The sequence below is a fragment of the Mesoplodon densirostris genome, chromosome 2, assembly GCF_025265405.1.
Source record: "Mesoplodon densirostris isolate mMesDen1 chromosome 2, mMesDen1 primary haplotype, whole genome shotgun sequence".
Lineage (NCBI taxonomy): Eukaryota > Metazoa > Chordata > Mammalia > Artiodactyla > Ziphiidae > Mesoplodon > Mesoplodon densirostris.
Genome location: NC_082662.1, coordinates 49,440,278 through 49,584,456, shown reverse-complemented (window position 1 = coordinate 49,584,456; position 144,179 = coordinate 49,440,278). Strand labels below are relative to the sequence as shown.

The 144,179-nt window shown below is 44.0% G+C and overlaps 2 protein-coding genes across 2 annotated transcripts; one reads left to right on the top strand and one right to left on the bottom strand.

The window, feature by feature from the left end:
- The first annotated feature begins 7,102 nt into the window (after nt 1-7,102).
- On the top strand, nt 7,103-48,077 carry C8B (complement C8 beta chain). Its single transcript, XM_060084038.1, has 12 exons — nt 7,103-7,194; nt 13,814-13,970; nt 17,148-17,289; nt 19,462-19,603; nt 22,016-22,148; nt 24,680-24,877; nt 28,971-29,211; nt 31,482-31,610; nt 33,908-34,071; nt 43,129-43,282; nt 45,492-45,560; nt 47,719-48,077. The coding sequence occupies exons 1-12, from the start codon at nt 7,103-7,105 to the stop codon at nt 47,868-47,870; spliced, it is 1,773 nt and encodes a 590-aa protein (XP_059940021.1). The 3' UTR covers nt 47,871-48,077.
- An 11,165-nt stretch (nt 48,078-59,242) lies between these two features.
- Nucleotides 59,243-126,520, bottom strand: C8A (complement C8 alpha chain). Its single transcript, XM_060084028.1, has 11 exons — nt 126,444-126,520; nt 107,226-107,328; nt 101,862-102,006; nt 100,742-100,889; nt 95,280-95,469; nt 92,664-92,864; nt 90,390-90,630; nt 69,968-70,110; nt 68,676-68,822; nt 64,135-64,357; nt 59,243-59,394 (listed from the first exon to the last, which is right to left on the bottom strand). Exons 1-11 carry the CDS (start codon nt 126,518-126,520, stop codon nt 59,243-59,245), a joined length of 1,770 nt encoding a protein of 589 aa, XP_059940011.1.
- Between the last annotated feature and the right edge of the window lie 17,659 nt (nt 126,521-144,179).

The following is a 144,179-nucleotide window of genomic DNA, read 5'->3' as shown; positions in this document are numbered from 1 at the left end:
GCTTTTCTGCCACCACCAGAGCTGCGTCATAGACATTGGCTACTGAGATCACTGCTGTGAACCCATGACTCCTTTCCAAGGGATGCTTGCCAATTCCATGAAGTGGGGAATGGGAATTGTAGGAAGGAGGGTGTATTAGTTTAGGTAATGGTAGCCACAACAGAAAACCCCTGAAATCTCAGCAGCTCAACGCAATAGAAATTTATTTCTTTTTTTTAAATTTGCATTTCTTTATTTTTATTTTTTTAACTAAAATTGTTTTTAATTTTAAAAAATTTATACAATTTTTAAAGGTTACTTTCCATTTACAGTTATAACAAAATATAGGCTCTATTCCCCATGTTGTACAATACATCCTTGAGCCTATCTTATAGCTCCCACTCCCTGACCCCTGTATTGCCCCTCCCCCCTCCCTCTCCCCACTGGTAACCACTAGTTTGTTCTCTATATCTGTGAGTCTGCTTCTTTTTTGTCATATTCACTAGTTTGTTGTACATTTTAAATTCCACATATAAGGGATAGCATACAGTATTTATCTTTCTCTGTCTGATTTCTTTCACTGAGCATAATGCCCTCCAAGTGTATCCTTATTGCTGTGAATGGCAAGATATCATTTCTTTTTTCATGGCTGAGTAGCATTCCATTGTATATCATCTCAATAGCTCAACACAATAGAAGTTTCTTTCTTACTCAGGCATAGACTAGTCAACAGGGAGTGGGGAGGATTCTGCTCCACTCAGTCGTGCAGGAGTCGAGGCTGCCAGAGGTTCTGCCCTCTCCAGCACTGGCTTCCAGGGTCACCCTGGGTATCCACATTTGGCAGGCTGATGAGGGAAAAGAGTGTGGAGTGGCACAAGGGAGAGTAAAATGGCACGCATCACTTCTCCTTGTATTCCACGTGACTTTAGTCATAGGGCCAAGTCGAATTGTGGGTGCGCTGGGAAACGTAGTGTAACTGACTGCCTCAGAGGAAGAGGATGGGGATCCATGAACAGCTATTCTCTTTTCCATGAAAAGATGGGACTCTTCATTCATTTTCCTGGCTATCTTTTTTTTCCCCCTTCTCATTTTTCTAGTTCGTAATAGATCCATTTCCTTTTCTCCTGTGGGTTATTGTTTTGCCAACTAGTCCTCCAAAGATCTCGCTGCCCACTCGGTCCATGCACACTTCTTTCTGGCCCCTTTTTGCACCACCCTGGTGATAACACCCCCACCGTGGATAAGGAGTTCCAATGTGCATCACCATCTCTGGTGATACAGTTATCACAGCGGTCTGCTAAGGGCTCTTTTAAATCAGGTTCTCCAGGACTCAAGGACAAATCAACAGCAGAAACCTTGGAGACGAGGGGCCCACAGACACTGATTAGGACTCGAACAATAAGAGGGGCATAATGCATTCCTTCCGGGATCCAGGGAAGGTGAGCCTGGAAGACCAGGAACTCAACTTAAGAGAGACAAGCCTGGGCACAAAAATCCACAGGACCAGGTAACCAAGAAGGCAATGTGAGCTGTATGGAGGGGGGCTGCTTGGAACAGCTGCCAAGCTCAGCCCTGGGGACTTAATATACCTTCCTTAACAGAGAACCATGATCTCCATCATCATAACCCCACCTTTGTGCACAGCTGCATTGTTTACAAAGCCCTTCACAAAGGGCTTCTGTCAACGACAGGAGACAGATATTACGTTTATGCCTTCTTCTCCTTCTGTGCCACCACTGCCTTAATTCAGGCCGTCCTCATCTCTCGGCAGACTATTATAACAGCCTCCTAGCCGTCTCTCTGCTCCAATTTGCCTCCCTCTAATCCATTCTCTACACTGCAGCCGAGTAATCTCTCTCACAAAGAAAGCTGGCCCCTTCCTTCCCTCCTGAAACCCATCAAGAGCTCCCCATTGCACTCAGGATAAAATCCGTATCATTAGCCCTGCCCATCAGGCCCCTCCTGCCTGCCTCTCTGGTTTCATTTCTTTCCACTGCTCAAGCTGAACTCCAGACTCCAGCAACACTGAGTGGCTTTGGTTCCGCACAAACCCTGTGCGATTTCTTACCTTTGCATCTTGATTTTTCTGGCCTCTCCCTGTACTGCCACGCGCCCTCCCTTTGGTGCTTGGTTTGCTACCTCCTCCTCACCCCTTAGGGGCCAGCTCAAGCATCACTTTTGAGAAATGTTTCTCAGGGACCACGTGCACACGCACACACATGCACATTGGGCTACATCCAAACCATACGAATGCATGTCTCCAGCACTGCACTCATTCACACGGTACTGCCCTGATGTATTACTGTGTCTGTCCCTCTCACCAGGGTGTCAGCTCTTACAGGAAGGTCTATTACATATTCATCTTTATATCCAGGCACCTAGCATTGTACCTGGCATCTAGTAACTCTCAATAAATGATTATTGAAGCATTAGTTCACAAGCCTACATTTGAAACTAGGGAAACCAGTGCTCAGAGGGCTTAAGGGATTTGTCCAGGATATAAACTAATAAATGAGAGAAATGAAATGCCAATCTAGGTCTGTCTGATGTCCCAAACACTTCAGACTACTCCACACTGCCTTCAAAGAGACCACAGATAATTTTGTGAGCTGAAAAAGTTCCATCTCTTGAAGGAATTCTTCCTTCTTATTTCATTTTGTTTTTACTTCTTTTGACTCTCAGATCCTTTTGAGAATCTAAGGAAGGCTATGGACTTTTTCTCCAGAAAAATGCACATACACCCCAAGTTTTGTATGTAAAAGAAGAGTGTATTAGCCAGTATAAGGTAGCTGTTACTGCAGTAACATATAGACCACAAAATCTCAATGAAATAGCACAATTAAAGTTTAATTCTCACTCATAGAAAGTTCTTTATGGGTCAGCAGGGACTCTCCTCAACTAGTGTGTCAGGGTTGTAGGCTCCCTCCATCATAAGACCCTGTTATCTCAACACATGCTTTCAAATCACCAGGGCAGAAGAAGAGAGAAATAGAAAAGGTACACAGGCTTTTAACTGCTTCAGCATGAAAGTGGCACATGTCTGGGATAAATTGCAAAATGTCCACAAATTCCTTCCCACGTTGTATGCACACCCCTTTACAAAGTGACTTTCCTTTTCCTCCTATCAACAGGTATTATCTGTCTGTGTCTCTTGAATGTGGGCTTGGCCATTTCTCTGGCCAATGGGACATTAAGAAACATACTGCAGTCAGAGGCTTTAAAAGCGCTTGTGCATTGGAATCTATGCTTTCTTGCTGCTCTTTGGAACCATGAGATCACCATGAAAAAACCTTAGTCTTTTTGGAGACATACGGCTTAGTTACCCTATCACGTCGGCCAATAGCCAGCACCTACAGACCAACAGAATAAATCCTCAAGCAGGTGAGTAAGGCCATTCTGTATCAGCCAGCCCCCTGCTGAACATCTTAGCTGGCTGAGGTTGCATGAATGAACCCAGGCAAGACCAGCAGAACTGCCCAGCTTGCCCAGACTTACTTGATGACCCAAACAATTTTTGAGCTAATAAATGACTATTATTTTAAGCTACTAAATTTGGGGATTATTTGTTATGCAGCAAAAGCTAACTACTATAAAAATAGGTACCAGAGTGCTGCTATAAAAAAAAAAAAACCCTAAAACGTGTAGCGTTGATTATGGAACTGGAGGCCAGAAAATTAGTTCTCAAAGTCTGGAAGAACAACACTGTCAGTGGATCCATAGACCTAGAGCTATGAATTTCTACATATAATTTAAAAGCCTGAAGGCACATGATTGTTTTCAAAAGCTCTTTCCTGGTCAGAGAAGAGAGCTATGGCCAGAGAATGGTGAGGTGTGATAATTGTGCTAGACCTTCATCAGTCCTGGAAATTCCTAAGAAGAGGGCAAAGCCTTGAAAGTACAAAAAGAAGAGGTTAGGAGTCAGAAAAAACTTGACTCTAGTCATAGATTTACTACTTAGCAACTATAGAACCAATTGTGGAACCTCATCTCAGAGGCATGGAAGACGATACTTCGTTTTGATTGTCAAGATCAAACAAGATGATATATGGGGAAAACTGTTAAATTGCTAAGAACTGTCCATGAAAAATATGTGTATTATCAGCACAGCCTGAGGCTGCCATCCTCCTGGCATGACCTCAGGTGAGCGGCACCTAATGCCACCAGGGGGCGCCATGAGGTTGGAATTCCAGGAAACCCATTGGAGCCTGGAGTCAAACTCAGGAGAGACCACTGGGAAGGCTTTCTTGAGAAAGTGACATTAATATGAAACATAAAGAATGAGTCCTATTTAGCCACGTGGCACATATTCTGGGCCGAGAGGACAGCATGCACAAAAAATCTGGAGGTGAGTGAGCACAGGATTCATTCATATAACTGCCCTCTCTAAAATTTGTGGCTTCCTCCCTGAGTCCTAGATTTAGGAGGTGAAAAAAGAACCCTATCTTGTAAGGATGTGGCTCCTCTTAAATGCAGGCAGACACAAGAAAGGACGTGGATCTTTCTTGAAATGCAATTTTCTGCTTCTTTACAAATGATTAACCACCACAATCAATTGTGTCAAAGTTCAGGTCACTGCATCCTTTGGAACAGCAATGAGAAAATGCCTTGTGCTTGGGATAATAATAACTGGAATGCACACAGGATGGCCTGAGAGCAGAACTTGTGTTCTGTGTTCTGGGCACAGTTAATGCGAAGGGTCTTCCGCCTTCTGTGGCTTTCCATCCATCCCCTTGCTACTCTGCCTTATTTGCACTCCCAACCGCAGCCCAGCTACTTCAGCAGACAGGTCAGGATGGGAGCAGGCTGGCACTTCCAACCTGCATCAGAAAGTAAGTTAGGGGCTTAATGTTTTATATAGTCAAGCCTTAAAATAACCTTAGGAAGTAGGTAATAATGCATTATGATCCCCATTTTCCAGATGAAAAACAGTAATAATGCATTATGATCCCCATTTTCCAGATGAAAACAACAGTCTCAGAGAAATTAGGTAGCTTGTTCAAGGAAATCAAATCCAGGCTGTGTTCCTTCTACCAGCCCACCCTCAAGTTGCCCGCTGCCTCTCCCCTCCGAGGCTGCTCACCTACACCTGCCAGATCAACAGAGACAAGACGGTCATCGACCATGTTCCTCCATCTCTTCATGGGCTGCAGATGAGTTTCGTAAATGCCAGGTCAGTGCAGTTTGTACTTTAACTTGTTGCTAATAAGGAGTGAGTGATGGGGGTACATCTGAGAGACCAGGCCATTTGTATATGGCCTTCGAGTTTGCACCAGGCCTCTTTTACATGGCGTTTCTGTGCTCCCTGCCAGAGGCAGGGTTGGTACCATCTCCAGGTTGGGATTCGGGGCTGACACTAGGTCGGCAGTGGAACTGAAAATGTGAAGACACCCACCTCACATCTGGTCACAGGCAACCTGGGAGTCATTTCTAGGAATCATTTCTAGAGTTATCGAGGTGAACATTTGCTTGAATTATGCCATTTCAAGAGACCCTTAGAGTCACATTTTTCTTTCATCCAGTTTAATGGTGAGGCCACATCGAAACGACAAGGCAATCAGCGTGCTATTCAGAATGATGAAAAGATGAAGGGAAAGCACTTTTCCAGGCTCAAATAAAACAAGTCTGACCCACCCTACATGAGTGGTACCTGCCTTTGTTGTGCTCACCCCTAAGGAAAGTCCTCTGACTTTGACCGTGGGAGAAGTGGTAGGTGAAGGGTGAAGATGTTTGAGTTTTTTCCATGTGCTACTATCACCATGGCTCTCAGGGTTATCAGCAAATACTGGAGACAAATGTTAAATCTGATACCAATCATCTACTATACTTCACTTCCCAACAAGGTCAGGGCAGCCATCTGTTTCTCCCTAAATATAATAAAGTCCTACAAAAGTTATATAATAAGAACAACACGTATTTGGTTAATTAGCCTCATACAGTTATCTTTTTTTTTTTTTTTTGCGGTACGCGGGCCCCCCACCGCCGCGGCCTCTCCCGTTGCGGAGCACAGGCTCCAGACACGCAGGCTCAGCGGCCATGGCCCACGGGCCCAGCCCCTCCGCGGCATGCGGGATCCTCCCGGACCGGGGCACGAACCCGCGTCTCCTGCACCGGCAGGCGGACCCCCAACCACTGCGCCACCAGGGAAGCCCAGTTATCATTTTTATAATGCCTATTTGTGAAACATTTTCACACTTAGCATCTCATCTGAATCCTCCTGACCCTAAGTGATAGGTAGGCAGAGCCCTCCCAGTTTATGTACATAAGAGGAAACAGAATCAAAGAGAGTCAATAAAAATGTCAGCTCAAAAAAAAAATCATCTCACTTATAGAGAGAGAACATAGTATGTGCCAGCACTGTTCAAAGTGCTTTAAATATTTCAATTTATCTAATATTCACCACAATCCTGTGAGGTGGGTACTATTTTATCCCTGTTTTGTAGATGAAGAAATTTGGGCCCAGAGAGGTTCATCATTTGCCCTGGGTCCACAGCTGGTGAAAGATACAGAGAGAATCTGAACTCGGGTAGATGGGCTCTAAAGCTCTACAGCCTCTTACTGACTTGCTCAAAATCACATAGCTAGAAAGAGGCAAACTGGAATTCAAAGCCTGGCGTGTCTGGCTCCAGACCCGTATTTACTTAGTGACAATAGCTCACATGTCTGAGTGCCCAGCACGGGCCTGTTCTAAGCGCTTTATTTGTATGCACTTATTTGATCCTCACCACTTTCCAAGTGAGGAAACTGAGGCATAGAAGTAAAGTGGCTTGCCCAAGGTCCCAAAGCTGTGGCAGAGAAAGGACTTGAACCCAGGCAGTCCGGACCTAGAGCCCAGCCCTTCTTGCCTCACTAACCGTCTGTCCTCTCAGCTGCTTACCCCAGAGTCTGTTATACGTGAATAAAAACCAAGCTGCAGCACAGGTTTCCATCATTCTCATTGGTTTCTGGAGTCACAGATAAAGTCTTCTGTCCGTGCAAAGTCTAAGGCATTTCTGGTTACTGGTGGCTTTCTGTTTACTTTGCCCAACTGTTTGCTCTCTGGGGACAGAAGCTGACAGTAGCACTCCCTGTGCAGGCTCTGCATGGATCCAGGAGCCTCAGTCAGATCTCCTGTCGCAGAGAGAAAATGAAGACATCCAGGGTGTGGGCTTGCAGGGCACCCGCAGAACTGTTTCTTCTCTGTGCTGCCCTGGCGTGTCTCAGTTTGCCGGGTTCCAGGTAAGTGACGGTTCCGAATGACTCCCTGATCCATACTATGACGGGGAATATAAAGCAACATCATAGTGACCCTCTCCTTGTCACACGCCTATTAAATAAGGAACATCTCCTGAAGCAATCTGCATGCGTCTGATAAAATAATATCAACAACTCTTTAGATTGTTGTGGAACCCAACGACCAACTTCAACAAAAGTTCTTGTAGGAAACTGACATGTTTCAATGTATTTTGTCATGCTGAGAACACTCGTTCTGTATTCTGAACAAAGCCTTGGCATGATTCTTTATGCAAAAGGGTTGTTATGTATGGGGAAAAAAGCCAATTCATAACAATGATTTTAATATGAGAGTGACCTACCCTACCTGCTCATCAACCTAAACTCTTTGTTCTCAGGCTCTTGCACTCCCTCTCTCTCTCTCTCTCTCTCTCTCTCACTCGCTCTCTCTCTCTCTTTCTTTCTCACACATACACACACACATTCCAGATGTTCGCAGCAGTCAAATGCTAGCTCATTTATTTCATCATTTTTTTGGTATTTGTTAATAGGGTGCAAAACAGCCTAAAAACAAATATCTGAGTTGAAAGCTCAAACTTAATCTGAGTGGAAGTTCAAACTTGGGCTCCACGGAAAGAAGCACCATTGACATGGCAATTGGGGGATCCTTCTGGTACAGGAGAAGCCGCTACCATCAGAGGCTAAAGCTGTCAGCTGTCCAAGGCTCCCTGTGAGCCATCCCGTGGGAAGAAGGACTGTCAATGCCATTCCTCTTACTCATCCCATAAAAGCTGTGTGCGCACAGTCTCCCATGGGAGGAACACCTGGTACCCTTTGTACGCACCCCCTGGTGTCAGCTCTGCTGAGCACTCAGCCCCCATTGGGCACCACCCCGAGACTAGGGTGATGAGTGTTCACTACCCATTGGGCACTCAATGAATAGTAGGTATTATGATTATCAAGAATCTCAACTTGGCCCTGAGAAGAACAAAGAAGCCAAGGCCTTCCTTGTGTGTACTATGTGTCCATCAGGATGCAAGGAAATGTGTCTGGAATGGAGGGTTTAAAGGGATCATAGAAGCCCTACAGATGGACCCCTACGTGAGGCCCCTTGTCAGGCTCTGAGGCTACAGAAGTGAATAGGACACAAAGGGCTCATGTTCTCATGGAGAAAACCAACATGTGAGCACATATTATGTGTGCTGTTGCAATAAATAGCACAGGGGCAGGTGGGAAACAAGAGAGGAGTGACTGGCTTTACCGGAGATGGAGTATGGCAAGGCTTCTGGAAGAGAGGATGCTTGAGCTGAATCTTTACATAGGAATAGGTATTTGCCAAATGGCCAAGGAGGTGAAGGGTGTTCCAGGCAGAGGAAGCAGCATAGACAAGGGCAGGGAGATGAGAGAGCCTGGCTTGTTCCTGAAGCCACACATCTACTTCAGTAAGCCCTGAGCACAGGTCAAAGTGGGGAGCTGCCAGAGATGGGACCAAGGAAGAGTCAGCAGGAGTCAGATCCTGGGTGGAGCTGGAGCAGGGGGGTGGTGCCTGCACACCAGCTAAGGAGCTTGAACCTTATCCCCTAGGCAGTTGGGGAGCCATGGAAAGGTTTTAAGCAAAGGATCGATCGACACAGTCAGATTTATATATAGGAAGTTCACCCAGAGGTAGGAAGTGGAGATGTGAGTGGGTGAGTATACACAACAGGTTGGGAAACCTTGCTTAATCGTCCAGCGATGTCATGAGATGGGGTATTATCCTTAGTCACTATGTAGAAGAGCAAACGGTCCTCAGAGGAGAGAAGAGATTCATTCACATCTCATGAGTCTCAAACCCTTACCTGAATCCAAGTTTAGTGCTCTGGCCTCTACCCATGATTCCATGGAGCAGTCTTGAACGTGGCATGTGTTTGAATTCCATACACGAAGTGGAGGAATAGCCTTCAGTTCTGCCACAGGAAATGCTGAGACCTCCTTTGTACCAGCTAAGAAAGGTTTCTGTTTTTAGTTACTCTTGTAATCAAGTCAGATGAAATACTCATTATGTCATCTTAAGACTTATGTTTGCTTATTGCCACTCTGTGCCAGGCACTTAGGTATATTAAGTCTAATTCTCAAAGCTATTTGAGATAAGTGCTATTGTTTATAGTTTACAGAGAGGGAAACTGAGATTTGGAGAGAGAACTATCTCTAGGTTCCTCACTTAGTATATCAATATAACAGAATATGGATTCATATCTGTTTTTTTTCTGGTTCCAGAGCCCCTGTATGTCCCTGTATCTTTCTGCCTCTTGCTAATGCATTATCTCTTCTCCACCTGCATTGTGGATCTGACTTGCTGGACTCCCAGGCCATTTCTCCATCTCTGGACCACACATTTGTTGCCTTGAGAGTTTGCTTTAAATTTCATTTCTACAATAGCAAATGACACAGAGAAGAGAAATTGAAAATCCACCACCCAGAAGCTGCCCCCTTCCAGCAAAGAGGAAGGATGCTATTTGCAAAGGATGCAGCTGCCTAACAAATTGTGTGCGACAAGAAAGTTGTTGTGTGTCAGGGCATTTCTACAGAAAGCCAAAATATATTGATGCACCCCGTCTATGTAAGCTTATGGCTCGCAATTTACTGCTGACCTAATCTTGCCGTACGCGATGGATCCATCTTTATTTTGATCAGAGATTCCTGTTAGAAGGAGAGTAGGAGACAGGAACCAAGTGAAATATGTCCTCCTGCTGGCAGCTGCATTCCATGCACCTCGAGGGATGGCAGGTACCTCCTTGCCAGTCCTTACGTAGAGGAAACGTTCCAAGGACTTGTAGAAGGGTGTTTGCTGTAGCATTGTTTGCAATTGCAAAACATGAAAAAAAATATATAAACATCCTTCAAAAAGAAAAAGAATAAGTTGAATGCAGTGTATGTCTTATGATGGAACATGTAGATAAAAGAAAGAAACAAGACCTCTTTATGAATCAACATGGATAGGCCAGAAATACAATGTTGATTGACAAAAGCAAGTTATAGAATACTATGTCCAGTACGAGTGCAGCTCACAAAAGCAACGCTATGTGTTGTGTCTATATGTATGTATGTAAACATTTAAAAAACTGGAAGCATGTACAGCAAATTCATGACAGTAGTATCCTCTGAAGAAGAGAGGAAAGTGAACTGGGGCTGGTGTAAACCACAGATGTCAAATTTATAAGGTTATTTTTTATGTAAAAAAAAAAAAAGACCTGAAGGAAGCGTACCAAAATGTTAACAATTGCCAATCCTGTGTTGTGAATACCTGAGTATTTATTATTTTGTTTTCTGTTCTTCTCTGGGCATGTTTAATTTTTCAACATTAAAAATACACAGAGGGGGCTTCCCTGGTGGCGCAGTGGTTGAGAGTCCGCCTGCCGATGCAGGGGACAGGGGTTCGTGCCCCGGTCCGGGAAGATCCCACATGCCGGGGAGCGGCTGGGCCCATGAGCCATGGCCGCTGAGCCTGCGCGTCCGGGGCCTGTGCTCCGCAACGGGAGAGGCCACAACAGTGAGAGGCCCGCGTACTGCAAAAAAAAAAAAAAAAAAAAAAAGAGGATTTTTGAATGACAAGTCAAGGCAGTTGGTCAGAACGTCCATCTGGTTCATCTCTGTAAATTCACAGTGTGAAGACACGTGTTATAATAACCATACACAGATGTCCTGACTGCCCCTGTCCTCTGTTGGGTCCATGCTAGTCCCAGGAATTAAAGATGCAATTTAATGCTAGCCTTGCTTTCAGATTTGCATTTTATAGTGCTAATAAACCACACACATTTATCCAATGTAATTTACAAACATGCTGTTTATTCAGCTGATTACTTCATTGTATTGCCACCTCCATAATGAAAAGAGATCTGGTGGTTGTAACCATTTTTTTTTTTTTTTTTTTTTGCGGTACGTGGGCCTCTCACTGTTGTGGCCTCTCCCGTTGCGGAGCACAGGCTCCGGACGCTCAGGCTCAGCGGCCATGGCTCACGGGCTCAGCCGTTCCGCGGCACGTGGGATCTTCCCAGACCGGGGCACAAACCCGTGTCCCCTGCATCGGCAGGCGGACTCTCAACCACTGCACCACCAGGGAAGCCCTGTAACCACTTTTTACCAAGTTCCTTATGTAAGTGATCATCTTGCCCATTAACAGGCTTTCACATCTCAGAGGGGAAAATAATTGTGACTCTTAATAGCGAGTGTGCACATTATTTACCTACTCTGTCTCCACTGTGGCCTGATTTGGGTGGAAAGTTGCTAAAAACACAATGTAACTATTTCTTAGTGGCAACAGAAAGAGGATACCCTGCAGAGCTGTCAAATACCTACTTAGGAGAAGACAAATCACAGGCAATATTGTTTTGTCAAACCTGGGCAGATTAGTAGATAAGAGCACATTCTGAAGCCCCCAGCTGCTGGGCAGCATCCTGCCTCAAGTAACCATTTTAAAGACTACACCTGTGGTTCCCACTAGTCTTTGACCTTTCATTAAAGATCCAGCTTTACTAGGCAATTGAATTTTGCTGATCTCTGGGGTGGTCATGGAGATAGATTTTACTGTGGTTAATATTATCCTCTTTTTTAGGACTCTTGCCAAGTGAGAATGTATTTTAATGACCTTGTCTGGAGTGATATGTTAAAATTTTGAGACAGTGGAAACTATGTGATGCTCTGCCTAATGACTGAATCTTGGACACAGGGATGCAAGAGGCCTTGCATGCAGATGAAGGGGACTGGCAGAGTGGGTGCTGGCCTGGTTCCCTTACAGGCAGCATAGAGAAATGGACCTAACAGAGACTAGAGTTGAGCAGACCTCGGCTCAGACCCCAGCATGACCACATACCAGCTGCATGGCTCTCGGCCATTTCCCTCATCTCTCTGGAAGGTTGCTGCCTTCTAGCATTGCTGTCAGGATTAGATGAGATGGCATGGGCGAAACATCTCAGGCAGGATCTGACACGTCCTGGGCACTCAACAAACCTTAAATCTCTTTCTCTTCTCTTGTCCCTTTTTACCTTGAAAAGAAACACAAATTACAAAGAATCTTGCAGTGTTATACATTCTTTCAGATGGAAGAAAAATAGAAAGCATAATATACCCATCGTATTACACATGGGGAAACCAGAGGCCTAGGCAGATTAAATAACATGCCCATTCATTCCCTCTTTTACTCGATGTCCCAAGACTGCCAGGAACTCAACAAAAAGTGTTGCCTTATCCTCTAGACAGATCTCAGATCTCATATTGTTTGACTGCTCTGCAGATGTGACACCATCTGCCTCTCCCAGCACACCCCCACCCCCACTGGCTTCACCCCATCCCCTACCCACCCCTACGTACTGTCCTCCCCTGGCCTGGCGGACACCAGTCTCTCCTTGTCTGCTGGTTGCGCTTATGTTCCCCACGGTCTTGTCCTTGGCTGGCGTCTCTCAAGAACAGTCTTATCCTCTCCCAAAGCTTTTCATGATCAGATCTGTATCCCTAGTACAAATCCCTCTCCTGAGTTCCAAAACTACGTAGGAACTATTTATCAAATGACTACGTAGGTGTTCCACAGACACCTGGAACACCATCATCCTCGACAGATTCCTTTGCTACTGAGTTCCCCACTCACCCACCCACTCAAACTAGAAACCAGCATCAACCTAAACCTGTTCCTCTCTCTAACCCACACCCCCCGTCCTATTACCCACCACTCTATCCATTCCACCTGAGAATCCTCTAGTAAGTCTGTCTTCCCCATTCTCTCTCCCCTGGATGCTGCAATGGTGCAGGCCCACATTACTCATTGGTACCACTGCTCGAGCCTCCTACCTGCTTTTCCTGCCTCAGGGCTCTTCCCACCTCCACCCAGCCTCCATACTGCAGCCACAGTGATGTCCTAAAGCTCAGCTCTGACTATGGAGCCTGCATGCTTAAAAACCTTACCTACCGGATAAAGTCCAGAAGAGCTAAGGTGTGAGGCATGTTTCTCTTTTCTTATCCTAAGCGAAACTGTGAGTTCCAGAAGGCAAAACCTGTGTCTTATAATTCTCTGTATCCTCTTTAGCATAGTATCCTGAACATGGTTTGTTCTCAGAAAAAGTTTCATAGACTCATAATGTGAGAGGGCAACTTAAAGACCACCTAGTCCAAACGTCTCATCTTCCAGGGGATAAAACAGAGGCCCCAAGATGGGGAGGGTATTGCTTGAGGTCATACATCTAGCTGTAGTTGTAATCCCTGCATATCTAAAGCACTTTAGAGTTTATAAAGTGCTTTCACATATACTTTCTTATTTAATCCTACAAATAGCCTAATGAGCTAGGTATGATTCTCTCATTATAGAGGTGAGAAAAGGGAAGCTCACAGAGGTTGAGAAACCAGACCAAGATCATCCAGCTGCTGACGGACTGTCTTCTGATCAGAGTTCAGCACTCTTTGGACCCTACCTAGCCATAATGTCAGGCAGTAACTGAGGGTTCAATAAATACTTGTTGAATGAAATAACCTATACTTGACTGATAAAGGAATAGTCTTGCACAAATGAGCAAATATATATTTATTGAATGGACAGATATGTGGTTGGATATATATTTAATTCCCTTCTGATACTTGACTCTCTATGATGACCTTTTAGGGGTGAAAGGCCACCCTCTCTTGAGTCAAATGCAGTCAACGAGAGCCTTGCCAAGACTAGACAGACACGGAGTGCGGATGTCACCTCAGTGCCTATTGATTGCGAACTGTCCAGCTGGTCCTCCTGGACCACATGTGATCCTTGTCAGAAGAAAAGGGTAGGTACCCAGGCCTTGGGAGACCTCTAAGCTTCCAGGAGCCCTAATCCTCAGTAAGATCGGCTGAGGCATTACTGATAGTGCCTGCATCATAGTAGGACCTGGGTAAATGTTGGCTGATTTAGTTAATGGATTTTATTCCTCTGAGTTTCCAAGGAGCAATCAGATCCTTTCTTTGACCTTTCAGATTTTTTCCAAGCATATCTGTGCTTGCTCCCATTAGCAGCTTCTTAATTAGACTTCCTACCTCCAACCTTGCTCTTTCAATCCATCTTTCATGGTGCAACCAGGGGAGCTATTGAAAATGAAAGTCTGGGCTTCCCTGGTGGCGCAGTGGTTGGGAGTCCGCCTGCCGATGCAGGGGGCACGGGTTCGTGCCCCGGTCCGGGAAGATCCCACATGCCACGGAGTGGCTGGGCCCGTGGGCCGTGGCTGCTGAGCCTGCACGTCCGGAGCCTGTGCTCCACAACGGGAGAGGCCACAACAGTGGGAGGCCCGCGTACCACAAAAAAAAAAAAAAAAATGAAAGTCTGGCCAGTCTTTCCCCAGCTTGGACATCCAAAGTCTATGCATGGCCCTTAGGATCAAGTCCAGACTCATGGTATTCAAGGCCTCCCATGCCTTAGACCGGGCCCACGTCTCCATAGAACATACCCCATGCCAGCACACAGAACACGTGTATTTTTCTGACCATGTCACACTCTGTCTGTTCCTTTATTCATGCTGCTTTTTTAGGCTGGAGTGACCTTTCCCCCTCCTTCACCAGCTAACACCTCCTCATGATTTGAAACTGCTTAGCAGCCACCTCTTTTGAGAAGCTTTCCCTGACTTCTCAGCCCCCCTTGCCCTCAGATAGATACCCTTTTATGAACTACAATAGCTCCTTATCCCTCCTGTATCCTAACACTTATCATTTACTTTTCTTTTATTATTGGTCTTTCCATTAAATGGTGAGCGCTGAAAAACGTGTTCAACACTGTATCGTCAGTGTATAGGCCAATGTCTGGCATGTAAGAGGTGCTCCATAAACATGTGTTGTTTGATCTCATCATATTTCTTGACATCTCTATAAGGAAGGGAGGATAATTGTTACACTTTCTGTTAGGCAGATAGATAGAGACCCAGAGCAGGTAAGTGATTTCTTGGGTTCACCCAGCAGCAAAAACAGACCTTGAACTCAGGCCACTGGCCTCCTTGTCTAGCATTCTACCAGTCAAAACACACAGTCTCTGCAGTATTTGTTCTTCGATCTTCCTTGTCACAGGAGGGCTGACCCAGGAGCCAGCTCTAAGAACAGGATATATGTCAGAGAAAGGAGAATGGTTCTCATTTCCCCGGCTCCTTGGGAAACTGAACCAGCCATGGGCTAGGACTCTAAAGAGGCTGTGGAAGTAGGCCCAGGACAATTGCACGCTTAATTGGATCAATGTGGAGAGCCAGGCAGGCTCATTCAGTTCCCAAAGTAGGCATTATTGCTGATGTGATCAACATTGATCCAATTATCTGGATAATTGCTTCATCTGCACCATAAACCAGGAAGACCCAGCATGAGCCCATAGACAGAGCTCAGCCAGACAGAGCTCTGCACTCAGACTTTGCTACACATGGTCCCTCAGTGGACATCACTGCTGTCTGCCGGGTCAGTGGCTGGGAGTTCATCAAAACCTTTCGACTGGAATTGAGAGATGTCTTTCCTCCGTCATCTCCACACTCCTCAAACCCATTTTGTCTCTGGTGCCTGGGGCTAGTCTTCTAGCATCTTCTTTGCAGACCTTATCCCTGTCCTGCCAGCCTCTGCCTTCCAGGAAGAAAGACTCTGGGAAAGCAAAGGAACATGGGTGGATGGCTCTCTATGTTTCTTTTCTAGATTTCCAGATACCATGCACGTAATAAGTGTGGCTGGTTAACATGTCAGTCTGTAAAGGGGCTGCTATCCTGCTTTGCCCCGTTTGGTGATACCAAAATCTTGACTGCAGCTAGCATTTGGACGCCACCCAAATCTGATCGTTTCCTTCCTCTGCAGTGGTTTCTCATTTCCCCGTAATGAAGTACTAAATCCAGCCTTACTGAGGCCCGGGAGGCCCTGCCTCACCTGCTCCTGGCTACGTCTCCCTCCATCTCTTGCCACTCTCCCTCCTTCACTCTTCACTCCAGCTGTGATGGATTTCTTCTCGTTTCCTGGAACAAGGTGTATACTGTCTAGTCTCTCAGCTTTGGCACAACAGTTCCCTCCACCCAGATTGCCCTTCTCTCCCCTCCTCAGCCAGCTCTCCATGTTTGCCTGACATGTTTACTCATCCTCTGGGGCTCAGCTTAGATGTCGCTTCACCGTCTCCTAAGGCTGCACTGCGGATTCCCCGCTGTGTTTACAGAGCGCTCTGTATCGCCCCTGTCATGGCACTCATCGCACTCTGTTGTCACTGCCTGGTGTTGACCATCACCACCACCACCACCATCTGCAGCCTCCTCGAGGGCAGCCCAGAGGGCATGATTATGATCAAAACCAAACAAGCATAAATAGCACCTACCTTTTTCAACATTGGGTGGCTCAATCCAAAGTTTGGAAATCCAATCAATATTTCTGGAATAAACAATCTAGAGATAGAGAAATATTGACTGCTAAAAATTATTAATAATTAAAAAGAAAAATAAGCACAAGCAATTGAGTGCCTACTGTGTACCAGACAACATGAGGTTTCATATATATCTCATACATATAATTGAAACTCCATAACTGTACATTTAGGTAATTCATTATCCCCATTTTATAGATTAGTAAATTGAGATCACAATGCTTAAGTAACTTACCTGATATCACATAACTAGAAAGTATCAGAGTCAGTGGCTCCAAAGTGCATGCTTTTGTGTTATAAGCTACTTAGTAAATGAGAATACTTGAATCAACCCAGTGGATTAATCAAGCTGAAAGACTGAACTGGCTGCATCAATGCACTTACTACCTTTGACTCCAAAGCCCACGCTTTCCCCACATTTAGCAAATCTTTACTGATCACTGTGGATGCAGAAATTGAAGATAAGGTCCCTGCCCTCAGAGGGCTCCCAGTCTATTTGAAATAGACAACCAGCCAATGGCAATATAGATCCTTAAGTGTACCCCTTAGCTCCCCAGGTCTCCGAGGCTCTGCCCTTGGTTCACCTTGTTCCTGTCTGCTACAGTACAGACATGCCTACTTGCTCCAGCCCTCTCAGTTCCATGGGGAACCGTGCAGCTTCTCTGACAAGGAAGTTGAAGACTGTGTTTCCAACAGACCATGCAGAAGTCAAGTGCGATGTGAAGGCTTTGTGTGTACGCAGACAGGTATAAAGGGACACAGGAGTGGGAGGGGAAAGCTATCAAGTGAGCCAATGCACATGATGATGGGAGGACTGGCCATTGCCTAGTGCTCAAGATCAGGGTCATGTGTCAGGTCAGGAGGCCTCCTTGACCTCTTTTTACACGTATTATTTCATAAAAACAACCCTACCATGTAGGTGTTAATATTACCCCCATTTTACAAATTGAGAAATTGAGACTTGGAGAAGTTACTCCCCCAAGATCATATGGCAGGTAAGTGGAGGAGGTACAATTAGGAATTGGGGAATTCAAATTACATTCACTGACATTAAGGACACCAAAATTATGTGTGCTAGAATAAAAACTCCCGAGTTAAATCTTACTTTGACTTTGTAATTTAGAGAAGTCACTTAACCTTATCACTTGTTGGTTCTCTAAACAGAAAATCAGAAGTGATGTTAATACCTTACAAGTTTGCTATAAGCATCAAGTGACACAATGGATGTGAAAGCTTTTTGCAGACCATGAGTTCTGCTGGCTTTCTCAGAGGTTTGAGGCTAAATACAATGTAGCAAAGCCACCTGCAACGGTTAAATAAGGTGGGTAGCATCATTTATCTCTGAAAGCTCTTTGGTGAGATGGTCCCTGCATTTCTGTATCACCACGTACAACATAACCCTTAACCCATGAAATAGTCAGTAAAACATTTTCGATTAAAGCAAGCAAGGGAAAAAAAGAAAAGACAGATGAACTGGCAGACAGAGGGAAGGAAGGAAGGAAGGAGCACACAATGAATAGTCATCAGCAGCAGAGCTAAGTAAACACTTGTCTTTTCAATTCATTCCTCTAGCTCATTCAGACAAACATATGCCTCTCTGTTTCTCCAAGGCTCCAGCAAAAATAAGAGTATTTTGACCCAAATTATCTAGGGGGGAGTTGCAACTCTCTACATTCTCTGTAACCATGTGGACTGTGCTTAGGGATCTTCTCAGAAAGAATTAGTGATTCTTAGAGCAATTTCTAGGGCTGATTGCAAAGGCAAAACTCCATCCAATAAATCTGAAAGACTTTTACAGGGTGTCCATGGACTAATTATGACCAGTGTTCCATGATTCTGACCAAAGCCATAATGGTTATTTGGGCAGGCTTTAGTTTAAATGCCTTGTAAGGAACATATGAAAACCAGATTGTTACTCTTCTGCCTTTAATACCCCAAAACATTGGTTAAGAATGACCAGACACATCTGAGGAATGTGGGCTTTATCTCCCAAGAATATACAAATAAGAAAGGAAGTCAAGTCAATGGGGAAAAGAGTTTCAAGGAAGCAAATAATTTTAAACATACAGTCCAAATAATTTTATCATCTAAAAGGAGTCCGGGGCTTCCCTGGTGGCGCAGTGGTTGAGAGTCCGCCTGCCAATGCAGGGGACATGGGTTCGTGCCCCGGTCCGGGAGGATCCCGCGTGCTGTGGAGCGGCTGGGCCCCGTGCGGGTCCGGAGCCTGTGCTCCGCAACGGGAGAGGCCACAGCAGTGAGAGGCCCGCGTACCGCAAAAAGAAAAAAAAAAAAAATTAAAAGTAGTCCGAATGGCTCTGGTGTTGAAGGCAGTGTGGTTTAGTGGGGAGAGTTTGTGATAAGAAAGCTGTAAGTTCCAATCCTCCTGCCAGTACTTACCAGCAATGTGCATTTGGACCATCAAAACACTAATAATGGTAATAACAACACATATCCAGCACTTACCATGAGCCAGTACTGTTTCATTCATTTAAATCCCCAGCAACCCTAGGGGGTGGGTATGATGGAGTCTCTATTTTATAGATGAGTAAATTGAGGCTGGGGGCGGGGGGCGGTCAGGTAACATTTGGAAGGTCCCACGACTAGTACTATTACAGGACCCACCGAACCCACCACCTCTGACCAGTGCCAAGCAGAGGAGTCCAGCCTTCCTTCCTGTCTGGTCACTCGACCCCTGCCTAGCAGATCTGCCCTCAAGTACTTTCAGACATACAACACTGGCTTCTTTGGGGGGATAAACTGTGGATTCCATTACCCACCCACCCTGATACATGAGGACTAATGCAAACAGAGCGTTAAAGGCACAGCAAAGTGTCCAGCCCACAGTGGGTCTCAAACCATGTGAGTCCCCCCATTCTTACCGGCCTCAGACCATGAGTAACCCCCTTTCTCCATCCCAGGGAGGTGTGTAAACCGCAGACTTCTTTGTAACGGGGACAATGACTGTGGAGACCAGTCAGATGAGGGGAACTGTAGAAGGATTTATAAAAAATGTCAGCAGGAAATGGACCAATACTGGGCCATCGGCAGCCTGGCCAGTGGGTAAGTTACCGCCTTCTGTCGTAGAGCTGGAAGGGCACACAGTTAAATGTGATTCTGGAGAAGAGCCAGGGAGGGACCTGTAAACAAAGTGGCTCCTTTTTTCCTTTCTGAACAAGACGGGTGTAAGCGGATGCTTACAGCTGCTCCCTGAGGACAGACCCAGGGACTCTGGGAGCACATCCCACGGAGAGATGGACCTACGCGGCTGCAGGGAGGGAGCATTGGGGGAAGAGCTGTGTGTTGGGGCCACGGAGGCTCCGCGTGAGGGCTGGGGGAAGGGTTATTTGACACCTGCTCTGTGACTGTGTTAGGTACTTTCTAAGCATTACCTTTGAATCCCCTTGACAGCTGCGAGGGAGGTTTATCTGTTTCTCTATCGGGCTGGCCCAGAGGAGAAGGTGCTAAGTAATTAGCCAGTGAAGGAGTGCATTTCCAGCATGGCTCTGCAGCCACTCTGTGTGCAGCCAATCTGGGGTCCTCTGGGGAGGTGAGGGGTCAGAAGGGACCAGACTGCCCTGGTGCTCACTCTCCTTTCTTGCTGCGCTCTGCAGCCTCTCAGCCTCCAGGGGAAGAGGAGGGCCTCCCTTCAGACGCCTCACAAATCAGTGTGTGTGACACAGTGTGGGGAGCAGAGTGGCCCTGGATGGGGTTCTCCCTCTTCCTAAATGAACGTCAGACCTCCATCCTGAAAGGTTGTCATTAAAGATACAGACGCCTCATGTGGGGAAAACCTCCTCTCAGGACCACCTTAGAAACTAGTGATTATAAGCCCCATCTCCTCGATGAGGAAACTGAGACCTGGAAAGTTAAGAAGGTTCTCAGAAGTCACACGGCAAAGAGGGTGACAGAGTGGACATTCAGAGCCAGTAGCAGAGGCTGACTGGACCCTGCAAGAGGGGCAGAAATACGGCTCACAGGCCACGGGACCCTGGCTGAGGCACTTGTCTGTGAGGTGCCTTAGTTTTGTCATTTGTGGACGGAAGTTAGTAATACCCTTTTTTCCAATCTGTGAGGGATGCATAAGCTAATGCCATGGTAATAAACTAATACACAGGAGGCAGTTGTATGGGTGTGGTGGGAAGAAAGCAGACTCTGCTCTTGACTTAAGACACTCAGACTTTGAGTCCTGGCCCTGCCAGCTGCTGGGCAGTTCGGTTGCCCTCTCTGTGCCTCACTTTCCTTATCTGTTAAATGGGTATAATACTACCCATGGATTCAGTGAGCCAATATGTGTAATTGATTATTACAGTATTAAAAAAATAAATGAATATACGTTATTATGCTACATGAAACTCTGTCACAGGAGAGAGAGCCTAATACAATTCTGGTAGAGCAGAACAGGCCAACAGGCAGAAACTCAACGGAGACAGCTCCTTTGAACAAAAACATGGCTGTCGGTAGTAGTCAAAGCAGACTTCCAAGAATGGTCTAGCATGGTAGGCAAGAACAAGCCTCCAGGAATGGAGGCTTCTTAAGAGGCGGTGAGAAAGAATGTCAAATTAGAGACAGGATTTTCATTCTTTCTAAATGGACATAATGGCATCCAGGGCTTCAGGGACATTGAGTAAGGAGATGCCCTGAGCCATCTGTGACTGTGTCTGTTTCCAGTTAGACCCTCAGTAAATGGGAATTAATTTAGTGTCTTGTGATGGGGGTCATACAGAAATTAAGAAGAAAACCACCATCCCCAAGGAGCACAGAATCTAGGGGAGACAACAGACACATAAATAATAACAAGCCTTTATCACAGACCAAGTAGTGTTCTAAGCACTTAACCAATATGGACACGTGTAATCCTCACAACCACTCCAAGAGATAAGATTTTCTTTGTTCCCATTTTACGAATGAGGAGACTGAGGTACAGAGAGGTTAACTGGTGTACCCAAGGTTACATAACTTGTAAATGGCAGAGCAGAAACTTGACCCCAGGCATCTGGCTGCAGAGTCCATGTTCTTGCCTACCATGCTAGACCATTCTTAGAAGGCAACTGCAGTAGGTGCAGAACAATAAATACATGAGTGGGGCAAGCATGGGGTCTAATGAGGACCTCTAATGCACGCAGCTTCGTACAAGTGTCAGTGAAGGCTGCCCACAACAGACAACGATGGAACCCATTCTTGAAAGATAAGTTAAGAGAGAAAACAGTGAATGGCTGGAAGGGCATTTAGGCATAGGGAACAGCCCTTACACAGAAGAGGAGCAAAGCAGACTGGAGGAAGAACACCCCCAAGTAGTAAGGGACTGGCTTTGTGACTGTGGCCGGGAGTGTCCAGAGATGAAGCCGGAAAGCTGGTTTCATCCAGATATGGAGGGCCTTGAGTGCTGTACCAAGGAATTTGGCTGTCCTTTAGTAGGTCTACCAGTTGAGATTACACCCTCACCTCTTACCCTTCTCCGCCCCTTCCCTGCAGGATAAATTTGTTCACAAACAGCTTGGAGGGCCCAGTTCTCGATCACAGGTATTACGCCGGTGCATGCTCACCCCATTACATCCTCAACACGAGGTTTCGGAAGCCATACAATGTGGAAAACTTCACCCCACAGGTATGTGCCAGCCAGGAAGCCACCGCAGGGCCATGGCAGGGACACTGGCAGAGCAGCCAGTAGCATGGGTCCAGACCCGGCCTACAGCCTGCCTGCTGGGCGAGCGCCGATGCATCGCTTTTTCTCTCTGAGCTTCAATTCTTCATACATAAAATGGGTGGTCCCTTCCTCTGGACACAGTGGTGAGGCTGACGTGCCATGTATAGTAAAGGCAGTACAGAGATGTAGTAGCCATAATCATACTAACAGTAATAACAAAAGCTCCCGTGAAGAGACAAGCATAGCTTAGGATTTGGAGTCTCACAGATGCCTTTGCAACTTACCATCTATATCATCTTAAAGGCTCTGTGCCTCCGTTTTCCTGTCTTTAAAATGGGAGTTATAAAGGTTCTCCCTGCACGCAGAGGATTAGTGAGGTGATTAGTGAGTGTAAATGCTTAGCACACACGATACCTGGTTTAATGGGTGAGTCTCAGGAAGTGCTAACTCTTCTTTTTATTTTTGGATGAAAAACAGGCTATTTTTGTTTTTTTATTTATAGCCATAGATAGAGAAAAACTGGTAGCTTCAGTTTCATATTTGTACCAAAAGCAAATACAGACACTGTAGGTCCGTACTTTATTTTGCCTTTGGAAAATTTTACAGACTTTCATATATAAACATTGGTATGACAGCTGGGACATCCTACCTAGACTTCCAGAGTTTATATAGACATTACAGACAAAGAATTATATCAGTGATGGAAGAGCAAACGGTCAGGTGGGTAGGAAGTGACAAAAGCGACTTAGCCTCGTGACTGGAATCACGAGTCAGTGGTTTGAATAAACGTAGGCAGTTGAGTGGCCAAGAGATAGATGTCTCAGACGCCAGGTGATACTAGAATCATCATGACAGACATGCAAGGATCCTAGCATCCAGAGACAGCCAGATGACAGGAAGTGTTAACCCTTGTTATTATCAAGTCCTTGCCTAGGAGAACCAGGCTTAGTTCTCAGCATGTTTTTAAGTTATAAAATGCTCTACCAAGATAAGCCTGTGTTATTAACAAACAGACTTAAAAGCAATCTCACAGGAAGTGGGGTTTAGAATAGACTGTGTTACAGTGTGACACACACACCTGAGGCTGAGGGAGAGACCTGGGTGCCAGGCCTGGCTCTGTCACAGGTCCCAGTTGTACTTTAGGCTAAGTTCCTGCTCTTGTCTGTGCCTCAGTTTCCTCATCTGTAAAATGAGGGGCCGGACGGGATGACGTGGGTGGTAGTTTTCACGTCTAAAATTGTGCAGTCCTGAGGTTAGACTGCTACCCATCCTCCCTCTCCTTTCCTGCTCCCCTCCCCACACATAGTTATTGGCTGAAAAAGACAAAATGAGCCTTGGGACAAACACAGCCTCCCCCGTGGTGTCCAGCTCCATCCCTGTGGCCTCCACTTTCAAGGGAGGATCTCAGAGTAGCCGTTTATCCTCCTGGTAAAAACAACTCCTGGCCCAGGCAGGATATAGAGCTTCCTCTCTCCATAGCTGTGTTTTGAGCCCTGTGCCAGGCACTGTACAGTGTTTTACCCACATAAGCCTCAGAACAAGCCCAATGAAGGACCCGTTATCATATCCATTTTACACATGTAGAAACTGGGGCACAGAGAGGTCAAGGCCAATGTCCAGGGTTACCCAACGAGAAAATGGTGCCTCACACCTTGGGTGCCTTACTCCCTGCCACGCTCGGAATCACACCTGCTTTTCTTCCTCGGAAGCTAAGAAGTTATGGGGACTGCAAGCATCCAGAAGCTGGTGGGGTGTGGGCGGAGACGATTTGGGGAGCCCTTGGCAGTTCCCTGTGCACAGCACCACGAGCACTGATTTTCGAGCAAACAGCTCCTCTAAGTTCTCAAAGGCACTTGGCTGCCCTGTCCCTGCATGGCCCCTGCACTGCCTTTCACCAGCCCGTCATCAGCTGTCACTGAGCTCCTCTTACGGCCTCCACATTGGCTTGTCTCTCTGACCCCAAATTCATCCCTTCCAACCCAACCACTATTCCATCCTGTCACGAACTTCCTGATGCTCAGATGCTTCCTCGGTTGGCTCATTCTTGGATTAAGCTCACATTTTGGCAAGTCATCCAAAGCCTCAGCATCTGGATGCCAGCACACTCTCTCATAGCACCTTTGTCTTCCCCTCACTCTTGTATCTTCTGATACAACTGCACTAGCATCCCTACAGTTTCTGGACCACACCCTGCCCTTGCCCACCTCCATGTCTCTGCCTACAGCCCAGAATGTTCTCCTACGTTTCTGTCAGTTGACATCCAAATCAAGCGCCCACTTCTGAGTATCAGCCCATAGTGTTGGACACATCTGTTTCTCCTGCTGGATCAAGAGCCCTGGGGGTGGAGATGTGGGCGCCTCTGAGTATTTTGTGTCTGGAGTACTTAGTCTAGTACCTGGAACATAGTAAGAGTACAGTGGGTATCTGTTGACTTGAATTGGACTGATGTAAGTCAAATGACATAAGGAACCTTTTCTTTTTTTTTCCTTCAGACCCAAGGCAAATATGAATTTGCACTGACAGGATATGAATCATACTCAGATTTCGAACATAATGTCACAGGGACAACAATCAGCAAGTCTAGTTTCAGCTTTGGTTTTAAAATACCTCAGATATTTGAACTTGGCATTAGCAGTACAAGTGGTAATGGCAAACATTTTATTAGCAGGACCAAACGATTCTCTCATACGGTAAGTACCCTTTGGCTGCTCTTCCATTTCTATGTATTCATTTGAATTTTCATGGCCACAGATGTGTCTGTATTCCTTATTGCTACTAGTAATGGCAGCCAATTATATTTGCTATCTTAAAAAGCTTTTCACAAAAAATACCTTGGCCTTACATTAATTTACTTTTCAGAAAGGCCAGACAGGGGTGGCCTTCTATAATTATTTACTTTCTTTTTTTTTTTCAGTATGGCATTGTTTTTGTTTTTGTCTTTTTTTACTATTTTAATTTTATTGGAGTATAGTTGATTTACAATGTTATTTTCTCAGTTTTAATTTTTTTATTGAAGTATAATTGATTCACAGTGTGTTAATTTCTGCTGTACAGCAAAGTGATTCATTTATACATATAAAGACATTCTTTTTTTTAATATTCTTTTCCATTATGGTTTATCATAGGTCATTGAATGTAGTTCTCTGTGTACTCTCATTTTCTCATGAGCTTTTCCCTTGGTTTTCATTAAGCTGAAGGATATAGCTTTGCAAGACTAGATTATCTCTGGAGACTTCTCGACTCCCAGCAATTTGACTTCTGTTCCAAATATTCAGATGAAATTCCTCTCCAGATTGTTACCCAAGACCTCTTCTGGGGTCACCTCTAACTTCTTGGGGGTGTTGTTGTGTTCACATGCCTGTTTCTCCTGCTTGCTTTCTGGTCCTTATCAGTTACTTTCCTTCCTGGGTTCTAATAGCCCCACCTGTTCTCTATTTAATTTGTGGTCCTCTTCCCTTCTTACTCTACAGCTGCTGCAGGTGACTCTTCCGTTCACCCACCTCCTCTACCAGGGCAAGCATGAGCCTTCACCACTGCTTCTCCACTTTCTGTGAAGCTCAGACCTGCACCACCCACTCCTCTGGTTATCACTACTTAGATGCCTTATGGACTCTCCAAAGCAAGTTCTTCCTCCCAAGCTGTTTGTGTTAAATAGCATTCTTTTCCTTCTGCCTTTCTGGGCTAGGGATGTCAGAATCATATTTGGCTCTCTTTTCTCTTCATTCCCACATTTGTTGGCCACCAGATCCTTTAGGTTCACTCTCCAGTATTTCTTCGTTTTTTTTAAATTGAAGTATAGTTGATTTACAATGTTGCGTTAACTTCTGCTATACAGAAAAGTGGTTCAGGTATACATAAATATATACATTCTTTTTTGTGTTGTTTTCCATTATGGTTTATCACAGGATATGCTGTACGGTAGGACCTTGTTGTTTATCCATTCTATGCATAATAGTTTGCATCTGCTAACCCCAAACTCCCACTCCATCCCTCCCCCTGTCCTGGCCTTGGCAACCACAAGTCTGTTCCCTATGTCTGTGAGTCTGTTTCTGTTTCATAGATAAATTCATTTGTGTCATATTTTAAATTCCACATATAAGTGATGTCATATGGTATTTGTCTTTCTCTGTCTGACTTACTTCACTTAGTGTGATAATCTCTAGTTGCCTCCATGTTGCTGCAAATGGCGTTATTTCATTCTTTTCATGGCTGCGTAATATTCCATCGTATATATATACCACATCTTCTCTATCCATTTGTCTGTCGATGGACATTTAGGTTGTTTCCATGTCTTGGCCATCCAGTATTTCTTATTCAAACTCTGATTACATCTTCACTAGCCCAGGCCCTTTGATCTCTGGCTTCAGCCCTCCAAATGGGTCTCCTGTCTTCCAACTTGCCCCTTCAAATGTATGTGCTTCCAGAAAAATGTTTTTGTGATGCTAATCTAGTTGTATCAGCTGCTCCCTATTGCCCATAAGGTGAAGATCAAAGCCCATGACTTAGTGGAAGAGGAGCAATTGGAGTTTGAAGTAAGGTGACAGGCAGGTGGACTTGAAGAATCTTGGATTCCAGAGTGAACGAGGCGCCTTTATTCTCTGGTCGCTGAGAGTTTGCAACATGAGCATGATATGGTAGCAAACTAATCTGAGAGGAACATGGAGGAAATTAAAAGTCTACAGCGATTTATGTGAGAAAAAGGGAGTGGTGAGGGGTTCAGAAAGTTCTCTGCTGCCAAAATATCAACCAGCAGAAAATGAGTCATAAACGTGAACTAGACTGTAACTGTCTCTGCTTATTTTCCTTCATGTTCTTGGCTGTGAACAACTTGGGGACAGAGGCTGTTTCTTTCATCTTTAGATCCACGATGGCACTTGGTAGGTGCTCAAGACTAAAATATAGTGTTGAAGGACAGGATGATTAAAAGGAACTTGCCTTGTTAGGAGAGAAAGAGAGGGGTACCCTCCTTTGCTCCTCTCTCTCTCTTCCTCCCTCCCTCCCACCTCCCTGATTCAAACAGCCAGTTATAGAATGGTTACATCGTGCTAGGCACTAAACTAGACACTTGGGACCTAGAGACAAATATAACATGATTCTTGCCTTCAAGCTCACGGTCTAGTAGGAGAGGTAAACACGTTTGCAGATAACTTAGTCCTGATTTTGATATCAGTTGTAATATAGCATGGTCTATACTACAAAGGAAATATGAGCAACATGCAGTGCAATCCTGGGAGATGGAGTGTGTGTCAGGGAAATTCAGAGATGGTATCACATAGGCAGCAACAGGTAAGCAGGAATTTAGAGTATAAGTAGGTGTGTGTCAGGCAGAAAAGGGAGGGAAGAGCATTTCTAGCAGAAGGAACAACGTGTGCAAAATTATATTATGAAAGAGATGTGGGGAAGAGTGAAACGTTAGACGGATGCTGAGGTACGGTGTGGGCAGTGGAGAATAGTAAGGTATGCGGGGGAGGGTGGGGAAAACTTCAAGGTTGTAGAAGATGAAGCCAGGAGGCTACTGGGGGACAGATGGTGAAGTTCTTACATTCAGAGTAAGGGAGTTGATTATATTCTGCAGGCAGGAGAGAGCCAATGCCCAGAAGAGCATTGTAATAACAGAGTTTTAGGACGTCACCTCTGATTGGAGCATTGAGGGCAGCCAGAGGGAGAAAGGAAATCAATGGGGCAGCTTTTATCATAACCCAGGCAGAGGAAGAAGGCTCAAATATTTAGAAAAGTCATGACCAGAGCACCTAGTGACTGCTTAGGTTGGAAGGATGGGAGGAAGGGAGTCATGAGTCACTGGGGCAGGACTAGGGTGGGGGAAAGCAGGGCAGGGAGCAGAGGTGGCATGGCTTATAGAGCTGATGGGTCAAGCTGGCTGAGAGTTTTAAGATGAGGGAAGAATGTGTATTTCCCACGCATTCGCCTTTTCCTCAGCCGTCCCTGCAGTGCTGGCACCTCTCGCTTTGGGTTACAGTAACATTCCTGGATGCTTGACCTTCATCTAGCATTACCATGTTTCAGTCTTTCCCACACACCAGGGGTCACCAAACTTTTTCTGTAAAGGGCCAGAGAGTAAATATTTCAGGCTTTGTGAGGCCGTAGGGTCTCTGTGGCAACCGCTGAGCTCTGCCATCATAGGGGGACAGCAGTGATAGACAATGCATGGCTGCACTGCAAAGAAACTGGATTTACAAAACCAAGCACCAGGTCCTGAGTGCAGGCTGAGGTTTGCTGACCGTTGCCATGTGCTACGGTGTCCAGCCTTCCTAAAGCACCACTTTTACTCTTTCTTGAGTGCCTTTTCTTCAGAGTTTAAGAAGCATCAACTGGCCTCTCTCGCCTTCCAAGATGGCCCACACTCTGGCTGTGGAGTGTGTATCTCCCTGAATAAACCTTCTTTCTCTTTAAAAAAAAAAAAAAAAAAAAAAGCATCAACCAAGAAGTTGCCTTTGCGGGTCCGCAAACCCTGTCTCCCCTCAGTGGTCCACGGGCACCTGCTGCTCCCTGCCTTGTCTGCTTCTGCTTCCCTTTCTCCTTGGTCCTTATTTGCTACTGTAAGGAAGTGAGCGAAGAACAAGCTCTTCCAAGCTGAGAAGTCCATCAGAGTATTTCTGAGAAATGAAGGCTTGTCAAAGAGGCCATCTTCCCTCAAGTCTCCTAAAGGAATCATGAGTGATGACTCCTGGCCAAGAACGTCGGATGGTATTTGGAAAGTTCATCTTCTTGTTCCAGATTCCTGACTTTAAAGGTCTGCTTTTCCCTTGTTGGTCTTTCATTTAGAGAAGTGCATTTCTGCATGCACGCTCTGACCTTGAAGTAGCGCATTACAAGCTGAAACCCAGAAACCTCATGCTGCATTACGAATTCCTTCAGAGAGTCAAGCGGCTGCCCCTGGAGTACAGCTACGGGGAGTACAGAGATCTCTTTCGCGATTTCGGGACCCACTACATCACAGAGGCCGTGCTCGGGGGCATTTATGAATACACACTCATCATGAACAAAGAGGCCATGGAGAGAGCAGGTACGTTGCCCAAGGACCATGGCTTTACTGCTGGGGCACATGGAAGTGTGAGTTAACAGGGAGAGGCTTCTATTCCTTGTTGGGGGAGGGGTTATGAATTATGCTCTGAGTTTTCCTCATCCCTCCCTGGCTGTACTTTCACGGTTTCATTTACAGATTCCTCGTCGTTGGTTTTTTTTTTTTTTTTTTGCGGTACACAGGCCTCTCACTGTTGTGGCCTCTCCTGTTGCGGAGCACAGGCTCCGGACGCGCAGGCTCAGCAGCCATGGCTCACGGGCCCAGCCTCTCCGCGGCATGTGGGATCTTCCCAGACTGGGGCACGAACCCGTGTCCCCTGCATCGGCAGGCAGACTCTCAACCACTGCGCCACCATGGAAGCTCCCCTCGTCGTTTTTTGAATTGGTTGATGTTGGTCCTCCTTTGCCAGCCCTCTTTCTGGGCAGTCCTCTTTTCTACATAACTCCCTCTAGACAATAGCATCTAATCTCCTGGCTTTAAATTCCTTGAATGTGTAGATTATTCCCAATGCATATGTCTATCCTGAATCTCTTCTTTGCACCCAAGAGCTCATGTGGGAATGTCTCTGAGATATCTTCATTTGAATGTCTAATGACCATCAGAAACTTAACATGCCCCCAAAGAGAACTTTTGCATATGTTTCTTTGCAGTCATCCGCATCTCAGAATGGTTCCACCATTCCATCAGTGGCTTAAGGCAAAAACCTAGGCATCAACCTTGATTATTTTTCTTTCTTTCTAATCTATTAGTAAGTCCCATCAGCTCTACCCCCAAAATTATCTTTTCTTTCTATCTTGACTGTTACCACCTTATGCTCACGCCAAGACCAGTGTTTCTCAAAATTTAATATGAACGTGAATTATCTGTAAATCTTGTAGGAGGTAGATTCTCATTCAGTAAGTTTGAGTTCAGACCCAAGATTCCGCATTTCTAACCAGCTTTGAGGTGATATCAGTGCTGTTCGTCCCTAGACCACACTTTGAGCAGCAATGTTCCAGATTATTATCAGAGCCTCCAAACTAATACTCAACTCCCATTCCCTTTCTACAGTCCATTCTCCGTGCAGATATTATAGGTCTTCCCACTTGCAATCAACTTCAAGTCTAAGCTATGACTTCTTCCTCCCAATCCAGTATTCTTTCCTCCAACATGGCATTTGTCAGGTTAAGTGACCTGCCCTAGGTCACACAGTTTACAGTGGCAGAGCCAGGGCTTGGTTACAGGTCCAGTGTACTTGCAAGAGGACACATGGTGTACAAGGTAAATTTAGATCAGTGTGGCCTCAGTTTTGCCAAGATCAAGGGTACTGTCCTCCATACCAGAGGTTTCAAAAGCACTTTTCATAGTTCCTCAGATTGCTTCCTACAGAAAGGTTCTATGATCAACTTGGGTAAACATATAATAGATCCCACTTTTAGAGTTTCACAGGTGTGCTGAAATCAAGTGACCACTCCACCTCTTTTGATACAACATTTGCCACACTGGCTTGACTGCAAAAGCCCGGTTTCTTGTCATTCTTATTGTTACAAGAATTATAAGAGGTATCATCATGGAATTCATGTTTCAAGGAACATGCTTTGGGGAAAACTGATCTACACCAACATTTCTAGACAATCCCAGGTACCAAAGCTGTTCTCCTCTCCTTCTCCTGACCTCACAGTGCTACAGATAGGTGTTTACAAGTCATACCGAAGACTTCAGCAAGCCCAGGATAGGAAGATGCCTTGGGGAGAATTAGAAAGGAACAGATGGGCAATGGTCCAAAAACGGAGAAGAAATAAGGGAAATCAGCTCCTTTTCTTTGCCAGGCACTATACCCGACACTTCATAAGCATTAACTCAACTAATCAATGAAGAAATTCTTTCTACTATATCAAAGAGTAGAGTGGGAAGGGTCAGGGGAAGGGGACAGCATGCAGCAGCCTCTACTCACTGGGTCAATCCCTAGAGATTTGATAAGGAGCCACATTTTTAGAAAGTGACTCTGAGCATGTCCTATCTTTGGAGAGCAGCAAAAACCCTCAGAGTCTTTGAAGAGGCTGAAAGGGGAAGTCTATGCTGATCTCTAATGAGGTCTCTACCCTGGTGCTAGGAACTACCTGCATTTCTTTTCATCAGGCTGGCCACCCATTAATTTACACCTGAGTCCCTGTGGGCCTCCAGGAAGGGTTAGGCCTCTGGAATCAATCACAGGAAAAGGCACAGGACAAATTACCTTCTAGGTCATGAGCCTCTTTTCTTGCTTCCTTCAGATTATTCTCTTAAGGATGTCCAGGCCTGTGCCAAGAATGATTTTAAAATTGGCGTTGCCATAGAAGAGGTCTCCGTCAAGCTGGGTGTGTCGGTTGCCAAGTGCAAAGGCATTCTCAATGAGATAAAAGGTGAGTAGCAAGGGCATGTGACTTCTCTGCTGATCATCCTTCCCTCTCTAGAACCCCAGACCCAGTCTCTCTTTAAGCTAAAGACTGGGTGTTCCAAGGCATTTCAATTAAAATAATAATTCATTCAATAAAAATCTACCTAGTGCCTACTATGTGTTGGGTATACAGAAATGAATGAGATGGTCGTCCTATCCTCATGGTACTCACATGAAGTGGGCAAACAAAGAAGCAAGGACAAGGCAGTGATAAGCACCAAACCCGGTCTGGAGCAACAGGACAGACTTCCTAGGGCAGGGATCATTTGAATTGCAACTTGAGGTTGTTTTCAGGCAAGAAAAAAATCTAACAATGAAAATTTCCTCTGGGGGCCAGGAGTTGGTCTGGCTAGAGAAAGGATGCTCTAGGATGGAGGGGTAGGAGCCAGGTGGAGGCAGTGGGGGAGACAGGTGAGGCAGCTAGTCCTTACCTGAAACAATGGGGGAGATGGAAACTAGAAGGACAGGCTAAGCCACAAATCATGTAGCAGAGTCCACATGGTGGGTTAGACCAGGAGGTGAGTGCTGAAGCCAGTGTGTAGAACCAGGTGTCTGGGAGCAGAGAATTTGGAGACCACGCAAGGGAGCTGAGAATTGACACAGCGAGTGGAGTAGGAAAGAGAGGCTGATCAGCAGAGCTCCAATCCTGACCCCTTCTGCACCCTGACAGCGCTCCTTCATCTGCTCTACTTACTAAGCTTATTCCTGTATATGTGATCATATGTTAAGAAAGAGTTCCACAGCCACGGCAAAACAAAATGAAACAACAACGAAATGAACTGCAGGTCTAGAACAGTTTCTTGTGACTGATACATGGTGGATACTGTTGTTTATTTTGGTGGGGCTGGGTTGGAGCACCCATCTTACATAGGGAGGCACGCAGAAAACATAGGTGCTCTTTAAAGAAAACTTTTAAAGTAACCCCCCCTCCATCCAAGTTACTAGATAGAGCACTGCCCAGCACCCCAAGACCCTTGGCAATTACAACTCCTCCCTCCCTTTGGAGATAACACCATCCTGACTTCCATGTTAAACACCTCCTTCCTTTCATGATAGTTGTACCACTTACATGTATTGCTAACCAATATGGCTTAGAGCTGCTTGTTTTTGAACTTTATGTGAATGGAGTGTAATCTTTTCAGTTCTTTTTTTTTTTTCATTCAACACCATGTTTTTGTATATAACTATAGTTCATTTCCACTGCTGCATAGTATTTTAGTGTATGAATATAACACTTTGTTCATCCTGTTGTTAAATTGGGGTTATTTCCTGTGCCAAGCAATTATAATCAATGCTGCTGTGAACATTCTCACACAGTCATCTGGTGCACATGTGCTAGGGATTCTCCAGGGAATATACCCAGGAGTGAAATTGTTCGGTTGTAGACTATATACTTTTTCTAGACTAGGTAATGCCGAGTTCTTCTGAAATGGTTATATCAATTTACAGTCCGACCAGTAGTATACAAGACCCCCTTTTTTTGATGCTCAGGTGTTGCAAGCTCAGAGTGGAATGGAATAGTAACTTTCCACCAGTTCCTTTGGCATTGGACACATGGAAAAATTAGAATAGGAATGACTCACTGATAGGATTGGGGGCTTTCTGGCAAACTCCATGAGAAGTCAAAATAATAATGATAGACACTGTTTAGTGAGTACCTATTACATCCCATGCTCACCCTTTACAAATTTTCCCACCTTTGTCATCTGAGACAAAGAAATGATTTCACTTAGAGCTTGCGCAGGGTTATGTTGGTAAACTCCTTCACCCTAGTGCCTAAGATTCCTTATCTGCAAAGTAAGGATTATATAGTTCCTATTTCATAGTGAAGATTAGTTGAGTTAATACATGTACAACATTAGATTAGTGAATGACATGTAAATGATTAATAATCTATCTCTCTACCTACCAATCTATTTACCTATGATCTATTAATCTATCCCTATGTATGTATGTATGTATGTATCTCTCTATCTATCAGCTATCTGTCTTCCATAGACTCATTTAGCAACTGGCAATTACAGATGCTAAAAATAAATGTCCCTTTCTTGTCCTGTCCCCAGCTTGTGTCATATATGATTGAACTGCCCTTTTGCCCCTTGCACTGTGACTCCCTTGCTGGCAGGGATGCATATTGTCCACCTACATCTTCTAGGCAAGCTCCATAAATATTATGGTAACCAGGTTGTCAGTTAGGTTGCAGTAAATTCCAAGGTGTGAAAATGGATCCCCTGATGTGCCAGGTCTCCATGTCCATTCCAGGCAGAAACAAGAGAAACACCATGGTGAATGACTTGGTTGTCCTTGTGCGAGGAGGGGCAAGTGAGTACATCACTGCCCTGGCATACAAGGAGCTGCCGACAGCAGAACTGATGCAGGAATGGGGAGAGGCGGTGCAGTACAACCCGGACGTCGTCAAAATTAAGGTACATGCAACTGCCCTACCAATCCTTCTCTCTGTTCAGAAAACAGCTTCTGAAGGATTGCTCTGAGCCAGGGTATGGAATACAGAGCTCCATAAGACCCAAGCCCTAATCTTGAGGCACATACATTATACTGGAAAATATATCTGGAGTGAACGAATTGTAATACCATGCTCAACACCGGCTAGAGAACCCTGACCCCCTCTCACTTGGACCCCCAAGTTGCTAAAGGAAATTAACCATCAGCTTCTAATTCCAGCATTCTTAAATCAAGATTGTTCCCATTTCATCTGGGAATCACTCATTCAGTTATTTGTTCATTTAAACATTCATTCATGCAACCAACAAATTGTAGCTGAGTTTCTGTGATGTGATAGGAACTAAGGCACTGGAGGAAAACAGAGGAGGGTGCAAGGATGAAAAGTACAGTCTGTGCTGAACAGTAAGATGCTTGCGTGCATTATTATCTTACAGGCAGCATAATACATCATGGTAAATCACTAACATGTTTTGGGCACCTACTATGTTCATGATACTCTGCCAAGGACTTTAGGAATGTTATTTCATCTAATTCTCATGAGTCTGCGAATTAACTATGCTTAATTTTGTGGCTGATAAAAATCAAGGTCGCCAAGGTTGCATCCACCTGTGACTGCTCAAGAGTCTCTATTAGGTCCAGACCTGAGAATTTTACCTCTTCCCTCCCCTCCTGTGGGTTTGGTAAATAGAAGATAATGATCCCAACCACCTGTCACCCAAACCACAGCAGTTTTGCAGCCTTAAACTAAAAAGACGTTTGCTAGAACAAGACTGTCATACAAATCAGCAGTGGTAGGTCCTTGCCTGTGGGGACTTCAGCACGGTGTCCATGTCACATCTTACACTGTCCTCTTCTTGCCATTGTCTGTACAGTCATTGATGGTCCAACATCCACCCTCCCGGAGATTTACTGTTGCAGCCAAGGAGAGGAGTTAAGAGGCTGGAGCTCTGATGAGGGGCTCTGCAGTTACCAACCCTGGCAGTTTTCCAATGTCTTTATTTATATGTCAAATGCACAGTTTCTCCAGAACAAGAAGGCTGCCATTCATTCCTTTCCTCTGCTGCTTATTCAGTAGTGACACTTAGGGTACAGTTGCTGGCAAGCATCAAGAAAGATAAAGTCAGCCATAGCTTGCAGGCAGCTCCAGAGAGATCTGGGATTGGCTGATGGCACGGTGACATTGGTTGGTATCACAGACGGGCACGGGAGAGAACAGAGTTCATGAGAAAATAGATCCCTGGTCTTTGCTTTTTACTTATATCTTACCTGAATCTTTTTTTAAACTTACAGTTAATGGATTGCCCTGGTTACCTATCTAAATAGGTTGGAAGTGCCAGCCTGGGCATTGGGAATGTCGAGTGTCCAGCAGCATGTGATATGATATGGGATGTGTGTTTTGTGTGTACGTGTGTGTGTGTGTGAGAGAGAGAGGGAGGGAGGGAGGGAGGGAGGGAGGGAGAGGGAGAGAGAGAGAGCACACACATGTTAGCGTGCTAAGCATCTCAAACAGACCTGCCACCATTCTCAGAGATACAGCACTTTACTGAAGGCACAGAGAGGCTTCCCAGCATGTATGTGATGCCCTGGAAAGTATCGTATCCACTATCAGTGTAACGTTGTGAGAGGCTGTGGAGGCTGAAAGGGGAAAGAGATCAGAGAATGAGAGATGTTTCCAGCGGTGGAGGAGGTGAATTTGTTGAAGGTTTTATGCACTTCTTCTGTACATCGCTAACCTGAGTTGGAAACATCTATTGTGGGCATGGACTCTTTCTGGCAAGAGAAAACTGCATATGACTTCACATTATCTCAAAATAATTCTCAGCAGAGTGAGCTTACCAGGTTGGAGCAGCAGTTGCCTTCCAGGAGGGCAGAGACCACTCGATAAGGAACTCCTAGACACAGAGTGTTGGCCAAGGCTTGTGTACATAAGCGAGTCTTGAAGATCAAGATCTGAAAACACTGTTCCTATAGGAGCCGGGTAGGCAGAAAGAGAGACCACAGAAGAGCCCATTCACAGTGTTTAGTGGTGAACTTTGGTTACAGAGAGATGGCTCTTTGTTCAAAGAAGAGGTGGAGAAAGCAATGGACATACATAAAGAGAACTTGGAACACAAAATATTGAAATTACATTCAAGATAAAGAAGACAAGGGACTTCCCTGGTGGCACAGTGGTTAAGAATCCGCCTGCCAATGCAGGGGACATGGGTTCGATCCCTGGTCCGGGAAGATCCCACATGCCGCAGAGCAACTAAGCCTGTGTGCTGCAACTACTGAGCCTGCGCTCTAGAGTCTGTGAGCCACAACTACTGAGCCCGTGTGCCACAACTACTGAAGCCCGTGTGTCTAAAGCCCATGCTCCACAACAAGAGAAGCCACCACAGTGAGAAGCCCACACACCGCAACAAAGAGTAGCCCCTGCTCAACGCAACTAGAGAAAGTGTATGCGCAGCAATGAAGACCCAACACAACCAAAAATAAATAAATAAAATAAAAATTTTTGTTAATTTTAAAAAGATAAAGACAAGCATACATCTAAAAATAGAAGTAAATTTTAGAATATATTTGCTTTGTGGTTATAATAAAATTAAGGAAAATAAGGAATTTATGAAATAAAAAATAGAAGCTGAGATGTGTAGACACTAATCAGATGAAAGGGGAAATGGCTGAATGTAGAAAGCCAGAAGCACAGTAGTAGAATCAAAAACTACATTGGAAACTATAAAGAACAGAATTGACGCTGCAGAAAATTGAGTCAGTGATGTGGAAGGTGCTATAAAAATGTTTCTGTAATGCAGAAGCAAAAGACAAAGAGATTAAAGCAATGATACAAAAGAAATATGATGGACAGAGAGTACAGAAGTGGAAATCTAAAAACCAAAGACTTCTTCCTGAGAAAGATCCAGGATTAAATGTGAAGATGCAGTAATCAAGCACATAATAAGGGAAACTTCCCTGAGCTGATAATGCAAAATGAACAGCTCATTGAAAAGGAGGTAAAAGTACTGAAGATAAAACAATACTGAGACACATTGTGGTGAAATTTTTGACTTTGAGGAACAAATAGATCCTACAAAAATAAAAGTCGTACTGGTCTTAGAATTCTTCACAGTGCTAAATGCCTAAAGATTATGGAGTGACAACCACAAGATCTTGAAGGAAAAAGCTTGTGGCCCAGTGAAATGGTCATTAAGGGATGAAAAAATCCCCAAGACATTCTGAGATATTAAAGGAGTCACATAGAGGATTGCCAGATTTAGCACTCGAAAATGCAGGATGTCCAGTTAATTCTGAACTTCAGACAAATAAGGAATTTTTTTTTAGGATAAGCATCTTTCAAATATTTCATGGGATATACACTAAAAAATTATTTGTTGTTTATCTGAAATTCCATTTTAACTGGGCGTTCTGTATTTGACTGGCAACCCTAGTCACAAAGCCTACCATCCATGTACATTTCTATAGTGGTCGAGGTGCTAGGTTGTGGTCTGGGATTCAGGCTGATGGAGAAGCCATGGTAAGGAGCTTGGCATGGTTAATCATAGAAGAGAAAATACAGTAGTGAGTGATTCATCTAGAGGTCAGGAGAACCTAGGTTATGCAGCAGTGAAACACCCCCAAATCTCAATGACTTAGTTCAACAAAAGTTTATTGCTCAATCACACATCACGTCCAAAGTGTATTGGTGAGGGATCTTTTCTGAATGTCTCTCAGGGATCCAGGTGATGGAGGCTTTATCTTGTCCTGTTCTCCCAAGAGCACCAGAGCAGTGGTAAGGGAATGGGAAAAGTCACCACACTCTGCTCCCAAAGCTTCAGCCTGGAAGGGGCGTTCCCTCTGCTCACCTTTCACTGCTCAGAAAAAGTCGCATTGCAAACCTGCCCTTAAGGATGGTTCAGGGAAAAACAGCCCTGCCAAGTGCCCAGAAGGAAAAGAAGCTTATATATTTGGTAAACAGTGACAATGACCATCACACCTTACTAAAGCAACTTATTTAAAGATTCCCTAAAAGCAAATTACTCTGATTAAGAGAAGGTTTTGGGGCCTCCCTGGTGGCGCAAGTGGTTGAGAGTCCGCCTGCCGATGCAGGGGATACGGGTTCGTGCCCCGGTCTGGGAGGATCCCATATGCCGCGGAGCGGCTGGGCCCGTGAGCCATGGCCACTGAGCCTGCGCGTCCGGAGCCTGCGCGTCCGGAGCCTGTGCTCCGCAACGGGGGAGGCCACAACAGTGAGAGGCCCGCATACCGCAAAAAAAAAAAAAAAAAAAAAGAGAAGGTTTTGTGTTTTTCTTTAACTTTTAATTTTATATTGGAGTATAGTTGATTAACAATGTTGTGTTAGTTTCAGGTGTACAGCAGAGTGATTCAGTTATAATGCAGATGCTTTGGTAGCATGACCTGGTAAGATAATGTCAGACTTAGAATGCCAGATCTCCCTGGAAAAAATAAATTCTGAATTCTAAATAAGGAGACCCATAAGTGTAATTAAATGGAAATAACACAACAAAATAATTTTGCCACACATGAAATCTTTCATGTGTAAGGAATGATACAATTTATAAGAAACATATCTTAAAGGAAATAGACAACTCTCAGAAGAACTCAGATGATAAATATGCAAAATTTTAACTTCTCTAGGAAAATGAAAATTAAAGTAAAAATACAGTATTCTTTTTCTTTTAATTTTTTAAAATTTATTTATTTATTTGGCTGCGTTTGGGTCTTCGTTGCTGCCTGCGGGCTTTCTCTAGTTGTGGCGAGCAGGGGCTACTCTTGGTTGCAGTGCGCGGGCTTCTCATTGCGGTGGCTTCTCTTGTTGTGGAGCACGGGCTCTAGGCACATGGGCTTCAGTAATTGCGGTACATGGGCTCAGTAGTTGTGGCTCGTGGGCTCTAGAGCACAGACTCAATAGTTGTGGGGCACAGGCTTAGCTGCTCTGCAGCACATGGGATCTTCCTGGACCAGGGCTCGAACCCATGTCCCCTGCATTGGCAGGCGGATTCTTTTTTTTTTTTTTAATATCTTTATTGGGGTAAAATTGCTTTACAATGGTGTGTTAGTTTCTGCTTTATAATAAAGTGAATCAGCTATACATATACATATCTCCCCATATCCCCTCCCTCTTGCGTCTCCCTCCCACCCTCCCTATCCCACGCCTCTAGGTGGTCACAAAGCACCAAGCTGATCTCCCTGTGCTATGCAGCTGCCTTCCACTAGCTATCTATTTTACATTTGGTAGTGTATATATGTCCATGCCACTCTCCACTCTTGGCCGGTGGATTCTTAACCACTGTGCCACCAGGGAAGTCCCCAGTATTCTTTTTTACCTGTCAAATTAATGATGATTAAAATCTGTAATACTCAGTGTCCTTGGGAGCGATGAGATGGGAACTTTTATATGATGAAACGGGAATATAAATTGGTACAACCCTTTAGGAAAAGAATTTAACTGTATATATCCAACACATTAAAAATGTTTATAACTTTTGATTCAATATCCCTAAATGGAAGAATCAACTAAAGAAATCATTTAAAAAGTTGGTAAAGATGTATCTATAAAGACATGCCTCATTTTATGTTACTGTAATCCTTTTCCGAAGTTTCAGTTACTCATGGTCAACTGTGGTCTGAAAATATTAAATGGCAAACTCCAGAAAGAAACAACTTACGTTTTCAATTGCATGCCATTCTGAGTAGTGTGATGAAATCTCACACTGTCCTGCTCCATCCCCACCTGGGATCCCCAACCGTCAGCATCATCTGCTCCTGACATCCAGCCATTGACATGATCATGGTTCAGTGATCTAGCACCACCCAAAGTAGATGCTCCTTTTGATGATACATCAACAGTAGCCTAACACTATGTCACAAATCCTATGTCATTCACCTCACTTCAACTCATCACCTAAGCACTTTATGATCTCACGTCATCACAAGTAGAAGGGTAAGTATAGTACAATCAGATATTTTGAGAGAGAGAGAGAGAAACAGAGAGACAGAGACAGAGCACATTCACATAACTTTTATTACAGTGTATTATTATATCGTTCTATTTTATTTTTAGTTATTGTTGTTAATCTCTTACTGTGCCTAATTTATAAATTAAACTTTATCGTAGTATATGTGTATAGGAAAAAACATAGTATATGTTGAGTTTGGTCCTATTCATGGTTTTGGGCATCCACTGGGGGTTTTGGAAAGTATCCCAGCTGGTAAAGGAGGACAACCATATTTGTAGTAGCAAAAGGAAAAAGAAAAATGGAAACAACCTAAAGATTCAATAACAGGGGTTGAGTTGAATACAGTGTAGTTCACCAATACAACAGGATACTCAGTAGCCATAAAAAACCATTTTATCAAGGATTATTGAATGGCATGGGAAAATGTCATTCAATAATATATGATGTTAAGTGAAAAAAGTGGAATGTAAAACTTCACTTTTCTTATGCCACCAATTTGGTATGAATATCTGTCCATCTACCTATCCAAAAATATATACTGAAAGGATACAAACCACGATGGTAACAATTCAAATCTTCCACCCTCCGCTTACTCACTGTGACTCTGGCCAATCTCATTAACTTTTCTGTGTCTCAGCTTTGCCATCTGTAAAGTGGGGATACAGAAGTCTACCTGACTCATAAGACTGTTGTGAAGATTAAGTGAGATAACATACGTATTTAGTTCAATAATTCACTAATTAATGGTAACTATGACAATAATTATTTGTTATCGTTAAGAACAGCAGTCACCAGGGTCCATTATAGAGAACTGCATGGAGTTTCATAGACAGCACCCACCATCTCTGTGCAGCAATATGATCAATAAAATTTCCACAAGATCAGGTGTGCTAAGGACCCAATGATCAATGTGAGTAGTTGGGATTTTGTGTTTTGGGGAAAGATGGGCAAGAAAGGAGGAGGAAGGAAAGGAGGGGGAGAGGGAGGGAAGAAGAGGACAAAAGAGAGAAAAAGAAAAACAGGAAAAAAAGAACCAGCAAACCAAAAAAGGGACAAATGAGCCATATTAAGTTAAAAATGGAGCTGGGGAGGGAACCCTGCAGAATTGCTGCCAAGTTCCAAGGCAAGCCATCATAGAGAACCCTGGGATAGAGGTTGGAAATGGGAATAATCGCCATTTCTATCACCAGTCATCATGTGATGAAATAAAACACAGATTTGGTTTAGTTAGTAGGAAAAAACCTACAGATTTGGGGTTAGAATCCTGGCAATGCGCTTTTATGAGTTCTTTGACTTTGCTCAAGTTACTTAACGCTCACCTGAAATGGGGCTAGTAATGGCTCCTCTGTGAGGATGAAGTGGGATCATATGTGTAAGTCACCAGCACAGCTCTCGGCACACAGTATACGTGGACGGTTTATTCCGGTTCTGCCACTGACCTACTCTGTTTCCTGAGCAGATCTCCGTACTGGTAGAAAAATGCTTGGGGGGTTAAAGGCAGACTTTCAAGGTGCTCTGGCAGGAAGAGCAAGCTGTTGGAGGAGCTCATCGTGGGTGTACAACAATCCCCCATGTAGCCCCGCCCTCCCATGTGTGGCCAGCAGGCTGGGCCATTCTGCAGACAGCCTCTGGATCAATTCACTGACCACAAAACGGTCAGACACTGGGACCACCAAGGGGCCTTGCTTTGCCCGCTGGAGTGAAGGTCAGCATCGGATGCATTAAGAAATGGAAGCAATTTTCTTCCCACTGGAGGCTTCTATTAGGCGTGATTACCTGCATTTAGACAGACCCTAAAGGCTCCAGGGCCAGATTAGGGCAGGATCACAAACAAAACCTGGAGAGGAACCTGGCCCTGGAGCTGAAACTCGAGCCAAGAGGCTCTGACCATGTTTAACTACCTCTTTGGACTTTGCCTCTGTTTTTCTAAGCCCGCAAACACTACCACATCTCTCTGTGGCTTCCAGCTCTCAAACCCTGCTGTGCCCACTGAGAGCATCACTCACCCTGCTCGCCACACCCTTGCCTCCATGCCAGTGCTATTGCCCTAATGAGACCTCCCATCCCCGTTTCATTCTTCCACCCACTTTTTTTTTTTTTTTTTGCGGTACGTGGGCCTCTCACTGTTGTGGCCTCTCACTGTTGTGGAGCACAGCCTCCGGACACGCAGGCTCAGCGGCCATGGCTCACGGGCCCAGCTGCTCCGCGGCATGTGGGATCTTCCCGGACCGGGGCACGAACCCGTGTCTCCTGCATCGGCAGGCTGACTCTCAACCACTGCACCACCAGGGAAGTCCCTTACACCCACTTTTATTAGCGGCCCTCACTAAGCTTTGGGCGGGACCCTGGAGACACAGCTGAGCAGTATACAGGTCTGATCTCCAGGAGCTTACAATCTACTTAGAGAAGAAGGAAAAAGGACTTCAACCCGAGACGCTGACCACAAAGGAGCAAAGAGGTAGAATTTGCATCAGATGAGGTAGTATAGACAGTATTCTGAGCGTTTCATGGTGGGAAGGTGTTCTGTGGAGCTCGGGAATGGCTCCCTAATGGTGGCTCTCGCATGCCACGAAGGATTTTCACAGGTTTGGTTGGGGGCGGGGATGGGGAGTCACCTTGGAACAATGCTCCCATGATACTTTCAAAGAGTTGCTTGCAAACCGCCACCCCTTCCCAACCAAAAACAGATTAACTAGCCGCCCCTCTCTACCCATTACAAGTTACCACTGTTACCTGTAACCACTGTGTATCTGTTAGTACTTTTGTCTCTGTCTCTAGATTCTGAGTTTCTTGGGAGTGGGGATTTTATCTTACTCATGACTTATGCTTCATGCCTGACACTTAGAAGGTATTCAGCAAGTGTTTGTTGACCTGAACTCGAATGAGCTTATTTGTGGATATTGGGTGGGGTGGGAATGAGAAAGGGTAGGGCATCCATCCAGTTGCATATGAATCCACTGTGGTCTGCATGCAGCAAACCTGCGCATTCCCGTAGAGCCTTGCTTCATGTTTCTACGTGATGAATGTTTTCTGTTGAAATAAACGCCTTTGCTCCCTTCCCAGGCAGAGCCTCTGTACGAACTGGTGACCGCCACGGACTTCGCCTATTCCAGCACAGTGAAGCAGAACATGAAGCGGGCCTTGGAGGAGTTTCAGAAGGAAGTCAGCTCCTGCCAGTGTGCTCCCTGCCAGGGGAACGGAGTCCCTGTCCTGAAAGGTACCGTTTCCAGCGCCGCTTGTGGCAGGCGTCATCTGGAGGGGCTGGCTCTGGGGCCAGAACACGTGATCAAATCCACACACCCTCCAGAGGCGTGTTTCTAGATCAGGGTTTCGTGTGTATATCCAGGGCAATTTCCAGGTCATTCCCCAGTCCTCTGCCTCAGGCCCCAGGGATGTCATAAAGCTCCCTTCTTTTTCTCAGAGGAAAGAATATAAGCGCCCCTCCCCCCTTCCCCCGGCCATTTGGAGCCTCTTAAAGATGAGCTTCTCCACCTTGACTGGGCATTAGAACCACTGGAGATCTTTAGAACTACCGATGCTCAGTCCCCAAATGTGATCATTACGTGAGACTCTCTAGAGAAGAGACCCTCATCAGGATGGCTAAACCCTCTTCTCTCCGGGTAGTTCTAATCTGTGGCCGGGCTGTGACTCACCATGGAGCACCACCTCCCTGGAGCACAGTGAAGTAGGGTTGGACCAAGGAGATGGCTGCACTCGGGTACTACTTATGGCAAGGCACCTGATGTCCTCTCAGGCTGCACCTGAGAATCACCCAGGGAGCTTTGCACAAACACGAAACCCTGGGCCTCAGCCCAAAATAGTTAAAGCAAATCACTGGGATTGGCCTCTGAAAAAAAAAAGCCTAGCAGATAATTCGTTGTAGAGTGAGGGCTGGGAAGCTGTTCTACAGGTGAATTCACTGACAGACAGGATCCATGATTTTGCCAAGCTTTTAGACTAGCAGGAGAGCTAGCCTTGACCCGAGGGTTGCGCTGAAATGCACCAGTGTTAGAACCGGTGTTAGTCTGACTATCTCCCAGGAAGTCAGAATGCAGGCATCTAGAACAGGCTGCTCTGGCCATCGGGATGCCTAGGTTCTAGCCACAAGGGACACATGGATGACAGCAGCATTAAACTGAAGGCAGGAGCAGGCTGAGACTGTGTGGTCTGTAACAAGGAGTGGGGACGGACTCTGGGACTCTGTCCTGGTCAAAGAAGAGGCCCTCCCTGGGCTGAGCAGGGAAAACACCTTGTGCATATCCTGACCAATACATGGTGAGACGATTGGGGGATGGGGGGGCGTGGCATGGATGGCCCACTAGAACTTGATTGCTAACTTGAGGGTCACATCCGGGGTCACTGCATGGGGCAGGGCAAACGTGAGAGAGGCTGGGGCCTGGGATCTTCTGCTCCTGTTGTGATGGGCTAAGAAAGAGTCCGGTCCAGCATGATGCCAAAACAGGGCATCAAGAGCAGCTGGGTACAGTATATCCCAGCCCAGGGAGCCAGCAGGACTTGAGGCAGAACCCACATGGTTGGAGCAAACTCAACAGAGGAGACACGACAGAAGATCTGTTCTCAGGGAGAAAGATTCCACCTGCCTAGCTGAGATGGAGGGATGTGTGTCTAGCTTCTCAGATGGGATGGAAATGAGCAAAGCAGATGTAAGTGACAGCCTAAGAATGGGAAATTCTGCCTGAGGACCAGGACCTGTAAGTGAGGGTCAGTTCAGCAGGAAGTGGGATCCATTCACCGGCACCAGGTTTTGATCTAGGGGTGCTGAAATCCCCCTTGCCTTGTGTGTAACTTGGACCTAGAGACTGGGACCCACTGGAGGCTTTACGTTGGAGGTGATGGAGAAAAGGAAGCCAGAGGCTGGAATGCCGACAGGGCCCAGCCTATAAAGGACAGTCCTGTAAAGAGAGTTTGTGTGATTCAGGTGAGAGAAGCTCCAGGGTGACATGTGACAGATTAACATAAGGAGTAACCTCCCAAATGTCAGAACTGGCCTAAGGTAGCATGAGACATCTAAGGATAGTGAGTTCCCCATCACTAGAGATGTTCAAGCAGAGACTAGACAATTACTTGTGGTAAAATTGAGCATCAATGACCATTGGCCCCAGGGACTTCAATAATGTAGCTTCTGACCCCCAAAACCAATGTCTAGGTCAAAGGTCAGCTAATGGGTAATTTTCCTCAACAACTCGACATCATTCCCTGTGGTGGAATAAACACCCTTTCATGAACAAAGGACCCTCAGGAAAGGAGTGGGTATTCTTGGCACTGAACCTTCTTATTTCAAACCATTCAATTAAACATTTGCCCTATTTTAACCTAATGGAAAAGCCATGATGTGGAGGGAGGGGTGAAGTCTAGGAGCTCTTACTTCAGGTGGTATGATTCATACTGTCTCTGCATCTTCTCAGGAACACGCTGTGACTGCATCTGTCCTGCTGGATTCCAAGGCCCTGCCTGTGAGATCACCAATCGGAAAAGTAAGGAGTCTGTGAGAGTTGGTTGGGGAAGGGAAGTCTAGGGAAGTCCAGAGAATAATTCAAAAGAGCAAGAGCAAAGTCGGGGAGAGGGCTAGGGAGCTGGACACTATGAAACTTGAGATCCATCTTGACTCCTGATTTTATATTTTATTATTTTCACAACTGAGAGTGCTCCATGTTACAGGACTGCTAATGCATGGCCTCTTCGAGTCATCTCTTTGAATCATTTTGGAATGTTTATCTTTTTTTTATATAGTGAACTCCTATTCAGCCCTCAAAACCCAACACAGATGCCCCTTGTTCTGTAAAAATTATTCTCATCCAAGAAGAATTAATTTCTCCTGTGGGATCCCATAGGACTTCAAACATGTATCTATTACAGCTCTTAGCACATTCTGTTTGGGGTTGTGTGTGTCTACCTCCCCTGCGTCTGTGAGTAGGGATCATGTCCCATTTACCTATGGGTCCTCAGATTCCCACACAGTTGCTGCAGTTGAATTAATAACTGAATGACTGGACTACGATGAAGATCTCTTCCAGTTCTCAGATTCTTTAGCCGGTTTATTTTCTAAGAATTCTTAGCACTGCCTCCCCCCACCCCCAGCTCCTCCCCTTTCTTTTCCTTTCTGTGACTTTTTTGGTGATACTGTTAAAAAAGGAAATGGCACATCCAATAAAAACACCAAACATTTATTAAGCAGTCCACTATGTACCAGGCACCTCGCTGAGGGCTTGGACTCAGTGTGGGTTCAAATTCCATCTCCATCATATAATAGCAAATTACTTGACCTCTTCGTGCCTTAATTTCCTCATCTGTAAAATGGAGATGATGATATTAACTACCTCATAGAGTTGTCTTAAGTCTCTCATGAGGCATATAAAGCACTTGGAAGGATGCCTAACCCATCGTAAGAGCAAAATAAGTATCGGTTAGTTGGTTTTAGAGCAAAATAAATAGTGTTACTTTATATTTCACATATATTCAATCCTTTCATCCTCACAACAACCTCATGAAGTAGATACTGTCAATACCCCCATTTTATAGAGGAAACTGAGGTTCAGTGGGTGGCTAGCTAACTTGCCCAATGGTCACACAGTTAGTAGGTGTGGGGACCCAGGTTCAGGTCCAGTGAGTCTGACTCTGTAACCTTTGCTCTTGGTGCCTTCTCTGCTCCTCTCTTCAGCAAAGTGCTCAAGGGTGTCTCCACTCCCTCTCCTGCTACATCTAAACCAGGCCCCCCACAGTGACCTGCCCAGTAAGAGTGTAATGGCACAGCCACAGGATTTCCACTGCTTGGAGGAGACCTTGGAAACCTCCCACTCCAGCTATCTCATTTTATCAATGGGGAGGCCCAGAGATACCAAGTAATGTACCCAGAACTACACTGCAAGTTAGAGGCTCAGCCAGACCTGTGATCTATCATGGTGGATGTGATTGATTATTCGCCAGTCTCATCAACAACCAGAAATCCTCAAGGGAAAGGCAAATGTCAGGGAGGGTAGAGCACAGTGTTATTACTTCATTTAAAACGCACAACGGCCACATAGATAACAGAGCTCCCGCTTGATACACTGAGAAGAAGTAAACTATCCAGCATCCTATAGCTGGGAAGTGTCTAAGCTGGAAACTATTCATTTATTCCACTAATATGGACTCAGGGACTCCTATGTGCCAATTTAGGTGCTGGGGTTCAGTGGTGAGCAAATCAGATTATAGTTCCTGTCATCATGGAGATTGCTCTTTAGAAAGACAGACCAACATCATTTGACTTGTCCCAGAAATACATTTAAAGTTTCAACTGGAACTGCTACAAAATGCTCTGAGAGCTTAAAATATGAAGTAGTGATGGGGAGTCAGGGATCAGGGAAGGTTTCCTTGCAGAAATAACACTTAAACTGAGATCTGAAGGGTGAATAGGATTGACCAGATGAATAGAGGAGGGAAGTGTATTTGGGGCAAGGAGAACAGTGTGTGCAAAGGCCCTGTGGTGGAAGGGAACATGGTGAGCCAATGGCCTGAAGAAAGGACAGTGGACTGGAGTGGGGAGATCAGAGATTCAGACTCTCAAAACCCTAGGGTTTATACACCTTACCCCTCCTATAGGGCACCAGAGTGTCATAAGGGCTAATTAATGTTCATTGACCTTCTTTCTTATAGATGTCCCCATTGATGGGAAGTGGAATTGCTGGTCAAACTGGTCTCCGTGTTCTGGAGGACATAAAACAAGACAAAGGCAGTGCAACAATCCACCTCCTCAAAATAGGGGCAGCCCCTGCTTGGGCCCTGCTTCCGAAACACTTAACTGTTAAGGAGGGGAAATCATCTAGCAGGTGATGCTACTGTGGGCTGCACACAACAAGGAATCAGGCCAGCTCACCCCCCATGCCTGCTCCCATCTGGAGCTGGCCCAAGGTGGAGCGCTGTGCCATTCAGAATGTTTAAAATAAAGATATTACTTGTAAAATACACACTGATTTGAACAAATAGTAAGTTAAACAGTAATTATAGTCTCCTGAAGGGCTTAGGCATCCTGGTAATCTTTATTTTGCTCATCTCTACAGTTTTATTTCACTCCCATTTACTACCAGCCAGGAACTGTGTTGGGAGCTGTCCGTGTGAAAGTCCCACAATCCACCACTGACCTGCGCATAGTAGGTGCCCAATAATGAATCCATGAATAGGTATTAAATTGTTCCTGTCTTGAGGAGCACACTGTCTCATTCAATGTCAATTGGCAATTGGCAGTTCATATTTATTGAATGATTAGTGTGTGCCGGCCACAGTGCTCTCAGTGCATTCATTCATTCATTCCATCCTCATGACAGCCTTATAAGGTGGATGCTTTATTAGTCTATTAAGCCGCAGGAGAATCAGCTTAGAAGAGTTAAGTGACTTGTCCAAAGTTATGCAGCTAAGGAGTTGGGGGGCTGGGCTGCAAACCTGGGCACTCAAGCTCTAGGGTTTTAAACCCTTTTCTTTTAAATTTTTATTTATTTGTTTGTTTGTTTATTTTTGGCTGCATTGGGTCTTCATTGCTATGCATGGGCTTTCTCTAGTTGCTGCAAACGGGGGCTACTCTTTGTTGCAGTGCGCGGGCTTCTCATTGTGGTGACTTCTCTTGTTGCAGAGCACAGGCTCTAGGCGTGCGGTATCAGTAGTTGTGGCTTGCGGGCTCTAGAGCACAGGCTCAGTAGTTGTGGTGCATTGGACTAGTTGCTCCGCGGCATGTGGGATCTTCCCGGACCAGGGATCAAACTCTGTGTCCCCTGCATTGACAGGATTCTTAACCACTGCACCACCAGGGAAGTCCCCAGGGTTTTAAACTCTTAACTGTGATGCTCCTTTCCTCTCAAAATTGGACCTTGGATCAACAAAGAACTTTTTATGAAATAAAATGTAGAAGGTGGTGTCTGTGTGTGTGTGTGTGTGTGTGTGTGTGTGTGTGAGTGAGATTGACAAATCGCCACCCACTGCATCACAAAGAGAGTGGATCTGGGTTCCTCAGCTTCTTTTGATGCTGAGCACAGGAAGCAAGTGGTTGTTCTGGTACAGAGCTGAATTGTTGTGACATGAGTGGGTGCCTGGAGGAGATGCTGAGCTGGAGACTAGAGCCACGGAAATTGATCACTGAATGAGAGCCAGTTTAAAAAGAAAGAAAGAAAAAGAGGAGGGGTTGTGATGGCTGGAAGAGGAAATACATCAGGAGATGATCAAGCTGATGGCTGTGGGTCAGTGGGCAATCTAAACCTTCCCTACCTCTGTACGTTGTGCTCCGCTCACTCATGCTTTTGTGCAAATCCCATTTGGGGAGGGAGGTACTGAAAGATGAGAACAAGAGGGCAGTTGATCTTTACGTTACTAAAATCCAAAATATTTTTATTTTTTAGATTGAGTCAAGTGATCTTTTAAGCTTTGTTGCTCACATTCATTCCTTCTCATTAAAACATCCCTGAATATTTTCTTTGCTCTTGGGCACTTCCTGTCGGATCACATAACTTCATGTGAATTTGTTGAAATCAGATTGGTGGGGGAAAAAAACAGTTGGTTGAAGGTGAATTGATTCATCCTATGCATTTTTAACCGATTTGTTTTTGGCCACATCATCTGCTGTAAGTTTGCTGCTGGGCTGGGTGCTGAGACCCAAGACCATAACACATCCATGACACCAAAGCACAGGTCACCAACACCCACCAGTCTGGCCGCCCATCTCTCTGGAATTGAGTCAATAGAACAACCATGGAAGGAGCTGATTCTTTACTTCTTAGGGGTTGCTGCAGCCAGGATGGCGATTCTGTCTGCCTTCCTGCATCCCCTTGTCCCCTGCCATTGAGCAGACGGGTCCGGGCCCTTGTTAAGATTAATATTATTGCTTTGCCGTCGCTGTTATTTCAATAGGCTAATCCAATAATGTTTTATCTCTTTCATTATACCGAGGCCATATAATTTTCTTACGTTATAATCTATCTTCTTTTAAGATTCCCCAGAGATGGGGAAGAGAGGTTCTGTCTTGGGTTGATGGGAGGCTCCCGTGAAGCCGACACGAGCACGTCGAAGCCAGCGCCGCCAAATTAAATTCTGAATCTCAATCACGGCCACCGCTTCTAATGGGAAATTTGAGTTGATTATGGAGATGACAATGCAGGTTCACGTTTATTGCATTTAGCAGAAATTGTTTATCCTATTAAATATGGTCTTGAAGGAGAGACAATTGAATTGCCGAGCACCGGTGAATACCAGGGTGACGTCCAGGCATGGCTAAACTGTGTAATAATTATATTCTTATTTGTGGGCTGAACTTCCCCTCGTGGCTCTTTTTGAAAACAAATGCATTTAGGAGGAGGCTGAAACACAATGTAAGAATTAAACAAAATAAATGCAAACTGTGCTTTTGGAAAACTTTGGCAATTGTAGCTTGCACCGGTGTCCCCGTGAAGGAGCTGCGGCATCCGTGGGGCGCGGGCCAGGCAGTGTCATGTGGCAGTGGTCCTGGAAGCTTGAACACAGCGCAGGATACCTGGGTGTGGGAGGGTTTTGTGTCTGAGAGCATGAATCTCTGAAATGCTGGGAGCTCTGCGGTTTGCTTGATGTCTGGGCCGGGAGTTCTGTGTCTACCACTCCCTTCCTGTGTGACCTTGGGATAATAATATAACTTCTGTGGGAATAATAAGTATTATAATTATTTTCACAATAGTAATAGTCATAGCTGCCAATTATAGAGTGCTTCTCAGTTTATGAAATCTTTTAACCTGCATTATCTCATTTAATCTTTATTTGAATTTGATGGGGTAGATATTAATACAGTCAGCAGGTGACAAGTAGGGAGAGCTTCAAAGGGAAACTTTGTCCTTGCCACGGATGGGCTGCCTCTGGAAATCAAGGTGGGACGCTGAGGCTGGGAGAAGAGCATCTGCTGGCAGAGAATCCAGAGGAAAATGCCATCTTTGTTTTAAAGGAGAGAACTCTGGCCTGCTCCCAGGTACCTATATAAAAAGCCCTCTGGAGAGAGTGGGGCTGGAGCAGAAAGCCCTCAGGACTCTGGCCAGGCCTCCCTGGGGACCTTCGTGATTAGCATCTTTTTTTTTTTTTTTTTTTTTTTTAAATGGTACATGGGCCTCTCACTGTTGTGGCCTTTCCCGTTGCGGACCACAGGCTCCGGATGCGCAGGCTCAGCAGCCATGGCTCATGGGCCTAGCCGCTCCGTGGCATGTGGGATCTTCCGAGACCGGGGCACGAACCCGTGTCCCCTGCATCAGCAGGCGGACTCTCAACCACTGTGCCACCCGGGAAGCCCGTGATTAGCATCTTGATGGACATATTTTTGTTTTACAGATTGAAGATGTCCTTTATGACAGTATGACTGTTTGCCAATGTTTCCAGGCTCTGTGGACACTGTATTATAATTTATTTGTTTACTGTCTCCTATTCCTTCTCAAATATCGCGTTCCTGAAGGCAGAGATAGTGTCTGTCTACTGCCCTCATGTATCCCAAGTGCCCAATACAGGGCCTGGCACAAGCAGGCAACAATAAATCACTGTTGCATGAATTAATGAACTAATGAAAAGGGATGGAGCCGAGGGCAGAACCATCCCAGGCCAGGGAGAAACTTTAGTGAATCGGTGCTACCTGATGGTGGCATCATGAAATTTGGGGTACAGCGACCTTGAGATAAGGGCAACCACACAGCACTGGCTGGGGGAGGCGTGTTCAGCCTGCTTGGTGGGCAGCAGTGCAAAAAAAGAGTAAAACAAAAGAGGCAGAAAAATAGCTGATGTCAGGGCTTCCCTGGTGGCGCAGTGGTTGAGAGTCCGCCTGCCAGTGCAGGGGATACGGGTTCGTGCCCCGGTCTCGGAAGATCCCACATGCCACGGAGCGGCTGGGCCCGTGAGCCATGGCTGCTGAGCCTGCGCGTCCGGAGCCTGTGCTCCGCAACGGGAGAGGCCACAACAGTGAGAGGCCCGCATACCAAAAAAAAAAAAAAAAAAAATAGCTTATGTCAGGTAGGGGCTGAAAGTACAGTACTTGTTAGGGGACTTGGTGACACCCACTGGGGACCACCAGAAATCTCCAGGGAAACTTTACAGAGGAAGGGAGCAGAAAACCCTGTCATCTTTGGTGGGGTAAACCTGAGAAGCATATTTATAGGTTGAGGAAGAAATCAAGACTCAAGAGGGTTAAAAAGCCTGCCCAGTGTGCAGTAGAGGTAGGCTATGAATAAAGAAGAACTTAGGGGAAAAAATGCCTTCCAACGTTCCACCTTCACCTCATTTTCTCATTTGTGGATTCATTTTAAACCTACTATGACCACCTAAACCCTAACGGTAGCACACTGGAATAGTACACTTTACATCTTTGAGAATCCCTTCTTATTGAATGCCTGCCATGAAATCAGATTTGTCTGTATGGTGTCTTCCTCTTTGAGTTGTCTTTCTGGAATGTTAATTCCAATATTGAGGGATGAGGGATTCAGAACCTCAGGGGTGGGGGAAGCATCACGACCTCTCAGGCAGAACTGGAAACAGATGAAGCGAGGCTGAGTGGTACGTGTGCCCTGGTGCCACGCTTCTGCCTTTGTGGCCTTGCCTGGCTCTGTGACTTACTAGCTTTGTGACCTTAACACAAGTTCCGTACCCCTCTGTGCATTTTCTCATCTGTAGGAGGGGGATGGTGACAGCAGCGTCCTCCTGGGGTTCGGGAGGATGTGAATTAACCACGCTCAGGAGAGTACCTGGGACAGTCAGCATGCCATCGTATCGCTGACATCACTGCTTCTGGGGATTCCTCAAAACATCGACAAGAACTGTGGTTTGCGGGTTTGGTTTTCTAAAGTCGTTTAAGACCGCTTTAGATGGGTTTAGTACATTTTGGTACTAAACCCACTATAACACATGAGAACAAGAAAGACAAAATAGCTTAGCCCCTAGGACATGTCTTAATAAAGGACATGGAAGGCTTTTCTATCCCAAGCTCTGGGTTATTAAGGGAAAATGTAACAGCATAATAACTAATATTTGCAGAGGGCATTACCCGTTATAAAGAACGTGCACATACCTAATCCAGCTTAATCCTCTCAAAGCCTGAAAGAGGAAGGATTTATTATCTGCCTTTGACAGGTGATGAGACAGAGCCTCGGAGACACTGAGCAATTTGCCCAGGACCACCCAGCTCGAAAGTGGCAGAACTGCTGCAGTCCGAGCGTGGCTGCCACAGGGCTCCCCAACTGCCTGCTGCCACAGGAGTGGGTCCACTTTCATTGTAGGGTGGGTGCATGCCCACCTGCCCGCTTGCGCAGAAGAGATAGAAAGGGCTCTAGTCTGGCGTGTCCCTGCAGCGGAGAAGCAGAGCCGTTTAGAAGGCTTTGCGGCAGAAGAACAGAGGGATCGGACCCCACGCCACCACTTCCTAGCTGAGAAGCCTTGATGATGTCCCTTATCCTCTCCATGCCTCAGTGTCCTCATCAGAATATAGGGCCAATAGTCGATGGCACGAGCATGAGGCTTGAATGACACGGCATACGCAGAGGGACTGCTCTCACCCCACAGTGCCTGGCACGTGGCGATGCTCAACTGCCTTCCCATGCTTGGATGCTGAACCAACCCTGCCTGACATCTGGCTCTTGGCACCCTTCCTAGCAGCTCTCCCTTGTAGAGCATGGAGATTGTATTTTACGGAAAGGAAGACGAGAGGGAATAGGACTTGCCTTTGCAGCAGTGAATCTTGGAGGATTGTCAAAGGAAGTCAAGAGGCTGGTCTGACATTCACCTCTGTGCAGGAGGCTGCTCCGGAGCCCAGGCACTCCCACTATCAGAGGCTGCGGCCACCAGTTACCTTGCGTCTACACCTTGCAACCCCAGGTGCTCCTTCATCCATCACTGGCCCTTGTCTGGTATCCAGTCCTCCTTCCCCCACCACCTCCCACCGAAGGGGCCTCCTTGTTAATAAGCCAGTTTGTTCAGATCCTGAAAACTATCTGATTCTGGCCCCTTTTATCCCAAACACCATCCATCCATCAACTGCCTGCTCCACATGCTTGGTTAGGAAAATGGGAATGGGAGAGAGAGACAAATAATAGATGAAACTTCTTAGCTGCTATCTCTAAAGAAATAGAATGGATAAATAGATCCGTCAGACATGTATCATGCCACTGGACAGCCAAGTCCATTTGTGAAAAAGAGGTTAGGATGGGAGGATTTATCTCACGTTTAAAGCTGCTAATATAGAAGGGAAACATATTTTTCTTTCTCTCTCCCAGAGGAGTGTGGAAAACTCCTGGGCTATGAATGCAGAATTTTTAACTCAATTTGATGGGCTTTCCTTCACTAAGGTGGAAGCGGTGGGCTCTCTCTTAAATGTATACAGTCTCTAAGAGTAGCATGGGCTGCCCTCTGATGTACCAGGAAGGTTGTAGGACCCGGGAGTCCTGTAAAAACATCTTCCATGGAGTTGTCTCTCACGAGTTCCTACGTACTCTGTGCAAAGACTGTTTCAGAGCCTTTGCCTCTAGCACAGAGGGGCCAGAGAGAGAACAGCATCCTTTTACTGGGAAACTCCTAGGTGTTTAAAGTGCTATGCTAGGTACTGAGGCTCCAAAAGTAAATCTGAGTCCCCATCTGCCCTGCAAGGTGTTACTGGGTGGGGGAGACTATAGTGACAGAATAAGTTGCCTACAGTGATAGGGTATGGAAAATGCTCCGTATCAGGGAGTAGCACCTGAGGAAGTATGGGGCAGAGGAGGGGTCAGGGTTGGCTTTCTGGGTGAATGGACACCTAATCCATACCCTGCAGAGTTCTGGCGAAGAGCTGGGAGAAGATGGGGGCTGGCAGGTGCGGGTGCTTCTCAGGTAGTGTGTACAAAGGCCTGGAGGGGACAAAAGACCTATTTGAGGGATTGAATTGGAAATAGTTCATTCATACAACAAATATTTATTGAACCCCCTCCTAAGGCCAAATACTGTTCTAGATACTGGGGATCAAGCCATGAAAAAGCTTGCATATTAATGGTGGGGGGAGGCATACCAAGAAAAAAAATCTATAATCTCAGGTAGTGATAAGTGCCATACCATAAAAAATAAATGAGGGTAAGGTCTTTGGAGGGGGATTATTTGAGCAGAGAGATGTGAATGAAACAAGGGAGTAATTCTTGGATGAACTCCTTTAGAGGATGAACATTTCAGGTGGAGGAGAAAGCAGGTGCAAAGGTCCTGAGGCATGAGAGTTTGGCGTGTGTGAGAAATAGCAAAAAGGCTTCCATGGCTGGAGCAGCATGGCTGTAGAAAGAGTAAATGGAAGGAAATGACGTCAGAGAGAGCTGAGAGCTAGGCATTCAGGGCTTTGTTGTCCTGTTAGGGAGGACAGGTTTTTAGTATATTGGCTCATAAAGTCTGCAGAGGGAAATAAAGATGGAGTGGTACATTGGTATCAGACCAGAGCAAACCTTGTGAATCCAGGTTAAGATTCTTGTGCTTTAAAATAATGGCTGTGGAGTGGTGAAGCACCAGGAGCTCCCAAGGAGAGCAGGGACGTGGGTGGAAAGTGACCATCTGTGGAAATCTCCCCAGCACCACATACTGCTGCCCTCAGGAAAGGCCCAGTGACCAAACCAATGCCCCAAACCCAGCTCTCCCCAGCCTGAGGGGGACCAGCGACCACCCCCAGGAGCTGAGCAGTAATTACTTTCCACCCGCCTCGTGGTTTCCCACCTCTGGACTCTGCACATACTATTTCCTCTGCGATGTCCAGCCCCTTCTTCACCTTTGTCTGCTTTTTAAACTCCCACTCATTTCCTAGACTCTGCTGGCCTCGTCTCCTCTCCTATCCAGGCTGTCTTCCTTCTCCCCAGACTGGTTTCCTGCTGGTATGGGACCTGGGGCATGGTTCACAGGCCTCGTCCATCAGGCCAGGCAATCTTCCAGCGCTGGGACTGTGTCTGATTCATTCCTGGCCCCCCAGCACCCAGCCCAGGGCCCAGGGCTCCCCAGAGTGCTCACCCATTTCCCAAGCCAGCGGGTAGAAGCCCCAGTTTTCTTCACGGAGAAGCGTGCTTCTGCTAATCCATGTCACATACCTTTCCTCAAACAGTACCTGGTGGCTTCCCTCTGCAGTCTCTCATTTCTGCACTGTGGTTTTGAAGGCTACCCTTTCTCTCTGTCCATTTTCTTCACCCTAAAGGCATCTAGTTCAGAAGAGATTCATTGAGTGCTGAACTCTTTAGATCTTCCTCTATCTCAAAGCAGAAAAAAGGAAAAAAGCCTCTTCTTATTGCTTTTCATTCTGTCATTAATTTACTTTTCAAAAGACACCTTGTCAAGCTGAAGATTATATCTTTAAACCCTGTTTTTACATCCACTACCTATAAAACCGTAGATTATAGATCTCCTGAAAAGTCCTGAGGGAGAATACATTTGATGGGTTTTATGCCTTTTGCGTGGTGAGAGCCAGGCATCTTTGAAGAGGGAAAGGCACTGATCTGGTGAAGGGTGACTGCTGCCGAAACTGCTACTGCCGCTGTATTGTCACTTCTAAAGCTGCTGGGGATGCAGCATCCTCAGAGGAGCGGGGCAGACACTGGCCTTGGTTCTGTGGCTCAGACAGTGGGAAGATGCCATTGCTTGGCTGGTTGTTTTGGCTCGCAGGTGATCCAGGCAATTGTTTAATCCCAACGTTCTCATCTCACATCTAAAGGACTGACTACACTTACTTCCTGATGAGCTTCCTGGCCTCTGGTTTCTTCTCTCTCCTCTGCACCCCCCCCCACAAAATCCCTTCACTGCTGACAGCCCAGAGCAGAGGTGGAGGTGCACGTGCTTGATGGACTGCATTCACACCCTGGCCAGCCTGCCAGCTCTGTGACCCACCAGGCTCAGCCTCGCAGAGACTCTGTTTCCTCATCTGTAAAATGGGACTCAGAAAACAAATCTTAGAGGTCCTTGTTAAGATTAGATAAAGTATGCAGATAACCCTTACTGTGGTACCCTTTTGTCACACACCCCGTGAACGTGTAATGACTCCTCCGCTCTCAGGAATTCTCAGCCTTGGCTGCATTGGAATCGCCTGGGAAGCTTTTATTTATTTATTGAAGTATAGTTGATTTACAATGTTGTGTTAGTTTCAAGTATGCAGCAAAGTGATTCAGTTATATATACGCACACACGCACATACACATATATTCTTTTTCAGATTCTTTTCCATTACAGGTTATTACAAGGTACTGAAGATAGTAAACTACTGATCTCTGGCTCTCATCTCCAGAAATTCGGATTGAATTGGTATGGGTTTCAGCCTCTGGACATCAGCGTTTTTAAAACTGCCCAGGTGATTCTCATTCTCAACCTAGGCTGAGAACTACCGCTTTTAGATCAAGTTTGAATGTCCTCTTGTAAACTGTCCACTTGGCCTGGCCAATCCGCCTCTCATCACTTCCTAGGATGTAACTACTGCTCCACAGTAAATAATGAATGGAAATTAATTATTCATGGAAATTAAAAGGTAAATTAACGACAGGATGAGAAGGAATATGGGAGTCTTTTTTCCTTCTTTCAGATAGATCTAAAGAGTTCAGAAACAAACTTCTAAACTATAAGCTTTAATTAATAATAGTAACAATAAGAGTGATGCTAATAATTTTGCATGTGACAGGTATTGTGCCAAGTATTTTATATAACTTATTTTATTCCCACTCCCTCTTCCAACACATATACACTTACATACACCCCTAATATTCTTTCTGAGGTTCAAACTTTGTGACATGCTGTTTTTCTATCTAAAGTTCTCTTCCCTCTCTGCCTACTTCAAAAATCCCTCAAGGTCTAGGTCAACCCCCATTCTGTATATTTAATACAGACAAAGAAAGGTAAATCTCTTTTCACCTGGCCTCCTTTGGCACTTATTTTGTGTGCCATGTATTTTGGCATTAACTCAGCAATTCACTTCCTGTGTCCCTAAAACTGCTTCTAATTGTTTCATGTGTGTGTGTGTGTGTGTGTGTGTGTGTGTTTATGTCTCATTATCACCCAAAAAAGATTGAGGATTCTGGAAGGATAGGGAGTGTTGACTGATACACATATATTAGTCAACATATGTTTCTTATACCAACTGGGACTGCAGATTCCACCTTCAAAGAGCTCACAGTCTATAGCGGAAACCTATGGGTCAACAGAAAAGTCAGTGCAACACACACGTTCTCTCTTTGAGGCCTGATTGGAGTGCTGTGGGGACACTGAGGCAGGCTGATGTGACTAGTTCTCCCACAGGTGGGTCCGGGCACATGAACTGGTCGGCCCCCCAGATCCACATTCTACTCTGGGAGGCTGACTAAAAGGGACCACATTTTTGAACTGACTCTTGAATTCATTCCCTCACTTCTTGCACAGATGCTTGTTAAATTCCCTCCAATTCAAGGCACAGCCCTCACCTCTGGGGATGCAGTGCTGAACCAGACAAAGCTGATCCCTGCCCTCAAGATTGCCGTCCATGGTGAGACAGGTCATAAATAGTCACAGGAGGTGTGGGACCCAATATGTAATTACTAATTATGAAGAAGGCAATGAAGGAAAAGAATAGTGTGCTGTGAGCCAATTATTAGTGTGCCAATTATTTAATTGGGAGAAAGGTGATATTTGTGATAAGAACTCAAGCAAACAAGAGAGATTAATTGAAGGAATACGAGAATATGCTGAGTCCCAGTGAAGGAAAATTGAAGGAACTCAAGTCAATCTTTAATTTTTCTCCTTGTTTCAGTATGTCTGCTTATCTTACAAACTAATAATCGTTTTCTACAAATGAGCAAATATTGTTATCAGATAACTGAGATCGTTCTCATGGTACTTTGTTTTGTTGGCTACTGATAGTTTCAAGAGCCTCTGCCTGCCTTATGCCTCCACCATCCTATAAGTTCCTCTAAGACATGAATCAAGATTTCTTCTTTTTTTTCTTTCTTTCTTTTATTTATTTATTTTTTAGATGATCAAAGTACTATGAACCATTAACACTCAACACCCAATTGTGACGGACTGAGTTTTGTGGGTAATAGAGCAGTTGGTTGTTGATGGCACGGCCTGGTCCAGGACAAAGAAAAAGTCCATGTTGATTGGCATCTTCTGTCAGCTGAGTGAAGTCGGTCGGTATCCAGTGGTCAGCTCAGGCAGTGACTTCCGCTGCCTCAGCTGCAGCCTGTGCCCAGAGCCCTCAGCATGCCTGGGTTTGCACTCTGTGGCCCGGACATGAGGTACCTCCGTTCTGGGGTGCAGGATTGTTACACTCTCTCCTCCTTTCCCGGGTGCCCGATTTGCAAGCAGACCATGAGCTCCAGCAGCCCCAGTGACCATCCGCCTTAGCTCCTGCATGGATAATTTCCCAGGGCACAAGGAGGTTAGCATACAAGCGGCAGCTTGGATGGTTGAGTGAGGCCCATCCCACTGCCCTAGAGAGGTCTGCAATCTCTCCTTGGGGAAATGCCTCCGTGTAGCCAACCCAGACCTCTGTGCTCACTGCCTTGCACTTAATTTGAAACTCTGGATGGAGTGAGAAGAGGCCACTGGGAGCCCATCTCATGAAATTGGAACCTGCGGTTCCACGGAAGATGGATAGCGGAGAGAGGCAGGGAGGCGCGCGTCTCTGGAAGAATAACACTGAGCCAGTGGTGAGTGTGCAGACAGGGAACTCGCCCCAGCTGGAGCTTCACAAAGGCCAGCCAGACACCCCTAAGCAATTGACAAAGGATTAATCTCCAAAATTTACAAGCAGCTCATGCAGCTCAATAACAAAAAAACAAACAACCCAATCCATAAATGGGCAGAAGACCTAAATAGACATTTCTCCAAAGAAGGTATACAGACTGCCAACAAACACATTAAAGAATGCTCAACATCATTAATCATTAGAGAAATGCAAATCAAAACTACAATGAGGTATCACCTCACACCAGTCAGAATGGCCATCATCAAAAAATCTACAAACAATAAATGCTGGAAAGGGTGTGGAGAAAAGGGAACCCTCTTGCACTGCTGGTGGGAATGTGAATGGGTACAGCCACTATGGAGAACAGTATGGAGGTTCCTTAAAAATCTACAAATAGAACTACCATATGACCCAGCAATCCCACTACTGGGCATATACCCTGAGAAAACCATAATGCAAAAAGAGTCATGTACCAAAATGTTCATTGCAGCTCTATTTACAATAGCCAGGACATGGAAACAACCTAAGTGTCCATCATCGGATGAATGGATAAAGAAAATGTGGCACATATATACAAAGGAATATTACTCAGCCATAAAAAGAAACAAAATTGAGCTATTTGTAATGAGGTGGATGGACCTAGAGTCTGTCATACAGAGTGAAGTAAGTCAGAAAGAGAAAGACAAATACCATATGCTAACACATATATATGGAATTTAAGAAAAAAATGTCATGAAGAACCTAGGGGTAAGACAGGAATAAAGACACAGACCTACTAGAGCATGGACTTGAGGATATGGGGAGGGGTAAGGGTAAGCTGTGACAAAGTGAAAGAATGGCATGGACATATATACACTACCAAACGTAAAATAGATAGCTAGTGGGAAGCAGCTGCATAGCTCAGGGAGATCAGCTCGGTGCTTTGTGACCACCTAGAGGAGTGGGATAGGGAGGGTGGGAGGGAGGGAGATGCAAGAGGGAAGAGATATGGGAACATATGTATATGTATAACTGATTCACTTTGTTATAAAGCAGAAACTAACACACTGTTGTAAAGCAATTATACTGCAATAAAGATGTTTAAGAAAAAAGGATAGCTGGGCTTTTAAATGAAGGTTTGCAAATCAGCCCCACTCAGACTCCAACCATGGGGCCACAGTGGGTGACAGATTCTCTGCACAGAGTAGCAGACCACATGCACTGGCCATGGGCTGTCTCTAGAAATCCAGTTGATACAAGCCCTCTAGCCTGGGGCTGCTGCCTCCTACTGACTCTGTGCCTTTGGACCATCCCATCTCCTCTCTCAGCCGGAGCTTTCACCTCTGTAAAGGAAAAGGCTGGACTGATCCAGTAGGGTTTTCCATCATTATTTTTTTCATTACTTTTTTTTTTTTCTTAAATGAAATCTTCTTATATGGGCCCCAGCATGGAAGTCAGATGAAAGTGAAGCTGCTCTATTTGAAGCTGGGTGTCTTACCAGGTTTGCCCTGCTCCTCTGGGGCAGCCCCTAGGAGACCCCAAGCTTCCTCAGATCTCAGTGTGAATATCATTGGATTAGATTATCTTCGAGTTCCTTCCAGCTCTGCCATTACACTCCCTGGTGGGGCAGCCACAGAAGGGTTCTCTATTTCTCTCACCTCTGTGGCTTGGTCCCTACAGGCAAAGACTTGCAGGGAAAATCCCTCGGAACCTACGACAATGGGTCTCCATGGTGGCTGACTCCCCCACCTTAGATTTCCTTGCCAGACCGATCTCTGTCTGGCTGAAAGTTTAGTCTGATAGTCCCAAGGTCACCTGAGGTCCATACCCCTCGGGCATGGAACAAGGTTAATGGAACACCTGGGAGCTGGCTGACTGTAATCATGCAGGAGAAATGGGACTGTGAGGACAACCCAGCCCTCTGCGCCCTGCCACCCCCCTTGATCATTGACACTGTGTCCCCCTTCTCCAATGCCCATCGTGTGTGCATATGGCTCAGCATGGCCACCACCAAGCCCAGCACTGGATCGTTGGAGAGACACGTCTAGGTAGTCCACACTCCCTGTTCACTTTGCTCTATGCTGTGTGGACAGGGATCCAAGTAAGTCACTGGCTCTGAGGGCCCTTGACATGCTCTAATTCTAATTACCCAGGCAGAGCTCATGTCTGTCCCTTTAAGCCAGGTCAGCCCAATAACCAGGACCTGGGCCATACCCTCCCTCTCCACTCACCAAAATGATAATCAGTGCAATCATCTCAGACTCTCTACCCCCATTCCCCAAATTTCCAGACTCTTAGGATGTCAATTAGTAGAAAGCAACAGTTAAGAGCTTGGGTCCTAACATCAGACCACCTGGGTCCAAATCCCAGCTTTGACACTCCCCAGCTAGATGACTCAGAGAGTTATCTCGCCTTCCTCCTGCCCCCGTGTCCTCATTTGTGAATTGGGGAGATAATAGTATTGATATTTATCTCATCACGTTCTTGGGGGAATAAAGGAGTTCGTGCACGTGAAGTGTTGCAATAGTGCCTGGTACAGAATTTGTTGTTCTTTCTGTTCATTGACCTTTGGTCCCTCTGGAAAGTTGCCTGGCCAATGAGGCAAATGGGGGCTGAAACCCAGTCCAAACTCGGCTTGAAAAGCCAAGAAATCCCTGGGTCTGGAGCTGGGCAGTATCAACCCCGAGTGGTTTTCTTTGTTCCTCCCAATTTACCCACCTAACAGGCAGTTCCTTTTTTCAATTCACATGAGGAAACTGTACCAGGCTTGGCCCTGGTCATTGTTCTGCTTGGTTTTTGTCCTCTGCATACTCCTTCGTAAGGACTCTGGAATTCACTCACCATCCTGGCTCACCCCTTTCAGAATTTCTCCTACAGGATACCAGGCAGCTTTCTGGGACCCAATTTGTACTCCCTTCAGCTCACAAAGGAGGGATTTAGATGGGGCACCAACCCAGGACAGATATTCTACCAATAGGGCTCTATCTTCTTCTTACTGATTAGAATTGAGCTTGCCACACAAGTTAGCTAGTTTAACCCTGAACACAACCTGTGATGTAGGTACTGATATCATCCCCATATTACAGGGGATGCCCACCCAACATGCAAATTGGCAGCACTGGGATGTGAAGGCCTATTTGACACCAGAGCTATGCTATCCTGCTTCCCATTTAGAACGACTCTCCCAATGAGAAAATTGTAACCCACCGTCATCTCATTTTAAAACCAGGCTCCTATCCCATTTACACTGTGCTTCAGCAGTTTGTTTTCCAGACTTCTTTTTTTCCTTTACATTTTCTTCATTGCAGTTGCCAAATGAGATTGATTTATACATTGATTTAGCCCATATTTTTGTCATCATTCTATGTACCAAGTATGCATGGAAAATTGGAAGCCTAGGCATTAGAACATGCATAGAGATTCTTGGAGCTCAAAGGGAAACATAGATGAGAACAGCCCCAGAAAGAAGAAACAATTAACCAGTATCTCAGTAAGTTAGTGAAATAGCTGAGATTCACACCCAGGTCTCTAGACTTCTTCATCTTTAAGGGACATGGATTTCTAACCCTCGTTTGAGAACCTTCTTTTCTGATACCAGTTGGTTTGTGCTGCAGCTTAATATGTTTAAACGTTGAAACATTAAGCTTTATGTTACTTGCCCCAACCTTGTTTATAGTCATGACTCCTTGTGCTATAATGACAACTTACTTATCCCTTGTAGTGGGTTGAATTGTGTCCCCCAAAAGATAGGTTGAAGTTCAAACTCCATTACCTGTGAATGTTACCTTATTTGGATATAGGATCTTTGCAGATAAACTCAAGTTAAGGTGATGTCATGCTGGATTAGGATAGGTCCTAATCCAATGACTAGTATTTTTATAAGAGAGAAAACAGAGATGTAGAGTGGAGAACACCATGTGAAGACAGAGGCAGAGACTGGAATGGTGCAGCTACAAGCCAAGGAATGCCGGGCATTGCTGACTCATGCCAGAGGCTAGGAGAGAGAACAGATTCTCCCACAGAGCCTCCAGAAGAAAGCAACCTAGCCAGTACACCTGGATTTGGGATTTCTAATCTCCAAAGTGTGAGACAATAAATTTCCATTGCTTTAAACCACCCAGCTTTAGGAAATTTGTTATGGCAGCCCTAGGAAATGAATACATCCCTCCGGAAATGAATCCTGTTGTCCATATACAACTTGCTAAAAAAACAGTCATCATCTGAGAGGGTCCTAATGGCAAGGAGAAAGCATAAAAACCAGTAAATGTAGGGGGTCAGCCATAAAGCTCAGAATGTGGGTTCCTAGAGCAATGGGCAAGAGAGCATAGACCAGAGAGGCTGGGAACCCCAAAGGTCCTTTCTGTGCTGGCCCCTCTAAGCCGAGATAGGCTAGAACCTGAGTGAGGATGCACGGGTCTTACCCTCTGACTCCATTTGCTCACAGGCAAGGCCATGGCGGCCCAGGGGGCACTGACATGTGCAGCTGGTACCATCGAGGATGGGCTTCCCATTGTTGAAGCAGGGCCCACAACGGCAGGCATTGAATTCCATCAGGTACTGGTCCAAGGCTTGCCGCAGGTTCTGGCGCTTGGTCTCCAGAGGCCCCAGGTTCGTGTGACTCAGTATCTCATAGATGGGCTGCAACTGTGGGCACAGAAAGAACAGAGGGCCCCTCCCTGGGCTCTGTCCAGCTTCCCAGAGCCCAAGAACTGGCCTTCAAGCTTCGGGAAGGCCTGCTGCGTGCCAGGCACAGAGCCAGACACTCAACCTTATCCAGTTGTATTGGATCCTGAATCCCCCAACCCATGGGTGAAGAAGCAGAGGCTCAGAGTGTTTGAGTGACCAGCTCAGGACCACACAGTGGACCATGCTGAACACCAACCTACTTAACTTTGAAACCTGTGGTCCCAGAGGAAGACAAGAGCCCAGAAGCTATCTGTGCCAACTCTTCTACCTCCCTCCAGCACTTTTAGGAATCAGGAAGAGTATAAAGTATTTATATGTTTGTGTGTGTGTGTGTGTGTGTGTGTGTGTGTATCTTTTATTGTCAACCTTCATTGCAGGAATTAATAAAGTCATTAATGCAGTTGTGTTGCCACTGCTGAGCACCGCCCCTAATGGTGTGAATGTGGTGTTTGCCTGTGTGTATTTGAGGGTGTTGGGGGGATGATGGTGGTGGAGTCATTCACATATGCCCATTCTAGGCAGGACTGTAGTCTAGGGTTTCTTAACCTTGGCACTATTGCATTTCCTGCTGGACAATTCTTTGTTGACAGGGGCAGGCTGGCCTGTGCATCGTAGGGTGTTTAGCAGCATCACTGGCCTCTGCGCACTAGATGCCAGTAGTACCTTCTAGTCATGAAAACCAAAACTGTCTCCTGACATTGCCAGATGTCCCCTGGGGTGGGGGATGTGGGGGAGTCAACCCCTGGTTGGGAAGTAGTAGATGTAGCAAAGAGCATTGACTCTGGAGCTAGAAAATCTGGCTTCAGATCCCAGCTCTGTAACTTCTAGCTGTGTGATCTCTGTCCCGTTACAATGAAGCCTTCCTTCCTCATCTGTAAAGTGAGAACAATAGTCCTACACTCCAGGTTTACTGTGAGGATTAGAGTTGAGAGATGGGGAAGACCTGTCACATAGTCAAAGCTAAATAAACGCTGCTTGCTTCCCAGCTGTGTGGCCCAGAACTCGTAACTGCCCCCCACCCCCAAGCCTGAGCCCTGTTATCTATAAAATGGGAATAATAAACTATTTCTTAGAATTCACGTGAGGATCTAAAGACGTAATGAGTGTGAGATAACACTGCAAAGAGGAAGAACAGTATAAAGTAAAGCACCATTTTTATTCGTTAGATGTGATGATAATAAAAAAAGCCTATATTTTTCAAATTGCATGTATATATGGTTATCTTCAGCATGCTTATAAAGCTATATATTTTAACACATAACCATAAAATGAAATCTCTTTTCCAGATCTCTCATTTTACAGGAGAGTAACCTGAGGCTCTGAGAGGGGAGGGATTTGCCAAGGTCACAGAGCCATTCAGAGATGGGACCGAGCCCCACTGGAGCAAACTCACTTCTCAAGAATCAGAGGTCAGTAGGGCACTCGCCATGCTTTGAATGGGTTCCTGGAGATGTGTACAGAAAGACCCGTGGCAAACAAACCTTGACCTGTGGCCAGGGGCTGTGCCTGAGGTCACCAGGCTGGTCGTGTCAGGACTGGCTGGGCCCCCAGCCAAGGGGAGAAGACCATTACTGGAAGTTCAGGGAATTTGGCCCCATTGTTAGGAAATCAGTACAGAAAGGGCTGCCCCGGTTAAAGATGACTCTTAGTTCCAGAGAAGGCCAGGACCATCGGGCAACTTCCCTTTGACCTTCCAGGGGAGGTCAGCACTCAAACCCCCATCTCTCCTTTCTCTTCCCCAAATCCTCATGAAGAGGATTGGGAAGGGCTGTGGAACTTAAAGAGGGAAGAGGGATGGAGAAATGATTCTTAAAATGTTAGAGCTTGAAAAGATATTGGCAACGGTCTTGTTCCCATTTTACAAATGAGAGGAAAGATTCAGAGAAGGCAAGTAGTGTGATATCAACACACTATAACATCACATATAACATATAGTAATATATACCATAACAGCATCATCACATAGCATGATTCCTATGTTCACTCAATCTAAGCACCTGCCATAAATAGGCACTGCTAAGCTCTGGAATAGGCAAATGAATAAGACTCCACTCTGAGCACCAGGTTCCAAATAACTACCTAACTGGCTTCCTCTCTGTGGCCATAGTCTGTCTGTCTGTCTGTCTGTCTGTCTGTCTGTCTCTCCTTCATACCTCTGTGAGCATTTTCCTTTCAAAGCACAGCTCTATCTGTGTCACTCCCCTGCTCTGTGACCTGCCAACAGCCTCATGTTTTGAATACAACCTTCCAGGGGGCATCATGGGTTGCGAAGAGATCATGAACGTTAGCATCAGTCAGTCTTGGTTCCAGTTGGGCTGTGCCATTTCCCAGCTCTGAGATTTGGCCAGCTAACTCAACCTCCACAAACCTGCTTCCTCACCTGACATTTACTAAGTACTCACTTCTCTCTCCCTAACCTTGGGATGTAACATTTTATTACGCCCATATTACAGAGCAGAAAACGGGAGCTCAGAAAATGAAGTAACTCATCCAAGGTCACACATCAAAAAGGTGGCTGACCCATGAGTCAAACTATATCTTTTTCACCCCATACCCAGGCTTTCCCAAAAGACAGAATTGGGTCTTCTCCAAATCACAAATGTCCGTCTTCCCCTTGGAAGTTTTGCTCAAGGCAAACAAAGAGCTCACCTCTTGACCATGAAAGTTTATATGTTACTCCTGATAGCAATTTTACAGTTTGGCCCAAATCACTAATAGCTTGATGATAGCAATTTTTAGACCCTATGTGAATTACAGGTGCGTGAAAATGGTCCCTTATTTATTGGAGAAGAAATGCAATCAGGGTTAATCCATCTGACCTCTTTCTTCATAGAGAAGAGGGTGTTATAATAGATTTTTAGGTTTAACTGTTGGTATATATTTTAAGAGAAGGAATGTATCCACACCTGGAATTTTTAACTCTCTATAGAAAATGAGCAACGTCAGGGAAAATGGGCAAGAAAACAATATTTTAAAGCCCAACATATAACTCTTTTTTCTAATGAACTACCCCTGCATATGAATTGAATAGTGCGACAATACTGGTAGAACAATCCACTTCCTTTACAGTTTGAAACAATTTGACTTCCTTTGTGGGGTTAGAGATTTAAGGCAAGCTTTCTCACCTTGGGCACTATTGACACTAGGGACCAGATATTTCTTTGCTGTGGGTGGCTGTCCTGTGGATTAGGGGATGTTTAGCAGCATCCCTGGCCTCTACCCACTAGATGCCAGTAGCATCTTCTCAGTTGTGACAATCAAAAATGTCTTCAGAGGGCTTCCCTGGTGGCGCAGTGGTTGAGAGTCCGCCTGCCGATGCAGGGGACACGGGTTAGTGCCCCGGTCCGGGAAGATCCCACATGCCGAGGAGCGGCTGGGCCCGTGAGCCATGGCCGCTGAGCCTGCGCGTCCGGAGCCTGTGCTCCGCAATGGGAGAGGCCACAACAGTGAGAGGCCTGCGTACCACACACACACACAAAAAAAGTGTCTTCAGGCATTGACAAATATCTCCTAGGGGGGCAAAATTGACCCTGGTGGCTGGGAACCATGGCTTTAAGGCAGGTGCTAGGATAGGGGGAAGAGAGAACTGGACATTAAGTCCAAAGGTCTGGGATCCAGGTCCTGCTACATATGAGCTCTGTGACCTGAAACGATTCACTTGATGACTTGGAGCCTTAGTTTCCTAATTTTTCAATGGGGAGAATCCCATCTGTGCCAGAGGTCATTGTGATGAGATCACGTAGAGCAGGGTCCGCAAACTCTAGCTTGAAATCATACTCAGCTCACGGCTTGTTTTTGTATGGCCTTTGAGCTAAGAATGATGTTTACATTTTTACAATATTGCAAAAAAAAAAAAAAAAAAGAAAGTAGAAGAAGAAGAACTTGTATGAAAGAGACTCTATGTGGCCCACAAAGCCTATCTGGTCCTTTACAGAAAAAGTTTGCCAACCTCCAACTTAACAGATGTGATTTTTAAAGTCTTTTATGTATGTGAGTTGTTATTTTTATAAGGTGGCTTAATCCTGAAGAAATTCTGGGACTATGAGTGTCAAACTAGGCCCTGACCAGATAGTAAGCTTGTGACCCCAGCTCTCCCATGGCCTGAGTCTAGAGTCACGTATCCCTGTATTCAGACGGGGAAGGCCACCAGTTCAGCGTGCCGTTACATTTAATCTTGTTCTCTGATGGGCTTATAATAAGAAATATGAACTGATCTGGTCTGCTTCACTTTCATTCCTCGTGAACGTAGAGTTTCTTCAACTGCGAAAAGACTTACCTCAAAATCAATGACAACGGGATTATACTTTAATGACCTCCCCCAGGAACGGTATGTAACGATGCTCCTGTCTTGTGTCAAGCCACCTCCCCAGCCAGAGCTGCCACCTTGCACCAGAGAAATGATGTCTTCCACACCCACTGTCTTCTCGTCACCGACTGCCATCGAGAGAATAACCACATGAGCTCATTTCCTAAAATGCCAAGCTCTGCTAATGAGATTTGGAACAAAGTTTAAGTGCTCTCCTTAGAGCTGTCTCCCATTCTTCTACCTTGCTCGGCTAACTAGCAGGACAAGGCAGAAAAGAAGCACCAAGACTTGGAAATAGATCCATCCTTGGGATTAGAGCAGACACTGGGAAGACAGCCCAACCCAACATGGAGAAGGGAGAAGATGGGAACATGGATGATGATTCATTCATTCATTTATTCAAATATTTATGTCAGATGTTTACTTGGTGCCTGCTGTATGGCAAATAAGTGCAATCAAATATTGTAAGTGCTATAACAGATTTCTCTCTCAGTAGGGGTGCAGAGAAAGATGTGGTCAGATCTATAGTAGCAGTGGGGAGGTGGTCAGGAAAAAAGGTGAGTTATCTAGAAGAATGGATAAATCTTGGCAGGTAAATGGAAGGAGGAGGGAAGGGTATCAGAGAGAAGAAGGATTTGACTTAAGGCCCTGAGACATGAGTAGCCCAATGCAATGGGAGTAACTTGAACCGCATCTACTCATCCACTGTACTATAAACTATTTCATCATCCCTGCATCCTCTGTGTCTCCCACCTGGAAAAAATTACTCAATACAGGTTAAATGAGTGAATGAATACATGAACACTCGAAGTGACCTGTGTGGGAGATGTTACAGAATATTCTTATACAATCTTTCTCTAATAATTATTCTTTGAGCTTGGACTTGGTAACCACATTTTTCTCTCTCAGCAAACTTGTTTTCTCCCTCTGGACTGTACCTGATGGGACTTTATCCAACAGTCGAATTTCCAGGTTCCATCTGCACATTCCTTTCACCCCAGCTCTTACTTAGATCTTTGTCTACTGCTTGAAATCTAGGAGGGTGTACCATGTGAAGTCAGGTATTTCTAAGGTGATCTCAGCCCATGCAGAATTCAAAATAAGGCCACTACAGATCATTGTTTTGGGGTATTCAGCAGATATGCAGTATGACCATTGACTGAAATGGAATCAGTTGGTGGTTGGGGGGAGGGAAATAGTGTACATGCCCCGATTTTGTGTCCAAGGGAAAATCTGGCTTCTCTTTTTGGGAAGCCCATTACTAAATACTTGCCCCTTTTGCCACCTCCAAATTTTTTACAAGCTTCTCCTGATAAGCGTCCTCCAATTTGTGTTGTATCTGTATACTCATAGTCGATGCCAAAAGAGCCTCCAAAGCATGTCTGGATATCATTGCTGGTAACACCTGCAACAGGGAGCAGAGAAACATAGAATGCTGAGATGCTGAAAGACCGTAAATATGGTACAACCAGCTCATAGTAGCAGCTCACAGCTCACTAGCTCACAGTAGTAAAAGCCAGCTTCTATTTTGCAGTCTAAGAGGTCTGGGTTGAAATCCCAGTTCTTTAACCCAGTTTCAGTGTTCTCTTCTCTCTGGTTCCAGTGCAAATATTCTTGAAAGGAGAAGGAATATGTATTGCACACACTAGTTGGTCAAAAGTGCTTGTTCCCTTTCCTTTGCACATTCTCCACGGAGCCTCCTTGAGACAGTGATTCTATCTCATCCATCTCCATATACCCTTGTGCCTAGCACAGTGCCTGGCCCAAGATTGGCACCAATTTTGCATTTGTTGCCCCTTCCTCTCTCCTTTTTCACCATCTTTCTAAAGTCTACTCAAGCTCCAATTCAAATATCATTTCTTCCATGAAGCATTTTTGGATCAGAATACGTCCCTCTTTCTTCAGAGCTACCCATGTGCTTTGTTTAGGTCTGAATGATCATATGTGTCCCAATTCTTTTTGCCCAGGTCCTCTTTGCACCCCAGAGCGGCCAGAGTGCTGTCAGAAGATGGATAGATCTCCCTGGGGAGGCTGCTTGACTTCTGGCCCCATGAGAACTGTGAGGCCCACATTAGTTGTCTTTGTCTCTATCTGAGGAGTTGCTGAGGAATCTGCATTTTGCAGATGAGGAACGTAATTCTCAAAGGAATAACATCATTTTTCCCTGATCCCACAGCCTGTAGGTGAACAGAACTAGGTTTCCAACCCTTGGTCAGCTGGCAAGATAAGGCTAGAAAAGCAGATTGGAGCAAGATATTGACCATTGCTGCAGAGTTCAGCTCCCTCTGTAGCTAAAGTCTTCTGAAGGTTGTGAACTGGAGTTTGCATTGGCACCATGTCATTACTTTTCACTGCAACTATACAGTAATTATGACCAGTCAGTGTCTTATTCTGGCAACCACAAAGGAAAAATAATTTAGGTTGTAATTCAGTTAAGCTAAGGATTAGATTCAATATTTTTAAGAGAGTATCAGGCAGCAAGTTTACCTGCCAGCCTTCGCACGAAACTGCAGACTCTATGGGGTCAAGGACTGGCATCTTATTCACCACTCTCTTGTCAGCCTAGCAGCACAATGTCTGCCATGGGGGAGGAGCTCAGTGAGTATTCTCAGAACAAATGATTGGTGAATGAAAAAAAATGAGTGAATAAATGAATGCCAAGAGTCCTTTGGTAAGGGCTTCTAATGGAAGGAATCTTACAAGTCAGGAATCCTGACTATAAATCCCAGTCACTCAGATGAATGGATAAAGAAATTATTATAGATATAATTATATAAAAATACATAATTTTATATATAATTTTAATATATAATTATTATATATAATATATAAATAAAATATATAATAATTATATATAATAACAAATATATAATTATTATATACACAATTGTGTGTATATATGTATATACTCTCTATTATCCCACATATATACCCTATATATATATTCCACATATATACCCTATATATATATCACATATATATATCCCATTTATATATAAAATAATTATTCAGCCTTAAAACATAAAGAGATCCTGCCATTTGTGACAACATGGGTGAAACTTGAAGACATTATGCTAAGTGAAATAAGCCATACACAAAAAGAAAAAAAACTGCCTGATCTTACTTATACATGAACTCTACAAAAGTCAAATATATAGAAGCAGAGAGGAGAACGGTGGTTGCCCAGGGTGAGGAGGTGGGGGAAAAGGGGAGATGCTGCACCAACTTGTAGTTATGTAGGAGGATAAGCCTAGAGATCTAATGGACAGCTTGATGTCTACAGTTAATATCAATAATATTGTATTGAATACTGGAAATTTGCTAAGGGAGTAGATTGCAGGTACTCTCGTCGTACACACGTAACTATGTGAGGAGAAGAATTAGCTTGACTGTAATAATCATTTCACTTTATATGTATCAAATCATCGTGCTATATACATTAAATATATACACATTTTGTTTTTCTTAAAAAGTAAAATGCGTCCCAGTCCCTGACACCCTGTATGAGCTTAGAAAAGGCCCATGATCTCACTGGGACTCAGTTTCCCATTTATGGAGAGAAAGGGTTGGAGTTGCTCATCCTGAGACCCCTTTCAGCTGCAGCCCTCTGTGCCTCTGTGCACAGCAGTTTCTGAATAACTCCAAGCTGAGAGTGCCTAGGAGAATTGATGCTTTAAGCACCAGCACTCAGCGCCAAGCACAGGGTTTCTTCTGCCATTTCCGTTCAAGTACTTTTAATTTTTAATTCACTACTAATTGAGGAAGATTTAGCATATTTAATTGTTTTGATTTAAAAATGCTTCAACCGTGATAAACAAAAGTGGATGAAAGGAATTCACGGGCAGAAGCCAGAGTGATTACTTAGGTGAGTGATGTAGTGCTGCCCAATTAAAGTGACGTGCCGGGCCGATTAGTGGGGGCTGGAGGATGCCTGTGGAGTGATTATGCTCATGAAGGGTCTGCAGACAGCCTGCCACATGCTACTTGGAGAAGAGAATTCCAGCTTGATTTCAGCAGCATGGCTTGACTGCGAAGAATCGCCTCCTGAGGACCCTGAAGGAGGGTACCAGCCAGCAAGGGGAGCTCGTGACTTAAGAATCATACAATGTGATGGCTAAATTATCCTTAGTCACCTACCCCATACTTCTTATGTTTAGTTGTGATGCCCTTGGTTCATAAAGATTAATTATCTTGCCCAAAACCACATAGCTAAAAAGAACAGTGGAGCTGAGATTCAAAGTCGTCTTTCTTGCTTAGAAGAATTAGCTAATTCTATTTATTGCATCAGACTAAATTCTGCTGAAAAATTTAGTAAGCATCTACTATGTACCATCCCAGGCATACTGTGTGTTGGACAAGGTAGGCACTGTGAGAATAAAACTAGTATGAATATGATGCAAATCTAAATTACAAGGTTCTGGCCTTGAGAAGCTAGCAGGTGTGGGGCAGTATAGTAAATGGAGATGGATTTGGATCCCGAGAGTTGCTTACTTCGTGGAAGACAATTTTTCCATGGATGAGGTGGGGGGATGGTTTCGGGATGATTCAAGCTCATTACCTTTATTGTGCACTTTATTTCTATCATTATTACATTGTAATATATAATGAAATAATTACACAACTCATCATAATGCTGACAGGAGGCGGAGCTCAGGCAGTAATGCTAGTGATGGGGAGCGGCTGTAAATACAGATGAAGCTTCAGTCCCTCGCCCACCGCTCACCTCCTGCTGTGCGGCCTGGCTCCTAACAGGCCACAGACCGCTACCAGTCCATGGCCCGGGAGTTGTGGATCCCTGGACTATAGGACCAGGTGGTGCTCTGCCAGGGCTCCACCCCATCCCATCAGCTCCTTAGATGTCAGCTTTGGACCAGATCAAACCGCCGTTTGTTTTAGACTTTCGTGCTCAGTAAACAGGAGTTGATGTTTGCCGAACCTGGCTACATATTGAGATCATCTGGAGGGCTTATTAAAAACACAGGTTCCTGAGCCCCACCTCTGTCAATTCTGATTCTGTATTTCTGAGTAATCAGCAATCTGTATTTTAAATAAGTATCCCAGATGAAGCCTATGCAGTGCATCTGGGATGAGATACTGAGTACCACGGTCCTACAGAGAACCTCTGGTGGCCTGTCACAAAGCCGGCCTCCGTGCTAACCTAGTCACTGCCTTTGTCAATGCCTTGGATATGGACTTAGCAGCCATGCTCACTGTATCTACCCAGAGGAAGAAAAAGAATCAGGGTCCAAAAAGCCCTCAGAGGGCTGATGGACAGACAGACCAAGCATAGCAAAATAAGACTCAGTTGGAAAAGTTGTAACATCCTGTCCTGGGGATAAAATACCAAGTGCATGAGCACAGTAAGGAAGAGAGCCAGCTTAGCAGGAGAACAAGAGAAAAGAAAGGCCCAAGGGTTTTAGATCACTTTCAGCTCCGTAGGGCAATGAAGCCAGGTGAAAATTATAATCAATAAAGTAAAGGCGGGGATAATCTCATTCCCTCTGCGCAGGTCAGAGAAACCCGGAACCCGGTGCCAAGTTCTGGGAGCCACACTTTTAAAAGGAAATAAGGGGCTTCCCTGGTGGCGCAGTGGTTGGGAGTCCGCCCGCCGATGCAGGGGACACGGGTTAGTGCCCCGGTCCGGGAGGACCCCACATGCCGCGGAGTGGCTGGGCCCGTGAGCCACGGCCGCTGAGCCTGTACGTCTAGAGCCTGTGCTCCGCAGCAGGAGAGGCCGCGGCGGTGAGAGGCCTGCATACCGCAAAAAAAAAAAAAAAAAAAAAGGAAATAAGAAAACAGAACATTCATTGGACATCATCCAGCCTTTGGAAAGAAGGAAATCCTGCCATGTGCAACAATGTGGATGAACCTGGCGGACATTATGCTAAGTGAAAGAAGCCAGTCACAGAAGGACAAATGCTGCATGATTCCACTTAATATGAGGTATGTAAAGTAGCCAAACTCATGGAAGCAGAGCATAGAATTGTGGTTGCCGGGGGTTGGGGGAGGAAGAGCAATTGCTAATCAACGGGCATAAAATCTCAACTCTGCAAGATGAGTAAGTTCTGGAGATCTGCCAGAATATTGTGCCTATAGTGAAGGATTCGGTATTGTACCCTTAAACCTTTGTTACAAGATGAGATCTCATGTTAAGTGTTTTTACCACAATAAGATTTAAAAAAAGAAGAAAATGGGGAATGATTGAATGAGAATGAGCATGAGGGTGAAGAAATTTAAAGCCAAATCCTTTGGGGAGTGTTTGAGGGGATGCAGGATGTTTCCCTGAACAAGAAAGGAGAGGTTTCTCTTTAAGAGAGGTCAGTAGAATTAGATGCAGCCCTCCAGAGGGTTGTCTCTAGGAAGAGGAATTAGGCTTGTTTGTGTGGTCACAAGGGCAAGAACTAGGACCCAAAGGGCAGATACTCCAGGGAGATAGATTTAGGCTCAACTTAAGGTAAATGACCACAACACTCAGAGGCCAAGGAGATAGGAGTTGTTTCACGAGGCAGTGAGCTCCCCATATCTGGAGGGTCCCAAGCAGAAGTTAGCTGTCTGCCTGTGAGTAGAAGCGTTTGCAGAATTGATGAGATGTCTTTTAAGAGCTCCTCTAAAGCCAAGATTCTGAAACTTTAAGAAACACACCAGAACACCTGAGGAGCATTTGAGATAACTTGGATACGTCCTTAATGATTCCTTATTGTGTTCCAGGTATCTGGGAAGTGAAGAGGGCTAAAGGGAGTGTTTGCTGTCAGTGAGCTTACAGCCAAGTGTGGAGACACGGACAGGTAAGCTGATAGTTCTTGTACTGTGTGATGAGGATTTTGAAAGAAGGAAGCAAGCTCGGGGCAGTCTTCCTTAGGGGGTCAGAGGAAGGATACCAGAGGCAAGTGTGAAAGGATAAGTAAGGATTAGCCAGACAAAGTGGAGAACATTGAGAGCAAAGGGAGGCCACGGGAAGGCCTTGTGTCCCCAGCAGCAAGAGTCTGCTCAGAAAGGCCAACATGGTCTGAACTCCAGAGTGGAAAGGAAGGAGATGCAAATCAGCCAAGGAAGTACTGGGAGACCCTTGGGGTCCTTCCCACTCTAGTCTCATCCCCAGAGGAGCTGTTGTGCCCTCCTGGCAGGCCAGGAGCCGGGGGGACACGTCTCTGGCCACCATGTCTACTGCTTGTTTCACACCTGGTCTGGGCCGGGGTGCAGGTGTGAGAGCTGTCTTCACACCTCCGTGGAGATACTGCAACCATGTGGCTCTAAGGCAGAGCCAGGCAGCCTTATTTCTGAGGTGCCAGAATCAGCAAGTCTCTGTCATTCCTCAGATGACAAGCAGCAGGTGGAAAACAGCAGGTGTCATGCATTATTTATCTCTGTGCAACAAACAGATGCCATTCAGGTTGCTGTGATCTGTGTGCTATGTTGCTTTGCTATGTTGGTTGCCCTCAAGGGAAAGGAAGAATCATATAGCCTATTTCATGCCATAACATTGGAAAAGATGATTGTTTAATCTGTGACTGGATGAGCTGGGAAGTGTTGGCTAACTTCCCTGCCCCCTAGGTGCTTCTGTGTATCCATTAAAACGCATGCTTCTCCACCTAGAGTGGTGGGATAGGGAGGGTGGGAGGGAGATTCAAGAGGGAGGGGATATGGGGATATATGTATACATATAGCTGATTCACTTTGTTATACAGCAGAAACTAACTCAACATTGTAAAGCAATTATACTCCAATTAAAATGTTAAAAAAAATGCATGTTTTTTTCCCAACCACCTGAGAATAATAGTACAAGTACCTCTGTGCCTTTGCATGTGCTGTTTCCTCTGACTAGAAAGTTCCCTTACCTCCTTCACTGAGTTTCTCCCACTCAGCTCTAGAAAACATTCCCTCACTCACAAGGGCCCTATATTTGTGTCCCCGCCGTATCCCTGTGTGTCCTTCATGATATCAGCGTGCTTCCCTATAGCATAGTATTTAGCACACTATAGTAATTGTCCATTTCTTGGTCTGTTCTTCCAATTATCCTGCAAACTTATAGAGTCATCTCTTGGGTTTGCAAGGCTCGGCATGTAACAAGCCCCCAGAAGTGCTCAGGGATGGACTGATTCCAACCCATCTAGACAATACCTCTAAAATGTTTTGAGAGTCACAGGTCTTCTTTTGGTTGATGATATAAATCATATCTTTGTAATATCTCATGCTTGATTAAGAGTTGATATTTTATAAAGCTCTTTCATCTGCATTGTCTCATTGGAGGCTCACAATGGGGCTTGGAGGATTTATCCCTTTTGCCGGCACTCTGGGGTTGGAGAAGTCAGGAACTGTGGTGGTTAAGTGTGTGAACTCTGGAGCCAGAGTTCTACCCTTCACTGGGAGTGTGGCTTTGGATGAGTGACTGAACCCCTTTGTGTCTCATGTTCCCCATTTGAAAATGGAGATGAAAATGGTTTCTATACATGAATCTCTAAAACTGGTGTCTGGTACAATTAAGTGTTCAACAAATCTTATTAGCTGTTGCTATGGTTGTTAGGTAACTTGCCCGAAGTTCCATGACTAACAAGCCAAGAATCGCGGTTTGATGCAAGGTGTGCCGTATCCAAACTCGGGGCCCGCTCCATCTCATCAAGCCGGTCTTACTCTACAGGAAACCATTCATCATGGGCCATGAGTAGCAGTGGCCTCCCCCAAGACCCTCATTCCACAAAGCAGCTCAGAAAAAGGAATCCACGCTCCCCATGGGCAATGCTGGGGCTGCGATCTCAGGTCTCCCTCCACCTGATAAAGGGCTACCTTCAGGGACTCGGACCCGCTAGATGATTTTGGTCATGATGAGGGGCAGTAGCGTAGCTGAGGGCCAGGCTCTGACATGGAAACTGCCTGAGGTGGAAGTTTCCATGCTCACTTACTGTCTGAACCTTCCTGTATCACAGTTATCTCATCTATACCATGGGGATTTTAACACTGTCTTCCTCACAGGGTTGCTCTGAGGGTTAAATGAGTTAATCCATGCCATGTACAGTGCTTAGGATAGTCCCTGGCTTGAAACTAGCAATAATGGCCAAGTATTGCTATTATTACTGCTGCCAGAAATGCCACAGCATACCTAGACTGGGCTGTTGTTTCCTGATTCTAAACTGGAAAAATTGGAGAATATGGGAGGCTGAGGATTTTGTGAACACCAATTTTCTTAATCAACTTCTCTGCAGGATAAACTGTTCTATTAACTGAGAGGGAGTGAATGAAGAAGATGGAGGGAACAACATCCACATTATGTGCTGGGCAAAGATTTTCCAGGCATTATTTAATATTCACATCATTCCACAGCAAGTACAATTATTCCCATTTTAGAGATGAGCAAATCAAGGCTTAGATCGTTTCAGTCACTTGCCCAAAACGATACAATAAGTAAACAGTAGAACGGGATTGAACCAAGGTCTGTGTCCAAAGCCCATTTTCTCCTTGCCACATTATATCACTTGGAGAGAGGGAGCTAAGGGTGGTCCTGGGAGTAATTTTGACATTATCACACCTTTTTCTCCTTTCAGGCTGAGGCTGTTTTCAGTGATAGAGGTGGAAAGTCAAAATCAGGACAAATTCAGGAGGATGGTGCTGAGAGTCTCAGTTCCATGTGTATGCAAGTGACTTAAGGGGGTGGGGACAGAGCCAAGACACCAGGAGTCTGTCAGTCAGTCAGTCAGTCAATACCATCCATCACCGTGAAGCCTGGTTGTCATGGTAACTGGGGATAAAGCCTGGAGCTTGTTAGAATCTAGTGCCTGTCTGTTCAGGATGATTGGTTGGTTAGCAGACACAGCAAAAGACCTTTTGGGCCAGCCCAGACTACTTAGCCATAAATATAAGACCCTTCACAATCAGGTTCCTGCCCACCTCACCATCCTCACTGTTCAGTCCAGCTGAGACTCTTTAGAAATCCACACTTGATTCTTCAGAGTGTAAGAGAAGCTCCAGAGGATGCCCAGCACCTATGGGTTTAGATTCTGAACCAGCCCTGCTAGAAAGACACTGAGCCTCTGCTGTGAGTCAGCCTCAGCCTGTGGACAAAACTTCAGAAACACATCATTCACAAGATGCACTATGGAAACAGGCAGTTGTAATAGTGTGATATACATAGAGCTATGTCCTGGGTACACGGAAGTATTGGGTCGGCCAAAAAGTACGTTCGAGTTTTTCCATAAGATGTTATGGAAAAACCCTAACGAACTTTTTGGCCGACCCAATACCTAAGACAGGTTCCCAACCTGGAACTGGGGAGACAGAAAGACTGGAAAACCCTATCTAAGCAGAGACCAAAGATGAATAAGCATTAGCCAGGTGAAGAAGAGAGCGGGAGGAGAGGGGAGCAGTGTTCTAGGTAGAAGGAACAGCAGCAAGGAGAAAGTGAGTATGATTAAGTCAAGGGACCAGCATTTAGCTCAGTACAGCCTAGCCCCGCTGTGAGCAGTGGGCTGGAGGGTAGGGCAGGACCAGTGCATGCTCCCTTGAAGGCTGCGCATCTGGTCCGGTGGCAGGGACCCTCCTGTCTCAATGTTCACCTTTGCATGGCTCCAGCAGCTTGCCGCTCTGCAGCTTGTCATCCTCTCTGTGGCTCCCTGGAGGCCAACACTGACTCCATTTCCAGGTTACTGATATCAGCACTCATCCTGCCATAACCCAGCCACTGGATTGTTCTCATGTATGCACCGGCCTCAGGGGCAAGCCCTCTACAAAGAGTCTGGCCTTGGGGTGAATCACTCATCTCCTACTACTCACCCTCACCACTTGCTGCTTCAGCCACTCCCATGCAACTCTCTCCTCTTAGAAAGCCCCAGCTGCGTTCTCCACCAGGCAAGCTCCTATTCCTACTGACATCAGAAGATCAGGTGTGAATGTCTCTGGAGTCTAGAAAATGGGAGGGGAAGAAAGGGTGGGTTGCTCCCTCCTTTGTGCTTCTACTGTATTTATTTCTAGTCAAGCATTTATCGCATTCTTAGCCCCCAACTGACTGCACATTTCTCCAGGGTGGGAATCTGTGTGTTTCACTCCTGTGTCCCTGGAAATCATGGGTTCTCTCTGAGTATTTACTAGATGAATGGATGGATGGATGGATGGGTGGAGATTAGATTATGAGAAGGGTTTTCCTCGGAGATTGTTTCCTGCCTGCTACTTTGGGTAAGAAGGGAAAATGCTCTGCTTAGCACCTTCCTGAAAGGGAATTATAAGCAAACAACATCAATAATATATAAATGTGATGGAATGTATGAAAAATTTGAGGGACTTAATTTTTACACCCATCTCATCCCCATTACTCTCCATACATAGCTTACTCATCTGGGCTGCCTTTGTCTCATTCTACTAAAGGAATAGAAAACACATAGCTCAGGGGCCCTTAATCCCTGCTCAGACCCTTTAGGAATCCACCCCTGACTCTCCAGAGTGTAAGGAAAGCTCCAGAGGATGCCCAGGGCTGATGGGCTTGGACTCTGAATTACCCCAGCCAGAAAGATACTGAGGCTCTACCATGGGTCAGCCTCTGCCTCGGATAGACATCACTAACTGATCACAGTACTTTCTGCCTGAGCCCATATCGGGTGTCACAATCCTCCACTCAGTGGTCCCGGTAGCATTTGCTATTAAAACCACCTGCCGTTGGGGGCTTAAATACATCTTCTGGCCTATAGGTCTTTAAGTTTCGCTTTATTGAGTGCCATGGGTGCTAGCACACCATGCTTGTTCTTGGCTCCGTGAATGTCCCTAAGCTTCAGAACAGACCATCACAAGCTGGTCAGTTTCACCTTTAACAGTTCTCTGTGACAATTCCCAGTCAAGGGTCAAGCTGACCCAATATCGCCCTTAGGAGTGAATATTGAGTATAATACCCTGTTAGGTATTTTTAAAACCTGATTTAACCACTTTCAAAGCTATCACAAGCAGTTTAATAGTTTTTTCTTTTTTTCTTTTCTTTTTTGTGGTACGCAGGCCTCTCACTGTTGTGGCCTCTCCCGTTGCGGAGCACAGGCTCCGGACGCGCAGGCTCAGCGGCCATGGCTCACAGGCCCAGCTGCTCCACGGCATGTGGGATCCTCCCGGACCGGGGCATGAACCCGTGTCCCCTGCATCGGCAGGCGGACTCTCAACCACTGCGCCACCCGGGAAGCCCAGTTTAATAGTTTTTTTCAAAAGAAAATAAGTGAAATAACTATCCAGAGGTACCACAAGAAGCACTGAACTGGGAATTAGAAATCCCCATTTCAAACCTTACTCTGCTTCTAACCAGTGGTGTCACCTTGGATGTGTCATTTATCTTTCAGTGCCTGGTTTTCATCATTTGTAAAATGGGTACAGCCATAAAACACAGCTCAAAGCATTGCCAGGAAGCTTAAATGGAATGAGATGCATGTAAGAACTCAGTATGCTGCCTGCCGCAGGGTTAGAACTCAGTGAATGCTTGTTTTTTTCATCTTCATTTAGATAAGCTGTTTCATTACATGAGACTTCACACACCTATCTTGGCAGTTATTACTCACATCTGCCTCTACCTTTCCCCCTTGACCACCTTCCTGTGATGGTTAATTTTATGTGTCAATTTGACTGGGCCGGGGTGTCCAGATACTTGGTCAGCATTATTCTGGGTGTTCCTGTGAGGGTGTTTTTGGATGAGATTAACATTTTTTTTTGTGTGTGTGTGGTACGTGGGCCCCTCACTGCCGTGGCCCCTCCTGTTGCGGAGCACAGGCTCCGGACGTGCAGGCTCAGCGGCCATGGCTCACGGGCCTAGTTGCTCCGCGGCATGTGGGATCCTCCCGGACCGGGACACGAACCCGTGTCCCCTGCATTGGCAGGCGGACTCTCAACCACTGCGCCACCAGGGAAGCCCGAGATTAACATTTAAATCGGTAACCTGAGCAAAGCAGATTGCCCTCCCTAAAGTGGGTGGACCTCATTCAAGCACTAGAAGTTCTGAATAGACAAAAATCTTACCCTCCCCTGAGTAAGAGAGGATTCTTCCTGCCTGACTGCCTTGAGCTGGAAAATTGGCTTTTTTCTTGCCTTCGGACTCAAACTAAAACATCAGCTCTTTCTGGGTCTCAAGCCTGCCAACCTTCAGACTGGGACTACTCCCTCAGCTCGCCTGATTCTCAGGCCTTTGAAATCAGACTGGAACTAAACCATTAACTCCCCTGGGTCCATAGCTTGCCAAATGCAGATCTTGGGACTTGTCAGGCTCCATAGTTATGTGAGCTAATTTTTTATAAGAAATCTCTTTACATATATATGTAAAGTATATGGAGAACCCCAACTAATATACTTCCTAATGCCTTCATTATGGCTATTGATGATTTTCCCTTTATTAAAAGTGATTAGATACATGTCCACAGTCAGTGGAGCACACTGGGTTAAGATAGTGTGTCTAATGCTTTTCTGACAACCCCCCAAAGTAAGCAATACATTTTAGATCATGACCCAGCCCACTTACATCCAGCTAAAATAAGTTGTAATACTTAACCATACTCTGTGTGATACTCTCTGATGATTTCCCTCTTATTGTATTCTATTTCACTTTGTTAAATGCTGGTCATGATGCACTAAATTTCTCTTACAATCTGCTAATGGGCTGTGGCCTGCAGTTTGAAAAATCCTAGGTAAAACATCTCTGAGGCATGACAGCATGTTGGTTTACATCACAGGTTCTCACGTTGACTTCTGGCTCCACCCATAATAACAAGATGACCTTGACCTTGCACAAGTTATTTACATTGCTGAGTTTCAGTTCTTCATTTGTAAATTGGGGATTATAGTATCCTCTTCCCCAGTCTTTCCTGAGGATTAAATGAGATAGAGCATTTAAAGTGCCTAACTCAGTGTCTGTGCCTAACTCAGTGTCTGCCACATAATGAAATGTTCATTAACTGTTGGCCATCTTACCAGTGCTGCTAGAGTCTAAGCCCCTGGAATATAGTATCAGAATGAATGACAGAAGTGTGGGGAAATGGTGTGGGACAATACACAAGCTCTACATCAGAAGACCTTAGTTAAAAACTAACTGAATCATGTTGAGCCATTTACTTTGGGTCTTTGGACCTCAGCTTTCTCTCTATAAAATTGGGAAAAGTAATAATATAATCCCTTATAAGCTAGTATGAAGATCATCTTCAATACCAGATGTGGATGATTATATTTTACCAACCTTAGGAGTTTTTATATGTAAATATATTTTATTAGAACCAGTTAATTCTAAGTACAGTGAATAAAAAGATAATTTGTTAATTCGTTTTAGGTAGTAATCAATTTGGTTGTCCTTTAGTAAGTCATCCCTGACTATAATCAGATGATTATAACAGAGAAACCCCATTACCTTCTATATGAGATAAGAGGACCTATGTTGGTATCTAGACAGTGCTTTCCATGTTATGTGTGCTTAATAAATGTTGAATGAAAAACTGAAGGAATGAATAAATAGAGAAAAGGAAGATGGAGGAAGAGAATGTAGAAGTATAATTGACATCAGCTTTAGTGAGATTTTAGTCATGTCCCCGTGACTTTTTCTACCCAGTGTGTTAGGTGGTAGACCAGTTGGCCAAGGACCCCAGCTAGAGGGCAATGATCAATAACTGGCTGAATGTGCTGTACTCTCACTAGAAGCATCTTTTCCAGGGTCACTGTTATCTGGCAGCCATCAAGGGGAGGCATAATGGAATGCAGACACTGATTTAGGCAGAGTTGTTACCACCTTGAAAGATAGTGATGAGAATTCAAATTGACCTTGATCAGGGGGAGGAGCAGTCCCTGCAAAACTGGATGAAGCTCTAGAGAAAGAAATGAATGACCTTGATTTAAAAAATAGGCAGTTGGGGGAGGAGGCATGATTGATGAGTCTCCAAGTCTACAGCAGAAATATTGCCCACTGCAGGCTGGACATAACAATAATGATTTCCCTTCCATTTGAACAGTGTTTCAGAGCTGACCAAATGCAGAGCCCTATGAGATATGTTGTCTTATTGTCCCTACTTTACAGATGAGAGGACAGTTAACATTATAGAGTTAATAACTGGAAAGCAGGGAATAATAAATATGGTAATAGCAACATCAACATAGTGCAGCAATAATAGGTACCATTTTTAAACTCTTACTATATGCCAGGCACTGGGCCACCTGATCACACAGATTGTTTCATTTCATATTCATAACAATCCTATGAAGTATTACTGTCATTGACTCATTTAGGGAAACAGGAAACTGAGGCATGAAGAGGTTAATTTGCCTGAGGGTCACATGGTTGATACGTGATGGAGATGGGATTTGAGCCCAAGGAATCTAAATTAGAACCTTTTTCAGCAATTGATGCTTATCGAGTGCTCATTAGAGCCTGAGCATTACACTAAATATTTTCTGTAGATAATTTCACTTATTCCTCACAATTACTCTATAAGTTAAATGCCATTAATACCTCCAGCTTAACAGGTGAGAAAATTGAGACTTAAAATGATTAAATAACCTGCTGGTAATCACACAGCTAATAAGTGACAGAACCCATATTTGCAAACACTAAGCTATCCTAATATCCTGCATTAAAGGGAAAACTATCTACTTAAACACTTATCATGCAAGATGTACTTGGAATTATTCTCAAACAAACCCTTGTTATCATTCCTATTTGGGTCTTGAAAAAACTAAGGTTCAGAGAAATTAAGTACCCTGATCAAGGTCATGCAACAGTTAAATGGTAGAACCAAGATCCCCACCCAGATGTGTCTGACTCCAAAATCTGGATTCCTTGCTACCATCTGCCGGCATATTTTTTCATTCCACAGTCCTTGATCAAATGATATTTGCTACTTACAACCCCACCTAAAACTGTAAACCATAATAGTAACTACCGTTTAGACCGTGTTTTATTTATCACGTGCTTTTTAGAGTTAATTCTCATAAGAGCCTTTTGCAGTAGTTTATTATCCATACATTAGTTATGGGAAAACTGAGACTCAGAGATGCAAAGTTTTAGCTTTTAAGTGGCAGGACCTATATGAAAAGCAAAGACATCTTTGTAAAAAGAACTCTTTTTACGACCACATTGCCTAATGGCTTTTATATGGGGCCATGAAATGCTACTGGCTTCTCACCAGCAGAGCATCAATAGACGTCATGTCTCGGAAGGTCTTTGTAGAGCCTTTTCAATATGGCCCCAAACTATAGAATCATGAACTTTTAGAGCCTTGAGGGCTATTAGTTTACTTTCTATTCCATGCATGGTTTCTATTACAGCATCCCTGATGGAGGTATCTTATCAGATTTACTTAGATTCCTTAACTGATAAGAAACTCTATTTCATGTTGTCTTTTGAGAGACAAAGGCACAGAAGCTGAGCCAAATTTGTCGGGACCTATCTACATGAGCCAGAAAATGGGGTCTAGTTCATTGTCTAATAGAAGAGACAGATACAGACAATTACCATTAGTATAGTGTATGAATTAATATTATATATATTCTGGCTTCTTCTCTTGGCTCCAGAATCCCTGCCATATTTCCAAATGGCTGGAGGCATCTCTCCCAGGAAGCTGGCCCTTCCAGGCAAACTCATCATGTTCTTCTTGCCCTAATGTGTGTGTGTGTGTGTGTGTGTGTGTGTGTTAGAAGTATAATGTAGAAGGAAAATAATGTAATGTAATGTAATATAATGTAACGTAAATATAATGTAATGTAATGTAGAAGGAGTACACCTCACAATTCACACCCAGGCCATCTGCAAATTATCTAAACTCTGCTTTCAAAATACGTCCCTAATCAATCATATTCTTTCATCTCCATTCTTTATTCCCTACCTGGATGTCAACAAGAGTCTTCTAACTGTGCTCCCTGAGCCCACTCTCACCCCATCTAATCTGTGCTCTGTATAGTAGTGGAAGGACCTGCTGACACAGAAGTTAGACCATGGCAGTGCCCTGCTGATAACCCTGCAATGGCTTCTCATTTCACTGCAGACATGGTCCATACTTCTTACCATGACCAGCAAGACGCACTGCAGCTTCTTCCAACCTCAGCTCCCTCCATCCTCCCCTCACACGCAGGCTTTAGCCACACGTTGCTTATTTCAGTTCTCAAACATGGCAGGCTGTCCACTCTGCCCAGGACATCCTCCCTCTTTCTTGTCTTTGGAGTCTCCTTCTGAATATCTTTTGGACCTTATCCCAGTTAATCCCAGACACTTTCCCAGATAATCCTAAACTAAGTGATTGTCTTCTCCTTCTCCTCCCACAGTTATTCTCTATTTCTACGACCTGTTCATTTTCTAGCCAGCTCCTATCACAATTTGCAATTTTATATGTATCTATTCATTAGCTGACTCAACAGAAGTTATTAAGGCCAGGCACTGTTTTAGGAGATGAATATATAACAGTGAACAAAACATATGAGGCCTCTGCTTTCATGGAACATGTATACTAGAAAGAGGAGGTTGACAATAAACAAATAAGCATGTGAGCGTGGTAATTATAGAATATATAGTGATATTCTGAGAATTAAAATAGGGTGCTATAACAAAGAGGGACTTGCCACATGGTCAGAAAAGGCCTTTCTGAAGAGGGGGCATTTAAGTTGAGATCTGAATGATTAGAATACAGCTATGCAAACATCAGAGAGAAGGATAGCCCAGACAGAGAGAATAGCTAGTACCAAGGCTGTAGGCTAAAATAAGCTTGCTGTGTTAGAGTGTGAGCAGGACAACAACGATGACAACAACAAGAAAAGAACACAGAGAAAGAAAGAAAGGAAAGAGAAAAAAGAGAAGAAAAGCAAAAAAAGCCATCATATTCTAGCAGTGGCCAGATGAGAGATCATAGTTGTTTGGACCAGTTAGATGACAATAGAGACGTGGACAGATGCCACATATGCTTTAGAAGTAAAGGTGACAGGTCTCACTGAAGAAGTAAGGGAGGAGCCAAGGATGACATCTGGAGTTTTGGCTGTTTATTTAGTTTCCGCCACTAGATTGTGAGCTTTGCAAGAACAGGAACCATATCAATTTTGTTCACCTGGCACATGACACCAACTCAGTTAATGTGGTTGATGAATGCATGTCTGAACAAACAAAACTAAGGAAGAATGTGCAGAGGAATATCAGGGCAGGTTTCACGGAGGTGGGGCTGCCCATACAAGTTCAAAAGAATGAGTTGAAATCTGTCAGGTTGGCAAGACAGGAAAGTGCTTTGGAGGCTGACAGCACAGCATGTGCAAAAGAAGGCAGGAAACGTACATGAATAGAACAGTGTCACTGAAGTACTTGCCCTGTCCTAGGTAAATTATCAGCTGTGTAATAGGGCCAGACTCCAGAGCAGCCAGATGGTGAATGCACTATTCTCTTTGTCAGATCTTTACACAAAGACAAATAATAGGAGCTCCAAAGAAGGGATGAAGGAGAAAACAAATCTAAATCCAGAAATTCAAACCCCCATCCATACTGATTCCTGTAGAAGGTAGAAAGCTGTCAGCAGCAGCCCTTGAGGAAAGTCTAGGGTCCCACTGAAGTCTAACATCACCTCCGCAACATCCAAGACATCCCCTGATGTTTGATGGATGGTTTCATGCTGTCTTTGGGGGAGAAGCATTTTATCTAAAGAACACATTAGAAGAAAACAGCCTTGTGCATCCTCTGGGATGAACCCATAGAGAATCAGGCAAACCCAAGGACAAAAGATTTCCCCCAGAGCAAACCAGCCCGTGTGTTCACTTAAATCATTCCATTCCAAGCTCAGCTCTTTGAGGATGTGAATGTATACCACACGGGATATTTCTTAGAAACAAGCACTTGCTAGAATATAAATATTGTTAAAGTCATTAGGTCAAAGATACACAGAGAGAAAAAGGACATTGAAAAAGGGGGGGGGAAGGGAGTAAGAGAGAGGATGAAAAAGCGACAAAGAGAAAATTAGACAAACATCAAACATAGAGAGAGGGTATGCATGATTCTATTTGTCAAAGGGAAAGAAGGTAGATGTTTTTGTTCTTTGTAGGTTAATATGTAAATGACATTCTGATTTATTAGCAGTCTCCAGCAGATGAGGTGATGATTAGCACATTTCCATATTTATAGAAAAGCAACACTAACCTTCCGGATTTATAGAAAATCAGCTCTTCCCAAATAGCAAATTGTGCTATTATCGACATATGGTTTTCTATAAACAGAGCTGAGGTAATTATCCCTGGGACAATTCGTTAGTGGGCTCCTTTTGAATGTTAACCACATTGGAAGCCCATTTCTGCCTCACAGATTTTAGAGAGGAGGGGCTGGAGATACCCCAGGCAATTAATTAGTAATCCACCACCAAAGACAGAGCCCAAATGAAAGGGTCTACCACAGCCACGTGGTGGAAAGACCCCAGGTCCAGGGCTCTGACGCCAGCTTCCTGCAGCCCTGGGCCAAGTAATTAACTTCCCTAAGGAGGCTCAGCATTTCTGGGGCTAAAACTAGAATTACACTAACCTCCAAATGTTGCCAAGAAAATTAAATGAGAATGTACGCAACAGTCCTGGAACTTAGTAAGTACTCAGCAAATGGTAGCTCTTTTTCCTTCCTCATGTTTTTGAGTGACTCTAAAAAGATCCACTTGAATTAACTTTTTCAAGTTCTTTTTACACTGGTCTCTCCTGAACTATTTATTTTGTATCATGACTCTGTCCATGTGTACATGTCTTTAACTGGCAAAATTTTCTTGAAGCAATAATTTATCTTCACTACCTACAACCCACTATGATATTTTTTATTCTGTTCTGCGTTGTTCAAAATGTTTGTGTTCCATACATTGATATCAAGACCTACTATTGGAGAGACACCGATGTAGAGAACAAATGTATGGACACCAAGGGGGGAAAGCAGAGGGGGTGGATGTGGTGCTGGGGTGAATTGGGCGATTGGAACTGACATATATACACAATATGTATAAAATAGATAACTAATAAGAACCTGCTATATAAAAATAAACAAATAAAATAAAATTCAAGAAAAAAAAAGACCCGTAAAGTTCTCCCACTCAAAAAAAAAAAAAAAAAAAAAAAAAAAAAAAGACCTACTGTTGGGTTTCAATCTGCAGTTTGTATTGTGCTACAAGATGTTAAGGACCATATTTAGATTTGCTCACCTTTGTATCCCTAGCACAAACACATAATAGATACTCAATAGATATTTGAATTATAAAAGAATGGATACATGAATTGATGGATGAGTTAATGAATGACCCTAGCCAGGAATCTAAGTTAATGTCTGCTTTCAAACTCCATGTCTTGTTTTGCCCACTCACCCTGCATTGAGTGCTAAAGAGGTGGAAAATTGTCAGACATGATGCTTGCTTTCAAGGATCTTGCTATCTAGATGAGGAGAGAAATATTAACATTTGGAAAATTGTTTTTAAAGACTAAGCAGTGTGGAATTGATATGAATGTGTTGAAGGAAGGAAGTGGCCAGCCTGGGCTGGTGGAGTCAGGGAAACTTCTTGAAACTTGGAAGTTGAACTTGACTTTGAAATATGGATACACCTCTCACCCTTCTGCTCAGTCGTTGACTGGATCTGTGGTTCTCAAACTGTATTAAGCATCAGAATCACCTGGAGGGCTTGTCGAAACACACTGGTGGGCCCACTCCCAGAGTTTCTGATTTAGCAGATTTGGGATGGGAACCTGAGAATTTGCATTTCTAACACATTCCCAGGTGACACTAATACTGTTTGCTGGAGTCCACGTGTTGAGAACCACTGTTCTAGCAGTTTGGAGTGAGACCATGAAGATTGTTGATGTCAGTGTTAAGGAGTTTAGACTTTTTAACCAGTCAGGATATTAAACAAGGAGGTGATGTCATAAGATCTGTGAAGCAGAAGATCCTTCTGGTGGCAGTTGTTGAGAATGGATTGGAAGGGGTGGGTCTTCCCCTAGAGACCATTTAGGAGATGATGCAGTAGTAAGTGAAAGATGGGAACCCAGCCTACCATTGTAGGATGGGATGCAGAAGAAGAGATGTTGACAAGAGCTGCTCAGGAGAGAGAACTGAACGGTCTTAGAGATCTACGGCGTGAAAGGAAAGAAGGGATCTGGGATGACTCTAGGTTTCTGTCATCACTGACTGATTGGATGGCAGTTCCATTAACCAAGAATCTATATTTAAAATGTTTTCACATTTTAAATAGCAAAACCCCAGAGATCCTTTATTATTGCTTTTTTTTTTTTTTTTTTTTTGTGGTGCGCGGGCCTCTCACTGTTGTGGCCTCTCCCGCTGCGGAGCACAGGCTCCAGACGCGCAGGCTCAGCGGCCATGGCTCACGGGCCCAGCCGCCCCGCGGCATGTGGGATACTCCCGGACCGGGGCGTGAACCCGTGTCCCCTGCATCGGCAGGCGGACTCTCAACCACTGCGCCACCAGGGAAGCCCTCCTTTATTATTGAAGAGGTAACTATGGTGCAATAGAAAACACATGGTTCTGGAGAACCAGACAAGTCTGAGTTCAAATTCTGTTTGTAGTGCTTACTAGCAAGTCCTTTCACCCTTTTGAACCTCAAGCCCCTGTAAATAATAATACTAATGCTACCTTATAGAGTTGTCATGGAGGCTAAATGAGATCATGTGTGGCTGACACTCAGTGCCTAGAAAACAGCAAACCATGTCTGGCGTATGCAGCATCGAACACTGCGTGCATCAAGCATCCATTCTACTTACCAGCTGTTTCCATTCTTTCTTTGTTAAGCACCAGGATATATTCATAAATGCCACCCATCGTTCCAGACGTTATGTAATGGGTGCCATAGTCATCGATGAACTTGGCGTATATGCCGTAATTGTACTGCTCTGGAAGTTCCATTAATGACTGCAGCATAACTTCATCCAACATGATATTCTCCCTCCTCATCTTAAAATGAGCAGTCTGCACCTTTGTGAAAATTCTCATGAAGCCATATTTCTGCCAGTAACAGCAACCGCCATTGAATGAAAGAAGAGAACAAAGAGAGTATACATTTTACCACATGAGATCATGCAAAAGGGCAGTATTTAGTACCTGTGGGAAATATAAATATATTCACATGTAACTGTATGAACATAAATACATATAACAGTATTATTACGTTTTTCAAACACATATTAGACACCAGCCTGGCTTCTTCTCCCACATCTGCATCTCTGTTCCCACTGCCCCTGTCCAGGTCAAGTTCTCATCACCTTTCACTGGGTTGGTTACTACAATGTGTTTCATTGTGCTCCTCCCCTGTGTCCGGCCCCCAGTCCATTCTCACCTCCACATTTCTCCCTGCTCTAATTAAAGCACTGCATTATGCAACCTGCTACACAAGTATTAGGTATCCATTAAAAATTAGGCTTAGGAATATTTCGATGACATGAGGAAATGCCAATATCACTTAATTTATTAAACAAATACCTTTCAGTGCCTACAGTCACATGCATTATGCTAGGTGCAGAAGACACGATCTTGAAGGAGATAGGCCCCTGCCCTCATGGAGATTACAGTCTAGTGGTAATCCTATACTGTTCAGTAATCAAGAAAAGCAGGATCCACAGGACCAGGGTGAGGTTGGATTGGTTTAAGAGGAAGGGGGTCATGTACGAGCCTTACTTGCAGGGAATGTAAACCTTGATCCAAAGTGATAGTGAAAGTTGGAAGAAGCCACCTGCTTTTAGAAAAGTCCACATGAATCTGTGACAGTCAGATCTCAGAACAGTACTTTCCCTTCAGATCAGTAGCTTATTCGTGGCAAAGCTCCAGAATGTAATTTATATATATATATAGATTTTTTTTTAATTTTAATTTTTATTTTTGGTTGCATTGGGTCTTTGTTGCTGTGCATGGGCTTTCTCTAGTTGCAGTGAGTGGGGATTACTGTTCGTTGAGGTGTGGGGCTTCTCATTGCGGTGGGTTCTCTTGTTGTGGAGCACGGGCTCTAGGCATGCGGGCTTCAGTAGTTGTGGCACACAGGCTCAGTAGTTGTGGCTCATGTGCTCTAGAGCGCAGGCTCAATAGTTGTGGCGCCCGGGCTTAGTTGCCCTGCGGCATGTGGGATCTTCCCAGACCAGGGCTCGAACCCGTGACCCCTGCATTGGCAGGCGGGCTCCCAACCACTGCACCACCAGGGAAGCCCTGTAATTTATATTTGTTGAGGAAGTTAATTTTTATAACTGTATTTTCATCATCCAAAATAATGTTTTGAGCCCTAACTAAATCCCCAGTTCTGGTATCAATGTCTTGAGGCTTTTGGTAAATTTCTGATCAATTCAGTGAACATTTCTCCAGCTCCTGATTACCTCTCCATCCTCATCACTCCCTCCTTTCCCTTCCCACCTGTGCTTCAGCCAGCAGAAGTCCTTTCAATCCCACATTTGTGTGAGGCAGTCTCTCATCTCCAGGCCTTTGCACATGCTATTTCCCAGACCTAGAACAGCCTTCTGTTAACTTCTGCCCCCTTTCATCTGGACAACTGTTACTAGTCTTTAGATCTCGGTTTAGACAGACTTCCTAACTTCCTCAAGGATGCATTGTCTGACCTCTCAGGAAAATAGGCAGTTAATGGTAAATGTTTGATGAAGAAATGAAAGATTCATTAAGCAGGCCAGCCTTCCAAACTATTTGGAAAAGCCGGGCTTGCTTTAGAATTCTTCCAAGTCTGGTTTAGAGGGCTTGGCTGTTTCTCTTTAAGACATTACCATTCTAAGTATTTCCCTCTGTGCTCCAGGTAACCATGAAAAACGATGGGGAAAGTGATAAGAGTACTAGTCTTATCGTGCAATTTTATTCCCTTTGTGCTGATTCTGTGTGGTAAAGCGTAAGAAGAGAAACAAACATGATTACTACTGATCAGACATGTCCAATTACACAAGCAAATGAAGGTTCAATTACTACTGTACTTTTCAATGCAGTTAAGGTAATACGTGTTCAGCATAGATTATGGAATACTGTGTGACACGGGCATTATGCTTTAATACCTTCTGATTATACTTGCTTAACTTATTCAAGAACGAACTGTCTCGTGACCCAGATACACCTGCGGTCGCAGTAAATGGGCTGCCTGCAGGGCCCACACCAATGGTCACTCCAGCCGACATAGACTTGTCATTTTTTACTTTAGTAAAAAGGTCATTTGCATCATCGTAGGACTCTGAGGAGACTGTAGTATCTGCCAGGGCCTGAAAAGCATCACATAGATGTTAGCCTTGTGCACTAACATTATATTCCAATTCATACTTAATATTTAAATCTTTGCTTTGTAAAATATCCAAAGTTTCAGATTATTATAAATAATTCCTTTAGAAGGCTATTCCAAATTGATACTAAAATACAGAAAATTCAGCAGTGCTTAGTATTTAGTGGTACTGCTAAAATATTTATTTAAACACACACACACACACACACACACGATTCTGATAAAATGCTATATTGTTCTGAGTGTGTATTTCTTTCCAGCGGGCTTATCCTTCTTGAACAGATGGTTGCTTGGCTCTGCAGTGGAGAGATACAGAAAGCCAAGTCTAGGCGTGGACCTGGGAGGAAAGGGGCAAAGGTATGCAGGTGGTGATAGTTCTAAGCAGAGGTATGCTTAGGGACCACCCACAAGTGTTTGGTCATTTCATTCCAGGATTGCATTCCTCTGCTAGCTTGACCTGAGGCGTGGTCTCGTGAACCAAGGAAATGAGGGTTAGGAGCCCATGAGAGGTTTGCTCTGTAATCACGAGAGCATGTGTTGAGATGGAGGCTCCATCAGTTTGGGTCCTGAGTGTCTGTGATGATGAGAGTTTCTTTTCCACCTTAGGAAGGATGAGTAGAATAAGTAGGGCATCGCTGCTTTAAAGCACTGAGATTTCAGAATCCTTTTTGCCACAGCATAACCTAGTCTGTCTTGCCTGACACGTAGGCCCTAGACTGTCCTCCAGTTTAGAAAAATGGCATTGTCTATGTCTTCCAGCTCGTAGACAGAGCCTGATGGCAGAGGTGGAAGTGGAGTGGGGAGAGCCAATTTCTTTTGTTTAAATTGTAGTTGACTTACAATATTGTGTTAGTTTCAGGTATACAGCTTCAGATTCTTTTCTATTATAGGTTATTACAAAGTATTGAATATAGTTCCCTGTGCTATACAGTAAATTCTTGTTTATTTATTTTATATATAGTAGTGTGTATCTGTTAATCCCATACTCCTGATTTATCCCTCCCACCCCCCTTTCCCCTTTGGTAGCCCTAAGTTTGTTTTCTATGTCTGTGAGTCTGTTTCTGTTTTGTAAATAAGTTGATTGGTATTATTTTTTTAGGTTCTACATGTAAGTGATATCATATAGTATTTGTCTTTCTCTGTCTGGCTGACTTCACTTAGTACAATAATCTCCAGGTCCATCCATGTTGCTACAAATGACAACATTTCATTCTTTTTTATGGCTGAACAACATTCCTTTGTATATATACAACACATCTTCTTTATGATGGACATCTAGGTTGCTTCCATGTCTTGGCTATTGTGAATAGTGAAAGCCAATTTCTTAGAAACAGACTCAATAAGCCTGGCCTTATCCTCTGTCAATATTTTTCTCTTGAGAAACTTGGGGGAGGGAGGATGTGACTAGATAATTGTTCAGAGTACTGGCATCCTATCATCTCTCTCTATAGATAGAATGTGGATGTTACCTAGATAGAATGTGCATAATCTAGCCTCCCTTCTAAAAGATGTATAGCCAGGCTTAGTTCAGATAGATCTGGATTTAAATCTTGTCTGTGCTTACCTACTGGGCTTGGCGCTTTATCCCTCTAAGTCTCTGGGGTTTTTAATATCTAAAATGGGCCAATAATAATATCTGATGCATCGTCTTATGATGAGGATTCGGTGGGAGAATTTGTGTGAAAATAGAAGAGCTGACACATGGTAAGCCTCCAGTGAGGTTTGCTGTGTCGACGGCTTACCCAGAGGGTGAGGGGTGAAGAAAGGAATGGCCAGGAGCAGGCTCTGGAGCTTGTTGTGAGCTACAGGGTGACCAGGAGACCGCAGAATTTTAAAGATGGGGAGAATCTTAGGGGTCATCAGCAGTTGGCAAGCACTTTTCAATAGCGGAACCCTTTCTTCCAACAAAATCATGGACAGAAAGTCAAGAGATGAAGGTCACCAGTGAGGACCTGCTCCTGGTGAAGCAGGAGCACAGGTCTCAGACCCCCGACCCTCCTCCTGTCCTGCCCCCACTTTACATCTTAGTAACCTGGGCCCACAGAGGGGCAGTGAGCTACTCAAGGTCTGATATACGTCTATTCTAATAGAGTCAAAACCTGGAAATAGGTCTTCTGACAAGCAGCCTAGAAAATCAGGCCCCGAATCTATTTTATTGACTTAGGACTGGAGCCGAGATCTATAGCAGTGGCTGGTCCCATTTACAGTATGCGGCTCACTGGCCCTGCCGTTGCCTCTTCAGCACTAAGCCTGCGTGAGGGCAGGTGCAGTGGAACCTTCAGCCACCAGCAAACCCTACAGCAAATAAGATCTTCCAAAGCAAGGCAGCTATCTCCACCAACAGCTTCCCCTCCCTGCACCCAACCAGTGGCCTGTGAGCACCCCTGTTCAGACTTACCTCAAAGTGGTACTTCAGGAAGTTGTAGGGTTTCCGGAAATACTTCTCATCATCTCCATAGTAGAGACGCTCACAGGTGGAGTCGTACCGAAGCTCTCTCCATTCCCCGTTGTATACAGTCTCACACTGGCCCCCATAATACCTGACATCATATACGCTCTGAGCTTCTTTCTGGGTCAGGAAATTATACCTAAATTGAAAAGGCAAGCAGCTTCTGGGAGAGAGCATTGGAAGAGCAGAGATAGCACAAAATATCCTCTGGACCATGATGTAGCAGGTGGGCTGAGCAGCGTTTCTCAAACTGTGTTCTGTGGAACCCCAGATTTCCTTGAAGTACCTTAAGGGCCACTTTGGGCAACAATGGGAGTCTGAGTGGACTGGGCCTGGGCCCCCAGGTTCCCTTAGACCAGATCAGCCAGACAACTCCATTCAGCATCTATAACAGTGCTCCCACATGGGAGGCACCTCTAAATATTTGTTGAGTAAATTGAAGAAGAATATGCATGATTATCAAGAGTCCAAGCACAGGAACCAGACAGTCTGGACCCGTTTCCTATCTCTGCCACATCTAGCTGTGTGACCTTGGGCAGATCACTTAACCTCTCTGTGCCTCAGTTTAATCATTTGTAAAAAGCAGCTAATACTACTGCCCTCACAGAGTTAAACAATGAGTTAAAACAAGTAACAGTACTTAGCGTATATGAAGTGTTAAATAAATATCGTTGTTATTTTTGTTAGTATGATTTCAGAAAAGGTTTTGCTGCTAAAAAATAGGTTTGAAATATTGGGTGTAGTTCATAGTGCTAAGCTGAGGATCTAATCCTCAGAAAGGCCATAGCGTTTAGGAGGCACAGTGTGGAGGTCAGGGAGACGCCTGCTTAATTTCCAGCTCTGTCATTTACTAGCTGTGTGACTTTGGACACATTCTAGAAACTTCTTGAAGCTCATTTTCCTCATTTGAAAAACAGACATAGTAAAACTACCTCTCCTGGTTTTTGTGAAGTCTAAATGAGAGTATCAGAGTAAAACAGAAGTACAGTTGATAGTAATACTTCTTTTCCCCTAGCCCAATACCTTTCCAGAAATATTTCCCATACTTCCCTCTCTGGGGTATTTCAAATCTATCTGCCCAAGTTCTCTGTTTTAGGTCATGGATGGTTTAACCATATTTAGGTAAAAATCATGTGAAACAGGTGAAAATCTGCTTTAATGTCATACAAAGAGAAAGTTAACCGAACAAAATCATTGAAAGTTGGCTAAGAGTTATAAGACCTAACAATCTAAGCCTCATATGTTGTGGAGACTAAAATGATTGCTTGTCTTTGCCTCTCAAACTCCTACTCAGCCTTTAAGACCCAACTCAAATGTTGCGTCCTCTGTATTGCCTTCTTTGATTATCCTGGACAGACGATTGTCCTTCCTCTGTGTTCCCATGGCATTCAGTGATCGCCTCTGACATAGTATTTGTCATGTTCATTTATGTCCTCTGTGAAAGGGCACAAAGGCAGATGAACAGGGGAAAAACTGAATAAAACCTACTTCAAAGGAATAAATGGATAATTGCAGAGTACCTGGCATATAGTAGAAATTCAATGTAAGTTCACTTCCTTCTTCTCTTCCTTTCTCCATCTCTTTCTTCACTTTAGTGGAAGTGATGTAATAATAGCTATGATGAATTGAATACACACTATACCAGACATTTAGCATACATTAACTTTCAACCTCATGACAATTTTGCAAATGCAAAAATTGAAGCTCAGAAAAATTAAGTACCTTGCCTATAGTCATAGCTGGATTTTTTTCCTAGATTTTTTTTTGACACTACAATCTGGGTTCTTAGTCTTTACCCTGCAGTTTCTATCTTTCCCCCTGTGGAACATGATTCTGCCTGTAGCTGATAAATACAGGCCCTCTAATGGGCCAAAGAAAAACTCTAAAGAACAATAAGCCCTAAGATTGTAATGTAACCTCTAACCATAAGTAAAGCCTATATGTATTTTAAAAATGTGATTGCAGAAGCCCCAGTGAAAATAAAGAGAGACATTCTACTTTTTGGAATTTAGAAATATTCACACATGGGTACAAAATTATGTATGTAAGAATGTTCATTGCAGCACTGTCTATAAGAGAAAAATGGAAAACAATCTAATTATCTTTCAATAGGAAGTAGTTAAATAAATTATATAGTTATACTATACGAGAATTGGGAAATTTTATTTTAGTTTTTACAAAGGGCCAGGTAGTAAATACTTTAGGCCTCGTAGGCTACGTAGGTTTCTGTTGCAACTACTGAACTCTTCCACTGTAGGGCAGAAGCTGTGTTTCAATAAAACTTTATTTAAAAATAGACAGCAGGCTGAATTTGTTGTTCAGGCCATAGTCTGCTGACCCCTGTTAAGGAACACTATGCTGCCTAGAAAAAGACAATAGAAGATATGGGAGGAAAATCTTCAAAATATATTATTAAGTGAAAAAAGCAAGTTATGGACAATATGTACAGCCTGATCACATTTATGTAAAATACACTTATGTCTATAATGCACAATATACCTGATAGGCATACCTTCCATACAGTGTATGTTGTCAATGCATTTTTACATGATTGCAAAATCATGTAACAGGGGTCAGCTCTAGGGAGGGAAGAGAGAGAGGGTGAGTGGGTGGGACCAGGTGAGGGATAGTGAAGGAAGAATTTCAGTTTTTACCTCAAATAGGCATTACTTCTGTAACAATAAATAAAAAGTAAAAACTGGGAAATGCCTAAATTAGAAAAAATAAGATATCAGGAAAGTCCTCTGAGATCTTGAGATGAATGAAGAAACCACCATAATGTCAGCTGCTGGGAGTGGAGGTGGGCCCATTCTACTGGTTTCAGTGTTAGGTGTGGCAAAGCACATGAATCAGCAAGTACATTTGAAATCTCCTGATTGAATCATGTGAGAGCAGGGTCATGGTCTGTGATATTTTTGTCAATTACGAGGGAATTGTTTTTCAAGTCAAAACCTCAATATTTCATGCTTGTAGTCTGTTTATCCCACAGTCACTTTCAAAATCAACAAGAATCCCCTTTTATTGGTGTTAGAGGCTGAAATATGTTCTCCCAATATTTGTATGTTGAAGTCCTGACTCCCAAAACCTCAGAATTTGACTGTGTTTTGGTGATACGATGCTTAAAGAGGTAATTAAGTTAAAATGAAGTTATTAGGGAGAGCCCTAATCCAGTAGGACTGGTATCCTTCTAAGAAGAGGAAGTTAGGACACAGCCATGTACAGCGGGAAGACCATGTGACGACAAAGGGAGAAGACGTCCATTCACAAGCCAAGGAGAGAGGCCTCGGAAAAAACAATCTTGCTGAGACCTGCATCTGAGACTTCTAGCCTCCTGAGAAAATAAATTTCTATTGCTTAAGCTACTTAGTTCGTGGCACTTTGTTATGGCAGTCCAAGAAAACTAATATTATTGGTCTAAAAGAAACAGGAATTTGATCATCTTTTCATACGTGTGTGTCTACATGCATTTACAGGATTCTGTCCTATCTTGTAAGTGGGCTGTGATCTGAAGGTAATTAAACCACAGTGAATGAAAGCTGCATTTCACAGCACCCACACCTGACCCAGAGTGGGCTGCCATGTGGCTGGGTCACTGTGTGATGAGTACTGTCTCTCTCTGTTTCCTCATCTGTAAAGGTCCAGTTGGTCATATTGATTTGTTTCACTGCAATCAATACTCAGTGAGAGGCTGTTCTGGGGAAAGCTCTGTCATAAGGGCTGAGGAGATGATAAAGATGAATCAGAGCAGCCTCGGCCCTCAAAGAGTTTATATTCAAGTCAGGGGACAAGGCCCAAAGCAAAGTGTCAGGGAACTAACAATACCATGTGTCACGATGAGTGTGGCCCTGTGCTGGATGCTGGAGAAGCAGAAGATGACGAGGATCCCTTAGCCTGGGGAACAGATGTCTCTGCCCTGTTGGATAAGTCCTGGGAGAGTAGCACACACAGGGACGCTGGGAACAGTAGGAGGGGACTAAGCCAGCCTAGACAGTGTTGAGAGGAGGGGAGTGGGTATCAAAAAGACCAGCTAGAGGAGGTGATGCCTAGGTGTCTTAGCTGGGCTGTCATAGCAAAGTACCATACCCAATAAAATAACCAAGTCTGGATGACTCAAAGAATAGACATTTATTTTCTCTCAGTCCTGGAGGCTAGAAGTCTAAGAGAAAGGTGCCCACAGGGTTGGTTTCTGGTGAGGCCTCTCTTCCGGGTTGCAGGTGGCCACCTTCTCGTCATAGCCTCACATGGCCCCTTCTCTGTGAACATGGTGAGAGGTGAGAGAGAGCTCTCTGGTGTCTCTTCCTCTTCTTACAAGGACACCAGTCCTATTGGATTAGGGCCCCACCCGTATGAGCTCATTTGACCTTAATTACCTCTGTAAAGGCCCTATCTCTAAATACGATCATATTGGGGGTTAGGGCTTCAACATACAAGTTTTAGGGGGATACAATTCAGGGCACAACACTAGGTAAAAAGTTAACCAGTTAGGAATACAGGGAAGGACATTCCAGAAAGAAGGAACTAACTTTATGAAGTCAGAAGAAAAGAGTATGATGTGTGCAAGGGACTAAACATGAACATAAGGTGCACAGTGAAGTAAAGTTAGAATTGAGGCCGATTGGATCTCAACAGATAAAGAAACTGGCCTGAGAGGTATAAGCCAGCAATGGCAAAGTGGAGATTCAAGCCCCACCCCATCTCACCCTAAAGCCTTGGTTATATCAGAACCACAGTGCAAAGCAGAGTAAGAACAGGGCTACTGGAAAGTGCACTTGGGCCAGAGAAGTGCTGTCTTTTGGGGATATTGGAAGCCTTCATGGAAGGTGTAGCCTCTTAAAAGGGCCTTGGAAATGGAATTGGGGCAAGAGGAATGAGTAGTAGAGTGGGAAAGGGTGAAAGGAGGACCCTTGGGCAGAGACATAAAGGGGAAAACATGAGCTATGTCCTGTAAAATTCATATGTTGAAACTCTAGCCCCTCATGTAGTGGTTTTTGGAGAGAGACCTTTGGGAGGCGCTTAGGTCATGAGAGTGGAGCCCTCATGAATGGCATCAGTGCTCTTATCAAGGAGACCCCATAGAGCTCCCTAGCCCCTTCCACCATGTGAGGGCACAACGAGAAGTCTGCGGCCTGAAAGAACACCCTCACCTGACCAGGCTAACACCCTGATCTCAGACTACCAGCCTCAGAACTGTGAGAAATACATTTCTGTTGTTGATAAGCCACCCAGTGTGTGGTACTTTGTTAGAGCAGCCCAGATGGACTAAGACACTTAGAGGGATGGTGAGGACGGCCTCGCAGGATACACTCCAGAGAGATTCACCCGCCAAAGACCCTCTTCTCTCCCTGAAACTAATACTCATGATTGGAGAGAAATCATGCCCTGCCCCCCACAGCCAGCTGGCAGCGACTCACCCCCAGGTCACCCTCTCTGATCCTGGAATCGGGTCATACTGGCTGCAGTCATCTTCCAAGACCCTGACGTCTTCACAGTTGTCCTCATCAGAGCCATCCAGGCAGTCCTGGTCTCCATTACACACCAGGTGGCGTTTCAGGCAGCGACCTGAGGAGAGCCCGTGGATGCTTCTAGAGTGTCCGGGACTCCTCCCCCTCCCTCATGACCCGCATCCATAGTCACCAAGTCCATTCCACCTCTGAAATAGCCATTCGATCCTCCCAGTCCTGTTCCATCCTCCTTCCTTCCTCACTGCCTCTGCCCTCCCTCCAGCCTCCATGTCTCTCACCTGTAGCCCCCCAGCTCAGACCCTGCCCCAGGCTTGCTCTTTCTAATTCAGTCTCCACATTGCAGCCCCAGGGATCTTTCTAAAATTCCAGTCTGGCTGTGTCATCCCTTGCTCTGCATCCTTCAGGACCTCCCCATTCCTCTGCTTCCAAATGTCACTGTCTGGCCCCCGGTAACCTACCTGGCCCATCCCCTGCCTCTCTTCCCAAAGCACTTATTCTGGGCTGATTGTGAGTCCCTAAATCTCTGCGTTTTTGCACGTTCTGTCTCCTAGACAGAACTAAGTCTCAGCTCAAGTACCATTTTGAATCCTGCCCTGACTGCCCAAAGCAGATTTAGGCAACCCCTGCCAGAGTCCGTACATTGGACCTTGTACATACGCCCATTACACTGGCTACCACAGGACACTCTCATTGATTCCTTATAGGTCTGTCTCCCAAAGAGACTAGGAGTACTCTGAGATCAGGCACAAGGACTTTTCACCTCTGCATCACCAGCAGGTAGCACATTGTCTGGCCATCATATGCACCCAATCAGCATTTACTCAATGAATGGATGGATGAGTGAATTGTACCTTTTCCAAATCAACGGGTGTTCCAGCAAAGTTGCCTCAAATTTCCTTGGGCTGCTGACTTGGCTTAAAATTCAGCTTCCTGGGTCCCATCCCAAACCCCAGAACAACAACTTCTAGGGGAAGTGCTCAGGAGCCTGCATTCTAACAAGCTCCCGGAGAACTGTTTTGCATATTAAGTTTGACAGGCACAGCTGTTATCCTTCTGAGATGCTACTCACCTGTCTCCTTACACTGGAAATCCTGTCCACACTGTGCTTGCTTCACACAAGCTGTGGGACTGTGACAGCTGGCTTGGTCCCAGACAGTCCCACTGCAGATGGTTCCCCCGAACTTGTTTGGCTGCAGGAGGCTCCGGTATCTGTACTAAATCAGATTTGGAACCAGACACATTCATTGTCTATCAATCAACTGAGATGGGTGCAGGCAGGTCTCAGCTTAACATAAGGAATGACTGTCTAATGATTGAGAGCTTCCTGCAAAGCTGTCCTTTGCGGGGATGAGTGATCATTAATGGCGGTGTTCAAATAGAGGTGGCACTGTCACCAGCTGGAATATTGAGTAGGGCCTCCAAACATCAAATGAGAGGTTTGGGCCAGTTATTTCTAGGGTCTTCCTACTTGCTAGGAAGGACCTCTGTCTCCACCTTCTGAAGCCAGTTAGTACCTATTCATCTTTCAAGAGTCATGGTTTACCTCCTTGGGAACAAACTTCCCTAACTAAGTAATATATTCTCAGTTCCCTATGTACCCTCTCTCCTAGCAATTGTCATATAAGGTTGTGATTGATTGTCCACTTCTTTGTCTACCTTTCTCACTAGTTTAGGAACAATTTGCACATAGGGTTAGGGTCAGCAAAGGGAGGGCCACGTCTTATTTGGCTTCATATACTTGGCACTTGATCTGTGGTCAGTTACATGGTAGTCACCTTTAAAAAGATGTTTATCACTTTTCCTTTGAAGAATTTCTTCTGGTCATGGCATTTCCTCTTTCCTTGTGGCATGTCTCGTATGGTTCAGGTGGGGGTGAAGTCACCCCCTCAGTCACAGGACGTGTGGATGTGAACGAGGCAGGGCAACCACAGTGCCAATCATCTGCCAAGTTGCAGTGATTGGTTCATTACTCAACCTTATGGCAATCATAGTCCTCTCTGGGAAATTTCTTTCAGAACTATTGGAAAAGATAGTTTCTTTTTAGCTGAAGTTGCTGGGCATTGTGGTTATCAAGTGGTCATCTTGCGTACTATAGAAAGAGCCCATCCAACAATTAGAGAGACAAAAAGAGCTCTGAAGACATCATCTGAGACCCTGTGTCCAGCTCTGACTGCAGATGAATAAATACTTATTGAAGGAAGGAGAGAAAGAATAAAAATGCATACCAGTCTTGGGCTCAATGTTTTTATGACACTGACTTCTCTAGGGTGTACAGTGTTAGATACTAGCATATCAGGAAGAAGCTGAACAGTAGGATATTCCAAGAAATTGAAGTTCCATCCCTGTCTCTAAGAAACTTAGAGATGGTTGAGGAGATAAAAAATATAACAATATAAAACATGCTGTATGAAGAGCTTCACACGGAGTGTCAGTCAGCACCATATTTTCTGCCGTCTCTTAGCCCACAGGCCTTAGCTTCAAAACTGTTAATAAGTAAATAGGAAGGCAATGATTTGAGAAGTAAGTGAATTGAGTTCCTGACCTGAATCTGTTTATTACTTGCTGTGTAAAGTTATCAGTGCCTGGCACTTTCTGCCTCAGTTTCCAAATCTATAAAATGAGGTGGCTTAGTTGACCTCACTAATCACAATTACTTATGATTCCTTCACCTGTGTCCTATAGTTGAAAGAGCAGAAGCATGAGATTAGACCAACTTAGGTCCAAATCCTGGATTCACTTACCAACTGCCCATGAGCAAGTCACTTATCTTTTCTGAGTGACCACTGTCTAGTACGTAAAATGGGTGTGATGACACCTCCCCTCGAAAGGGTTTTATGAGAACTAAGCAAGCGAAGGTCTGAGGACACACCTAGCCCTGTGCCTGGCATATCATTGGTGCTCAATAAATGGAAGTGGTTTCCACATCATTATCAGTGAAGCCTTTTCCAGATGCTTGCAGGGGTGAGTGTGAAGCTTCCCCTCCCTTTCCTCTTGCCCACTTCTGCCTACTTAACTGCCTCTTAGCAAAGAGGCAGAGGTAGCAAAAAGAAGTGAGGATCCAACCTGCCCATTTACCTTCCCTGACTTTCAGTTAATAACAGCAATAAAAGACTTGTAAACTAGGCGAGAAGAGATTATAATTAGCGATCAGTGTGGGAATAGGAGGATATTTTCATTTTCTACCCACTCTCTTGCCCCACAATGCAGTAACTAAAAGAGAGCTCATCATACAAATGTATAGCCAATTCTCTTTCTCAACCTTGAAAACATTCATCAGTTATAAGACCTGAAGTTACCATCATGGTGATGATGGTGATGGTAGCTACCAGTTATTGAGCGCTTACTATTGCCCAAACCCTTTACATTCTTTATGTCAGTTAATCCTCACAAGTCTAGGGGGTTGAGTACTATTAATGATCCCATTTTAAGCTGGGTTAGAATTTCAGTTCTGCCACTTACGGTATATGTGTCACTGGGTAAATTACTTAACGTCTCTGACCCTCGGTTTTCTCATCTGTTAGATGAGAGAGATGAGAGTGTTCTGACGTTAGTGATAACACAGGTAAAGACATCAGCATTCTGCGTGGTTCTGGTATGTGCTTAGTAATAATAGGTATCAGCATCATGATCATCCTCGTAGCCAGCTGTTGGGCTACTCTGGAAGGATTATGACTGAGTGGGACTTGGATTAGGTGACCTCTAATATCACTTACTACTCTCCATATAGCTCCAGGAGAGGCAGGAGAGGCATATAGCTCAGGTTCATGGGCATTTTGGAATCAGACTGACCAAATTTTAAATTGAGGCTCTGCCACATTCTTACTGGGCGAACTAAGCAAAGGGATTGAGTGGTGTCTGTCACCTACTGTTGGCTGTGAAAGTCAAATAAGAAGATGATTTATTTAAAGCATTAGCACGGTCCTTGGTATACCGAAATTATTTAATAATGGCGACTATATTTTGTCATTATCATCCTTCCTGTGGTTTCTGTACTTGGAATGATGGTGCAGACATGAGGTTCATTCCCACCCGCTCCTTATTTTCTAGGTTGTTATCAAATAATGAAGACATTGTATTGCAGAAAGGTTGGTAAGGATACTTCCCTAGGGACCTCTCCGTGCCATTACCCATGGTTGGTATCATTAAGACATAATTTTCTTTACTAGGTAGTAGAAAATGTTTCTTTCCAGAAATGCACATCATTGATTGGGTGATTTTGAGAGGAAGAAAAATATTAATAGAAAGAAACTCAGATGGTCTTTCAGTTTAAAACTTAACAGAATTTAATTATTTTAAGGATTACTTTAAAGACACATGTCTTTTTGAGTCCCTAAGAAAGTAATAAACGTTGATTTAAACTGTAAGTCATTCGCCTGTGCTATCTGCTATCTAAAGCGCAGCACAAGAGAAAAATGTAGCTTTAGGATGCTGTTTAAATGTATAATAGGTTGACTAAAGGCCATGCAAGGAAATTAAGTCCTAATCCTTGAAAGTTGTAAATGTTATCTTATTTGGAAAAAGGATCTTTGCAGACATCATTAATTTGGAGAAATTACTCTGCATTATCCAGGAGGACCCTAAATGCCATCACAGTTTCCTTATAAGAGGAAAGCAGAGGGAGATTTCACATAGACACATAAAGGAGACACACAGGAGGGAAGGGGTGATGCAGACAGGAGCAGAGATTGGAGCAAGGCAGCCACCAAAAGCTGGAAGGAGCAAAGAACGGCTTCTCCCCTAGAGCTTCCAGAGGGAGCCTGGCCGTGCTGACACGTTGATCGCAGACTTCTGGTCTCCAGAACTCTGAGAGAATACATTTCTGTTGTTCTGGGCCAACTAGTGTTTGGCATTTGTTACAGCAGGCTCAGAAAACTAAGCCAGGATGTCAAAGCAGAATGAGAACTGGGGGCCGGATGTTTTTAAACTGGGACCTCGAGGATTCTTTGGCATATCCTAGAGATGGGAGAGGCAAAATCATAACTTTTAGCTTTCAAAGTTGAATAAACTAGCTCCAAATGGTGTTTCTGCCAGTGTCATCAAAACTTCACAGGGCACTTTTTTTTTTTTTTTTTTTTTTTTTTTTTTTTTTTTTTTTGCGGTACGCGGGCCTCTCACTGTTGTGGCCTCTCCCGTTGCGGAGCACAGGCTCTGGACATGCAGGCTCAGCGGCCATGGCTCACGGGCCCAGCCGCCCCGCGGCATGTGGGATCTTCCCGGACCGGGGCACGAACCCGCGTCCCCTGCATGGGCAGGCGGACTCTCAACCACTGTGCCACCAGGGAAGCCTCACCGGGCACTTTTGCATCTAACTGAGGAGGGGATCTGGAGGCAGGAGGACTATCAGTAGGGTCTGCAAGAGTATCACTCAGGTGAGAGAAGAGCAGGGCTTGATTCAAGGCAATGGGAGTGGGGTTGGGGAGGAGGGCACAGATAGGAAGTATAGAAACAGCTCACATTTATTGAACACTTACTTTGTGCCAGATGCCATGAAAAGCACTTTGCATGCATTCCTCATTTAACGCTCTCAATAACTCTATGGTGTAAGTATTGTTTCTACTTCCATTTATAGATTAAGAATCAGAGGCACAGAGAAGGTAAAAATTACGTCCAAAGTAACACAGAAAATAAGGTGCAAGCCAGAATCTAAGCTGCAGAATCGAAGCTAAAAAACAGGCTTGACAGCAATAGGCTAATAGACAAGTTTCGGCGGTGGTGTACCACATCTGGGCTGCACCCACCCTGGGTGCATCCAGTGAAGGTATGTGTCATCTGCAGAGATTTAAAAATACTAAGAAAACAGAATAGAAGTTAGTCTTCTTTCTGTTGTCACCATGAGCCAGTGATTCTGAACAAAGACAGAATTGTAATACTCCTCCCTGACAGAGCCCAGTGCTCTCAACATCCCCCTTATGCCACTGAGTTTAGCGATCGTCTTGGACCCATTAAAACCACTTAGATGGGCAAGACAGATACACATCTGTTCGTTGGGCATGTCAGCCTTTTCAGTGCATGAAAGTGAAATCCTCAGGAACACCCTGTGTGACATGCTTTGGTTTATCTCAGTTCCTCATAGGTCATGGACAGCTTGGCATTTTGTTCCTAAGCCATTGGTCCCTCCAGATGACCCTCATTAGAAGGTAATACATAGGCCAGGACCCAGAGAGGCCAGTGGGGATCAGTGTGCCCATGTCCGGAGTGCCACTTTTCTGCATCTAAGCCATAACATACACATCTTTTGCAGCCTCATCCAAATGCCTTACAAACAAAATCAGAAGAGGCAGAAATAAGTTCCACCAGCCACGTGCGTATGGCTTCTGAATACCCTTTTCTCCCCAGACCTCTAGATTTATAGACGTGACTGCTTATCTCCATTTGAATGCCTAGTACACAATTTAAATGTTAAATGCTCCAAAATTGGTCATATATGTCTCACCTTTTTCTCCTGGCATGGAAAGCAATCTGTCCACTCTCCCCAGTTGCCCAGCTGGCAGGAAACAGCTGTGGGAGTAGAATTCTGAGCAGCCCGACTGACTCTCCTAAAGAGAGAAGAGACCCCTTGCTTCAATGTTTAAATTTTTTATCATGATCATTTTAATTTTTGTAATTATAAATTCAAAAAGGTCTTTTAACATGACAGTAGCTTAATAATATGAAAACAGGTGCTGAATTTTTCTCCAGCTTTATTGAGGCATAATTGACAACAATCGTATGGTGTATTTAGGATGACCAACGTGATGGTTTGACATACATATACGTTGTGACATGATTATCACGACCAAGAGAAACACATCCATCACCTCCCATAGTTGCCTTTTATTTTTCTTTCTTTCTTTCTTTCTTTCTTTCTTTTTTTTTTTTTTGGTGTGTGGTAAAAACACTTCAGATCTACTCTCCTAGCAAATTCCAAGTGTACAATACACTATTACTAACTATAGTCACTATGCTGTGCATTAGAACCCCAGAACTTTTTCAGCTTATGACAGAAAGTTTATATCCTATGACCAGCCTCTGCCCATGTTCCCGACCCCACAAGCCCCTTGTAACCACTATTCTACTATCTGGCTTTATGAGTTAGACTTTTTTAAAATTCCACATATAAGTGAGATCATGCAGTATTGTCTTTTTCTGTCTGGCTTATTTCACTTAGCATAATGTCCTCCAGGTTCGTTAATGTTGTCACAGATGGAAGGATTTTCTTCTTTTTTATGGCTGAAAAGATGCTTAATTTTTTATTTTATAAAGGTTACCCCTTGATTTGGGCATCTGGGTACCTGTAGCTGTAGAACATGAAGCAATATCACAATATATATTCCCTTAGCCTTAAAGTTATCTGGAAGTGGGAGTGGGGATGGAGCAGGGAAAGGAGAGGAATGTCCATAAATGCAGTTATTCTTACTTGGAACACTGGGCTGTAAGGGTACTTCTAATACTAGAATGATTCTATCTTCCTTCTTAAGAATTGCATGTGCTGTTTTTAAAACAAAAGTTATATGGCCTAATGCCCTTTTCTTCCCCAATATTTTATTGTGGTAAAATACATGTAACATAAAATTTATATTTACCATAACCATTTTGAAGCTTACGGTTCAGGGGCATTAAGTACATTCATATTGTTGTGCAAGCATCACCAGTTTCCATCTCCAGAACTCTTTTCCTTTCCCTGCATCAATTTTGAGATGTAAAATTTAAGCAACAACAACAAAAGAGTTGTGCACGTTTTCCCTCCAATCATTTCCAGTTTTAAGAAATGAAGAATAAAAATTTATTGTGCCTCTACTGTATGCAGGGATGATGCTGTAGTACTTCAGAATTCATGCTAATTATGCTGTGAACTGCTTCGTGCGATGAATGATGCCCCCTATGCTGAAACCCCAAACAGGAAGCTCTAGGATCATCAGGAAAGTGATGTTCACCTTTATCACTGGTTCTCAGACTTTGGTCCCAGGAACATTTTATACTCTAACATACTATTGAGGACTCTGAAGAGTTTTTGTTTAATGGGACTGGGTCGATAGACAGTCACAGAATCCAAACATCAAAACTGAGTAATTTCGAAATATTTATTTATCCATTTAAAATTACAACAAAACCGTTACATGTTACCATATATGTTTATTTAACAACCCATTTCCGGGCTTCCCTGGTGGCGCAGTGGTTGAGAGTCTGCCTGCCGATGCGGGGGACGTGGGTTCGTGCCCCAGTCCGGGAGAATCCCCCATGTTGCGGAGCGGCTGGGCCCGTGGGCCATGGCCGCTGAGCCTGCACGTCCGGAGCCTGTGCTCTGCAATGGGAGAGGCCACAGCAGTGAGAGGCCCGTGTACAGCAAAAATAAATAAATAAATAATAAATAAATAAATAAATAAAAATCCATTTCCAAGAAACATAATTATTGAAAAGAGTGTTACTGTTTTATGTTTTGGCAAATCTCTTTTGATGTCTGGTTTAGTAGAAAGCAGCTAGATTCTCACTTCTGCTTCTTCATTCAATATGTTGCTTTATGTTGCTTTGGTTGAAATCTGTGAAGAAACTCCAGCCTCATACAGTTATGTAGTTGAAAAAAATTATGTAGTTGAGGAGTGTTTGAATAGTCTTCTCAGGTAATTGTGGATGTTCTTTGATGCCACACCAAATCTTGAAAAGCAGTCATTTCTTAAATGTTAATTGCACTTGGAACCTGAAAGCCTATCAATGAATTTTTTGTACTCTGTTGCATTAAAACCCATTGATCTATGTATCCTTTAAACGTATCTGGTACTCATACATGATTTTTATAACATCAGACATTGGAAATTTAAAAAACAGTGGTTCTCTGAGTGTACATATCTTTAAAATAGTCACACATTTCACTATAACATATTAATAAGTCAAATTTATAAATATTAACAGTGATCTCAAGTTCATGGTAGTGAATACATTTTCCAAAATTTTAATTTTCGTTTCAAAGCCCAAATTTTGTCATTGGTAACAAATAATGCCATTTGTTTTCCTGGAAGTAATAGGCCCTCTGCTCATTTTTGAGACAATGTCTGCCAAGTATCTTAGCCTGAATAACCATAGTTTGTTTGGCAGTTATTCTGTCAAGTAAAAACAGTGTTCCAGGAAAAAGGCATCAACACTAACTTACAACTCAGACAATTGTTTTTTCTCAAGAAAAAACATGTACTGTACCCTCATACTTAGGTACAGTAGAAGTTCTTTATGCATTTTTTCCATTTTGCCACAAATATTTAAGTAACATGTATTCAAAGATTGGGTTTTAATAAAATTAACAATTTAAACTATTTTCAGGACTTTTCTAAGTGAAACAATTTCTTTCCTGTGAGTTTGGTGTCAATGCCTTGATTTGTATCAAGGCCACAGTAATTTTAGCCACCATTACTTTTTTTTTCTTTTTAATTCTTGAATTTTATTTTATTTATTTTTTTATACAGCAGGTTCTTATTAGTCATCTGTTTTATACACATCAGTGTATACATATCAATCCCAATCTCCCAATTCATCACACCTCCACCCCCTGCCCCCACTGCTTTCCCCCCTTGGTGTCCATACGTTTGTTCTCTACATCTGTGTCTCTATTTCTGCTCTGAAAACCGGTTCATCTGCGCCATTTTCTAGGTTCCACATATATGCATTAATATATGATATTTGTTTTTCTCTTTCTGACTTACTTCACTCTGTATGACAGTCTCTAGATCCATCCACGTCTCAACAAATGACTCAATTTCGTTCCTTTTTATGGCTGAGTAATATTCCATTGTATATATGTACCACAACTTCTTTATCCATTCGTCTGTTGATGGGCATTTAGGTTGCTTCCATGACGTGGCTATTGTAAATAGTGCTGCAGTGAACGTTGGGGTGCATGTTTCTTTTTGAATTATGGTTTTCTCTGAGTATATGCCCAGTGGTGGGATTGCTGGATCATATGGTAATTCTACTTTTAGTTTTTAAAGGAACCTCCATACTGTTCTCCATAGTGGCTGTATCAATTTACATTCCCACCAACAGTGCAAGAGGGTTTCCTTTTCTCCACACCCTCTCCAGCATTTGTTGTTTGTAGATTTTCTGATGATGCCCATTTTAACTGGTGTGAGGTGATACCTCATTGTAGTTTTGATTTGCATTTCTCTACCAATTAGTGATGTTGAGAAGCTTTTCATGTGCCTCTTGGCCATCTGTATGTCTTCTTTGGAGAAATATCTATTTAGGTCTTCTGCCCATTTTTGAGTTAGGTTGTTTGTTTTTTTAATATTGAGCTGCATGAGCTGTTTATATATTTTAGAGATTAATCCTTTGTCCGTTGATTCATTTGCAAATATTTTCTCCCATTCTGAGGGTTGTCTTTTTGTCTTGTTTATGGTTTCCTTTGTTGTGCAAAAGCTTTGAAGTTTCATTAGGTCCCATTTGTTTATTTTTGTTTTTATTTCCATTAGGAGGTGGATCAAAAAACATCTTGCTGTGATTTATGTCAAAGAGTCTTCTTCCTATGTTTTCCTCTAAGAGTTTTATAGTGTCTGGTCTTACATTTAGGTCTCTAATCCATTTTGAGTTTATTTTTTTGTATGGTGTTAGGGAGTGTTCTAATTTCATTCTTTTACTTGTAGCTGTCCAGTTTTCCCAGAACCACTTATTGAAGAGACTGTCTTTTCTCCATTGTATATCCTTGCCTCCTTTGTCATAGATTAGTTGACCATAGGTGTGTGGGTTTATCTCTGGGCTTTCTATCTTGTTCCATTGATCTATGTTTCTGTTTTTGTGCCAGTACCATATTGTCTTGATTACTGTAGCTTTGTAGTATAGTCTGAAGTCAGGGAGTCTGATTCCTCCAGCTCCGTTTTTTTCCCTCAAGACGCTTTAGCTATTCGGGGTCTTTTGTGTCTCCATACAAATTTTAAGATTTTTTGTTCTAGTTCTGTAAAAAATGCCATTGGTGATTTCATAGGGATTGCACTGAATCTGGAGATTGCTTTGTGTAGTATAGTCATTTTCACAATGTTGATTCTTCCAATCCAAGAACATGGTATCTCTCTCCATCTGTTGGTATCATCTTTAATTTCTTTCATCAGTGTCTTATAGTTTTCTGCATACGGGTCTTTTGTCTCCCTAGGTACATTTATTTCTAGGTATTTTATTCTTTTTGTTGCAATAGTAAATGGGAGTGTTTCCTTAATTTCTCTTTCAGATTTTTCATCATTAGTGTATAGGAATGCAAGAGATTTCTGTGCCTTAATTTTGTTTCTTGCAACTTTACCAGATTCATTGATTAGCTCTAGTAGTTTTCTGGTGGCGTCTTTAGGATTCTCTATGTATAGTATCATATCATCTGCAAACAGTGACAGTTTTACTTCTTCTTTTCCCATTTGTATTCCTTTTATTTCTTTTTCTTCTTTGCCAAGGCTAGGACTTCCAAAACTATGTTTAATAGTAGTGGTGAGAGTGGACATCCTTGTCTTGTTCCTGATCTTAGAGGAAATGCTTTCAGTTTTTCACCATTGAGAATGATGTTTGCTCTGGGTTTGTCATATAGGGCCTTTATTATGTTGAGGTAGGTTCCCTCTGTGCCCACTTTCTGGAGAGTTTTTATCATAAATAGGTGTTGAATTTTGTCAGAAGCTTTTTCTGCATCTATTGAGATGATCATATGATTTTTATTCTTCAATTTGTTAATATGGTGTATCACATTGATTGATTTGCATATACTGAAGAATCCTTGTATCCCTGGGATAAATCCCACTTGATCATGGTGTATGACCCTTTTAATGTGTTGTTGGATTCCGTTTGCTAGTATTTGGTTGAGGATTTTTACATCTATATTCATCAGTGATATTGGTCTGTAATTTTGTTTTTTTGTAGTACCTTTGTCTGCTTTTGGTATCAGGGTGATGGTGGCCTCATAGAATGAGTTTGGGAGTGTTCCTTCCTCTGCAGTTTTTTGGAAGAGTTTGAGAAGGATGGGTGTTAGCTCTTCTCTAAATGTTTGATAGAATTCACCTGTGAAGCCGTCTGGTCCTGGACTTTTGTTTGTTGGAAGATTTTCAATCACAGTTTCAATTTCATTACTTGTGATTGGTCTGTTCATATTTTCTATTTCTTCCTGGTTCAGTATTGGAAGGTTATACCTTTCTAAGAATTTGTCCATTTCTTCCAGGTTGTCCATTTTATTGGCATAGAGTTGCTTGTAGTAGTCTCTTAGGATGCTTTGTATTTCCGTGGTGTCTGTTGTAACTTCTCCTTTTTCATTTCTAATTTTATTGATTTGAGTCCTCTCCCTCTTTTTCTTGATGAGTCTGGCTAATGGTTTATCAATTTTGTTTATCTCCTCAAAGAACCAACTTTTAGTTTTATTGATCTTTGCTATTGTTTTCTTTGTTTCGATTTCATTTATTTCTGCTCTGATCTTTATGATTTCTTTCCTTCTGCTAACTTTGGGTTTTGTTTGTTCTTCTTTTTCTAGTTCCTTTAGGTGTAAAGTTAGATTGTTTATTTGAGATTTTTCTTGTTTTTTGAGGTAGGCTTGTATAGCTATAAACTTCCCTCTTAGAACTGCTTTTGCTGCATCCCATGGGTTTTGGAGCTTCGTGTTCTCATTGTCATTTGTCTCTAGGTATTTTTTGATTTCCTCCTTGATTTCTTCAGTGATCTCTTGGTTATTTAGTAATGTATTGTTTAGCCTCCATGTGTTTGTGGTTTTTACATTTTTTTGCCTGTAATTCATTTCTAATCTCATAGCGTTGTGGTCAGAAAAGATGCTTGATATGATTTCAATTTTCTTAAATTTACTGAGGCTTGATTTGTGACCCAAGATGTGATCTATCCTGGAGAATATTCCATGTGCACTTGAGAAGAAAGTGTAATCTGCTATTTTTGGATGGAATGTCCTATAAATATCAATTAAATCTATCTGGTCTATTGTGTCATGTAAAGCTTCTGTTTCCTTATTTATTTTCATTTTGGATGATCTGTCCATTGCTGTAAGTGAGGTGTTAAAGTCTCTGACTATTATTGTGTTACTGTTGATTTCCTCTTTTATAGTTGTTAGCAGTTGCCTTATGTATTGAGGTGCTCCTGTGGTGGGTGCATATATATTTATAATTGTTATATCTTTTCTTGGATTGATCCCTTGATCATTATGTAGTGTCCTTCCTTGTCTCTTGTAACATTCTTTATTTTAAAGTCTATTTTATCTGATATGAGTATTGCTACTCCAGCTTTCTTTTGATTTCCTTTTGCAAGGAATATCTTTTTCCATCCCCTCACTTTCAGTCTGTATGTGTCCCTAGGTCTGAAGTGGGTCTCTTGTAGACAGCATATATATGGGTCTTGTTTTTGTATCCATTCAGCAAGCCTGTGTCTTTTAGTTGGAGCATTTAATCCATTCACGTTGAAGGTAATTATCGATATGTTTGTTCCTATGACCATTTTCTTAATTGTTTTGGGGGTTTTTTTTGTAGGTCCTTTTCTTCTCTTGTGTTTCCCACTTAGAGAAGTTCCTTTAGCATTTGTTGTAGAGCTGGTTTGGTGGTGCTGAATTCTCTTAGCTTTTGCTTGTCTGTAAAGCTTTTGATTTCTCCATCGAATCTGAATGAGATCCTTGCTGGGTAGAGTAATCTTGGTTGTAGGTTCTTCCTTTTCATCACTTTAAGTATATCATGCCACTCCCTTCTGGCTTGTAGAGTTTCTGCTGAGAAATCGGCTGTTAACCTTATGGGATCTCCCTTGTATGTTATTTGTCATTTTTCCCTTGCTGCTTTCAATAATTTTTCTTTGTCTTTAATTTTTGCCAATTTGATTACTGTGTGTCTTGGCCTGTTTCTCCTTGGGTTTATCCTGTATGGGACTCACTGCACTTCCTGGACTTGAATGGCTATTTCCTTTCCCATGTTAGGGAAGTTTTCAACTATAATCTCTTCACATATTTTCTTGGGTCCTTTCTCTCTCTTCTTCTTCTTCTGGGACCCCTATAATGCGAATGTTGTTGTGTTTAATGTTGTCCCAGAGGTCTCTTAGGCTGTCTTCATTTCTTTTCATCCTTTTTTCTTTATTCTGTTCTGCAGCAGTGAATTCCACCATTCTGTCTTCCAGGTCACTTATCTGTTCTTCTGCCTCAGTTATTCTGCTATTGTTTCCTTCTAGTGTAGTTTTTATTCCAGTTATTGTATTGTTCATCTCTGTTTGTTTGTTCTTTAATTCTTCTAGGTCTTTGTTAAACATTTCTTGCATCTTCTCGATCTTTGCCTCCATTCTTTTTCCGAGATCCTGGATCATCTTCACTATCATTATTCTGAATTCTTTTTCTGGAAGGTTGCCTATCTCCACTTCATTTAGTTATTTTTCTGGGCTTTAATCTTGTTCCTTCATCTGGTACATAGCCCTCTGCCTTTTCATCTTGTCTATCTTTCTGTGAATGTGGTTTTTGTTCCACAGACTGCAGGGTTGTAGTTCTTCTTGCTTCTGCTGTCTGCCCTCTGGTGGATGAGGCTAGCTAAGAGGCTTGTGCAAGTTTCCAGATGGGAGGGACTGGTCCACCATTACTTTTACACTGTCAGTGCAAACATAAACACAGTGAAAAGAGCGAATCATGTCTTAGTATTATTGTAAAATTGTTTTGAACACCCAGGCATCACCCTGAAAAGATCTTGGGGACTCCCTGGAGCCTGTAGACCACACTTTGAGAAAATCTGATCTATAAAATGATGCTAGTATAGAGTGCCAGCCCTATTATCCGTTCAAAAAAACTTCAGTGCTCAGCTCACCATCTTCCTCTCTACTCCAGTTCCTCTCATCATCCTGGAAGACCTCAGCATCCCTATAAATGAACCATCAAATGCTCTGCACTCTCAGTTGCTCCTTTTCTTCCTCTCCAATGACCATTTTCTTCACTCTATTATGTTCCATGTTTTCATCCTGGACTTTCTTACTCTCTGAAACAGCTTCTCCTCCAAATCGCTAATTCATGAGTCACCTGTAAATAGTTATTTGGGGCTCCACAGCCTCGTCTCCTTCTATATCTATATGCTCAAGGATTCCCGTGCATTTTTCTTGGACCTCATTGTGGCCTCCATTGACACCCAAGCTTTCTCTCTATCAATAAGACCTCTCCTATCTTCATTTTCCTTTATAATCAGTTTTGATTTCGTGATCCATCATTTTTTAATTTTAATTATGTCCTGAATTCCTGGACCCCACTGTTCCCTTGATCACACCTACCTGTAAAACCCAATCGTGAAAGAATCCAACTGTCTTTCTCCTGGGTGACTCCTAGGTATCTTTCAGTCTCATCATAAACATTGGTTCTTTAGGAAAACATTTCTCAACACCCAGACTGATAGATATCTCCCTTCATATGATTTGTCAGTCTCTGCACATCTTCTTCTCAGCACTTAATTATCATACTTATAATGTTTGTATAATTTCTGCCTTCTCCACCAGATCATAATCTCTATGATGGCAGGTACTTGTACTGTTCATATGTTTGCTACTGAACTCCTGGCACTTATCATGGTGCCAGGCCCAAGGAAGGTGCTCAGTAAATATTTAGGATAGGAAAGAAAATAAGGGAGAAAAGGAGGGAGAAAGTGAGGGAGGGAGAGGGGGGAAGGAAGGAAGGGAGGAAGGAAGGAACGAAGGAAGAAAGGAAGAATAAAAAGGGGATAGAATGAATGAAGCCAATGTATGGGAAATAGAATGACATTGTTTAGAAATTTATTTGAACCTAATTTCCAGTTAGAATCTAATTAAATGATTCTGGTGTCTAGACATTCAGATGGCTCAAGGTTTGGTCCATATGTCATTTTTCTGATAGATTGTCCTAATAATAAAAGTGTGAAGCATAGAAACACGGAGAAAAACAAGAGTTCTGATCACTAAAACATGGGAGAGAAGTTACAGGGAGGAGGTTTGGGAGCAGAAAATGACTCCAGTATTAGTTCTGCATCTCACTGTAGAATTGTCAAGATAATGTCATTGTAAGTCCACAGAGACTGCATTATGATGTCAAAATGGAAGGAAACAGTGTTAATAGATGGAAGCAAAAGCTTAGAGCAGTGCTGTGTTGCTGTAGTTTTAAAAGCTTTGTGACGTGATGTCTAAACAGAGGAACACACAGTCATGCTATCACTGAAGCAAGGCTACAGAAGGTACACAAGGGCCATTCATTAAGTCATTACAGGGCTCCAACCTTTTAGCCAATATCAATATGATGGGCATCTTCTCTTATCGTTCCAATGAATTTTTTAAGGTCGTTTATTTTTTGTTGATTATAAAAGTCATATATTCTCCTAAAGAGAACATAGAAAAGACTATAAAAGAAAAAAATGCCCCAAATTCCACCACCATTAATACTTTGTTATATTTCCTTTCATTCTTAATTTTTTTTTTTTTTTTTTTTTTGCGGTACGCGGGCCTCTCACTGCTGTGGCCTCTCCCGCTGCGGAGCACAGGCTCCGGACGCACAGGCCCAGCGGCCATGGCTCACGGGCCCAGCCGCTCCATGGCGCGTGGGATCCTCCCGGACCGGGGCACGAACCCGCGTCCCCTGCATCGGCAGGCGGACCCCCAACCACTGCGCCACCAGGGAAGCCCCATTCTTAATTTTTATAACATAGTTGAGGTCATACTATTACATTTTTATATCTTTATTTTTCCATTTAATATTATCAGAGAAATGTAAACTTTTTATAATGACTTCACATTGTTCCATTCCACTAACATTAAACAATTAGAGTACTGAGCACCCAGTTTTTCTGTATTCTAAGTTACTTACTGAAGATACTTCCTGTAGAATAGGATGGCTGGGTTGAAGGATACAAATGGTTTCAAAGCTTATGACACATACAGCCAAATGGCTTTCCAAAAGAACCATATCAATTTTTCAATTACTTCAGGAACATTTAATAAATCTGTGGCCTAGTAAATCTTGGCAAATAGTTTGAAAGCATCTTCCAGCTACTGAAAATTTACTCAAGCAGGAAGAGATTTAATGTAGAACAGTAAGATTCAGGAGTCTTTGATTCTAGTCTTTAGTTGGCATCTACCTTGCTGTGCCACTATGGGCAAGTTTCTTTAACTGTCTGGCTATTAAGTTTTTCATCTGTAGAATCACCACAAGGGAATATAGTGCTATGTGCAGGGTTCCCAAAGTATGCTCTGTGGAGTACTAGTTCCTGAGATATGGACCAGAGGTGAGGAGGAAAAGAAGTAAAGTTACCTGGTCAAATACATTTGTATAAATTGTATACAACATACTGCTCTTGAAGATTTAAAATGCCCAACAACACATTAAGGCTCTGAAAAGTTCTGCATTTTAATTTACTTAACAGAGCATTTACCCAATTTTTGACTATAGGTCATTTTTTTCTTTCATGTAATATCTGTAAGACTATTTAACACAGTTGAAGAAGCACTGATGTAACAGAAAGGGCTTTCGAGCCTACCAAACATGCATTTAAATCCAGTTTCTGCTATTTATAGCTAAAAAACAGAGATAATAACTTGTGAGACTGTTTTGAATATGGAGTGAGATTACATATGCAAAGCATGGAAAGCCCCAAGCATCAGCCTGACATACATGTTAGTTTCTTCTCTCTAACCTTCTCAACCCCAGAATGCATCAAACCTCTCCATCTTCATCAAAAACATATTGAATGTCTATGCTGTGGAGGGCTGGAGACTAGTGAGATGCTTTCCATCTGCCTTTTTAGATAGGGTGGCATTTTGGGCAAAAGGCCTAAAATGGCCTAAAACCTAGACTTGAACATGTAATCTGTGAGTCAAATGCTTGACCGCAGAATGTGGCCACCTCAGCAGTTTAGATCACAAAATAATTAATTAGCTACCCATCCCAGGCTAGGTCAGAAGGCCCAACCCTGATTATTTCCAGTGGGTCATCCTAATAAATAGGCTCAACTTATATTCAAGACTGTCACTAATTCTATAACCTGGAGCTACTCCCATTCAGTTACATGGGAATTACATCATGAAGCATACTTAAAATTTGACTTTGAAAGTGCTGAGTCTCTAGTGACCTCCATGTTGCTAAATCCAGTGGAAAGTTTTCCATCTTGGTCTTAATTGCCCTCTGTTAACCATTGTTCCTTCTTGAAATCTCTCCTCTCTTGGACTTCAGTACCACACTTCCTTGCCCCCTTCCTACCTCTGTGGCCAGTTCTCTTTGATGTGTCTGAAAACTAGAATTCCCCAGGGTGCAGTCTTGCCTTTCTTTTTTTTCCTTCTCTCACTCTTAAGAAGGTGATATCCACTTCCTGGGTTTCACATACCACCTATGCTAATGCCTCCTAGATTTAGATCTTCAACCTGGACCACTGCTCAGAAATCCTGTTTTGTTTATCCGACTGCCCCATGTTATATCTCCACTAGGTGCCTGTCAGGCATGGCAAACTTAATGGCTCTGAATCGAAACTCTTAATTTTCTTCTTTTAACTGTTCCTCTCTCAATTTTATCCACATCAGTAAGTGGAACTACCCTAACACACAGCTGCTTAAGCCAGATACCTAACAGTGGTCTCTAATTCCTTCCTTGCCCTCACCCCCATATCCAGTCCTTTGGAAATTTCTGTCAATTTTGCTTTCAAGATATATCTCAAATATCTTCCCTTCTGCCTGTCTCAGCTGCCCCCGTCCTAATTTAAGGCACCGTTATCTCTCACCCAGATAATTGCTATGGCCTCCTATGATCCAAGACATTCCACTTCAATTTCCTCCAATCCGTTCTCTGCACAGACACCAGGATGATTTTTTAAAATTAGAAATCAGATAATATCCCTCCTGTATAAGACCCTCCAGTGATTTTTGTTTGTTTGTTTGTTTTGCGGTACGTGGGCCTCTCACTGTTGTGGCCTCTCCCGTTGCGGAGCACAGGCTCTGGACGTGCAGGCTCAGCGGCCATGGCTCATGGGCCCAGCCGCTCTGCGGCATGCGGGATCCTCCTGGACCGGGGCACGAACCTGTGTCCCCTGCGTCGGCAGGTGGACTCTCAACCACTGCGCCACCAGGGAAGCCCTGTTTGTTTGTTTTTTATTACACATAGACTACAATCAAAATTCCTCACCATGGTGCCCAAGGCCCTCTGTGATCTGGCCCCTGTCCCCCTTTCTGACATCCTCTCAGGACTCAATCCCCTGGTCTCACGCTGCTCCCATCCTGCAGGTCCTCAAATGTGATGAGCCATTTCCTTCAGGGGGATCTTAGCATGTGCTGACCTCTCCACTCTCCCTACTCTTCACTTGGTTTCTCCTCACCATCCTTCATATCTCAGCTTAAATCCACCTCTGTAGAGAATGCCCCAACCTGCCTAGTTTTAGATTGCTCGATAGTCTTTATCAAAGGACGCTGTTTGCTTCCTTCATACTATTTATCACAATTTTTACTGAAATGTTTGGTTTACATGTTTATTGACTGATTCCATCACTACACTGTAAATTCCAGGAGGGTAAGGACATTATCTGTTTTGCTCATCACGTAGCATACCTGGAATATGTATTGAATGAATGAACAAAAGGAATGAATGAATGAATGAACAAATGAAAAAAAAGTGTCTACTGTGTTCCAGGTACACATAGAATTCCACACAGAACTTCTGGTTCTAAGCATGTTCCAGGCTGTCCTGCAATATATGCATAGTGCTCTTTCCTCCACACTGAATAATCACACCTCATCCATCTGGTCAGACCTTCCCAGTTCAGTTAAGTCTCATGTCCTCCAGGTGGTTTGCCTTGACCTATGCTAACATAATCCCACATATGTAGAGCCTCCTACACTTTATTCCCACCCTTAGACTCCAAGTTCTGCAAGGCAGGGGTCATGACTCTACTGATCACCACGGTCCCCTGAGCACAGTATCTGGCATACAGTGGGAACACAATAAAAACTTTTGTATGAATATATTATCTCATTTGATCTTATGTTATATAATTTAAATTTTACTAGACCCCTGTGGAGTAGGAATTATTATACCTATTTTATAGATAAGTAAAACAGGTTCAGAGGAAGATGAAATAATGTGGTTAAGGTTATATAGATAGTAAGAGGTAAAGCAAGAATTCAAGGGGCTTCCCTGGTGGCGCAGTGGTTGAGAGTCCGCCTGCCGATGCAGGGGACACGGGTTCGTGCCCCGGTCCGGGAAGATCCCACATGCCGCGGAGCGGCTGGGCCCTTGAGCCATGGCCGCTGAGCCTGCGTGTCCGGAGCCTGTGCTCCACAACGGGAGAGACCACAACAGTGAGAGGCCCACATACCGCAAAAAAAAAAAAAAAAAAAAAAAAAAGAATTCAAACCAAGGCTGTTCTGACTCCCAAATCTATGCATTTTAAAAACACATTCCAAGAAATACTATGAAGGATTTCTGACAAAAGGGAAATAGAGTAATAAAAGTAATTTTCTAAAAGCTTACCATGTGCCAGTTTCTATGCTCATTGCTTTATATTAACTCTCTTAACTCCTGACAAGCACTCTATGAAATATGTATTGTCTCTATTTTATAGATGAGAAAGTTAAGCCTTAGAGAGTTTAAGTAACTTACCCAAGTTCCATAGCCACTAAGTGGTGAAGCCAGGATTTAAACCCAGCTTGATCTCACATCAAAGCCCACACCCAATACTGCTTGAAGTATAGCTAAAGATTAGTTACCCCGAAAAAAAAGTGTCCATAGTCATGAGACTCACTTTGAGTCACATCCACTACTCCAATTGTTTATATTAGCTAAAATTTCATGCAGCCTGAATTCATGTTGATCTCCAGTCATCTGGACAGCTATAGAAAATATTCCCACGGCCCTGGCCTGGGTTACTTTGGTGAACACTCTGATGCCCATGAAACAATAAAATAAAAAAGAAGATAGTGATTTAAATTTCATTAGGATCCACTGCCTGTATGACCTATTTAAAGAAGCAAACAGATCCCTGTGGTTATCTTCTACGTTTGAGGTCTTCACTCATATTTCTTTAATCCCCCTAAGGTATTTTGTTCATTCTTCATCAGTGGAAATGTTGGGTTGGAAATGTTATAAAAACCTTTGGGTATCCTAATTCCCAATTAAATATTTGTTTTGCTTTTTTAAAAAACAAATTTACTGGAATATAGTTGATTTATAATGCTGTGTTAGTTTCAGGTATACAGTAAAGTGAATCAGTTATGCATATACATATATCCACTCTTTTTTAGATTCTTTTCCCATATAGGTCATTACAGAGTATTGCATAGAGTTCCCTGTGCTATACAGTAGGTCATTATTAGTTATCTATTTTATATATAGTAGTGTGTATATGTCAACCCCAATCTCCCAATTTACCCTCTTCCCCCTTACCCACCTGGTAACCATAAGTTTGTTTTCTACATCTGTGACTCTATTTCTGTTTTGTAAATAAGTTCATTTGTACCATTTTTTAGATTCCATATATAAGCGATATCATATGGTATTTGCCTTTGTCTGACTTACTTCACTCAGTATGATAATCTCTAGTTGCATCCATGTTGCTGCAAATAGCAAGATTTCATTCTTTTTTATGGCTGGGTAATATTCCATTGTATATATGTACCATATCTTCTTTAGCCATTCCTTTAGCCATTCCTCTAGCCATTGATGGGCATTTTGGTTGCTTCCATGTCCTGGCTGTTTTAAATAGTGCTTATCAAAATGGGCGCTCAGTTTTGAAAAGATTTTTTTTTTTCTGGTGGGTGAGGGTAGCAGTAATGGTGTAATAACACTGATCTGGGGATTAGAAGGCCTGACTGTACAACTAGGACACTAGGTGACTGACATATCAAATTGCTTTGTTTCCTCTCTGGCTCTCAACTGGAGGGGATAATGATTACAACAGTCTTAGAGGGACATAATGAGGTTTAAATTGGTCAATATTCATAAAATGCCTAGAGGAGTGATCTGGTTGTTATTTAATATTCCCCTTCTCTTTCTGGGACTCAATTTCCTTATCTATAACATGAGTGGATTAAATTAGATGTCAAAGTCCTTCCTAATTCTAAAGACCTATGAAATAAAAGTGATGGAAGTAGTAAACAAGGATTTTGAGTTATTTTAAGTATATTAAAGTAAGGGGAATCATGGACATGATGAGAAGTGAAAGATATAAAAAAGTACCAGATGAAAGTTTTGAAGCTGAAAAATTATAAAAACCAAAATGAAAGATCCATTGGATGGGCTAAAAAACAGATTAAATACTGCAAAAGAAAAGATCAGTAAACTTAAAGATATAGAAACTATCCAAAATGAAACAGAGAAAAAATACTGCCAAAAACAATAAAAAAAGAACAGAGCCTCAGTGACCTGTGAAATAATATCAGGGAGTCGAGCATACCTGTGATCAGAAGCAGAGGAGAAAGTATGTGGCAGAAAACATGTTTGAATTAATAGTGGCAAAATTTTTTTCCGCAAATTTGATGAGAACTATAAATCCACAGAAGCACATCTAGGCACATCATAATCAAACTGCTGGAAATCAGTGACAAAATATTAAAGGAGTCCATAACAAAGTGGATCTCTCCTCAAAGATTATACAAGCTGAAGATAATGGAATGATATTAATGTCTTCAAAGTGATGTGGGAGGAAAAAAGGAAGCTTTCCACTTAGAATTTTATAGTCATCAAAGATACCCTTCAAAATAAAGGCAAAATACAGAGTTCTTCAGACTAACGAAAATGGATAACTCCCTCACCAAAATTCATTCTGCACTATAAGAAAGGTCAAAAGAAGTTACTCAGGAAGAATAAAAATGGTATCAGAAGTGGTATGATATTATTTGAAGGTAGGCTGTGATAAGTTAATGATGAATGTTGCAAAGCTTAGAGTAATAACCAAAAAAAAAAAAAAGTAGAATTGCTAACAAATTATTTGGAATTAGAAAAAATACAAAATGCAAAAGGTGACCCAAAAAAGGAGAAAAATAGAAACAAAGAACAGATGGGACAAATAGAAAGATGGCAAACCCAAACCCATGCATATCAGTAATTACATCTTATATAAGTTGTATAAATACTATGATTAAAAGACAGAGATTATTAGACTAGATAATAAAGTAAGACCCATCTATGTGCTATCTATATGAGGCATACTTTAAAATATAAAGAGTCAGATAAGTTAAAATAAAATATTGGGGAAAAAAATTCACCACGCAAACCCAGGGATAATGAAAGCCTTTCATAATGATAAAGGGGCAGATCATCTACAAACCTGTATGTAGCTAGATAGATAGATAGATAGATAGACAGACAGACAGACAGAGATAGACAAGTAGATAAACAGATAATAACAGAGCTTCAAAATACATGAAACAAAAACTGATAGAACTGAAAGGAGAAATAGACAAATCCACAAATATACTTGGGGATGCAACATTCCTCCCTCAGTAATTGATAGACAAGGAGGTGAAAACTTGAGCAGCATTAATAACCAACTTAATGACTTAGAACTATACACGACAGATGAATACACACTTTGAAGTGCCTGTGACATATTCACTAAGATATATCGTATTCTTTGTCATAAAACAAATCTCAATAAATTAAAAGGATTGAAAAATTTTTAAACTTTTTAAAGCAACACACATGCTATAATGTATTATTTGTATAAAACACATAAGAGAGAGTCATTGCTTTTTGAGGCTGAATATAACGTCTTTTCATCAACATTGTCTTAAAATATTTTTCTCAAACCACACTTTTCTAAGAATTTATAGTAATGGTATAATAACACACAGGCAATATACTTTATAATAATGGTAAATATGAGCTTATAAAAATGAATACCATTAAAAATATAAATGTATATCATCTGTTTTCAATGTTAGTGTTTATATTTTATTTGAGAAAAATAAATTGTTAGTTATTTTGCCATTGTTAAATTTTTTTAAAGTTTGAAGTGAGACTAATCCAAAAGATCCATACTAATTGGCACATTGCAATTTTTTTCGTTGTTAAATTTTATTTTAGTTTTTTAAATTAATTTTTATTGGAGTATGGTTGCCTTACAATGTTGTTTTAGCTTCCACTGCACAACAAAATGAATCAGACATACACATACAGATATCCCCACCCTTTTGGACTTCCCTCCCATTTAGGTTACCACAGTGCATTAGGTAGAGTTCCCTGTGCTATACAGTATGTTCCCATCAGTTGTCTATTTTATACATTGTATCAATAATGTATAGGCACATTACAAATTTATTCTAGTTTTTATCAACCATCAGAGAGATGAAAAATACCCAAAAAATGACCATGACAATCACACACCACTAATGGCAACAGCTTTCCTTGAAAACTTACTAAGTACCAGGCATTGTTCTAAATACTTTTTATGCATTTAATTCTTCCTCTTACTTGCCTCCCACTTTACAGCCCAGAAAACTTAACTTGCCTAAGATTACACAAATAGTAAATGCCAGTGCCAGAATCTGAACCCAGTAAAGTTATTTCACCACGTAGTTTTGCATTTGCAAAGCCAGGGTCAGGCACACGGGCATTAGACAAAAAGACCTTGTGACTTCCTACTTCAGCACTTTGTAACATATTTAATTGGTTCTCTTTTTCCTTGACTTCAAATTTGCCTCTTCACTGGTCTTTCTTGTTTGATAAGTTCAAACATCAAGACTCTTTGTTCATTTTCAAAAAGGATTACAATGATAAGCTTTTATAATTAAGAGTATCTCAGCAGAGATTTCCTTTACCACAGTTCTCTTGCCTTTATCTTCTAATTATTAGAGATGAATTTTCTGATTTTTCAAAATTGTATTCGCTTTAAATACAAGTTGCAAATTAACTGCTTATAAAAATGCCTTTCCCCTTCTTAACTGTTACTTAAAGGAAATCTCTAGTCTAGCATTTAAAAGCAATAATGATTCAAAATTGAATCATCCAACAAGAATTTGAATAAAATAACTCTACTTAAAATCTTCAATGTTTGGGAGAGAGGGACTTCTTTAAAGCTATCACAAAGGCAAAATAAGAGGCTGTTTAAGCACCACAAAATACTTGATGTTAAGATTTTTAAAAAAAATAACAGTGAAGCCAGTTTGGGATATTCAAGGAAATGGAATGGGTAAAATGCAATGTACATATGAAAATATCACTTCTATTCGTTACTCCATAGCAAAAGGTTAGGTCGTTTCTAGGATGAAATGACTCAGCATCTTTACAGTCTCTTGCCTTTCCCAAGATAATTTTATATACATTATCTAATTTTATCCTTCCCAAAACACTATGAGATGGGTATTCTTACACACAAATGGATAAGCAGAGGTTAATTGTCCAATATAACTCAAGAGAACTATTACTTATTAAGTTGAGTATACTTTATATCCAAGATTTTATTTCATGTTCATTACCTCTTATAGAAGAGACATTATTATTCTCATTTTACAGATCGGGAAGCAAGCACAAAGCGATTAGCTGATTTACTCCAGATCAGCCAGCTCCTAAGTCTTGGAGCTGCGATTTGCACACAGGTCCATCTGACACCAAGTGAATGCTCTTGTCACTGGCCTGGACTCCTTCACTGAATTAGTAATAATGTGGAAAGAGGTCACATTCTATCCTAAAACAGCCTGTTGCAAACATGAGAGTGTCTCAGTTCCCCACCAAGTAACCCCTAACTGCAAATTTTGCAGAAACTTTTGGCCAACTCACCAGTTCACCTTCTCCTGTATGGCTACCCCAGGCTGACAAGTCATCAAAGACAAGAGGAAAAAAGCAACAGCAAACATTTCATCCAGAAGCCACCACCCTATATTACCTAGAGTTCAGGGAGTTGGAGTAAAAGAAATCTACGGGCTGGGATCTATAAGATCTACCTAATGTTTGAAATGAACAGAACTCACTTGATTCTCATTCAGATGTGGTTAATTACTTACCGGGGTATTGATTAGCCAAACACCCTAAAATCCCAGACACCAAAGGCCACTGTCCTTCAGACCTTTGGAAAAGCAATATCCATATGGTTGAGGAAAGGAGGATATTTAACCAATTTCAGCTAAGCAAAGGGATCTTATTTTCAGAATGAGACAAAAGCCAAACCAAGATATAGTTCCAGAATTCGTGGTCTTTTTGAGTAGCTCTTGGAACTTCTGAGGTTAGATCAATTTGTTTTGCAAGACTGAAACGAGGCTCATACTGGTGTTTCAGCTCTGCCATAAACAGCCAACAAAATATAGGAAAAGCTAATAGTTACATGGGGAAGTTCTCCAATGTATTGTCAAACATCTGGAGCCCGAGATATGTGGGTAATTGAATGAACTTTCCACTTCTCGTCCAAACATTTGGTATCATTACCATCTAGCATATTTATGTCTTCAGGGAACCACATGCCTTAAATGGACATCTCCAGAAGCATCCTCTAGAATTGTTATAACAACCACACCCTGGACTGGTGATACCATATCTACATACATTCTCTTAGTCATAATTAATAGTCATAAATTATGACATAGTCATGAATTAATTAAAGAGAGTTGGATAGATAGAAAGATAGATAATAATTGCACATGTGGCAGGCATTTCATTTGCCTTATTTTACTTAATCCTCACCACAAGTCTATGAGATGAAAATGATTCAATTCATTTTGCAGTTGAAGAAATGAAGGTCCAGAAAAGTCAACTAAGTTGCTCAGGAATGGACAGCTATCTTGATGTCCTTGGCAATACTTAAATTCTCTCATTAGCAGGATTGGCCAATACTATCACTATTAATCTCAAAGTTATGAAAAAAATGTACTGAATAACTTGCATGTGTAAGGAATGTGTACCTGGTTTAATTATGGAGATTTAAATAAGGCACCCATTTGTTATGGTCTCCATTTCTTCAGAGATTTAGGTAAAATGTGACAAAAGTGAACACCCATTCCAGGTCCTAGAAAGCCCCTCCAGCCCCTGATTTCTGTGTGTCTCTTCCTCCCTCCTTCTCTTTGTTTTTTTTTTTTTTTTTTTTGTGGTACATGGGCCTCTCACTGTTGTGGCCTCTCCTGTTGCGGAGCACAGGCTCTGGACGCGCAGGCTCAGCGGCCATGGCTCACGGACACAGCTGCTCCACGGCATGTGGGATCTTCCCGGACCGAGGCATGAACCCATGTCCCCTGCATCGGCAGGCAGACTCTCAAACACTGCGCCACCAGGGAAACCTCCCTCTCTTTGTTTTGACTCCTGGGTGCTCTTGGCTGCAGTTTTACAATCCTTCTGACCCATTTGGAAAACTCTGTTCTTTTTCCTTTTTCCACAAGTAATCCAGTAACTCACAGTGCTTTTACTGAAATGTGGGTGTGACGGGGGGGTGTTATGTCTGGACACCCTTGGGGCAGCTCAGGGTGGCACATCTGGAACCCACTTCTTTCCACCAGCTCCCTAGCTACCTCCCTTCTCCCTCCTCGTTCCATCCAAAGTCCAAGCTCCTGACACAGGTCTATCGGCCCCCTGGGGAGTGTAATTCAGGTTTTTCTTCAACACTTCGACAGTGTTTCTCATGGGAGCAGACTTCTCCCTACAACAGGGATCTCAAGTGGGGACGATTTTGCCTCTCACGGGACATTTGAAAATTTCCTGGGACATTTATCACAAAGTTGTCACAACTTTGGGGGTTGTGTTGCTGGCATCTCGTGGGTGCTAAATGGCCTACAATGCACAGGACAGCTCCCCAAACAAGGAATTCTCTGGCTCCAAATGTCAATAGTGCCAAGGTTGGGAAACACCACCAAAAGGCTGGTCTGCCTTTCCCTGACCCCGGGAATTCTGATGAATTATTTTTCTTCATACATATAGGCCATATTGTCTTCCTCCTTAGACCAGTTCCTTCTTGAGATTTCTCTGATGCCTTTTCTCCTCACCCAAGACTTCAATGGCACTCAGGACCCCTCTTACCCACCACACCCACAACTTGATTCCTTAAATTCTATCATTTTTCCTCTGTAATATTTTCCCTCCAAGCTTCCTGCCTTCATTCGCACCCTTTGATCCATTTCAAGGCCTTGGCTCTCTCCGAAACTCTCCTAACGGACTCCTAGGGGGCCTCTGTTTGTCCTCACTCCAAACCTCCCTGTACATGACAGCTGGATTCATCAACAGGAAAGCTGGCTCTGAAAACATCACTCTCCTGCTCAAAGACGTTCCACGGATCCTCCATCTTTTATAAGATTAGAAGCCCAAGGGCTTCCCTGGTGGCGCAGTGGTTGAGAGTCTGCCTGCCGATGCAGGGGACGTGGGTTCGTGCCCCGGTCCGGGAAGATCCCACATGCCACGGAGCGGCTAGGCCTGTGAGCCATGGCCACTGAGCCTGCGTGTCCAGAGCCTGTGCTCCGCAACAGGAGAGGCCACAACAGTGAGAGGCCCGCGTACCGCAAAAAAAAAAAAAAAGATTAGAAGTCCAAATTTCTCCAGAAATGGGTCCCAACCCATCTTTGCCACCTTATCAGCCACAACCCTCCAATAATCCCCCATACTGTAGGCTAGGTTCCCCTTACCTTCCTCACACTTTCTCACTGCTGTGATCTTGTTCATGCTGGACCCGAACAAACTTTATCCATTATCTACTACCCTTGTGCCAAGTGTTTTCTCAAATAGCAGGTCCATCAAGGAGCCTCGGCTGATGGCCTCATCTGGAGGGTGTCTCCTTGTTATCCTTGAACCTTACAAATACATCACCAGCACTTTTCAATTTTGTCTCACATTATGTTCTTCCAGTGGGGTGGGGTGTATCTCAAGAATGAAGGTTTCTTGAGGGTAAATTCTATGTCTGATTCTTCTTTATTATCACCCATATCACTTACCACTGAATCTTTACTAAGAAATATTGGTTGATTGAGTGAATGAGCAAAGGACTAAAAATACTTTACAATTTCATAATATTTTCAGGTATATTTTCTCATTTAATCCTCAGAATAATCTTGTGAGATAAATACAATTATTCTGAAGAGAATTCTGAGTCAGAGAGACAGTGATTATGGTGGAAAACAGAAGTTAGAGACATAGGGTACTAGGCCTTGTACCTGCCACTTTTTGTGTTTTTTAAAAACATTTTTTAATGTTTTTAATCTTCATAGTGATCTTGCAAGACAGTAATATTAGTGCTGTTTTGAAGTTGAGAATACTGAGTTTCAGAGTAGTTAAGTAATTTGCCTACAATTTCACAGCTGGTGAGTCTCAAGAGTCAGGGATTTATAATCTGTCCAACTTTAAAACCTGAGATCATTTTTGGTCTGGTCACACAGCGACTAAGCGTTATATCAGGACTAAGGCCTGGGTCTTCTGGCTCCAAGTCCAGTTCTCTGTTTATTATGCCTTAGCTCAGAGAATGAATATCATTTCCGGGGGCAAAGAAAGCAAAATCAAGTGAATGGAAGGAGAATCACAAGATAGAATCAAGAGAGAAGCTAAGTCAAATGGGATCATTCCCTGCCTCTGTGACTAAATGTGTGAGTGCATGTGAGTGTGTGTGTGTGTGTGTGTGTGTGTGTGTGTGTGTGTGTGTGTGTGTGTGTGTGATGGGAGCAGGGCACTCATCTGTTTTCAGCCAAAATGTTCTAAGATGAATGGGAAATGCCAAAAAATGGTTAAGTTTGCATATGCAGATTTCACCTTAATTGTAGCATTCTGTTATCAAAGATAGATAGTTATAAAATACCATGCAGAGTAGACAGCGAGATGGCAATTCATTTTGAAAATGTATAGCTTATCTCAGAGAAACACTTCCCACTATCTAAATCAGCTTGTGAGCTATGACCTCAGAGTGGAACATGTCCTGTGTCGGCCCAGACTGCCACCACAGGGTGACAGCCAGACCTGTGCCCTCTGAAAAGCTCCAGAAGCTCTAGGCCACATTCCTCTGTACTGGGCCTGCAGGTTGCTCAATGCAGATTCTACAAATTGAATGCAAATAGAGGCAATTTGCTAGAATGGAAAGAGCGCAGCTGTAGGTCAGAAAACACCACTAACCAGTCATTGTTTCCTAGCCTCAGTTTCTTTGTCTGTAAAATGGGTAAAATAATACCTATCAGGATAGGATTGAAGAACTGTAGAGGAAATAAGGAAATCTGTCCTCAACTGGAAATTCTGAACAGCAGTTGCTTGTTTATTTAAACAATCCTTCCCCTTCTTTCTGCTCCTTCTTCCCAGTACCTATTTGTCTCTTTCATAGCGTGGAAGCTTTCATTTAAGTACCAATGAAGGAGGAAAGTGGAAGAAAGGGGGTGCCCAGCAAAGAGATGATGAAGGAGCCTGAAATGTGGGAGGTACACGTCCAGGTGCCCTGGGCTTGTTGCAGGAAAATGGGGCGCAAGAAGGTGGTCATGTCCCAGGTCTCTGGTGAGTCCCTGGGTCAGGCTGCCAAGTGAGGGTTCTTGGCTTCTCGCAGGAAAGAATTCAAAAGTGAGCCATAGTAAAGTGAAAGCATGTTTATTGAGAGAGATACACATTCCATAAGCCGAATGAGGTCTGACTCCGAAGACGAGACCAGCCCCAGGGCATGGGGTCATCTCAGAAAGTGAGAGTGGCATGAAATATGGGGAGGTTAGTTTTTATGGGCTGGGTAATTTGATACGCTAATGAGTGGGATGATTATTTAAACTATTTTGGGGAAGGAGCAGGGACTTCCAGGAACTGGGCCACCACCCACTTTTTGACCTTTTACAGTCAGCCTCCAAACTGTCATGGCACCTGTGGGTGTGTCATTTAGCATATGCTAATGTATTACAATGAGCGCATAATGAGGCTCAAGGTCCCCTGGAAGTTGAATCTTCCACCATCTTGGGCCTAGTTGGTTCTAATCAGTTTTTGTCAACTGGCTGTGTCATTCTTTAAGGGTTGTGCCCTTCCCTCCTGTCTGAGGCTGATTTTGAGGCCTTCTAGAGGGAGGCTGCTACCAGCAGAAGCTGACAGTATGATTGCAGCTGTGGGGCCCAGGTGACAAAGCGGCAGAAGGCCTGCTTACCCATCTCTGCCCGGGTTTCAGGACCATTCCAGCACCTCAGGGGTTGAAAACTTGGGACGAAATTCAAAGTAGCAACTCCAGGTGGGATATGGCCAATCCCAAGATGGCCGGAAGCTAACAAAGCTTCTCCAAGAAGCTTACTGGTTTGCAGGCCACATGGATGCCAGAGCAGTTTTTTTAGTTTGTATCTCTCCAGTTGTGTGTGTGTGTGTGTGTGTGTGTGTGCACGTGCATGCGCCTACCTGCAGAAACCTGCAAAATGTTCAACACAGGACCTGGCACAAAGTCTGCAGGCAGTAAGTGAGCAGCCCCCATCACGTCCACTGCCTTGCCTTCCCTACCCTCCTTTTGAAACCCTTTGTAAGACTGCGTGTCTCTGACATCTGCTTTTCCTCCTGATTGCTTCATCAGCCCGGGGCTGTGGCCAACAGATATCAGTGGTGGGTTTTCAGCTGGAAATGAAGTGGAGCTGGTTTGAGTCACTGGTCTCCATCAGAGGCTTTACAATGGGTGGGCTAATGCGTGCCTACTGCTCCCACTTCCTGGCGAAGCTCTGCACTTTTATTTAAGGGGGTAGGATGGGAGGGAGTCAGTGTCTGGCTCATTGGCATAGAAATTAAAGACCTTTCCTCAAAGAAGGCATGGAGCGTTGTCAGCACCTCTGGCCAAATCGAGGTGGTCCTTTGGGAAAGTCCTCTTGGACTTTGGCTGCAATGAAAACCAGAGTCCATTTTACACCTGAGCAAGTTCTCCAGGAGTCATCAATTGATCGATCGTCTCCTTTGTGATACCTTCACTCACAGCATGATGCACGGCAGGCACCACTCTCCTTGCTCCCCCTGAGCCCTGGCCACATCGCCCTCTCTCCGAAAGACCGCCAACTTGTGATTCTGTGATTCTTGGAAAACAGGGTGGTGCTGGCCCAGAGTCTCCGTGCACCAGATGTGTGAGAGTCTGGGAATGGAACTAGCCTTCCACAGACAGACTGACTTACTGTGCCCCACAAGCAGGCAATAAGGGACCGCGGTGTGTGCACAGATATTAAAAACAATACTAAAGCCCGCTAGAAGTCAGTCAGCTTTTGTACAATCACCATGTGCAGGCCATTCTAAACCACGTCTGTGGTGAAATCTCCTTCCCCATAGCCTTCCATGCTCCGTTTCCCTGCCAGCATCACACTGAGAGAGCTGGTTCCTTTCTATCCCCCAGGACACTGGGAGCTTCTTGAGGACAGGGGCCATGTTTCAGTCACCTTTGTATCCCCAGTGCTGGCACATAGTAGGTGCTCCATACTGTGTTATGCAGCACAGTAGGAAGAGTACAATTTTCAAGTCCAACATACCTGGATTGAAATCCCAGCACTATCATGAACCAACTGTTGCAACTTTGGACAAGCTATTTCACCACTATGCCTTAACCCCCTCCTGTATAATGGGTTTGATGATATATACACACACACACATATATATATATATATGGCACACATATACACACATAGTACCTCATAAATATTTGTTGAATTGACCTAAATTAACAGGCATTTCCAGGCAAAATCATGATGGGTCCTGTTTTTCTTTGTAATCCTCTCACTTCTTGCCCTCTCTGTCATGACCCTCTGCTCCAGAAACACACTCCTGTGACACTCAGGTGGGGGCTTGCTCTCGGTCCCATGACATCTGAGGAGTCAGTGATGCAGTGAGGGTCACTGAGAAACTGATACAGTAGACCTGTGCATGTGTCATTTTTCTGTACGTTAGGCATCCCTATATTATCAGGCCATAGGTATATACTGCTTAAATGAGGCTTCTTAAGGATAGCGGCGCCTTTAAGCCTCAAACCAACAGTGACCCAGTGGATTGACCAGTCACACCATAAGCTCTGGGAGGGCTACCCAAGCGTGGTTTTTTTTTTTTTTTTTTTTTTTTTTTGCGGTATGCGGGCCTCTCACTGTTGTGGCCTCTCCTGTTGCGGAGCACAGGCTCCGGACGTGCAGGCTCAGCGGCCATGGCTCACGGGCCCAGCCGCACCGCGGCATGTGGGATCTTCCCGGACCAGGGCACGAACCCGTGTCCCCTGCATCGGCAGGCGGACTCTCAACCCCTGCGCCACCAGGGAAGCCCCCCAAGCGTGTTTTGTTCCACATTGTACCACAAAGTAGCTGCATGTTGTAACCAATCAGTTTATTACCTTCATTCTACCAAGGATTGGGGCTTGGTACTGTGGGAGCACTAAGTACTTAGGGGTGGGTGGAGAGAACACAGCCCCTGCTATCACAGTGCCCTGCCCCAGATTGAGTGTGCCATGGGGACTTGCAGGGGGACCAAGCTGAGAGCATCCCAAATGGATGCTTATATGAGATTTGAGCTTTGAAGAAGGTGGTGGGTGTGCAAGGGTAGAGGTTTCTTTAGACAGAGAGGTGAAAAAAGGGCATTTCAGATGGAGGAAACAGCATGAGCAAAACCATGAAGATGCAAAGGGACATGACCAGTTTGGGGATCAACAGCTACCTGGTAGGCAGAAGCACAGGTAAAGGCCACATCAAAGGGCTTTTTAAAATTTTGGCCAAGACTAAGATGTAGATTTCACCCATAAGCACATGGAGGGGCTACTGAATAAATTGACGCAGCAGAGCCCCGTGGTCAGACTCTGGGGACACGTGGAGGATGGACTGGAGAGGGCTGAGACCGAGGGAGAGAAACCAGCTTAGAGACTGACCCCCGGGGGCTGACACGGAAGGGGAAATGCTTGGGGGTGAGGGGGGTCGGTGGGAACTCAGAATCTTGGGAATCAGGCCTCAGGATGCATGTGCCGACCTTTGCAGGGTGGCATTGCATGACCTTGGGACAGTCACCTCAGTGTCCACACCTGAGAGCTGACTCCTCTCTACAGCCTCCTTTGGGTCTGAAATCTTAGGCTTCTGTGATCCTGATCTGAAACCTTCCCCTTAGAACTACAGGGCTAGGAAACAAATCTCTATCTATTTCCAAACGCTTCAAGCTTCTCTTAATACTTTTATTCAGGACCTGTCTTCCCAGGAGACACTCGGGGCTGTCAGCCTGTAATTGGACTTTCTCCCTGCTCATACAGCCAGGCCGTGCGGCGCGGCAACCGAAGCTGGATTAGCCCACTGTAAACAAATTTGGTCAGTCCCCTTCTCGCCAGCCTCCGTTCCAGTTGAGCAGATTTCAGCAGCTCCTGGGTGAATGTTAATGCCTCCTACGTACATGGTTGCAAGAAAATAATCACGTATGCCTCCCTTTGTTGAGATACTGTGGCTTTCGCTTCTCAGGTGTCCAGGTGACACAGTGGGGTGGAGGTAGGGGTGGGAGGTGAGAGGATTGTGAGAGGGGCAGGGAGACAGTGCAAAGAAACTTGAAAGAGCCTTCAGGCAGGACATGGGGGACCTGGGTTTCAAGGCAAGCTCAGCCACTAATTTTCTTTGTAACCTTGCAAAAGCTACTTCAGTTCCCTGGGCCTCAGGTATGTCAACCGTAAAATGAGGCCGAGAACACCTGCCTCGCAGGCCTGCTGGAAAGGGTAATTGAGGTAATGGACGTGAGAGTCTTTGGTAAAGCTTCGTGGACGAGGGGCCAGTGTCAAGGATCACAGGCTCAGCTTTCCTGTGCCAAGGATAGGGGAGTCAGGGCAGGTGTAGAGCACGCAGGAGAGCTAGCTTCCAAATTCCCTTTGGCACCAGAGTCCTAGAAAACAGAAGGGGGGGTGCAGATCGGATGCCCCATGAACTGCCCTCCAATTGAAATTGCCCTGAGACCGCATGTAGGTGTTCAATCTACAAGAAGAGTAGTAACATTTACTGAATACTTGTGTTCTTCCTGTGATCTTTATGGTAGCATTAGGTGAGGATTCTTATACCCAGTCCAAAGATGGGGAAACTGAGACCAGAAGAAAAAGATGGGAGGGAGAGAGGATTTGAGGCCAGGTTAGTCTGACTTTAAAGTCTGTCTCTACTCCCTGTCTTTGGAATTACAAGCAGATGAAGGTCAGATTTAGATAGGGGACAGATACATAGCAGGTTATGAAAAAACAAAGGGTGTATTTGGTGGAGAACCACTAATCTTTTCCCAGGGCATCTAGGAGGATGAAGCCATGTCATAAACTGTCAGTGTCATGAGGGCAGGGGCTGTATTCATCACGATGTCCCCAGCACACAGAACGCTGCCTGGGACAGAGCAGGCACTCAGTAAGTATTTGTCGAATGAATGAATGAATCCCATGAGGCTCACAGTCATCCCCTTAGCTTTTCTGGCTGATCACAAATAGAAAGGAAAAGAAAGTCCTTCACAGAAATTGTTCAAGGAATACACACCTTTGTTGTTCCAATTGTTTCTGTGTCTACAGCTGTGTAACAACCCCCCCCAAAAAAATTCAGTGGCTGGAAACAACGTTGATTTATTATTTCTTAGGATTCTGTGGAGGGTCACTCATGGGGCCGCATTCAGCTGAGAGCTGGAACGCCCATAATGGCCTTTCTGCCTTCCGGATTTTTCTCTACAAGTCCTCTCATCATGCAGTAGTCTAGCCTAGGCGTCTTTCCAGCAAAGCAGCTGACTTCCAAGAGAGAATGCTCTGCTTATATCATGCTCGCTAATGTCCCATTGGCAAAGCAAGTCACATGACTAAACCCAGGATCACTGTGGGAGGAGACCACACGAGGGTGTGAATCTCAGGACGTTCATGGCGGCCTGTTGGTCACATCAGTCTTCATGAGCAGCACATACTAATGAATGTATGTGTGTAAAGCAGTTAGAAAAGGGCCTGGCACTTAGTTTCTACTACTTCAGTATTAGTAATAGCTAATTAGTATTAATAGATAATTACTGTAACTAAGTTAATCACTGCAATTGCCTTTATTTTATGGACTATGAAATAAGAACCCCGACTAGGGACACTCTGGTGTATCCCTCAAAGTCTGAACATAGTAACCCACTGCATTACTGAAACTGTGTTTGAGGAGCTGCATCAGCAACAAAATATGAAGTTGAATCCTTCTTTCACCTCTTTCTCTACTCATTTCTTTTTACATGGTTTCCCTAAACATGGGTATGCTTTTTGCTTATTCCTAAAAGTGATGTTGGATTACTCATTTCTGTAAGAATCCATTCACTCAACAAGCATTTGTCTAAGGCCATTGTGGTATCTCTTTCCCTTTTCCAGAGATTCTTTTGGAGTTGGACAGGGAACCCAGTTCCAGCAGATGAGATGACAGAAAAATTTGTTGAGAACTTCTGAGGAAGACTATCCATGCTGATGAAAAGAAAAAGGTATGCAAGGAGAATCCTTGGTTCCTTTCCTGCTTTTGGACATAGCCATATGAGGGCATGATAACTAGAGGTGCCTTTTATGCCTCTGTTATCACCATGAGAAGAATATGCTCTGGGTAGCCCTCTAGTCCCAGAGGAAAAAGACATGAAACAGAACAACTCAGCAAGCCTGCAGAACTTCAGCTTGAAGTAGATTTGCTAAGTCAGATCCAGACTCAATCTAGCTGCCACACCCTAAAGCAGAGCTGCTTAGCTGGCCATAGCTAGATCTGTGGTGAGAAAAAAATGTGATTTAGGCCACTGAGTTTGGGGATAGTTGTTATGTGGCATTAAGTGACAATAGCTAAGCCATATAGTATCTTATTCCCTAGATTCTGCTGTCTGCTGAGCTGTAGAACCTGAGGTCTCAGCCCAGCACCATCCTGAAATGGAGGGGACAACAGTAAGAAAGTTCTTGAGAGAGGTGCCCTTGGAGTTTAGGAATTTAGGAAAACATAGGGACTTGTGTCTGCTTCTCTCCAGGTTTCTGAAGACCGGAGACTTGCTGACATAGCCCACATAAGCAAGGTTAAGTAGGGACCAAGGCATAGAATGGTTGGGACAAGGAAGTTAAAATACTGGATTGAGTCTATCCTAATAGCAGAGAGCAACCAAAATGCTATGGATTTACAAACAAAATATGAGGAAGCAGATTTAAACAGAGCTTAGTTGAAGTCCATGACTGGAAAAGAAGTGAAACTATATCCAGTTTATACCCCTCTGTGTAATTATTCAATAAATCTGCTCCACTTGGTACTTCTCTCTGCCTTAAAAATACAGTGTCACCTTCAATATGGAAATTTCACTGTGCCCTCTTTTGCCCGAGCTATCAGTGAAATTGTGGACACTGCTCTCAATATGGCTCCCTTTCTGTTTATGTTTTATTTTCTCACTTTGTGCCAATACATTACCTAACATACCTGGCTTTTGCAGGAGAAAGCTTTCAAATGGTATTCGAATGTATACAGAATTTAAACCTTGTCTCCGAGCTTACAGAAACTTTCAAGGAATATTAGGAATTTAGTCAAGTGTGATCAACACTGTTACTGCTAAAATTAAAATTATTAATGGCAGCAGCAGCAGTGACTACGATTTCCAGAGCACTTTCTACATGCCTAGCTCCGTGGAGGTGTTTTGCATGCAATTTATTCCATTCTCCTACCAGTTGATAAGGTGGTTATTATTATTCCATGTTCTTCTAATAATAATAAAGCAACATCTGTTTGGCACCAGGTATTGAAGTGAGCCTTTTACATGCCTTGCCTCACCACCTTCTCACACAGCCCTGTCAGCTGGAGTGATTATTTCCCCGTTTGTCAGATGAGAAAGCTAGAAGTCCTGACAGTAGAGGGACTTGCCCACAGCACACAGGCAAGAAGAGGCAGTGCCAGGCTTCGAACCCTGGTCTCCCTGCTTCTAAATCCATATTCAGGCGGCTTCACGATTATCTCTCAGAAACAGACCATGTTACCCATCCTGCGACTCTGACCTTTTCGCTCCAATCTAGATTGGTCTGCTCATTGGCTCCAGAAATCTCCCCTAGCACCAAAAAAACTGGATTACAGGATTCGAGTGTAATCCCATGTAGATGAAATCCGCTGACTTCAGGGCACAAGGCAAGCACAGAAGGAAAGGAAAAGTCTAATGACTTTTAGCTAACGCCCAACTAGCAGCTCCATTTTGTAGCTTCTGCCTCAGAGATCAAACTGTCACCAGCCCCAGGGCGGAGGGGACCCCACCCTGCTGATGCTGGGACTTTGACTGGGGAGCGGCCAATGGGCGTTAACAAAAGAAACAAACACACATGTTTTTCTTTCGCAAGGTGTTACAGCTCACAAATCCCTTTCGTATATTTTGAGCTGTGTACTCACTCTGTGAAATAAATATCATTATGCCCAATTTATTTGCATGTCTCAGATTCCAAATTCAACTCTCGTTTATCGAAGACCTTGTATACGTCAGCAACATTTCTGGGCTGTTTCCAGGACAACACCTCATTTAAATCTTGCAAAGTCTCTATGAAGTAGAGATTATTAGCCCCATTTTGAAGAAAAGGGAATGAAGGTTCTGAGCAATGGAGTGACATGTTCAATACCGCCCATCAGATCAACGCTAGAGTCTGGATTGGAACCCTGGTCACCGGTGATCACCCCTGTGCTCGGTCCACGGCACTAGGCTGCTACAGGAAACCTCCCCGCTAGGCTCTGACACAGCAGCCCCGCCTCTGCTGAGCGCTGATGCTCTGATGGTTGGCCACAGTCTGTGTCAACATTGTATGAAGAGGCAGGCATCCAGTCTTCTTTAGCTGCCAGGACGTCTGATCAAGGAGCTGTATCTCAGGTCCAGTATCCAAGGAGCCTCACTGACACCTCGACCTGATTACATGACAAAAGCCTAAACCCAGCACCCTATCCAGAGGAGACTTTCTAGGGATATTGGGAGGTGCTGGGTATAATTAGTCCATGGAAAAAATATAAATAATTTGTGGCCAGAGGAAAGATTGCGGGGGGGGGGCTGTTTTAAATCATCCCCAAACCCACTGATGCTCTTCCCACTAAGAGGGGATCCTATGTCCCTTCCCCTTGCATCTGGACTCTGGAATGGCTTGGCCAGCAGAATATGACAGAGGTGACATCGTGCCGGTTCCGGGTTTAGGACTTAATAAACTGAACGCTTTCGCTTCCTGTCTTTTGGGACACCTACTCTTCACACCTAGCCATCACACTGTAAGGAGACCCAAGCCATGCTGCAGAGAGACCCACAAGGGAGGCACCGATAAGCAGCTTTACCAGCCACGTGGGTGAGCCGTCCCGGAAGAGGGTCCCCAGCTGAGGCCCCCAGTTGTCAGTGCCGTATGTATGGAGCAGTCAGTGCTGTATGTAGGGAGAGTCAGTGCTCTATGGAGCAGTCAGTGCTGTGTGTATGGAGCAGTCAGTGCTGTATGTATGGAGCAGTCAGTGCTGTGTGTATGGAGCAGTCAGTGCTGTATGGAACACTCAGGTCTGTATGTATGGAGCAGTCAGTGCTGTATGTATGGAGCAGTCAGTGCTGTAGGTATGGAGAGTCAGTGCTGTATGGAGCAGTCAGTGCTGTATGGAGCAGGGATGAGTTGTCTTTGCAGAGCCCTGACCACACTGTAGATTCATGAGCGAAATAAAGGATTATTGTGGTTTTATGCCACGATGTTTGGGGGTATTTAGTACAAAGCAAGTGCTAATTGGAAGAGAGGTGAACCTGACATCTGTGGAGCCTCTACTATACAACAGGGTCATTACAGCGATGATCATTTTGAATTATTAGAGAAACCCAGTGAAACAGATGAAGAAACTGAGGCTCAGGAAGGATAGATGACTTGCTTGAGATCCCAGACCTAGTAAGTGGATCATCATGGATTTGGATTCATTCTGGGTAAGGTGTCCAATCCCCTCCAATCCGTGAAACCACAGAGCAGTGAAACAGAGACATCCACTCTCCAGCTCTCTGACCACCCATTACCTTTTTCTAGCAAGATCCTGCATGGGCTGTAAATGCAAAACAAATGAACCAGACAACTGTTTTTATTTTTTATTTTTATTTTTCATGGAAAGGCATTTGATTTTAAATAGAGCAATGTGTACAGGTCAATTCTAAACTCCCAATCTATCAGACAACTGTTTTTAGATTGCATGATGCTTATTTGGGATCAAATTCCAGACACACCTCCGAGGAGCACCCCCTGGTGTTGGTGGTCAGTTGAGCAACTTTCTCTCTGTGTGTCCTTGGGCTCATCACTTAACTTCTCTGAGCCTCAGTTTCCTCATCCATAAAATAAGGACAAAAACATCAATCTCATAGAGTTATTATCAGGATATAATGAGGCCCTATTAGGTAAATGACTTCACATAGTACCCGGCCCCAAATAAACATTCAATACATCTTGTGACCCTGACCTTAAGGGTTTAAAGTCAGAAGGGTTTTCTATGTTCATCTCTCCTTACCCCAGAGACAGACTCCCTAGGGTCACAATGAAACAGATGCACCCCACCCCTGCGCATCATTTATTTTAACCTCAAAGACTGAGCCCTTTATGTCTGCACTCCTGCAGCCCCTCTGGACAAGAAGGAAGCACAAGCCAAAGCCAGTGAGCTTTACTCACAAATTCCTCCTTCACGACTGACTGAGCCCCGATACCGGAAAGAAACATTCCGTTGAATCATGTAAATCCCCACTCATCTCCAAATTGGGTGCTGGAGTGCTTCGGGGAAGTGATTTTACAAGCTCACTGACTTCAGCCAAGGTAGGCGCCAGTTGCTGTTGCAAGATAATTCAGCCTGACCCCCACTCCCGCCCCAGCAGCAAGATTGAGGGGCTCCCTCCCTTCTCACTAGAGAAATGGCCCCCTGAGCTGCCAGGGAACAGTCTCTTCCCTCAGGAGACAGAAGGAGAGAGGCCATAAGCCGCTTGCCTCCTGTCATACTCCCCAAACAGCACAGGTGGAATTCAGTGACTCGTGGCTCACCTTCTCACTTGAACAAAGGATCTCTGATACTGATGGAGAGGACTGTCTTGAGAGATGGTGTCTGGAGTACGAGGTCAAGGTTGCCTGCGCTTTCCCTCACAACCTCCTGGATTTCAGAGGCAGGGGGATGCTATGATGGCCCCAGCCACCGTTGTGACTCCGGGCAAGAAGATGCTTTCTAACCTGCTGTGCCTCTAGGGAGAACTGTTATCTTTTCTTGTATTGCTGCCTTTTTAAAAAGTTTATTTCCAAAGCTTAGCTTCTCCAGTAGATTATTCAACCCACAGCCAGCCCTGTGTAATTCAAGACGCTGTGTCTGCCTTGTCATTGATGGCACGACGCCCCGTGTTGGTTGGAAAGATTATTTCCTTCCTAAGTCTTTGGGAGCCCAAGTCCAATCTAATATTTGGGAGCAAATATTAGAAGATAGGTCAGCAGCTCTACCAGTGCTCATAATCATAAAAATTACTATCCATTTCTGAGAGCTTGGTCTCTAAGGATTTAATACCCACCCTATCATGGATTTCTTGCTTCTGCTCCAAAAGGTAGAACTTACTGTCTGTATATATATATATATATTTTTTTTTTGCGTTACGCGGGCCTCTCACTGTTGTGGCCTCTCCCGTTGTGGAGCACAGGCTCCGGACGCGCAGGCTCAGTGGCCATGGCTCACGGGCCCCGCCGCTCCGCGGCACGCGGGACCCTCCCGGACCAGGGCACGAACCTGCGCCCCCCGCATCGGCAGGCGGACTCCCAACCACTGTGCCACCAGGGAAGCCCCTTACTGTCTGTACTTTATATATGCAGAAACAGGTTCAATAATCAAGTAATTTGTTTAAGGTCACACAGCTAATACATAGCAGAGTTGGGATTTCCATTCTGCCATCACTGACACTGCAAAAGTCTCTGGGGAAAGTTCTCCTCTGACGGCTGTCCACACTAAAGAGGAACTTGCTATCAAGACTGGCTAAGTGACAGCGCTTGCCTACCCCAGGCTCAGCTGGAGTCCCCCTGGATCTCCATCCATAGCTCGCCTTCTCCATGTACCTGAGTCAGTTTGGAACAGGCCAGAGTCCTGCTCTGTCCCCTCCAGCAGATAGATAGTGTCTGGGATTTGTCTTGCAGCCTCTAGCTCACTCTCTGGTATGTGGGGGACAATGACCTCACCAAACCTCAAGGCCTACTGTTTGGGCCCAGGCTATATTCCCTCTGCTGTCTGCATTCTGCTTTCAGGGCTGCAGTAGATCAGCAGAATCCCTTGCAGAGGATGGAGCCATAAAAGAGACTCCCAGGGGCCGCAAGGGACCTGAATCAACAGATGTTTACAAATCATCCACAATTTCTTTATGAAGAGCACAAATGATTGACAGCGTTGCCCACGTACACCTCCCTCCCCCACCCCCACCCCCCACAACAGCCCCTGAGCTGCCACGTTTAGCATGTGACTCCCGGGGAGCCTGTGACTGCACTAAGGGTGGACAAAGGCTGACTCTCATGTGGCCAAACATGGAAAGCTCCGCCCAGAGAGAGGTGAGCTGGCCAATCAGATTTTCACTTTAGGGAAGCTGAATTGAAAGATATAAGGAAAATCCAGTTATGAGTAGCAGAAACTAAGGCTGGTTGGATGTCCAGAGAAAGGCTATCAGGTAGAACAGAGGCCCTGAATAAACTGATGTGAGGTGCAAACAAAGGTCATGACGATGTGGAAACCCGAGTAACTAGAAGCTCTAAGGAAGACGAAAGACACGTGAGGGACCATTGGCAGAAAAAGAAGCAGAGAGAAGCCACTCCTGGGACAGAGCTCAGCTGTGCTAACGGCAGAACATAGGATGGCGATCCAGCCATCCCTTCCTTGAGGTTCTGCAGGGACCCTGGCTCCAGGCCAGGACTGGGGGGCCCTGCCACACTCTGGTCCTGCTCTTAGATTCCCAGGGTATCCTCCTCTCTGTCACTGCCGAGGCCATCATTATGGTGACAGCCTCCCTGCCTCCTTCCCTTTCTGGTGCTGTCTGCACCACTCTCTTTTTGTAACCTAGCAGGACCCTAAGGGGCCTTTCCAGGACAGGCCCTTCCCCCGTATCCTCTGCTTTAGCTCCTTCCTAGGTAAGAACCTAGGTAACAGTATTTGATGCACATTTCCTGAGCTGTTTTATACAGATGTGAACCAACCCCCACCACCACCACCAAATGGATGATGTTAACTACTCGATGACCTTGAGCACATAGCCCCAGGCCTCCTGGAGCCGAAGGGTTGATACTGGTAACCCCTGTGACACTACCCTGTTACCCCACCCTCAGCCAGTCAGCGAATTGTGCAAGACCTAATCCCATAGCCTGCGACCTCCCTCCCTCACCTGGCTTTTAAAAATACTTTGCCAAAACCCTTCGGGGAGCTCCAGCGTGAGCCCCTCATCTCTTCGCATGGCCCTGCAATGAACCTTTCCCTCCTCCAAACTCCGATGACGTTTCGGTGAGTTTGGCCTCACTGTGCATCCGGCGCACGAACTTGTGCTAACATTTTCATTACAGCTAAGAGAAGGCTGCTGAAACTCTTATCTCCGAACACTTGTGTTTGTGCAGGGTAACTGACTTATTTGTATTTTATAGACTTGGAACTTAATAGATGCGAGACT

Excerpts from the sequence above, each read along its gene's own strand:
- C8A (XM_060084028.1), bottom strand. The coding sequence starts at position 126,520 with ATGTTTGCTGTTGCTTTTTTCCTCTTGTCTTTGATGACTTGTCAGCCT. Across the intron at positions 90,631-92,663 it reads TAAGCAAGTATAATCAGAAG|AAATATGGCTTCATGAGAAT; the intron begins GTATTAAAGCAT and ends TGTTACTGGCAG. Across the intron at positions 70,111-90,389 it reads AGAAAGAATGGAAACAGCTG|GTGTTACCAGCAATGATATC; the intron begins GTAAGTAGAATG and ends TCCCTGTTGCAG.
- C8B (XM_060084038.1), top strand. The coding sequence starts at position 7,103 with ATGAAGACATCCAGGGTGTGGGCTTGCAGGGCACCCGCAGAACTGTTT. Across the intron at positions 43,283-45,491 it reads CGGAGTCCCTGTCCTGAAAG|GAACACGCTGTGACTGCATC; the intron begins GTACCGTTTCCA and ends GCATCTTCTCAG. Across the intron at positions 45,561-47,718 it reads TGAGATCACCAATCGGAAAA|ATGTCCCCATTGATGGGAAG; the intron begins GTAAGGAGTCTG and ends TCTTTCTTATAG.